This window comes from Phodopus roborovskii, unplaced genomic scaffold, assembly GCF_943737965.1.
Source record: "Phodopus roborovskii unplaced genomic scaffold, PHOROB, whole genome shotgun sequence".
NCBI classification, from domain to species: domain Eukaryota; kingdom Metazoa; phylum Chordata; class Mammalia; order Rodentia; family Cricetidae; genus Phodopus; species Phodopus roborovskii.
Genome location: NW_026126560.1, coordinates 1,546,952 through 1,678,273, shown reverse-complemented (window position 1 = coordinate 1,678,273; position 131,322 = coordinate 1,546,952). Strand labels below are relative to the sequence as shown.

Here is a 131,322-nt window from a genome sequence, read left to right as displayed (position 1 = left end):
TTCTGAGAAGTTAGAAGCTTTAGAAAGCCTGGTTCTTACAAGAACAAGACAAAGAGAAATTTGCCTTCACGGTACCTAATTATAATAATTCTCAACCGGTGAAGAGATATCAATGGAAGGTTTTGCCACAGGGAATGCTAAATAGCCCCACCCTGTGCCAATATTTCATACAAAAACCGTTAGAAATAATTCGTAAACAGTTTCCACAATCCATAATCTATCATTACATGGATGATATATTGTTAGCTGACTCTAAAGGAGAAATATTAGAAAAAATGTTTGAGAAAGTAAAGGAAGTTTTACCTCGCTGGGGATTACAAATTGCACCTGAAAAAAATACAAAAGGGGGAGTCTATCAACTACTTAGGATATAAAATAGGTCTACAGAAAATTAGACCACAAAAAGTACAGATCAGAAGGGATCGCTACCAGACTCTTAATGATCTTCAAAAATTACTAGGAGAGATTTCTCAACTGCAAACCATAATTGGAGTAGAAGGGTATGATTTGAAAAACTTGAAAATGGCCCTAAAAGGAGATAAGGACTTGAATAGTCCACGAATACTATCAGCTGAAGCTGAGAAGGAATTAGAATGGGTAGAAAAGAGGATACTAGAAGCACATGTGGACCGTGTGGATCCAAACCTAGACTGTATTCTGGTTATATTACCATCTAGAGAATATCCTTCAGGGATTTTGGTGCAGAGAGAAGATATCATATTAGAATGGATATTCCTACCACATAAACAGAATAAAAAACTAAAACCATATATAGAAAAGATCTCTGACTTGATTATAAAAGGTAAATTAAGACTTCGTCAGCTAATAGGAAGGGACCCAGCAGAAATTATAGTACCTTTAACTAATGAGGAAATTTCTTCCTTATGGAAAGATAATGAATATTGGCAGAGAGCTTGCAGTAACTTTTTGGGAACAATTAGCAACAACTATCCCAAAACTGAGAGAATCAAATTCATAAAGAAAACGATTTGGATTCTTCCATGCATTGTAAGAAAAACACCTATTTCTGGAGTTCATACATTCTACACTGATGCAAATAAATCAGGTAAGGCAGGATATAAATCAGGAAAAATTAGCAAAGTGGTTCAAAGCCCTTACAATTCTGTACAAAAGGCAGAATTGTATGCCATTCTCATGGTACTTATGGATTTTAAAGAACCCCTCAATATATTTACTGACTCACAATACGCAGAGTGAGTCGTTTTACACATTGAGACTGCAGAATTTATTCCTGACAATACAGAATTAACTTCATTGTTTATACACTTACAAGATACTATCAGAAAGAGGACTCATCCTATATATATAACACACATCAGATCCCATACGGGTCTGCCAGGTCCTCTAGCACAAGGCAATGATGAAATTGATCGTTTATTGATAGGAAGTGTGCTAGAAGCCTCAGAGTTTCATAAGAAACACCACGTGAACAGCAAAGGTTTAAAAAAGGATTTTTCTATCGCTTGGGAACAAGCCAAGGAAATAGTAAGGAAATGTCCTACTTGCTCATTCTATAACCAAACTCCTTTACCACCAGGCAGTAACCCTAAAGGTATAAATAGGAATGAAATATGGCAAATGGATGTGTTTCATTTTGCAGAATTTGGAAAATTAAAATATGTACATCACACTATAGATACATTTTCAGGGTTTCAGTGGGCTACTGCTCTGAGCTCTGAAAAGGCTGATTCTGTTATAACGCACCTTTTAGAGGTAATGGCCATTATGGGCATACCTGCACAAATAAAGACTGATAATGCTCCAGCATATGTCTCCAGCAAATTGAAAGAGTTTTTTGAGTATTACAAGATAAAGCACATAACTGGTATACCACACAATCCTACAGGACAAGCAGTGGTTGAGAGATCCAATCGTACTTTAAAAGAAATGCTCCATAAACAGGCAGGAGGAACCAAAACACCCAAACACAGATTACATAATGCTTTATTAACATTAAACTTTCTTAATGCTGATGAAAAAGGAAAAACAGCTGCAGAAAGACACTGGACAATAGAAAAAACTTCTGAACTAAATCAGCCAGTGTATTTCAAGGATGTACTGACCTCAGAATGGAAAGCAGGATATGTGTTATGTTGGGGTAGGGGTTTTGCATTTGTATCTACAGGAGAAGAAAAACTATGGATACCATCTAAGTTAATCAAGATCCGAGTTGAACAAGAGAAACATCTTAATGAAGAGAAATGACAAGTCATCCAACAAACTAGGTCCTATGAGGTGTGCGGAGGCCTCTCAAAGGTGGGGGAAGTGTTCTGTTCTTGTTTTTACAGGAAAACAGAGAAAACCTATCATCAAACAGCCAAAAGACACTGAACATGTAGGTGCCTACAGAAGAGAAGACAGCTCTTCAGAAACAATCACTTAAGGAAGCAGAATCTGATATATGGTAAAAAAAAAAAAAAAAAAAAATTTAATTGTAGTAAACTATTTCTATATAGAAATCTATTTCTCTCTATTATCTAGTATTCCTGAAGTCCCAAATTTTGTAAACCAATGCTGGCTTTGGAGTTGGATTTGGCTTTCCTTCTCTAAATTCAAGCATGTTGTTAAGATTAAATTCATGGTTTCTGCCTTAAATCAAGAAGCCAATTGGTGTAAGGCAGAAGAAACAAAATCTGGGGACTCATATCTTATATGCAATTTTCTCTCTGAAATCCTAATTTTCTCACATACTTTTAATGCTTATTGTTGTCTTTCCCTAATGCATACCTTAAAACTTGAAAATTTTACTTTAATATTGATGTGTAACTTTTCCACAAGGAATAATAACGATTCCTAACAGCAGTCTTTGAACTCTCCGGAAAGAAGATGGGGCCCCACATCATCATTTCCACTTGACTCAACCTGATGCATCGGAACTACAAACATCACCCTAAAACCGGTTTGAGACTGTTTTGCTCGAGACAACTCATGAATAGCTAGCTGTAATGGTGCACCTTTTTATTACACCCTGGCCAGAGTTTCAAATAGAACTATAGTCAAGAATTTTCTGCCACACAGTGACTAACTACATATGTCACAGCCAGTTCTGTTGAGAAATTTGGTTGCTAAAAATTTTCTTCCTACAGGATCCATTGGAGCAATCATCGTCCCATTTCAGCAGGAAGTAATCTTAATATGACTACGCCCCCTTTCCCTACCCTTGGAATTTTGGGATAATAGTCATCGTCTTTGGGTTGGTTTTAGTTATTTGGGTGATGCTTACACTCGGGTTTATCTTTTAGACAGGAATAGGGAATGGTTGGTAAAGGTATGGTTTAGATGGGATATAGGTAGATTAGCCTATTTTCTTGAGAATTTGAGTAAGAATGAGATAGTATTTTACAGCTTACATTGTTGTGTATTCTTATGTGGTAAGCTATGTAAAATTAAGTTTATATTTTGTTATATTGTGTTAAATATTTCCACTTACAATGTTTTATGCACATTATTTTTTACCATATTCTATCTATGTATACTTTTCTTGTATTCAAGACATTTTGTATATTGATACAATTTGGGATATTTATCTTGCTGCCCTTTATAGTTCTACCTCTTGTCTTGACACTTATACTCTACCTCCAGTTTAGGGATTTACATGTATGTATATGTAAATAGTTATATTGTTTAAGTATTTGTTCCTGCTTTACTCAGGAAAGTTTTAATCAGTCTTTTTAGCTAAGTTATTACAGATTATCTTCACTCACATTTCCTGTACCTATGAGATTAGTCAGATATAGATGCTTAATCTTTAATCACTTCATAGACATGCAGAACATGGCATTTAAATGTTTTAATATTAGTACTCCATTGACATGAGACACTGTTGCTCCTGACAGCACCGGGCACTTTCCCGAAAATATGTTGGAGACTGTTGTTGCTCCTGCTGGAGTTCAATCTCGCCTCAGCTAATGGCCTGTTGGGCATAGAATTGCCCCCACCTTGACCACTGAATTGGACATGCAGTCCTATGTGCTTGCAGGAGACAAATATGGAAGACTGCTTGACCTTGCCAAGTCAGGGTAAGACAGCCATTCTATTTCCCTGCTGTTGTTGTGGTCTGTCAAGTTCTCTTGGCCTTAGCCAAATCTGGGTGTACCAACGTCGCTGTGAGACCTAGGGTGACTGTTCAGGTGGCTTGCTGTTTCTGTCCTTGCTGCACCTTTTGGAAGTTGTCCATCCGCATTTCCTGTCTACTCTAGTATTGTTAATTTCTTTCTCAGGTCTTGATGAGGTTGAAGATTAAACTATCACAACTATTATTCTCTCTTCCTAGTTAGATATATTAGGTACTAGACTTACGTTTTCCAGCTTAGGACAACTCTATTGTAAACTCCATTATGCCCTCACCCTAGGACTAGTTATGTAGGTCATTTTGTTCTCGATTTTCCTTTTCTTGGAGCACACTTGTTATTCACTGTTTTGTATATAGTTTTGTATTAAGACTAAATATTTTCTTTAGACTAAAAGGGGAATTGTAGTGAGATAGTCCTTCTGTGGCACTGACCACGCCCATTGGGGGTGGAGCCATGGGCGGAAGTAACCTGTGGAAGGAGGTCGGAGGAGGCCAGAAAAGGTGCTCTCTTTCTGGCGTGACTCAGACAGGAGAGGATTGGGTTGAATATCCTGGTGTTCATCTGTCTAGGTTGTAAGTTATTTCTCCCTGAATAAACATCTATTTGGCCTATTTGTTTATCCTGATCCTTATTTACCGCAATACCTGGCCAACAGTATAATAACAAATTCAGAGTCTCGGTGTGTTATTTGGGGCTGGCATGGTGCCGGGACAAGAATCGGTGGTGGGCAGAAAAAATTGTACACCTTACAGTAAGATACCAATATTGAAGGATCTCCCATGATCTTGGATTTGTAGGGTACAAAGAGTAAAAATGGCTATCTTGCCAAAAAAAAAAAAAAAAAAAAAAAAAAAAAAAAAACTATAGTTTCAATGCAATCCCCATTAAAATACAAGCACAATTCTTCACTGACATTGAAATGATAATACTCAACTTTATATGGAAAAAGAAAAGACCCAGGATAGCCCAGACAACCCTGTACAATAAAGAAATTTCAAGAGGTGTCAGCATACATGACTTCAGGCTCTACTATAGAGCTATAGTCCTGAGAACAGCTTGTTATTGGCACAAATATAGACAGGTAGACCAATGAAACAAATTCAAAATCCTTATATTAACACATCCACCTATGAACACCTGATTTTTGACAAAACATCTAAAATTATACAATGGAAGGAGGAAAGCATCTATAACAAATGGTGCTGGCACAACTGGATGATTGTGTGTAGAAGACTGCAGATAGACCCATGTCTATCACAATGCACAAAACTTAAGTCCAAATGAATCAAAGACCTAAACATAAATCTAGCCACATTGAACTTCATCGAAGAGAAAATGCGCTTGAATGAATTTGTACAGGAAAATGCTTCCTGAACATAACACCAGTAACATAGACTTGAGATCAACATTTAATAAATGGCACCACTCACAACAAAGAAGTTTCTGTAAGGCAAAGGACACAGTCCACAAGACCAAACGGCAGCCCACAGACTGGGAAAAGATCTTCACCAACCCCAGATCTGACAGAGGGCTGATCTCCAAAATATACAAAGAATTCATAAACCTAGGCACCAAAACACCAAATAACCCTTTAAAAAATGGGATACAGAACTGAATAGCTAATTCGCAATAGAGGAAACCAGAATGAATGGAAGACAAAGTGCTCAGGATCTTTAGCCGTCATAGAAATGCAAATAAAAACATCTCTGACATACCATCTTAATCTTACCATCAGAATGGCTAAAATTGGAAACACCAATGACAGTTTAGGCTGGAGAGGATGTAGAGAAAGGGGAACATTCCTCCACTGCAAGTGGGAGTGCAAACCCATACAACCATTCTGGAAATCAGTATGGTGATACCTCAGGAAAATGGGACACAGTCTACCACAGGACCCAGCGATTCTACTCTTAGGCATATACACAAATGCTCCACTTCCATGCAGCAAAGACATCTGTTAACTATGTGCATAGCAGCATTATTTGTAATAGCAAGGACCAGGAAGCAACCTAAATGCCCCTCAACTAAAGAATGGATAAAGAAGACAGGGTACACTTACACAATGGAAAAAAACAATGGAATCTTAAAATTCATAGACAAATGGATGGAACTTGAAGAAACCATCTGGAATGAGGTAACTCAGTCACAAAAAGAGGAACATGGTATGTACTCACTTATATACGGATTTTAGACATAAAACTAAGGATCACCACCCTATAATTCACACCGCCAGAGAAACTAGGATACAAGGAGGAAACTAAGAGATTCATACAAGGTTCCACAGAGAACAGGAAAGGAAAATGACCCACTGAGCATATTGGGAATTGGGGGGAGGGGCAGTTAGTGGAGAGGGATTTAGGAGCAAGAGAAGGGGAGGAGAAGAGAACATGTGGGACCAGGAAGACTGAATCAGGGAATGAATACATGAGAATAAAAAAGGGAATGCTATAATTGTGGGAGCCATTTTAGGTGTGAAGAGAAAGCTGACTCTAGAGAAATGTCCAGAGACCTACAAGGATGACCCAACTAAGTCTTAGCAACAGTGGAGAGGCTACATTAAATGGCTAACCCTGATAATGAGATTGATAACTAACTTATATGCCATCATAGAGCCCTCAGCAGGTAGCTGATGAAACCAGAAGCAGACACCCACAGCTAAACACTGAGCAGAACTCTGGAATCCAGTTGCAGAGAGGGAGAAATGATTAAAAAAGGGGGGGAGGTGGTCAAGAAAAGACTACAGAAACCCACAAACACAACTGACATGAAAAAAGGGACCTCATGGACCCCCAGTATGATAGCTGGGAAACCAGCATTGGACCAACTCAGACTCCCTGAACATGGGTCTCAATTAGAAGGTCTAAGGGACCTCTGACAGTGATACTAGGATGTATCCCTGGCACATGAAAAGACTTTGGGAGCACATTCCCCATGGAGGGAAACTCCCTTAATCTAGAGGCAGGAGGAAGGACCTAGACCCTACTCCAAATGACCTGACAGATTTTGATGACCCCTCCTGGAAGGCATCACCCTCCCTGTGCAGTAAGAGTGAATGGGGCAGGAGGAGGTCCTGGGGCATGGGAGGGACAGTGAACTAAGAATGATATGTTCTGTCTTTATCTATCTGTATTTATTTCCTTTAGGGATCTTGACTCAGGATAAGCCAAGATTGTGCTTTTGACACTGAAAGGATTGTAGGAGTATCCCAGATAACAAGGACATTTAAAGTTTTGAGCATGAGGACATATGTCATTTGCCCCAGGCCCTGCTGCCACCAGCAGAGCCAGCATAGGCTGTGCCTGATGCTCTGAAACCTGAGACAAATTAATCTGGGCCTCTCTTGGCATCAATTTGACAGGAGACATAGTCAAACAACTCAAAAGACCATGCTGGCATCTGGCTATCTGAAATTGGTCCATGGCTCGGTGACATCACAAGGAGCCATTGTGAGGAATGAGAGTGGTCACCCATATAAGGCACCAGCTGGGCCTGGATCTTGTCCTTTCGTTGCAGTGAAGCTGTTGCTTGGCTGCGGAGGATTCACTCGAGACTTTGGTCGTGAGAACTTTATTTTTTGTTGTCCGTCTTTGACACTGAACATCTGTGATCACCACTGACCTGAACATCGAAAGTGTGCTGACCGGTGCGATGGGTTTTCCTCTAAATGTTGACTTAGTTTGTTTTAGATGTAGTTTGTGTGTCAGCTTCAGTTTATTATCAACCATGTTCTATTATTCCTTATCCATTTATCTTTGACAGTATTTACATTTGATTTTGTTAGTCTACATTAGCTGGAAAAGAGAAGGAATATGATTTTGCTTGGAGCATACACACCTCCTTTATTACTTCCTTCAGAATTTCCTTGTGGTTATGAATCCTCCTATCATGGTAAGAGTCTTCTCTTGCCCACCATGCCACTCATGAACTTAACCATTCTGGGGTATCTTGAGGAGCAACACTTTCCTCATGGCCTCGAAACTTCACAGGCTTTCATCATTGCGATACCCATAAATATGAGTGTAAAGAACAGGAATTGCATCATGATTGTAGAGATCAAGAGATTGGCAGTAGCTGGAGTCATTAGAGAGTATGAGAGTTTGAGGACAAGGACCTTGATGAAGCTTATATGTTCACTCTCTAGTCCATAACCGTGTCTCTAACCTGGGCTGCCCAAAGCTAACTGAGTCCATTCTTGTTGTTACTACTGCTGCTGAAGTCCAAATGTCCTCCCTAGGGCTTGAATGGGAGAGCGTTCACATCATCTCAAGACCAAGAGTTCTTGGTGTCTATCAGAGGTGCAATCAGGAGGGTGTAAACCCCACGTGGGTGGAACCCAGCAGGGTCAATTGCTCACTGGAGACAACAGGACCTGCCAATGTCCTGGAAGCAGCTGCTTCAGACCCATCTTTCCATGTCCCCAGACATGGTTTCCTTCTGCCTAATGCCTGAGCCAAGGCAAAACCTGTGTAGCACCCACATGTTGCTGCGTATCAGGGAATTGGTCTTGGCTGTGAGAACACTATTTCTGTCCTGGGAGACAGAAAGTAAAGAACTTCTGTCCACCTCTCCCCTCTAGCCGTGGATAGGTGTGATTAGCTGATTCCTTCCTATATCCTCACAGGAGCCATTGTGAGGAATTGCAGACTCCACACACATCAGGAACTCAGTGGGGCTGAGGCTTCTCACTCTACCCAGAGGCTATTGCTTGGTTGATGCACAACTGTTGCACTGAGACATTGGTTCACATTAACTTTGATCTCAGACAAAGAGACATTGTTCATCTGCATAGACTTCCAAATAATTAGTTTGTTGGTTTGATTTACAGCTCTTAATTGATTGTTGATTTAATTAGTGCTTTCCATTCACCTTTTTTATTGGCCCCATATGTCTAATTTTCAGCATGATTCTTTGAAATTTATACATTTAATTTTTTTTGTTTTAAATGTTTTGTTTCATGGACAAGCTGTAATCACGCTATACTTCATCACCATGTGAATGTTTATCGTCTCCTACAGTCTTCGATGCACTTCAAAGCTCATCTCTCCTGGTAGCTATTTTCCACAGTTGCTATGTCATACATAACAAAAAACAAACAAACTCATATATATCATGAGCTATTAGTCCATTTCCTTAGATCATCCAAGTTTCAGGGAGAGCTACCTACCATCCTTTAAACTCCCACCTATATGAGTTTTACATAAAGGAATTGAACATCTTATGTGTAGAGATGAGGCCTGTAGTAGTCAGAATTATCAGAGTACAAAGGACGTTAGGGCAGATCATAGGTTTATTTTCTAACTAGTTCATATCTGTGACCCTAAGAAAGATCAGCACAGAGTTTGTCTGTCCCTCTTGTTACTATGGCACATGTTACCTTGTTACTATGTTACCTAGTTACTAGGTTCTTAAAGTCAAAGTCAGGTTTGATATGGTGTCATACCTCATGTGTCTGAATGCTTGGGTTCTAGCAGGAGGTGCAGTTTGAGAAGGTCATAAAGTCTCAAGGATGGTGGAAACAGCAGGAGGAATTGGGTGACTGGGTGCAGGAGGGATCTGCCAAAGTCAAGTACCCCACTGCCTCAGACCCCTCTTCCCAATTCCCCAGCCCCTCATCTGCCATATGACCCTGTCCTCTGAGAGCCTGACAGAGAGTAGGATTTTCCTTTGCCCTTTAAGGAGCATTTTGTTGAGGATTTTCTCAGGGCCATGACAAAAGATATGCAGTTCTTGGAGATGTATAGAGCAACAATTGTGGGATATTCTGGTAGTTATTCCTCATCCCTTATTGTGACATCACAAAAGCTGAGGTGAGAAGTTATGAAAGTCTGTTCACATAGGAACTGCAGAGGTTGGGACTTGTCTTCATACAGCTGAGCAACTCTTGTGAGGTGGAGAGCAGTCAGACTTCTGCATTTCTCTTGATCAACTGGACTCCCTGAGACTCTAGGACTTGACAATGGGATATTTACCCTTCTTGCTTGGATTTTGTATTCTGACTTTCTTTTTTTATTTATTTTTGTGTGAGTCTCCGTGTGTGAATAAAGTTTTTTATTTAAGTAATTATTTTACATGTCGATCCCAGTTCCCTCTTCCTCACTCCCTCCCTCTTACCCTATCTGCCTACTCACATGCACCCTGACCACATTGCCCTCCCATCCCCCCTTCCCAATTCCACATGTAGGGCGATGCCATCCAGATGGGATCAAGTAGATCTGTCAGGTCATTTGAAGTAGGGAGTAGGCCTTCTCTCCTGTCTCTAGGTTAAGGCAGTATCCCTCCATGGGGGATGTGTCTGCAAGGTTCTATTGTGCACCAGGAATACATCCTGGTTCTACTGTCTGAGGTCCCTTAAACTGCTCAGTCCTTCTGGCTGAGACCCATATTCAGGGGGGGCCTGAGTCAGTCCCATGCTGGATTCCCAACTATCAGTCTGGGGGCCTGTTAGCTCCTCCTTGTTCAGGTCCACTGTCTCTATGTGTTTCTGAAACCTGGTCTTGTCCTCTCCCTCTGCATCTGGATTCTAGTTTGACTCAGTGTTTAGATATGGGTTTTGCTTCTGTTTCCAGCAGCTATTAGATGAGGGATCCATGGATATGTTAGTTGTTGATCTCACTATCCGGGAAGGGCATTTATGGTAGCCTTTTCACGGTTGCTCAAATTGTTAGCTGGCGGCAGTCTTGTAGGTCTCTAGACATTTCTTTTGGTTCAGACTTTTTTTCTTAATATGCATGAACCCAGTGTTTTTGGATGAGGCATGGATTTCTGATTATGTATACATTTCTCTTAATTGTTCTGTATAAAATTTTTTGCCTTTTTTACTTTGGTTTAATTTTTTCTTCTTTTAAACATTAACTGTGTGACATAAGCATTCCCCTGTAACATTTCTGGAGATGCATACTGACCTGGGATCTTTTCCTCTGCTCTGTGACAGTGCAGCTTCCCCTTGTGTGTCCAAAGGCCCCTGTTTCAGTTAAGGATCTACCTGCTGCTCCTTGGCTCTAGTCAGGATCACCATGTATCTGGACCTGAAATTGCAGTCACAAGCTCTATGCTTATTTCTACTTCAGAAAGTGACAGGAATCCATCTGTTATTATTTTCCTGAGGCTGTCCCCCCTCTGGACCTTCTGCCATGCTTGTTGTCCAATAGATTCCCGTGGAATTATTCTAGGATTCCCTGTTGAACTAACTATGAACATGAAGCATCAACTGTGTCGTGTGTTTTGAACTTCCCATCAAGTACCATGGATCTCATAACACATGCACATGTGGAAATTCATCAAAGACATTGGAGAATACCCTAGCCTGTGTCAGTGTGTATATGTGTGTGTGTGTGTTTGTTTGTTTGTGTGTGTGTGTGTGTGTCTGTCTGTGTGTCTGTGTGTATGTGTGTATGTGTGTGTCTGTGTGCAGTTAAGGGTTCAGCATCGGGAATGCATGTTCTAAGACTAAGTTTGGAGGAAGCTTTCCTTGTGTCTGGTGTTGCTTCTTGAGGAGAACTGGTCTTTACTGTAAGAACTGGAACTAAGATACATCATGTAATCTGTAGGCCTGCTATGTTCTATGAGCAGATATTATGTTACTCGTTCCTTCTTATCCCTAAATGGATTCCTTTGCATGTTTTGAAACATCCACACTTGATCAACACACCTAGGGTATAGAAGCAGGAAGGCAGCATATGGTACCTGGGTTTAATAATATGCCATCAATGTTCGTCGATTTTATGATTCAAGAAATTACCTTCTGTCATGACTATCACCTCTCTAGAGGCAATTCACATCATACACACCACAACCAAGGTGCCCTAGATCATACTTGTCTTTCTTCCACACTGTATGTCTTGTCTCACATTTCCATAATTTGTATCTTCTCTCTGGGCAAGAGTTTTGACAGACGTCACCTTGACATGTCACCAAATCTTTGATTTGATTTTTGTTTCATCGGCCTTCCTTTCAACCTCTAAGTGACCACTTATTTCATCTCTGCTCTTTCTTATGCATCCTCATAATTGCTTTACAGTTCAGACTGACAACTATTTTTTTAATCTCTGACCCAAAGATTATCATTAGGATATTGAGGTAGGTACGATTTTTATGAAGTGAAATTGAGAGACATAAACCTATCTGCTTTTGTCTTTTTACTTGTAGCAACTTGTGGTGGTCCTATCCACCACCTGTCCCAGTGGGGGCATGGAGGAAGTATTTCCATACATGAATCTCTGTGATGAAGATTTTCTAGCACTATCCAGAGAAAATTGTTCCAAGCCATCCATCTCCACCACTGTACATACTATGAGTTGCTTAGACCCCATGGCTGAAGAAAACCTGGAACTCAAAGGAACAAATAGGCTTAATGATGCCCTAGCAAAAATCAGTATGTTCAACAGGAGAAAATACAATAGTACCATCCATGGTGCTATCTGGCAGGTTCGCAAGAGCCCTTCTGCAGGTCATCCTACCTTCCTTCTGACCCTAAGGAGGGCCCAGAGTGAACCAGCTTTGCCCACATTCCTGACATCGGAAGACAACCAAGGGCAAGAGTTGAATGAAGTGAGAAAAAGCAAAAGCTCCTCTAGGGCCAATTCTCCAGATTTATATGAGCTGCTCGATACCAGCTGGCTTTGGAATTCTGAAGCACCTCTTTCTCCTGTGCCCTCCTATAACATCAATAAAAATTCAGAGGACACGGAGAGTACTACTTCATCTGATAACAGTGAAACATCTGAGGAGTACCTCTCCTGCCTGGAAGAAACCCCTTCTCATAACTCAGCGGCCCATGATGCTGACAAAGCTGGGAATGAGGAGACGGGCAGCCCCGTCATGTTCAGTCTCGCATCCCTGGAAAAGCTGTGGTTCTGGGACAGTATCAGCTCAGGGACGACAGAAACCCAGGATGATGCTGATGTCACTGCTAGCATCAATGCTTCTACAGACCTGAGGGAAACTGATCTACAGCGCAGTGAGAGAATCCATGATACTCTCGACACCCTAAATTCTCCCCTGAGAGTGAAAAATGAATTTGAAAATATCGACGAAATAACAGTTGAAGAGTCAGCACCCATCTCTGGCAAGGACCAGCCCCAGGAAGTAGCCACAGCCTCCAAGAAGAAGCACAGAAGGGGCTGGAAAGGGGTGAGGAGGAGGCTTAGGCATCTGTTTAGAAATTTATGCAGTTGCCTCCTCACCCCAAACACAGAAGACACAGTTCCCAGGTAAAGGACAGCAATGCCATCCAGGTGGAATCAGGTAGATCTGTCAGGTCATTTGAAGTAGGGAGTAGGCCTTCTCTCCTGTCTCTAGGTTAAGGCAGTATCCCTCCATGGGGGATGTGTCTGCAAGGTTCTTTTGTGCACCAGGAATAAATACTGGTTCCACTGTCTGAGGTCCCTTAGACTATTCAGTCCTTCTGGCTGAGATCCATATTCAGGGGGGCCTGAGTCAGTCCCATGCTGGATTCCCAACTATCTGTCTGGGGGCCCGTTAGCTCCTCCTTGTTCAGGTCCGCTGTCTCTATGTGTTTCTGAAACCTGGTCTTGTCCTCTCCCTCTGCATCTGGATTCTAGTTTGACTCAGTGTTTAGATACGGGTTTTGCTTCTGTTTCCAGCAGCTATTAGATGAGGGATCCATGGTTACATTTGTTTTTGATATCACTATCCGGGAAGGGCATTTATGGTAGCCTTTCCACGGTTGCTCAAATTGTTAGCTGGCAGCAATCTTGTAGGTCTCTAGATATTTCGTTAGGTTCAAGCTGTTTTTCTTTATATGCATGAACCCAGTGCATTTGGATGAGGCATGGATTTCTGATTATGTATATATTTCTCTTAATTGTTCTGTATAAAATTTTTTGCCTTTATTACTTTGGTTTAATTTTTTCTTCTTTTAAACATTAACTGTGTGACATAAGGCATTCCTCTGTAACATTTCTAGAGATGCATACTGAACTGGGATCTTTTCCTCTGCTCTGTGACTGTGAGCTGCCCCTTGTGTGTCCAAAAGGCCCCTGTTTCAGTTAAGGATACACCTGCTGCTCCATGGCTCTATTCAGGATCACCATGTATCTGGACCTGGGATTGCAGTCACAAGCTCTATGTTTATTTCTACTTCAGAAAGTGACAGGAATCCATTTGGTTTTTTTTTTCTTTTTTTTCCTGAGCCTGTCCCCCCTCTGGACCTTCTGCCATGCTTGTTGTCCAATAGATTCCCGTGGAATTATTCTAGGTTTCCCTGTTGAAGTAACTATGAGCATGAAGCCTCAACTGTGTCATGTGTTTTGAACTTCCCATCAAGTACCATGGATCTCATAACACATACACATGTGGAAATTCATCAAAGACATTGGAGAATACCCTAGCCTGTGTCAGTGTGTGTGTGTGTGTGTGTGTGTGTGTGTGTGTGTGTATGTGTGTGTCGGTGTGCAGTTAAGGGTTCAGCATCGGGAATGCATGTTCCAAGACTAAGTTTGGAGGAAGCTTTCCTTGTGTCTGGTGTTGCTTCTTGAGGAGATCTGATCTTTACTGTAAGAACTGGAACTAAGATACATCATGTAATCTGTAGGCCTGCTATGTTCTATAAGCAGATATTATGTTACTCATTCCTTCTTATCCCTAAATGGATTCCTTTGCATGTTTTGAAACATCCACAATTGATCAACACACCTAGGGTATAGAAGCAGGAAGGCAGCATATGGTACCTGGGTTTAATAATATGCCATCAATGTTCGTCTATTTTATGATTCAAGAAATTACCTTCTGCCATGACTATCACCTCTCTAGAGGCAATTCACATCATACACACCACAACCAAGGTGCCCTAGATCATACTTGTCTTTCTTCCACACTGTATGTCTTGTCTCACATTTCCATAATTTGTATCTTCTCTCTGGGCAAGAGTTTTGACAGACTTCATCTTGACATGTCACCAAATCTTTAATTTGATTTTTGTTTCATCGGCCTTCCTTTCAACCTCTAAGTGACCACTTATTTCATCTCTGCTCTTTCTTATGCATCCTCATAATTGCTTTACAGTTCAGACTGACAACTATTTTTTTAACCTCTGACCCAAAGATTATCATTAGGATATTGAGGCAGGTATGATTTTTATGAAGTGAAATTGAGAGACATAAAGTTATCTGCTTTTGTCTTTTTACTTGTAGCACCTTGTGGTGGTCCCATCGCCCATCTGTCCCAGTGGGGGACATGGAGGAAGTATTTCCATACATGAATCTCTGTGATGAAGATTTCCTAGCACTATCCAGAGAAACTAGTTCCAGGCCATCCATCTCCACCATTATAGATAATATGTGTTGCCTATTCCCCAAGGCTGAAGAAACCCTGGAACTCAAAGGAACAAATAGGCCTAATGATGCCCTAGCAAAACTCCTTATGTTCAACAGTAGAAAATACGATAGTACTATCCAAGGTGCTATCTGTCAGGTTCACAAGAGCCCTTCTGCAGGCCATCCCACCTTCCTTCTGACCCTAAGGAGGGCCCAGAGTGAACCAGCGTTGCCCACATTCCTGATATCGGAAGACAACCAAGGGCAAGAGTTGAATGAAGTGAGAAAAAGCAAAAGCACCTCTAGGGCCAGCTCTCCAGATTTATATGAGCTGCTCGATACCAGCTGGCTTTGGAATTCTGAAGCACCTCTTTCTCCTGTGCCCTCCTATAACATCAATAAAAAATCAGAGGACACAGAGAGTATTACTTCATCTGATAACAGTGAAACATCTGAGGAGTACCTCTCCTGCCTGGAAGAAACCCCTTCCCATAACTCAGAGGCCCATGATGCTGACAAAGCTGGGAATGAGGGGACGGGCAGCCCCGTCATGTTCAGCCTAGCATCCCTGGAAAAGCTGTGGTTCTGGGACAGTATCAGCTCAGGGACGACAGAAACCCAGGATGATGCTGATGTCACTGCTAGCATCAATGCTTCTACAGACCTGAGGGAAACTGATCTACAGCGCAGTGAGAGAATCCATGATACTCTCGACACCCTGAACTCTCCCCAGAGAGTGAAAAATGAATTTGAAAATATCGACGAAATAACAGTTGAAGAGTCAGCACCGATCTCTGGCAAGGACCAGCCCCAGGAAGAAGCCACAGCCTCCAAGAAGAAGCACAGAAGGGGCTGGAAAGTGGTGAGGAGGAGGATTAGGCACCTGTTTAGAAATTTATGCAGTTGCCTCCTCACCCCAAACACTGAGGACACAGTTCCCAGGTAAGGGACAGCAAGGCATGGGAAACAGAGTTCCAGGAAACAGAGTAGGCATGGTGAGTGTCTTCCCGTTTTGGATTTCATCTTTGAATTAAAGCCCTTGGCCATTGATATTGTGTGATCATGAATAGGACATGAACCCTTAGATGTCTGTAGGCACAGAAGGAGCTTTCACACTCCACATATTCCTGTATGTGGATCATGGGGAAGTTGAGACTGAAGCAGAGACAAGAAAAGGATGCAAAGGAAAGAAGACAGTTGGGATTGGGGACTCAGAACAGGTTAGGGGGTGTGGAATCTTGTGGAGAGATATGTGGCAGTACTGTAGCTTTGTGTTAAATCCTGCTGATGTCACAGTCACTAACAGGGTCCTTTGCTTGTGTCTCTTTCAAGGTCTGAAGAACAGGCCTGGGTCCATGGTTCATAAACCATGGGACTCAGTTCGGCCTGGTGTGGCCTACTAAGCCACATAGGGGAGCCAGGCCAGAACCCGACAGACTGTGTACCCCAACTATGAAGTTCACTATCACACACCTCCAGCAACCTGGGCACAAGCTCTCTACCCCTCTTCTCTCTGAAGTGGGAACTGTTAGCTCCTACAGCTTAAACTCATAGTTGACCAGCACTATGGCTGGACAGATATCAGCCACACTGCCAGCCTGTTTGAAAGAGCCAGCCCTCCAGCTTCTGCAGCCACCTTATGCAACTTTGTATTCTGCACGACTTGAGGTCTTCAGACACCTCCCCTATTCATTATGTTTCTCGATGACCAGATATAATCAAGTCCATATACTGTGTAAGCCCATGAGGTAAGGAGGCCCAGGGAGAGGGGCAGACAGGTAGAGAGGGGCATGTGTGCCCTGTCAAAAGAAAAGAAAGAGAGAGGAGGAAAGGGCATAAAGGTGGTTAAAAGGGAGGAGAATCTGCCCATAGGAAGTTCCAGTTCCAGTCGGGCAGTTATATGAAAGGGATGAGCATGTAGGAGAGAGGCTGGGACCTTGGACAATCAGGGGCTGGAAGAAACACCATGTGGAAGAGAGTTGGCGGTGTAGGGAGTGGATTCCCAGGAGCAGAAAACAATGCCATCACAAGGAGATCAAGGCAATCCCTTCCAAGGACCTCTTTCTGCTCCAACAATCTTGGGCTGGTGAGGTAACTAACAGCGATATTCTTTTTTTACAGACTCCTTCCACCAGGCACCCATAGCAATCTGCCGCTGTCCCAGAGTTCCAGAAACTGGTGTAATATTTTTTATCACAGTGAGTGATTCTTTCCTGTCCAGTGACGAAAATTACAGGTTTTTTGATTTTGCTTTTTTTTTTCTTTTTTTTTATGTGAACTATGAAATGGTATGTAGGGCTTGAAAGGCCTGTAGAACATCACTCCATACAAGACCATCATCCTTGTAAAACTTGGTGTCCAATGCCTACATTCAGGGTCTCGATTAGGAGAAAACCTATATTGCCACAGAGGTACTAGTTGTCAGTGAGTGACACAGTGTGCATCTTGCTGAGTGAAGTGTCTGCAGAGTCCTCATGGTCACCATGCAGGCTATGGTCAGATCTCTGATTCAGTGGGGACTGCCCAGATGACAGGGAATCTAGAGTCTGTTCTGAGGGCATAATTTAGATCAGTGGGTCTCAACCTTCCCCATGCTGTTACACTTTAATTCAGTTTCTCATGATGTGAGGACCCCCAACCATACAATTATTTTTGTTGGTACTTCATAAGTAATTTTGCAACTGTTTTGAACAATAATGTAAATATCTCTGTTTTCTGCTTGTGTGATATGACCCTGTGAAATGGTCATTTGACCCATAAAGAGGTTAAGACCCCCCCCAAGTTGAGAATCACTGTTTTAGATGAAGCAGTTTGAGCATGTAGTGTTTCTTTGAGTGGAAGGTGAGGTTCTGATGCCTGGTCTTGACATTATTCACCAGTGAAGTTTGGCTTTCCTTCTTCTCCTGAGAATGCTGGCAATCATCTTCAGGACTACGAACTTTGTGTTAGTTTAGCAAATTGCAATCCACTTCTGTGGCCACAGCTCTGGGCACCTTGCATCCACAACTCTCTGGGGCAGAGCATCAATGCTCTACTAGCATTGATGGTGCAGTGGACCAGCTGTCTCAGTAAGGAGGGCTTGAAACATTTCCCAGATGCCCTAGGATGTGTGAGATAGAAACTTAGTGCACACACACACATATAATACTTCCTTTTCTGGCATTCATTTACTGAATGTGCCACTCCTGCTCTGTTTATAATCTATTTCCATGACAAAGCACTCTGACCAAGGCAACTTAGGAGAGAAAGCATGGTCTTTAGGAGGTCCTCATTTGCAGAGGGTGACAGTACATGACCATCGTGATGTAATCTAACAACAGGCAGCATGTCATTGGAGCTGGAGCGGATAGCATACCTCCTAGTCTCAAGCACAACATACAGACATCATGTGGATGGGTTTGTCTTTTGAATCCTTAATGCTCTGGGACCCTCTACTGTCCTCCTCTTTCTTTCGAAACAATCTCACCTACTGGGAATAATTATCCAATCATGTTCATCGATGGGGGCCATTCTGATGCAAACTAACACCCAATATTAACCTGGAGCTTTGAAAAGAAGAAACTCTTAGGGTAGCATTGCACTGGGTGGGAACTGAGAGTTGATGTCCCCACCCCTCTGTTATTCTTTCATTTTCAGAGAGTAGATAACACCAAAGTCTTTCTTACCATGCAGGTGTTCCAGAGATACAGACCTGTTCCTCCATGATCATCTCTGGAAGATTTAATCAACTCATGCACTCCACTTTTATCCCCAAAGTAGCTTCTTTCATGGAGCACCTCAACGAGAAGAGCCCTGTTTGGCTCTCTCTAACCAACTGGATGATCCTGACCACCTCACAAGGTCAGAATGGGCTAGATCATGAGACTATGTTTGGAAGAATATCAAATAGCAGGTACACCCCACATTTTCATTGGGAGACAGAACACACAAAACCATCAGTGTCTGCCATTTGTGACAATGGAGGAGCAATGCGTGCCACAGCCTCTGTAGCAGCTTGTTCACACTCAGCGCTAGTGTCTTCCTGCCCTGGACTATCATAGACAGAGTAGTCGATGGGAGTGTAAGTTTGGATCAACTAAGGCCACCGTGGAGTTTAGGGGGTGTGCTGTCACTCAGCCTCTTGGCTTGTGAAAGGCTTCTATACAAGCACTGAATGATTTTCACAGCTTTGCTCATGAGGCCTTAAGAAGTAGGAAAAATGGAAAACTGTGTGTGACTGTTACAATATGATGTAGTTCCTGTCATGGTGAAGTTGAATGGAGGTGTGGCCAGAGAATTTATGGCACAGAAGCAGAAAACATGGGTGACATGTCTGGCCACCTGACCTCAAAGCAAAAGCTGTCTAGCCCCACACAATGTGAGATGAATGTGTCCCTAACAGACGAAGTTATAGAATCCATTGTGGCACCCATCCAATGACCCATGCCAAGTCCTTTTAAAGCTCCAAAGATATCAAAACTCACCTTCCCTGGGGGGTCGTTTTTAGGGAATGCATGTGGTCACTTCTCTGACCCTTTCTGTTAACAAATCCTCACTGGTCATCTTAACACATATCAAGCAAAAATATTTATGGTTTGCCAAATTTCCTGATTCCCCAGACTGCTCAACATTGCAGGAAATTGATGATATCCTTTGTCTTCCTTAGTTTGCAGGCTCTCATACATTCTAAAATCTCCATAATGCAGGGAACATATTCAACCCCAAGCTTTTCATGCTTCATTTACAGACATGCAACAGGGGGATTGACCACAACACAGGGTCCAAGACCCCTTTGCTTTGTTGACTCCATTAGGCTCCTGAGAGATGTCATGAGATGACAGTCTAGCTGCCAACTTCCTCGTAGCAGGAATAACTCACCCCACCCAGTCATTGATCTGCAAACATGAGGGTATTAGCTCAAAATACAAATACAATGTGGAAGGCTTGAAGAAAAGTGAATGGGAGAAAACATGGATGAAGTTTTCATCTTTCAAACTGATTGTTCTCATGTGTGGAATCTGTATCTTAACCAGCAATAATTGTGTCTGTGTCCACCAGCATCCAAGTGGCAGGCTCCTGCGTATCTGTTGATTTGATTTACTTTTTGTTTTCCCAGGTGAGTCTGCTGAAAAGCCTGTGTGTGGCTGGAATCAGAGAAGAAAAAAAAGGTGAACCCTTGCCACCTGCCTGTGTGACCGCCACAGAATGGCAGCGTTTAATTTTATGTGGGAGCCTTTCCCACAGACTCAGTACTGTGGACCCTATGGGTCTCTTCGGCTTGATGTTGACACATCAGGACTAACTATGGACCTGTAGCAGCGTGACACTCTCCATAGTTGGAACAAAACTTCCCAGGCCTGACATGTAATTCCTTTATTTTATTAAATGTTTGCTTGATTTTCATCCCGCCCGAAGTCTTGCACTTGCAAGAAACCTAGGATATCTACTCCCAAGAGAATTGAAATATCGCAGCACTACCTCTCAGTCGGGATTCTCTAATCTTCTTTTCTCTTCACAGTAGCATGGACTCCCTGTAGTATTCCCACCATGAAGCTGTGGCATTGATACTGACAGCAGCTCTTTGGTCAGGACATGTATGTCTTTTTGGCAGCTGAGTGTGAATCCCACAGACATATCAAGTCTGCAGCATGGACACAGGGATATCCAATGTTTCTGGAAGGCATTGACATAAGTAGTAGAGGAATGAGATAGTAAGGCCTGTTGTGCTTACCGTCCCGTGATCACAGGGCTCTCATATTGTTTCTCGGGTGGCAGGCTTGGTTATATCACTACTCTGTCCTTCTTTATCCCCGTATCTCTGTTTGGGTTTCCTGATTCAGGCCAAATCAGCTTTATCCTCAACCAATGAGAGAGATACCTATTCACAGCATAACAAAGGGTTTGCCTACAGCACAATCTGGTATCAATACACAGAAGAAGCAATTTCCTCTGGACTTGGGATCAGTGTGAATGCTCTCAACTTACGGAGTGTAGCTTGGGTTACTAATAGCTCACAGACACAGTGAGAAAGTCAGAAACCAGGGAACTAATATCATAGGATGAGTCTTCCCAATGGACCCCATATTCACCAGCAATTCCCAAAGCTCAGAAAACCCTCTGACCCTCAGAGAGAGTTCCTGGCAAGAATGAGGGAGCCCAGTAACCATGATGACTCCACATGGTTAAACCTATTGCATTTTGATGACAGTTATTACCAACAGGCAGGAAAATCCTTAGTGTTGTTCATTTTTGGTTGTCATCTTTTGGACATAGAACAGGCCAAAGTCGCATTGACACAGACAGACAGGCACCCATTTTCCTCTGCTGTGGGGAATTATATATGAACGTTTACATTCTGAGGAACAACCAGCTCATGAGAAGAAAGAAAGGAACGGAACATTCCTGTGAACATTGGGAAGGGGAAAGGGTGATTAGCGAGCTCTGTTTGGGAGATGCTTCAGTCAGCAGAGTCCTTGTCAGACAACAATGAGGGCCTGCATCCTTGTCTCAGCACCCACATACAATGTCAGCTGCACCAGCACACAGTGGGATCCCCACTCCTGCCATTGTCAGCAAGGAGTCCAGGAGAACTGGTGCGCTCTAGAATCGGTGACAGACTGTATCAACAACCAAGGTGGAAGGCCAAAGAGAAGAGAATCATAGGTGGACATATGGATCCATGAATGGCTACACACAAAAATGAACACATAGGATTCACACACACACACACACACACACACACACACACACACACACACACACACAAATCATGCTTGGAAAGATTTCAGCCACTGGTCAGGAGGGTCCATTGGGTTCAGCACATCAGCTCCTAGCACACAGTTGAGCATGGAGTCCATGTTCACAGTGTTCACACAGGTTCCTCTGCTTGAGTCAGAATGTTTTCTCATCTACTTAGAATTCAGGATCCATGCCCTGTGCAAGATCTAGCAAATAATCATAAACACAGACCTGTATATGGTCAACTGTTTCCAAAAGGAACCAGAATCAATGCATTTGCACATGACCTCCATTAAGATGGAAATCCTCAGCTCACCAAACTGTAATCAACAGGTATCATTTCAGTGCTAACTCAGTGACTCTGATCCCCTTTCCAGGAAGCCTGCCCTACTCCAGTGGGAGCGTAGCTGTCAATCCTGGGGCAGGTGAGAAGTGTGCATTATTATCTCTCATGAAGAATTCTCCTGTCACAGCCTAACCACTGCATGGCTTCTTTATGTAGACATGTGCATCCTGTAACTCCCCTAGTCTTAGCATGGAAAGAACAATTTTGCTTAAGGAATATATAGAGTCCTAGTCCATTTTATCTGAACCAGACACAGGAAGATTCAAACACTCCACCATAGTCCTGTGTTCCCATAGCACTGAGAGCACTGACAGGATAGAGCAGGACTTGTGTGACACACCCATTTAAAGCACAGCATCCCTACCAAGCACATGTCGAGTCCAGATTCAACAGAGGCTTCCCTAAACTCTGGAATTATAAATTGAACATATGTGTGCATGCAGGTGCCTTATTGCACATAACACAATTTGTACTAAACATCCCTCCTAAGTCTACCTGGGTCTGTCTGTCCCTGGAGTCCTGAAGGTGGCTGGCTCAGTACTAAAAATGACAGCACCTGCCCTGTGGAACTCAACAAGCCACTCATCTAAAATCCCAGCTTGTGTGAGGATCCTGTTGTTTTCTGTCCAGGCTTTGTACTGGGCTTCACTGTTACCATCCTTATCTTCCTAAACCTCTTCCCTACTCTACCTTCCACCTGCAGTTTCCTATAGCATTTTCAGAGACAGGGCTCAGGACACTCCTACTGCCTCATGAGGAAACGCCTGAAGCTAAGATCGGTATTTATTTATGAGTGTTTTCATATTTGTGTGTGCCTGCCTGTATGTGTGCATGGGGGGGTGTGTACCAATCTGGTATGTCTGTGATGTGGTTTTGTGTGTTTGTGTGTGTGTGTGTGTGTTTTGATGTGTGTGTTGTGTGTACATATGTGGTATGTGTGTATGTGTGATGTGTTTGTGGTATGATGTGTGTGTATGTGTTGTCTGTGCAAGGAAAGGCCTGAAGAGAAGTTCAAGACCTGAAAACTGAAAGAGAGACAATAAGGAAAACACAAACTGAGGGAATACTGGAAATAGAAAAACTGGGTAAATGATCAAGAAGAACAGATGCATAACCAACAGAATACAAGAGACTGATGAGAGATTATCAGGCGCTGAAGATCAACTAGGGAAAGTAGCTACATTGACCTAAGAAAATCTTAAATCCAACAAATCCTTAACACAAACATCATGGAAATGTGGGACACCATGAAAAGGCCAAACCTAACAATAAGAGACTTAAAAGAAGACAAATCATTTTTGAAAACTTTCCCAATCTGAAGAAGGACTTGCCTATGAAAATACAAGAAGCATATCAAACACCAAATAAAATGGATCAAAAAAAAAAGGAAAACAAAAGTTCCCTCACCACATAATAATCAAAACACCTAACATACAGAATAAAGAAAGTATATTGAGATCAGTGAAGGAAAAAGGCCAAGTAGCATGAAAAGGCAAACCTATCAAAATTACACCTGAATTGTCCATGGAAAAAACTCTGAAGGCGAGAAGGTCCTGGATAGATGTTCTAAAATACTAAGAGTCCATGGATGCCAGCTGAGGCTACTATGCCCAGAATAATCTCTCAACCACTATATACAGAGAAAACAAGATATTCAATGACAAAGCCAGATTTTCACAATACATATCCACAAATCCAGCCCTGCAGAAAGTTCTGGAAGGAAAACTCCAAACTAAGGAAGATAACTAAACTCACAAATACATAGGCAGTGAATAATCCCACCTCACCAGAATCCAAAAGAAAAAGTGGGGCAAATGTAGTCACAATACCACCTCCAACAACAAATCTAAAACAAACAAGAATTAACAATCAATGGTGCTTTCCCTCAATATTGTCTTAACTTCCTATAAAAAGACACAGGCTAACAGAACAGAATGGATAGGAGGGCAGAATCCATCCTTTTGCTGAATACAAGAAACACATCTAAGCTTCAAAGACAGACATTATCTCAGGGTAAAGGGTTAGTAAAAGATCTTCTAATCAAAAGGTTCCAAGAAGCAAGCAGGTATGGCTATCCTAATATCTAACAAGCTAGACTTCAAAACCAATCAAAAGAGATGAAGAAGGTAATTTCATATGCATCACAGGCAAAATCCAACAGTACATAGTTTGAATTCTGAACATCAATGCTACAAATACAAAGGCACTACATTTATAAAAGGAACAATGCTAAAACTCAAAGATCACATAAAACCTCATGCACTCATAGTGGTAAGCCTCACCACCCCATTCTCACCACTAGATAGGACCATCAGGCTTAAACTTGACACAGAAATGACCTATCATGTTATATCCCAATTGGGTTTAACAGACACTCTAGAATATTCCATCCAATTACAATAGGATATTCCTTTTGCTCAGCTCCACATGGAACCTTGTCTAAAACGGACCACCTACTATACAACATAACTAACCTCAACAGATACGGAAAAAAAAAAAAACTGGAATAGCCCCCTGTATCTTACACACCACCATGCTTTAAAGTTGGAGTTCAACAACAACACAAATTGCAGAAACCGTACATACTCATGGAAACTGAACAATGAACAATTGTACCATTCCTGGATCAAGGAAGAAAAAAAAAAGAAATTAAAACTTTCCTAGAATATAACGAGAATGAACACACAACATACCCGAACTTATGGGAAACCATGAAAGAAGAGCTACATGGAAAATTCATTGCACTCAGTGCCCATATGAAGAAAATGGAGGATAGTCATGTTAGAGAATCAATAGCACAAATAAAATCTCTATAATGAAAAGAAGATTTCATCTTTCATAACTTATTGTTCTCATGTGTGGAATCTGTTATCAACCTGCAATAATTGTGACTGTGTCCACCAGCATCCAAGTGACAGGCTCCAGCATAACTATTGACTCAATTTACTTTTTGTCTCCTCAGGTGAAAAGCCTCTGTGTGGCTCAAATCTCTGGAAAAAAGAAGGGTGAATCCTTGAGAGATGCCTCTGTGTGACCACTACAGATTGGCAGCTCTTAGCTTTGTGTGGGAGCCTTTCCTACAGAGACTCAGTATTGTGGACCCTATGGGTCTCTTCTGCTTGATGTTGACACATCAGGACTACACACGAACCTGTAGCAGTGCTACACTTTTTCATATTTAGAACAAGATTTCCCAACCTTAACATGTAAATTCCTTTATTTTATTAAATGTTTGCTTGATTTTCATCCTGACCCATGTCTCATTCTTGAAAGAAACCTAAGATATCCAGTGCCAAGTGAACTGAAATATTGGAGCACCAGTTTACAGTCAGGGTTCTCTAATCCTGTGTGCTCTTCACAGTAGCATGAACTCCCTGCAGTTGTCCCACAGTGAAGCTGTGGCAATGACACTTACATCAGTTCTTTAGTCCCTTTTCAGGAAGCTTGTCCTATCCCAGTGGTGGGGTAGCTGTCAAACCTAGGACAGGTGAGGCACATGCATTACTGGCTCTCATGTGTAGGGCCTGGGATATGAATCAGGAGTAGGCCTAGAGATTGATATAAAACAAGATATTGGGTCATTCATTCAATGGTATGTCAGAATGCCAAATGCCATTTATTGAGGGGATGGAAAGGGCTGGCTGGTCAAATTAGAATGTGCTCAGAGATGTCCTACAAAAATTAGATTAGAGTGCCTCCATAGTAGGCTTTGTATGGCTACTAAGTGTTCCTGTACACGAGAGACCGGAACTATATATGCAGCAGTTTCTAAGGGGGCCAATATATGATACACACATTTACTGTCAGTGTTTAAGTTAAATGGAGCATCAGAAAAATGTTGAAGGGCTAATTGTACTGCAGCTAGTTCCGCAAATTGTGCAGACTTCACTTTAAGTGTAGAGCGTTTAATAATGGGAAAGGAAACAATTACTGCACAACCATTTGAGGAGCTGTGTGTAAATACACGCGGGCCCACTTCAAAGGATTTTGGGAAATAATTTTGGGGAAACACACAGGATGTTTTTAAAAAAAAAAAAAATGAGCTAATTTATTGGAAGGAAAATGACTGTCAAAGTGTCAGGGTGTAGAACACGAGAAATGTGCCCAATCCTCATCAAACTGTTGAAGCCATTGTATCTGTTGTTGAGTATAAGGAGTGACAATTATATCCGGGATTTTGCCAAAAACTTGAAGACTCATTTTGTATGCTTTTTGAATAATGGAAAGCATTGCCTGGGGATAAGATCTAACTGTTTTTCCTGGGGATGCGTGTTCATGCACCCATAATATAGGACCAGTTTGCCAAAACACCTTGGTAGGGGAATATGCTGAAGCAAAACCTAATAACATCCATCAAGTTTGAGACTAGTCAATGTAATTTAAGTGTGCAGATTGGAGGCATTTTTACTCAAGTTGTATGCATTCTCGCACAGCAGGTGCTAAGGTGCACGGAGAAGTGGGATCAGAATCTCCTTGTAAAATATCAAATAAGGGTCTAAGCTGCCCAGTGGTTAGGGCCAAACTAGATCAAACCAATTAATATCTCCCAATGATTTTTGAAAATCATTAAGTGTGGTGAGTCTATCCAGCCTTAAAGTAATCTTTTGAGGACAGATACCAGAATATAACAATTGATAATCCATGTATTGATAGGAAAATTTTTGTTATAGCTTTTCTGGGGCTATTCTTAAGCCAGCTAGTTGAAGATTACGTTGCAATTCCCCAAAAGCCTCATTTACTTCCTTAGGATCTGGCCTGGCTAAAAGAATACCATCCATATAATGTATGATATACAAGGATTGAAATTTCCCACTAATGGAGGCAACGACAAATAGTGGGACTATTGGCTATTCCTTGTGGCAACACCACCCATTGATATCTCTTATAGTGCTTCTTTTAAATTAACAGAAGGAATGCTAAATACAGATCGCTCACTACCCTGTGGTTGCAAGGGAATGGTAAAAAAGCAATCTTTTAGTTCTATAAGTAATAAATTATAGGCTTGAGGAATACCTTCAAGGGAATGTAAGCCAGGTTATGTGGCTCCCATAATTTGCATACAATCATTAACAGCTTGGAGATCTTGTAGGAGTCTCCATTTTCCAGATTTTTTCTTTATAACAAAAGTTGGTATATTCCATGGGGAAGTGGAAAGAACAATATGTCCTGCCTCTAATTGTTCTTGTACAAGTTGATGTGCAGCCTGTAATTTCTCAATAAATAAGGGCCATGCTCTACCCAGACTTAGTTATCAGTTTTCCAGATAATAGGAATGGGAACAGGCTGCCCAGCAATAGCCCCTAAGGAAAATTGTCCAACCCAGAGGATCTCTATCTCTTTTGATAATTAAATTTTTGGATGTAACAGACTGAGAGTCACTTTGGAGAAATTTACCCAGTTCTCTTCCTTTTATATAACCTTGGTCAGCTAGCATATGTTAACAGTCTCAGTAGTAAGGACCACTCCCATGGCCTGAAGCACATTTCTTCCCCAAAGATTAACAAGGTTATGACTTAACACAAAAGGTTGAAAAAGGCCTGTATGTCCTTCAACATCTGACCATTTAAAAAGCTGAGTGTTACATTCTGGAGCCATAGCAGTACCCACTCCTCTACTAAAGGCAATCCAATCATCCATACAGATTCCTTTGGCCCTCAGGCCATGTTGGATTTGGCCATTTCCTGCTAACCCAATTTGAAGGCCAGCTGTGGGAGGCCATGCCTTCCAATTAAGACACTGATCTGATGGGTTTTTGTTTTGTTTTGTTTTGTTTTTGTTTTGTTTTGTTTGGATGTGCCCACAACCTAGAGACAGGAGAGAAGTCCTAGTCCCTTCTCCAAAAGACTTGACAGATTTAGATGACCCCTCCTGGAGGACATCACCCTTCATGTTGAGTGGGGAGTGGGAGAGGAGGGTGGGAGGGGTGCATGTGAGGGTGGGAAAGAGGAAAAGAGGGAGAGAATGAGGGAGGAAGGGAGAGAGAGGGGGGAGGGAGGGATTGAGAGGGAACTAGGATCTGTAAGGATGGAAAAATTTAGCCTAATTCTCCCTAGACTCTGCCCCCTAGCAGTGAGTAGGCAAAAGGTCATTCTTGACAGGGTGGTTTACTGACAGCACCTGTGAGTGAATGAGAACAGGAAATGAGCCTTGCCACACTACTCAAAAGCCCTAGTGAAAGCAGACTTCCTGGGCTAAGTGCAGGCTTGGATAGTTCAAATTGATTGGTCCACACTGGATGCTATGAGATGATTGGTTTGTGATGTGCAGGCTTTGTTGTAACCCTATAAAAGCTGTCTGAACCCTGTACCCAGGATTCCCAATCCTCTACCCCACGTGGAGTATGGCTGTGGACCCCAGTGCACTGGAATATAAAAGACCTCATGCTTTTGCATCAAGATCGCTTCTCATGAGTGATTGGGGGGGTCGCCTTTCCTGAGTTGGGGCGTGAGGGTCCATGCCCTCCGTGGGTCTTTCAGGATCGATATGTAAAATAAAAATAAAAAAAGAAAAGAAAAAATATTCAGAATAGGAAATTTTTAAATTGAGTTTTGATTTGCAAGAGAAAAACTATTTTTAGGTGAAAACAAACAAATGAACCAGACCACCAGAAGTAGGAAACTGGATGTAAAAGAAACAAAAATTAAATTTGGATAAGATCAATATTGCCAGAATATTAAAAACTTTAAAATGTGGGCCCAAGAGTTGTTCCCATGAGTGTTAGTAACATTTCTAAAGACCTTCTAGATTTAAAAAAAAAATCACTATGCCAAGTGGTTTGGTGAGATATGAAGACAGAGATATTAATTTGTGGAAATAGTAAATATAAATACATGTTGATAAGTTTTTTTTCATTTTAAAAATGGGAAATACTATGACAAGGACAGGAGTTAGGTCTCTGTATGATAATATGCAGATGGTTTGAAAATGAAACAATTAAATGGGAGAATTATTTAGATGGTATTCATGTAATGTCAGTTATAAACACTATTGGTTTTATCATTTTTGTTTTGTCACTTAAAAGTTGATTAATATGAGTGTAGATACCATAGAGATATTCAGACCCAGAGAGAGGAAATTAAAGGAGTACCAATTTCAGCATTGTATTATAAGGTTAGAGAAGAACAGCCTGAGGTTTTCAAACAGCCAATTTTAATTAATTCAGTAACCTTAAGGAACAACTATCAAATAATAGACAACCCTAAATCTGTATAAGAGCTTCATGAACTCCTGTAGAATTGTTAGGTTTAAGAAGATTCAAGGAAGTGATAGTCTTATATGTTAAACTCATGATCAACTTGTAATAGAATCATCCCTCAAGACTTGAGAGCCTTGGTTACAACAGTCCTGGAGCCTGGTCCCCAGTTACAGTGGAGAACCTGGTGGAAAGATGAGGGTAAGACCATGGAACAATAAAGTAGAGCTAGAGGTATGAAAATCTCCCAAGACCAACTTCTTATAGAGGGAGAGTATGCCAATGTACAAAGTCAATCTCTATAGGATGACCACACTCTGGTTTTACGCTATGCAGCAGCTTTGAATGTGTGGGACAGAACTGAAGAAGTAGGAAAAAAAAATTGAGTCCTTTACTAAAGTTATACAAGGCATAAAAGAAACTCACTACTAATTTTTTTTTAACAAAGATTGACTGCAGCAATAAATCGAATAATACCAAATCCAGAAGCTATAAAAATAATAATTGAATCTCTGGCTTTTGAAAATGCTAATGCACCATGCAAAAAGGTAATCAGGTCATTAAAGGCACAATCAGCACCCTTGGCAGAATGGATCTGAGATACAATCATGAATCTTATTACCATGATGATACTTGGGTAGGAGAGATGAATTCCAGATGTTTCAAGAACAATTGAAATACCAGGTGTTTCAATTGAGGTAAACAAGGTCACCTAAAAAGGGACTGTGAACAGGACATTCCTGAAAATGACATTTTTTTTCTAAGCATAATCCAAACAGAATGCCTCTCTCTTTTTGATTATGCAGAAGGTATGGCAAAGGCAGACATTAGACTAATGAATATAGATCAACAAGGGACAGTCAAAGTAACCCTTTGCCATCAGAAAACACCTTAAGATAGCTCTTTCAGGGCCCCATGTCAAATTCAGTCCAATCATTTCCTGTCACCCTGGAGGAAACTCCTTCCCAGAGCAATTAAAGAATCTAATGCCTATTGTAATAAATCATACTGCTCTGTATGATAGAACAGCTTTAGAAAGTAAAACAAATTTCAGGAAAAATCATAAATCAAAATTGATTAAGATTATATTTGAACAAGAGAGGCCTCTTAATTAGAAGAGATGGTAGTTCATCAAACAGCATTGCCATTCAAATTAGACTAATTTATAAAACTAATAAAAAGCTTTTCATTACAGATATAACTTGCTAAAAGGGAACCTCCCCAAGGTTAGGGTGGGGCAGGCGCAGGTTTATTTATTTACTTATTTATTTTGTCTTTCAGAAGAATGAAGGCATCCAGCTAAGGAATCTGAAGACCACGGGACAAAGGTGTTTTCTGATGGGACAAAGGAGGCATGTGAAGAAAAGGAACAAATCATCCAAAACACAAGTCCCAAGAAAGAGTAATTTGGCCTATTATATAATCACATTTTCAACAGGATAAAATTTCAAAAATCTTCCCAAATGTTTGTTTCTGCTGTTCTCTACAGATATATAATGCAAACTGTCTTTTTGTAGTCCCAGTTCAATTAAAAAACTTAAGCTGGCTTTGCAATTGGAGTGTGGATCTCTCCTTCTTTAAACCCATGCATTAAAGTAAAATCCAAAATCTCTGTCTCATGTCAGAAAAGCCACCTGATATGGGACAAAGAAAAACAAAAACTAAGAGACTATTGTATTGTCACTAGTCTCATAATCTTTTGATTTTATTTTGACTCACTGAAGCTTTTCTTAAGGTATAAATGTTATCTCCAAATTTCTAAGATTAATACATATTTTTAAACTTTTGTTATGATATTAATGGTCATATAGAGTACTAATTCTAAAAAGGGCTTCATCTAGCTTTCTTTATCTGAGTTCAGGTCTGAGTCTCTATTAGGTAACTAAGGATAAAGTTTTGTACTCTGGATATAGATAACAAATATTAATCCTTTAACCTCTTTGAGATCTGTTGCATATGACATTTGAAATGTTTAAATTTTCTGCAGTGTCTGCTGCATATGACATTTGAAATGTTTAAATTTTCTGCAGTGTCTGCTGCATATGACATTTGAAATGTTTAAATTTTCTGCAGTGAACCATGACCATGCCCAACAGAGACCATTGACTTCTCTAAAAGGATGATGGGTCCCACAATGACAATTTTATCAGGATTATGATCATACCTCTTAGCTGACAAACACCACCTAAAAATCAGCTTTGGACTATAAACTGCTCTGTACAATTTCATACTGGCTGGCTGAGATGATCCAGGCTCACAGACTACTCTACCCAGGACTTGAGACAAGCCTGCACTTTCCCATTACACGGAGACTGGGCGACATATGATATAACTAGGTCTCCTAGGACTTGACAATTAACCCCATTTTTTTCTGGGTCTCCTAAACATGTTATCACCCACAGACAGAAGGAAGTATTTTTAAGAGCACGACACCCATCCAACAGGTAGGGTGGTTGTTTTTGGTCATGCAGTAGTTTATGGATTTTGTTATAGTTTAGCTTAGTTGGTTAAAAATTGTTACTGGTAATGATCAATAAAAAGTTGAACAAAGGAGATTTGTTTCAGAGTTCTTGTTTTGAAAAGAAAAATGGGGATACAGGTATGATAGGAAAAAAAAAGAGTAGAGCAGAGATCCGCCTATCTCTGCGGGTCCACTCGGAGTTCCTGCGGGCAAGATCCTTGACCCCCAAATCCGGGCCCCTGCCAAAGAACAAGGTCTCAGCTGGAGAGCGCCAGTTTCCAGTGAGATTCCCACTACCCTGCAAAACCTTCTCAAGTTCAAGCTCAGCCCTCGTCCTCTTCTGGCAGTCATTGGCCAGAGCTATTGGCCAGAGCTATTGGCCAGAGGACCACTGTGAGTACCTGCTGGCATCTTCTTCTGGATCCTCATCCTTGACCCCATCCCTGGATCCCTGTCTGCAGAGAAACCTCCTAGAGAGCTTGGACCACACAGAGCTACAGACATTGAATCTTTGATCCACATAAGCCCATCGGGGAAGGACCATAGAGAGAGGGAAGAGACACCACCAACACCTACTGGAAGAAACTATGGGAAGAAGGCAATACAAGAGAACACCTAACAACAGAAAGACAAACATGACACCACCAGAATCTAGGGAATCTACACCAACTAGAATGGAACACAACAACAAAGCAGAGGAAGCAGAAGGGTACGACTTAAAAATCACCATCATAAAAATGATAGAGGCCCTCAAAGAAGATATGAGAAAATCCCTTAAAGAAATGGAGGAAAAAACAAACAAAAAAGTGGAAGAAATGAACAAATTCCTTAAGGAAAGTACAGAAAGCCAAGAAAAAACAATTAACCAGGTGAAGGAAACGGTTCAAGACTTGAAAACCGAAATTGAGAAAATAAAGGCAACACAAATGGAAGGAAAGCTGGAAATTGAAAAGCTGGGCAAAAAATCGGAAACCACGGACACAAGCATAACCAATAGAATTCAAGAGATGGAAGAGAGAATCTCAGGCGCAGAAGATAAACTAGAAGAAATAGATTCATCGACCAAAGAAAACCATAAATCCAACAAATCCTTAACACACAACATCCAGGAAATGTGGGACACCATGAAAAGGCCAAACCTAAGAATAATAGGCATAGAGGAAGGTGAGGAAGCCCAGCTCAAAGGTGCTGAAAACATATTCAACAAAATCATCGAGGAAAACTTTCCAAATCTGAAGAAGGACATGCCCATGAAAGTACAAGAAGCATACAGAACCCCAAATAGGCTGGACCAAAGAAAAAAGACCCCTCGACATATAATAATCAAAACACCTAGCATACAGAATAAAGAAAGAATATTAAGAGCAGCGAAGGAAAAAGGACAGGTAACATATAAAGGCAGACCTATCAAAATTACACCTGACTTCTCCATGGAAACCCTCAAGGCCAGAAGGTCCTGGATAGATGTTCTAAAAGTATTAAGAGAACACGGATGCCAGCCTGGCTACTATATCCAGCAAAACTCTCAGTCAATATAGATGGAGAGAACAAGATATTCAATGACAAAACCAGATTTTCCCAACATGTATCTACAAATCCAGCCCTACAGAAAGTATTGGAAGGAAAATTCCAACCCAAGGAAGGTAACTACGCCCACAAAAATGTAGGCAACAGATAATCCAACTACACCAGAAACCTAGGGTGAAGCAGAACAAATATATTCACAATACCACTGCCAACAACAAACCTAAACCAAACAAGCATCAACAATCAATGGACCTTACTCACCCTCAACATTAATGGTCTTAACTCACCTATAAAAAGACACAGGCTAACAGAATGGATACGAAGACAGAATCCATCCTTCTGCTGCATACAAGAAACACATCTTAGCTCCAAAGATAGACATTACCTCAGGGTAAAGGGTTGGGAAAATATTTTCCAATCAAATGGAAATAAGAAGCAAGCAGGCGTAGCTATCCTAACATCTAACAAGCTAGACTTCAAACCAAAACTAGTCAAAAGAGATGAAGACGGTCATTTCATATTCATCTCAGGAGAAATCCATCAACACAAAGTCTCAATTCTGAACATCTATGCCCCTAATACAAAGTCACCCACATTCGTAAAAGAAACACTACTAAAACTCAAAGCTCATATAAAACCTCACACACTTGTAGTGGGAGACTTCAATACACCACTCTCAACACTAGACAGGACTACAAATCAGAAACTCAACAAAGAAACAAAAGAATTAACAGAAGTTATGTCTCAACTGGGGCTAACAGACATCTATAGAACATTCCATCCAAAGACAAAAGAATATACCTTCTTCTCTGCTCCACATGGAACCTTCTCTAAAATCAACCACATACTAGGAGACATAACAAACCTCAACAGATACAAGAGAATAGGAATAGTCCCCTGTATCTTATCGGACCACCATGCTTTAAAATTGGAATTCAACAACAACACAAATAGCAGAAAACCTGCAAACTCATGGAAACTTAACAATGTGCAATTGCACCACTCCTGGGTCAAAGAAGAAATAAAGAAAGAAATTAAAGACTTCCTAATATCCAACGAGAATGAGGATACAACATACCCGAACTTATGGGACACCTTGAAAGCAGTGCTACGAGGGAAGTTCATTGCACTAAGTGCCCATATGAAAAAAACAGAGGATAGTCACATAAATGAATTAACAGCCCAACCGAAAACCTTAGAACAGAGAGAAGCTAATTCACCCCGCAGGAGCAGACGCCAGGAAATAATCAACTTGAGGGCTGAAATCAACAAAATAGAAACCAGGAAAACAATACAAAAAATCAATGCAACAAAGAGTTGGTTTTTTGAGAAAATCAACAAGATAGATAAACCTTTATCCGAATTAACGAAAAATCAAAGACAGAACATGCAAATTAACAAAATCAGAAACGAAATGGGGAACATAACAACAGACACAGAGGAAATCCAGGAAATTTTCAGGTCATACTTCGAAAATCTGTATTCCACAAAAATTGAAAATTCAAAGGAAATGGACAAGTTTCTGGATAACTATCACTTACCAAAATTAAATCAAGAACAGACAAACAACTTAAATAGACCTATAACCCGAAATGAAATAGAAGCAGTCATCGAAAGCCTTCCAACGAAAAAAAGTCCAGGGCCAGATGGATTCAGTGCAGAATTCTACCAGACATTCAAGGAAGAACTAATACCACTACTCCTCAAACTGTTCCACAAGATAGAAACAGAAGGTTTATTGCCAAACTCTTTTTATGAAGCCACAATAACTTTGGTACCCAAACCTCACAGAGACACAACTAAGAAAGAAAACTACAGACCAATATCCCTGATGAACATCGATGCAAAAATACTCAATAAAATAATGGCAAACCAAATTCAAAAATACATCAGAGAAATCATCCACCATGATCAAGTAGGCTTCATACCTGGATTGCAGGGATGGTTTAACATACGAAAATCTATCAACGTGATCCACCATATAAACAAACTGAAAAAGAAAAACCATATGATTATCTCCCTAGATGCGGAAAAAGCCTTCGATAAAATTCAACACCCTTTCATGATAAAGGTATTAGAGAGGTCAGGGATAACAGGAACATACCTAAACATAATAAGAGCAATATACAGCAAACCAACTGCCAACATCAAACTGAATGGAGAGAAACTTAAGCCAATTCCTCTAAAATCAGGAACAAGACAAGGCTGTCCTCTCTCTCCATATCTCTTCAATATCATACTAGAAGTTCTAGCTAATGCTATAAGACAACAAAAGGAGATCAAGGGCATCCAAATTGGAAAGGAAGAAGTCAAACTGTCTCTATTTGCAGATGATATGATAGTTTACATAAGCGACCCAATAAACTCTACCAGGGAACTCCTACAGCTGATAAACACCTTCAGCAAACTAGCAGGATACAAGATAAACTCAAAAAAATCAGTAGCCCTATTTTTTTCAGACGACAAAGAGGCAGAGAAAGAAATCAGAGAAACATCACCCTTTACAATAGCCACAAGCAACATAAAGTATCTTGGTGTAACGCTTACCAAACAAGTAAAAGATCTATATAATAAGAACTTTGTGACTCTAAAGCAAGAAATTAAAGAAGATACCAGAAAATGGAAAGACCTCCCATGCTCTTGGTTAGGTAGGATAAACATAGTAAAAATGGCAATCTTACCAAAAGCAATCTACAGATTCAATGCAATCCCCATTAAAATCCCACCACAATTCTTCACCGACCTTGAAAGGATAATAATCAACTTTATACGGAAAAACAAAAGACCCAGGATAGCCAAAACAACCCTATACAATAAAAGAACTTCAGGAGGCATCACCATTCCTGACTTTAAGCTCTACTACAGAGCTATAGTTCTGAAAACAGCCTGGTATTGGCATAAAAATAGACAGGTAGACCAATGGAATCGAATTGAAAATCCTGATATTAATCCACGCACCTATGAACACCTGATTTTCGACAAAAGAGCTAAAATTATACAATGGGGCAAAGACAGCATCTTCAACAAATGGTGCTGGCACAATTGGATGAGGATGTGTAGAAGACTGCAGATAGACCCATGTCTGTCGCCATGCACAAAACTCAAGTCCAAATGGATCAAAGACCTCAACATCAATCCAGCCACATTGAACCTCTTAGAAGAGAAAGTAGGAGGTACCCTTGAACAAACTGGTATAGGAGACCACTTCTTGAACATAACTCCAGGGGCACAGACACTGAAAGAAACAATTAATAAATGGGACCTCTTCAAACTTAGAAGCAAAGGACACAGTTGACAAGACCAAACGGCAGCCCACTGACTGGGAAAAGATTTTCACTAATCCTATATCCGACAAAGGGCTGATCTCCAAAATATACAAAGAACTCAAGAAACTAGTCAACAAAACACCAAATAACCCTATTAAAAAATGGGGTACAGAACTGAAGAAAGAATTCTCAATGGAGGAAATCAAAAAGGCTGAAAGACACTTAAGAAAATGCTCCACATCCTTAGCTATCAGGGAAATGCAAATCAAAACAACTTTGAGATACCATCTTACCCCTGCCAGAATGGCTAAAATTAGAAACACCAGTGATGACTTATGTTGGAGAGGATGTGGAGAAAGTGGAACACTCCTCCACTGCTGGTGGGAGTGCAAACTCATACAGCCATTTTGGAGATCAGTATGGCGGTTCCTCAGGAAAATGGGAATTAGTTTACCACAGGACCCGGCAATCCCTCTCTTAGGCATATACCCAAAGAATGCACATACGTGCAACAAAGACATCTGTTCAACTATATTCATAGCAGCACTATTTGTAATAGCAAGAACTTGGAAGCAACCAAATGCCCCTCAATTGAAGAATGGTTAATGAAGTGTGCTGTTCAAATTGGACAAGCAGGACACAAAAGAGTGTGTCTGCCAAACCTTGCCAAGACAAGGCAGGTCTGTCTTTCAAAAATCCTACCTCATGGAAATGTTTGTCAGATATTCTAGGCCTATAGGCCAAAAACTAATGCCCCGGTGTTTCAGAAGAACCTTGGGTGGCTCTCCAGGCATCTAGCTGTTTTTGTCATTTTTCATATCTTTGGAAATCGCTTGCTTGCACTTTCTGCTTACTCAGGTAATATTATTTCTTTCACTGGTCTCTGAGGAAGTCGAATAGTGGATAGTTATAGTTTTTCTTCTTTACTAGGCTCAGAAAAGAAACTCACAAAAAGAGGTGTAAAGTGTAAAAGGTTGACAGACATTAAAAGATAATTTGATAATACAAATTAGAATAGAAAGTGAATTAGGTACAACCTATTGGACTCACCAAGATAGGGTAAGTAATGGAGTATTTTCCCTGAATTTGTTAAATGTGAATGGATTAGACATTGTTGATGTATTTATTACCTGTGTATATTATATATGGTTATTTTATTTATTGCATATAGTTTTTCTTATATTAGTTATAACCTTCTTCATATTAGACAAAGAAGGGGAAGTATGGTAATATTTTATGATCTAACAAATAAAGCTTGCCTGAAGATCAGAGTGCAAAGCTAGCCATACTTGTCAGCCATTCAGGCCAGACAGTGGTGGTACACACCTTTAATCCCAGCAGCCACACTCGTTAACCATAGAGGCCAGGCGGTGGTGGTGCATGCCTTTAATCCCAGCCCTAGAGAGAAATATAAGGCAGAAGGTGACAGCAGCTCAGGGGCTCAATCTGCAGTCATGTTGAGCCTTGGTAGAGGTAAGTACTGTCTAGTGGTTGGTTGCTTTGCTTTTCTGATCTCCAACTGGAACACCAGTATCTGTTTTCTGGGTTTTTATTATTCGTGCTACACAGATCCTCAGAGCTAAGCTTGCTCTCCTTTTGAATTCTACTTTTTTGTCTGTTTGGTTAGTTTGGTTTTGGTTTTTTAAGACAGGTTTCTCTGTGTAGCCCTGGGTGTTCTGTAACTCACTTTGTAGACCAGGCTGGCCTCAAAGATAATCCTGCCACTGCCTCCCAAATGCTGGGATTAAAGGCATGTGCCACCACTGCCTGACTCCTTTTGAATTCTAATTCTAACTCAGAACTTCCTCTTATCTAGTTCTCTCTTCAGCAGTTGCTGAGATCTGTAACTTGGCTGTTCTGTTATTTTTCTCTCAAATTCCCAACAAAATTGTTCCTTGGTTTCCTTCTGAATTTGTTTTTTACATTTCTTCTGCCTACCAGACTAAGAATCTCCAGAAAGGTTCTTGCATGTTTTGTTCATCTTCCTAAAAGGCCACACTGAAGCAATCTCTTTTCTTTGCATCTCACCGTTTCTCTTTTCTGTAATTGGCCTGTTGGGGTGGGCAGCCCAGACCAGCTTGCTCAGGCTGCCAAACTATATGCTTTTCCCCTAAAAGCCCCGAAACATGTTTTCATTTTCCACCTTTTAGTGAGAATGTCACCTAGGAGAATCCTTGCCTGGCCATCCAACTATTTTCTTCAATTCGCTTGCTTTTCAGTTCCTAGTTTTCCTAATTACTTCTGAAGTTACTATATTTTCTTTCTCTGGTCTGACTTAGAACTTCTTGAAGAAAGGGATTCTGTCTGCTGTGGAAGTCACTGTGTGGATTTGTCCTTCTGGGGGATCTGTGGAAATGAGTGTTTTAGTACTGTCAATTCCAAACACGTGGGGCGGGGAGGAGGGTGGAGTTCCCTAGACTAACTTGCAAAGAAAGCTCCGCCTCAGCCCCGCCCTTGTTCGTGTCCTCTCTTGCAGGTCTCCATAAAGTTCATTTGGCGGCGCAACGCGCAGGGGCTTCTGGGACCTGAGCGCCTGGGCCAATCAGGAAGCGCGGGCGAGCGGCGCGAGAAGCGGCGGCGTAGTGCAGCAGCCGGGTGTGGACGGCAGACCCGCGGCAGAGGCAGGTAAGGAGTGTGAGCTGCGGATGATCGTGTGGCCCAGGGTTCAGGGCCTGGCCTCGAAGCAGACCCCCCAAGGCTGGTTGGAACCCCAGCCGAAGTTCGTAGCCATGAGGTTCGCGCTTCCTTTCCTGGGGCGGCTGGGAACTCCGGCCGGCGGCGACTCCGCACCGAGTGCTGTGACTAGGCTCTTCCGAGTGTGGTCCTCCCCACTGGTGCGCTATCGCCACGCCCACCCGCGCTCACAGCTGCCAGGCGTAACCCGGCCTGCCTGCGCTCTTTGGGGGGGGGGGGCATCCTTCCAGAGACAACCCAGGCGAAGCCCTGTCAACTCTTGTCTCCTCTGCTGGTAATCCAGCAGGATGCTAGGTTGCCACTCGGGTTGGCTCTGCTGTCTCTAGGTATCTTGCATCTAAGATGTCTTCTGTAAGAGACCCCGAAGTCCCCTTTGAAAGAAATCACAGCATGCTGGACACGGTGTCGCTGTCAAAGCGAGTTTGAAGCCAGCTTGGTGTAAGGTAGACCCTGTCCCAGTCCTACCCCCCCCCCATAGATGGCTTTCAGCACAAGCAAAGGTCAGCGCTGGTATTCTGTTTGGGGATACATTTTGTGTTCTGTCTGGGCGCACCACACCCCAAACCGTACCAAGAACATTCGTTTATTCCATAAAAATACCCAAGCATCTTTTTACCACTCTTTCCCACTGTCCGTTTGTTTGGGACATTTTTTTTTTTTAATTTATGCTGAGCTCATCCATTTAAATACCTGCATTAGACCAATAGCCTGTATTTCTATTTTTAGCCTAGCCCCCTCTCCCTGACCTGTATCCAGCTGCCTACTGAGCATCTTAAGGTGGTCTGGTCATCTACTGAAAGAGAACATAAAGCTAGCAAACTCTCTTGTATTTTCCTCCCCCAGACGTCTCCTCAGCCTATTTTTATTTATTTAAATTTTTATTTTAATTATTTTTGCAGGGAGTGAGACAGGTTTTCTGCTGTGTATTCCAGGCCTGCCTTAAACTTTAGATCCTCCTGCCTCAGTTTCCTGGGCTCTGTTGACAGGTGTGTGTGTGAAATGAAGTCTCGCAGTATTTGCCAGCCACTGACCTTTTTCTCTTTCCTCTTCCTCCTCCTTCCTTCTACTTGGGAGAGACTCCAAGGCTTTGTTAGGCAACTATAGTACCATTGAGCCACATCCCTCCCTCAGTGCTGGGGTCAGACTGATACCAGTGAATGGCCATCCTGCCCTGCGCAGCTGTATGCCTGGGTACGAGGATCCAAACTCAAATCCTCAAGCTTGTGTCACACCACATGCACTTTGCCCAGTCATCCACTTCAGACCACTTTACACTCACTCCACCGCTGCAGTCAAATGGTAGATTAATTCCCCAACACATAGTTGCTGACTACCAGGAGAACCTCAAGCACTGTCCGAAATTTCTTTTCTAAATGCCTGTGTTGGTCTGTGAGGTCCACTAAAGTTCCCCTTCCTTCCAGTAATTTTGGAGTGTCTTTGGTGTACTAGTTATTTTTTGTTCATTGCACTAGGAATTGGTGCTGTGAAAAACAAAAAAAAAAGAACCCAAACCAGGAAAAGTATGCAGGCCTCAAGGACCCTGCTAGAAGACAGATAACAGATTAACAAATAAGTAGCCATATGCCTGCTATTGATGTGTGCTTCTGAGGGGTAGAGTATAGAAACAGTGGGACTGCTTAGTTGGAAGTTGGAGTGTCTTAGCTTCTTTAGAAAGGAGACCCAGAGCAGAGATGGAATGGAGTAAGGGATAAGCCTTGCCGACCTTTAGAGATCAATGTGCTGTAGGTGCAGAGAGTGGTGACTGTAGAAGCCAGTGGCAGCCGTGTGTTTAGTGTATTGGAGGGGCCAACAGGAGGTTATATGGCTGAAGCACATAGTCATGGGGAAAATGTAGCAGAAAGGCATCTGTTGGTACAGGGACAGATGATGGTGTCTCACAGCACACCCAACCTCATCCATGCTAAGCAAGCTTTATTGCTTACCTGCCTTAGCCCCCTGAGTAGTTGGGATTACAGGCAGCATCATTACATCTGGCTGGACTGTAGTTTACAGATGTGGGAGTTATCGAGTTATTGAAGGCTTAGCCTCCCCCCCCCCCAGCAAAAAAAAAAAACTTTTTTTTTTTTTTTTTTTTTTTTGTAGTTTGAAATTTAAAACTAGGGCCTTGAGCATGCTAAGTGTTAAGCCACTGGACCTACATTCCCTGGTTTCCAAAGGCTCATTCCCACTATTAGACAGAAAACATACCAGGTAGCAAAGGTGTCAATATCAGGAAGAGGGAAACTAGCCCTGGAGGCTGTAGTGTCACCTGGTGGTGATGTGACAATTGCTGGGAGTGTGGTGATAGTGGTGGATTAAACAAAAATGGACTCACACATTTATTTATGTGTTTTAAGAATAAATGAGCTCATAAGCAGATGTTGTCACACACACTGTTACAACCCCCCCCCAAAAAAAGTAGTAAATTGTATTATAGTGTCTGAGTTAGCAGAATGAGGAATGCTTGTGAGCTAACAATCCAAGGTCCAGTGCAGATGGAGAGGAAAGGAGTGAGTTAGAACCTGAGATGTGGACACAGGGGCCATATTGGAATGAGGAAAGTAGCTGGTGATGGTTGAAAAACTACACTTTGACACATAGTAGGTGTGACAGTGACATGTTTGAGAGGGAGTACATTGGCGATGTCTGAAACTCAACCCAGCTTGGAGTTTGAATGCAAGGGGGCATGAGTGGATTTGAGGATCATTGAGAATTAAGGACAGTGAAGAGATGTGAATTTGGAGGCAGTATTTCTTGCTGAATTATTTTTCTTTTTCCTTACTATTCCTACTAAGAACTGTCAACTATGTGGCTCATCATTTTTTTTCCTATATGTTTGCTAATTAATGTCTGTGGTCAGTGTTTATTGAGATTACAGAGAATTTCCCATTACCACAATACCAGGTTACCATAACAGAAGACCATAGATTGGGTGGCTTAAAAGAAATTTGAGCTCTCCTTTGTGCTTGTAATCCAGCATTCTGAAGGCAGACAGAGGTAGGATTGTGTTTTCTAGGTCACAATAGCTACATGATAAAAACTTGTCAGAACAAAACAAAGCACAGTGTACAGAAAGAAGGAACCCAACCAACTCCCCATCTTGAAATTGTTTATCTTACTGCTTTGGAAATTGGAGATTTGTGCATGGTTAGGTGCTGGTGAGGGTCTTGTTAATGGCTACCATCTTGCTCTCAATGTTCACACATGGTCTCTCCTTCTTGACATATGCCTGAGGAGGAATGGGTGGGAGAAGGCAAGCTCTGTATTATGTTTTCATAGAAGGCCACCAAGTGCATCTTATGGACCCTACTGTTTATCACTTTATTTAAACCTGCTGCCTCCCAAAGGCCTCATTTCCTTATGTCATTTCATTGGCATAATTTTGAAGGTTCGTAATTCAATCCACTGTATCCAGAAAGGTATGATATGCTCACTCCTAATCAGTATCCCATTTGAGTCCCTAGTGCTAACCAGTATTCTAGTTTCTAGCATATAGATTAGTTTTTTCCTGTTTTTTAAGAGGACTCATGCAGCTTGCTCCCTTTGTTTGGATCTTGCTGGTGGTATAGGCTATAATTAGATCTTTTCCATTGCTGTATAATATACTAGGGCATGCATACCACCTTAAGAAAACCCAAATGGAATGGTTTTGTGTATGCTGTGATTTTTAAGTTATAATGAGGGGGAAGGCTCCTACATTGTTGTTGAGGCCTAGTAAAACCTGTATTGTTTTTCTGATATTTAGAAAATACATGCTGTTTTTCCAGGGAGTCATTCTGTTTCTAATGGTGTATACCTTTGAAAGCTATTGTGCTATATAGTTTTATGTCACTTTGGCAGTGCTGGAGTCATCTGAGAGGAAGGAACCTCAGTGAACAAAGTACCTCCATAAGATCAGCTGTAGAAAAGCCCATAATGTATTTTCTTAATTTGTGATTTATAGTGGAGAGTCCAGCCCATTATGGGTGCTGGTGGTCCTGGGTTCTATAAGAAAGCAGGCTGAGCAAGTCATGAGGAGCAAGCTAGTAAGCAAGCAGCTCCCCTTCATGGCCTCTGCCTCAGCTCCCGACTCCAGGTTCCTTCTCTGCTTGAGTTTCTGTCCTGATTTCCTTGATGATGAACTATGATGTGGAATGGTAAGCTGAATAAAAAACCCTTCCCTCCCCAAGTTGCTTTGGTTATATTGCTTCATCACAGCTATAGTAATCCTAACTAAGACACCTATCTTGGTTTACAAAAAGGTTTCTCAGCTTAGAAACTGTTAATATTTTGGGTCAGTTATTTGTCAAAGGTTATGCTGTGTGTTGTAGGATGCTTAGCAGAAACTCTGGCCTCTACTATACAGAAGTAATATGTCTTCTGCTCCAAATTGTGATATCCAAAAGTGTCTTAGGGTTTTATTACTATGAAGATACTATGACCATGACAGCTTTTATAAAGGAAAACATTTAATAGGGCTCACAGTTTTAGTCCACTATTGTCATGATGGGTTGCATGCAGGCAGACATGGTACTAGAGAGAAGGAGACTGAGCCATACTGGACGTAGCTTGAGCATATGAGACTCAAAGTGTGCCCCCACAGTGACACACTTCCTCCAACAAGGTCATACCTCCTAATAGTGCCACTCCCTACGAGCCAATCATTCAAACACATTAGTCTGTGGGGACATTCCTATTCAAGCCACTGCAGAAAGTGTCTCAGAATATTGACACATGGCCCCAGAAGGCAAAGTCACCCATAGTTGAGAACCAAAGCTTAGAGAAAAGACTCGGAACCAGAGTCAGCGTTCTTTTAGGCTGCCTTAGTCACCTCTCTGTGTTTATGCCAGCTGTAAGGTGGAGCCTGCTTTATTCCTAGGTAAAGAATTTGTGTCACCTTCAAAGTAGGGCTGCTCCTTCGGAGGAGTTTAAAGGTGAGTCTAAAGACAGGTATATGTGAGCAGTCCTTTAGAAATTAGCCTGGATAGTGCAGTCCCAGATGAGAGGGTGGAACTTCTTGGCGTCTGCTCTCTTGCTTTCTATTTCTAGCTAGGATTTCTGCTCTCTAACAGCCCAGAGTTCACCAGAAAGTTCTTTATGTAAAGTCCTTAGGCAGTTCATTTGTGTTTCTGTGCTACTGGGTTACTTCTCTTTGCTACCTGGAGATGAACTAATACAAGTGACATTTTCTGACACTACCCATTCCTTACTGAGTCATCCTGGGCAGCGCTTACCCAGATCCTTTTCTGAGTGGGCTCATTGGTTTTCCTTCATTTTCCCCAGAAGACTTAATGTTTTGAGTAAGGATCAGGTCTCTTCTGCTGTGTTGTAGGACTCCAGGGAATTACCCAATAACCTTCTTTTTGAGTATGTGTGCCCATGTGTATTCCTGTGTGTAAATATAGGCAGCTTACCATGGCAACATGTATGTTGTTCAGAGGACAACCTCTGGTGTTGGTTCTCCCCTTCCACCATGTGTAAGAGGAGTCTCTGTTGTTTTCCTGCTGAGTATGCCAGGCTAGCTTCTGAGGGTTCTCCTGTCTCTGCCTGCCATCTCTCCTTTACAGTGCTGGGAGTTTAGATGCTTGTGCAATTACAGATACTCACACTAGTATTGGGTTCTGGGGATTTGAACTTAGTTCTCCTGCTTGTGGGGCAGTGTTCTTACTCATTGGTCACTCTCCCCAGACCCTCCTCCCTCCAGTGTTTTACAGTTCTACAAAACAGCAAGTAACATTTTTTTCAGTTGCATTTTATTTATTTATTGTGTATGTACTACAAATGCAAATGTGAACATAATTACAAGTGTGGTTATTTATGTGGAGAAAAAGGACAGCCTTCAGGAGTTGGTTCTCTCTACCATGTGGATCCCAGGGATTGAACTCAGATCGTCAGGTTTAGCCACCAGCACCTTTATCCAACTGAGCCATTTTGCTGGTCCTTGTCTTCTTACAATTATTTTTATTTTTGTTGGGTGTTTTGCCTGCATGTATGTCTGTGTACCACATGTGTGCTTGGTGCCCTCAAAGGCCAGAAGAGAGCCATAAATGCCCTGGAACTGTAGTTACAGATGGTTGTGAGCCCACCATTGTGTACTGGGAATGAAACTCAGGTCCTCTGGAAGAGCATCAAGTACTCTTAACCACTGAGCTGTCTCCTCCTCAGCCTCCCACACCCATTAAGTTTATTATTATTTTTCTGTGTGTATGAGTGGTTCTTACATTTTTTTAAATTTTTTGTGTTTGTATTAAGTGTTTTGACTTCATGTATGAATGTGTGCCACATGCATTTCTGGTGTCCAGTGAGGCCAGAAAAAGGCTTGTATCCCCTAAAACTGGAGTTATGGGTGGTTATGAATTACCGTATGGGTGCTGAAGTCCTCTTAATCATTGAGGGAGCTGTCCAGCCCTTTTTCTTTTTAACTGTTTTAAATTTTTGAAATTTATTTTCCTATGTGAATGTGGTAGATCACACATGTAATCCTAGCACTTGGGAAGCTGAAGCAAAAGGATCACCTTGAATTTAAGACCACGATGGACCACTTAATGAGTTCCAGACTAATGGTTACAGAATTAATGAGATTCTGCACAACAAAGAAACAAAGGAAAAAATACTAACTTTTTTCTTTGTAGGTTGTGTCACCCCCCCACACACACACTGCACGCCCACGAGACAGGGTTTCTCTGTAGCCCTGACTGTCTTGAAACTTACCAGGCTGGCCTCAAACTCAGAGATCTGTCTGGCTTCTATGTATCAATTTCGTGTGTGTGTGCGTGCGTGTGCGCGTGTGTGCGTGCGTGTGTGTGTGTGTGTGTGTGTGTGTGTGCGTGCACGCGCATACTTGTGCATTGGTCAGTGTCAGGTGTCTTCCTCTTACTGCTTTCTGTGTCAATTTGGAGCTTGTCCAGTTGGCTAGACTGGCTCGTGGGGCAAAGTACTTCCTCCCCCTAATCCTCATACCTCCTTTTGGGATTGCAGGTGTATACCACTAAGCCTAGCCTTTTACATGGGTTTTGGGGATCCAAAGTCAGGTCCACATGTTGGCGCAGCAAGCACATTCTTTATCCATCCATCCATCCATCCATTCATCTTCCTAGCTCAATGTCTGTCTTTGACAATATCTCTCAAAATATAGTAGGGATAACTGCTTTTTTGGGGGGTGGTGGAGGTGGAGGATCTTTGTGGTTGAAGCAATGGTATTTGGGTATATGGTAAAATTAGAATCACACTGGTACTAAGTACTGTTTGAGTATTGTTTGATGATATAGATGTGAATTGTGGTTAGAATGAAATGTCCCTCCATAGTCACGAGAATTTGAACACTTTATCCCCAATTGATAGCACTGTTAGGAGGAAGTATGTCACTGGAGGTGGGCTTTGAGGGTTCCTCTTTTTTTTTTTTTTTTTTTTTTTTTTTAGTTATTTTTATTTTATGTGTATGAATGTTTGAATGTATGTCTGTGCACCAAGTGCATACAGTGCCCATGGTCAGAAGGGGACATCAGATCTCCTGGGCTGTAGTTATAGGCTGTTGTGAGCTATCATGTGAGAGCTGGGAATTGAACCCAGGTTCTCCGTAAGAACAGCGAATGCTCTTAACCTCTGAGCCATCTCTCTAGCCCTTCATTTAATCTTTTATTTTAAAATTCTGAGGATCAAAACGAGGACTGTGTGTGTGCTAGGCAAGTATTCTACCTCCTGAGTTGCACCCCCAGCCTTCATTTAATCTTTGTACCTGTGTACACTGCTAGATCCTAGTGCATGTGTGGCTTAGCCAGGTGCTTAGCACTAGCATCAAACCATGATTTATTAGCTCAGACACACTTCCAGGATTAGCAAAAGCTGTGAAGGGGTTTCATGTCTTTAAATCATTGAAAACAATCTAAAAAGGATACTATTTCATGTTAAAGTAGTATGAAATTCAAATTATAGTTTGCATTGTTAACAGTTTTGCTGGAGAGCCATGCTTATTTGCATGTATGTTCTCCATGGCTGCTGTCAAGCTAGAATAGCAATGCTGAGTAGTGACAGAAACTGGCCTACAAAGCTTAATCTTTCCCTAGTTCCTAGGAGAATAGACAGACTTGAGATGGCTGGCTTTGTAGTCTTTCGTGCTTCACTTTGCTTCTTCTCAGCTTTGGGGTTCTGAGGACTCTGGTCTCTGGAATGTGTTCTGGGAGTAACAGGTTTGAAACAGAACTACTAAGTAGTAGCTATTTCTGGGATGACCCAGTGGTCATTTTTGCTTTTGAGAAAGTGTGTCATGTAGTTCAGGTTGGCCTCAAACTGTCTGTATTAGTTACTTTTCTGGCTGCTGTGGTGAAATACTATGACAACAGCAGTTTAAGGGGAGAGGGCTTATCTCAGCTCTCAGTTTGATGGTGAAGTCATGATGGCAGGAACCTGAGGGCAGGTTGCTATGTCTGCAGTCAGAAAGAATAATGAACGTTGTACTTAGTACGGGATCTCAGACCACTCATGTTTAGGTTGGGTTTTCCTGCCTCAGTTAGCCCACTACAGATAATTCTTTTCTGACATGCCCAGACACTAACCCAATCTAGATGATCCCTAGATGTTTCCAGAAGCTTGCCTAGGATGGATGACTAGCCATTCTTTCAAGTTGTTAATCAATAGCCGAGGGTGCTTTGGATTCCCCATTCCTACCTCCAAATGCTTAGATTATAGACATGTGCCAATTTAAAGAACTTGATGAACCCTCAGTTTGGGAGTTGTCACAAGCCCTGGTAGGTGAAAAGAAGTATTCTACTTGTGGCTGGGGCTTAAAAGCAAAAGGAGAGAAACCAATGAGCCAGTAATACCAGAAACAGGTGAGTACATTTCGAAGTAACAAGCAGAAATATTGTAAGAGACCAAGATCGAAGCCACTTAGAAGCATGCTAAAGGGACCATTTTATGATGACTTAGAATGGTTTAGAAGTGCTCAGTGGTTTTGAGTTTATTTATTTATTGGCTTTTCGAGACAGGGTTTCCCTGTGTAGTTTTGGAGCTTGTCCTGGCACTTGCTCTATGGACCAGGCTGGCCTTGAACTCACAAAGATCCACCTGCCTCTGCCTCCTGAGTGCTGGGATTAAAGGCATGTGCCCCCACAGCCCGGCTTAGTTTGAGTATATAATTATCTAGCTTTTCTGACTCAATTGAGTATTTAATATGTTACTTGAGAGTGTGGACATGACCATGGGTTTTTTTGTTTGTTTGTTTGTTTGTTTTTTCATAATTAAAACTCCACATATTTTAGTAACAATTAAACTGAAATTAACTCACCTATTTTCACTATCTTTATATAATGACCTCATTTTACCATGTATGCATTATAGGGATTGTTTTAGTTAATTTCCTTCTTGCTGTGACCAAATAACCCAGCAAGAGACAGTTTAGAGGAGTAAGGGTTCATTCTGTAAGTAAGGCTAATTTTATGTCAGTTTGCCACAAGCTAGAGTCATTAGAGGGGAGGGAACCTCAATTTGGAAAATGCCTCTATAAGATCCAAGTAAGTCATTTTTTAATTAGTGATTGATGAGACAGGACCCAGCTCATTGTGGGTAGTACTATCTCTGGGCTGGTGGTCCCTGATTCTGTAAGAAAGCAGGCTGAACAAGCCACTCTTCCATGGTCTCTGCATCAGCTCCTGCCTCCGGGTTCCTGGCCTATTTGAGTTCCTGTCCTGGCTTCCTTCAATGATGAACAGTGCTGTGGAAGTGTAAGCCAAATTAACGTTTTCCTCCCCAACTTGCTTTGGTCATGGTGCTTCATCACTGCAATAGAAACTGTGACTCAGACATTGGTTGAGGGCTGCATCCCACCATGCCAGGAAAGGTATGGTTCCAGAGGATTACATTTACAGCCAAGGCATGAGTGAATAGAATGAGGGTGGGTAATAAAACCTCACGGCTTTGTCCTCAGTAAAGGTCTTTACCCATTGAAGGTGCCACAGCATCCCCTAACAAGCACTACCGACTGGGACCAAGGCACACATCTCTCTTGGGACATTTCCCATTCAAACCACACATATTTGCATCCACCTCATTTAAGGGTGTTGGTGTGCCCCAGTGGGGCATATGCTGTTTAGACATTGAATGATAAGTGAGTGCAATGCAAGCCAGCATTAGGGAACAGAAGAAAGTGTGAACTTTAGTTATTTAATTTTCTCAGCATCTGTTGACCCACCTATGGCCAGCAAGGCTAAGTCTTGAGGTTCGAAAGATATATTCCTAAGATCTGAGTGGGGTACCGGGGGACCCCAGGCTTTTGAGCTGAAGTAGTGCAAACGAAGCGCTTCTCAATTTTATTATTAAAGCGAGTAAAACACAAGGTGACATTTACAGTTAGCTTCAGCAAATACAAGTATCATGGGGGAATACACTTGGTGTTAATGTCTTTCCATCTTTGGTCATGTGAAAGAGCCAAGAGCATCCCTCCCAGGTCTTTGCCTTTCTCTCGGAGATGATGCCGACATCTGGGCATTTCCTTCATATGTTCTTGTTTTTAAGTGCATTTACTTATCATAGTTTATGTAAACTTTCTAGAAGGCCACCTTCTAGAAAGAATATTCTGCACTCTGCTGCATCTATAGTTTACAGAAGTTTATAGCTTTTTTACAACGGATTCCAAGCATCTTCTAGGTGGAGTAAGTCTGCTCCGTAAGTACATTTCTCTTTTTTGAAATAGTCTTACTCTGCAGCCCTAGCTGGCCTGAAACTCACTGTGTAGACCACCAGCATAGCCTCAAACTCAAAGAGATCTGCTGGCTTTTGTTGCCCCAACAGTGCTGGGCTTAAAGGTGTGCACCACAAAGCCCCATGTGCGCTTTTTTTTTTTTTTTTTTTTTTTTTTTTTTTTGAGATGAGTAATACTAAATAGAGGTCTATACTGGCATTGAACTCACAGTCCTGCCTCATCCTCCCAAGTGCTGGATTATAGGTATGCATTGCCACTTTAGACATGCTTGTTCTAATTTTAGTATTTTAAGGAATTATTTATCTTTAAATTTATGTGTTTGTTTAGTTTTAAGACTTACAATGTATATTCTGTGTGTGCATTTTGGCAAAGCCTTTACTCTTAGCACCCATAAGACAAAGGCAGGCAGATCTCTGAGTTCCAGACCAGCCTGGTTTATAGCAAGTTGCAGGACAGTCAGGGCTCACTCAATGGGACCATGTCTCAACAAAACAAAGAACCCCACACACAAAAAAAAAAAAAAATTCTCAGAGTAAATATGAAAACACTTTAGTTTTCATGAAGTTCTAAGGTGATTTTAATCTTTTATTTAACAAAAATCATATACACTGTAAGTCTTAACTAAAGTTCCTACAAAATTACATACACACACACACACACACACACACACACACACAGAGTACAGTCACCTGTATCTGACTGTCACTCCCTGTGGGAGAATGAGGATGGCAGAACTAAGAATTCCACAGTCTAGTCCCACTGCCTGGCACTGTTTTTATTTTAGCCTTGTGACCCACTTTTAAAATTAATGTCCTTTAATGCTCATTATAAAAAGTTCTTCTCTTCTGAAGGACTGTGGTGATAAAGATGGCCTTGTACCTCATCACATGCTTTCTGTAGCTGAGGTGTGAGTACGTTTACATTGACATTTTAAGTACAGAGCTAGACCAGTGGGATTCCGTGGGTGCAGTGGAAACCAAAGAATAAACAAGATCTGCAGTTCAACAGTTAAGATCAAAATCCTGCTTTTCCAGAGGAATCAGGTTTGAACAATCCAGCATATACTGCAGGCAACTCACGACCCCTGTAACTCCAGCCACAGGGGATCCAAAGCCCTCTGTGGGCCCCCATGTCCACGTGGAATATACTCACACAGATATACAGTCATACACACCAAAATAAATCTCTGTGTCTGTTTGTCTGTCTGTCTGTTTGTCTGTTTGTTTGTTTGAGACAGGGTTTCTCTGTGTAACAGCCCTGGCTGTCCTGGAACTCACTGTAGATGAGACTGGCCTTGAACTCAACAGAGATCCACCTGCCTCTGTCTCCTGAGTGCTGAGATTAAAGGCACATACCACCAAAGCCCAGGCCTCAAAATAAATCTTACAAACTCTTTAAAGTTAGGCTACTTTTTATAAGGAATTGTCTGTTTTGTTTTGTTTTTCTTGTTTTTTGAGACAGCATCACATTATATCATAGACTAGCCTAGAACTGGACTTTGTACCACTAGACTGACCTCAAATTTGGGACAGTCCTGCCTCAGCCTACTGAGTATTGGAGTTACAGGTGTGAACTTCTTTGCCTCTCTGAATTTTCTTTTTAATGATAAACTGTTCCTAAGCTTTTAGCATTATAATTTTATAAATTTATTTTTTAGTTTATATATATATATGAGTGTTTATCCTGCATGTATGAAAGTGTACCAAATGCATTCAGTGCCCTTAGAGAACATGTTGGAACCATTGGAACTGAGGTATAGGCAATTGTGAGCTGTCATGTGGGTTCTGGGATCCACACCTGGGTCCTCTGTAAGAATAACAAGTGCCCTTAATCACTGAGCCCCTTCTCTAGTCCCCTAAAGAGTTACTTATATATCTGTATGCCTGTGTGCCATATATGTTCAGGTTCCCTTGGAGGCAGAAGACAGTATTAGATCCTCTGAAATTGGAATACAAGCTGAAAACCAAACTGGGGTCTTCTGTAAGATCAGCAAGTGTTCTTCACTGCTGAGCCATCTCTCCAGCCCCTTAACTACTATTATTATAGCAATACATTAACCATCTGTTAATAGTTGTAAGGGTTAAAAAATATTCACTTCATCAAGTATACATCCATAAGATTTATAAATGTGTATTAGCTGGTAAACAGTAGCACTTTTTCTTGTTTGTTTCAAGAGTATTCCTGGCTGTCCTGGAACTTGCTTTGTAAACCAGGCTGGCCTCGAACTCAGAGTTCTACTTGCCTCTGCCTCCTGAGTGCTGGGATTAAAGGTGGGCACCATGCCTGGCAAATAGCAGCACTTTCTTAAAAGATTTTTATTTTATGTGAATGCATGTTTTGCCTGCATATATGTTTATGTACCACATGCATGCATTGCCCTCAGACTAGTAAAGGGTGTCACGTCCCCTGGAACTAGAGTTACAGCTGATTTTGAACTGACACATGGGTCCTGGGAGCCAGTGCTCTTAACCACTGAGCCATCAGTCTCTACAGCTGCTGATCACTTTACATTTATTTAAGCAGTATTTGTATGTGTGTGTGCAGTTGTGCCACACCATGTGTGGAGGGCAGGGGAAAACTGACAGAAGTTGTTTGGGGTGTCAGTTCTCTCATTCCACCATGTGGGCCTCAGGAATTGAAAGTTGTTCACAGTAGCAAAAGCTCCCTGCCCATTCAAGCCACATAGCAACTCCTTACAGCACTTTCAATCAGTTGTTGAGAAGTTGGTTGCCTTGTTACATTATGTTTGTACTCTAAACATTAGGTGTTGTTTACATAAATATAATTACTGTTAGTAGTTGCAATAACAAGATGTCATATGGAATGAGGCTTTCAGTTACCTTGTAAGAATGCATAAATGGAGACCAGGGCATGAATAATAAAAGAAAGTCTTTTATATTAACGAGGACATGGTTGTGTTAGAATAAAGTGAGGCTGAGTTTAGTTAGAAAATAACTTAGCGTTTCTCTGGTCTCAGTTCTGCCAAATCACTGCAGGACATGTGCTGGGCACATGTCCTTGAGTTTCCATGGTCTGGAGTTACCATGAAAATCCTATGACATAAGGCCTTAGGTTGTCGAAATCCCTTCTCAGTGGGGCAGTCTTCCCTCAAGGTAATTGGAGGGATTGGAGGTGTGGAGAGATTGTTCTTTAGGCTTCCTGGAGCTTGCTGCAGTGGCTTTAGTTTCCTTACCTGCTTTGGGTTTGCAGGAGGAGGAGTCAGGAGTCCTGGCCTATGACTTAACATGCTTGCATTTGTTCTGCTGGTGAAATCAGTACACACAGAAATTATCTGTTCATAGTCTCACTCATTTTCTGTCAAGCCTGTTCTTGGAACACATCCTGCTTGTTGATGAACTGTGTCCCTTTCGATTTACAAAAAGCCCTAGAGATTTATTAATCTTGTAACAGATTAAAGCAGTGATGGGAACCTCTCCCCACCTTGATGGAGGTCTTTTTCTTTTCATGTAGCACCTGCATCTCTAATGGATACTGAAGGGTTTGGTGAGCTCCTTCAGCAGGCTGAACAGCTTGCTGCTGAGACTGAAGGTATCTCTGAGCTTCCACATGTGGAACGGAATTTACAGGAGATCCAGCAAGCCGGTGAGCGCCTGCGTTCCCGTACCCTCACACGCACATCCCAGGAGACAGCAGATGTCAAGGCGTGAGTACTGGTGGGGAGGTGCTATTGACTGGGTAGTTTGGGGCCAGGAGCAGTTTCTTGTGTGACCGTCACAAGCTAGATAGTTAGGAACTCAGTTTTATAACTTGCTTTGTTTTCTTGCCTCTCTAGGGTTTTAGAGTTCTAGCCACCAAGCTAAGAGAGAGCCCATATCATCAGCAGAGGCGGGAAGGTGGGAGTGGGTGGAGGAGCTCTGTTCTGTATAAAATGCTCTCAGTGTTTCCTGCTAAGTTCATGACTATTGAGTCATAAATGGCCCCTGCAAGTGTGTTAGTAGATATGGGTCATGCACATAAGTGCTACCCAAAACTAGAAAGCACTCAGCCATGAACAGTTTTTAAGGGTAATTGGAAAAAATTGATGAATGATCAGTGAGGAGAAGCCATCCAAGTAAGGAGCAATTCTGTGTGCACATTGCCAGTGACCCCAGAGGCTGCCTCTGAGAGGCCTTAAAGTACAGGGCCCTCCAGCTGATTGTACACTGGGAAGGTGGTTGAGCCCCAGGAGAACAAGACTTGCAGGAAAAATGCTAACTAATGGGGTCATACAGCATTAGCAGGATGATGGCGTGTGCAAAGGATTCTTGTTGGACAAAACACAAACCCTACAAAAAAATCAAAACCAAATGCTTTCTTTGAGAAATGTAATTTAATGGTTATTTAGAAACTTCCTTTTACGTTAAGTTTTTGTTAATCCTTACACCCAGCATCAAGACTGTGATCCCTTTATTAGTTGGACAGCAAAGGTTCAGAAAGGGCTGGTAACTTCTTCAGGCTATTCAGCAGGTGAGTGGTGAGCCAAGACTCAACCCCAGCACTCCTGTATTTCAACCCCAGCACCCTTAGAAGGGACTTGGAGAGAGAAGGGCAAAGAGGGTACTTCTACTGAGCTTTCTAGAAAGTCACTAGAATTATGTATAATTCAGGAAAGTGTCGGTCTAGTCTTCATTCTCTGAACTGGAACAGACTGACGTTAACGCCAGGCATTCTTTTAGATACTTGGTAAATGTCAAAGTAGTGCAAAGGCTGCACTCCTTTTCTAACTGACCCTGAGACCTGAGTGGCGGGTTGCTCTGTGGAGTCTATAGCCTCCTCTAGAGTATTATTTTTTCTAATACTAGTTTTGATTCTGTTGACATTAATAAAGACAAGTCATAAAAATCCTTGCAGGTTTTTTGTTTTTGTTTTGGTTTGGTTTGGTTTAACTGCTTAGCCTTGAAGCAAAATGCTGCCAGTAACTAACCTACCCTGGTTCCCAACAACCAACCAGCCTGTAGATATTTCTACTAACTTGCCTTCCTTGTAGGCTCCAAACTTCTGTTCTGCCTGCCTACAGTTCCCCTGATTTAAGCAGGCAGCCTCTGCTTGTGCAGAGATGCTGCAGGAGCTAAAGCCCATGGATACCCGCTGAGTTGCTATAGTTATAATTTAATTGCATCAGCTTTACAGCCTATTAAGAGCAAAATGGGAAAATGTTTTCTTGGTAACAATTATCAGCCATATTCTCTTGTAAATTTCCATTCTCATCTCTTCTACCTTAAATTCATTATTTTAGGGAGGAAGGAGTTGGAACGTTGAAAGAATGGATATAGGGTGGGGCAGGAACTTAAAAAGAAACCAGAGGGCTGATGACTGTATTTTTCCATCTTCTTGATAGGCAGAGACACAAGAGTATTATGCGAATATTTTAGTACATGCTGGATGAGACAGAGACTAAGGAAGTTTTTTGTTGTTATTGTTACATGAAATAAGATTTGAAAGAAAATTCTGTATTTAAGGTCTTAGTTTGATTGTAGATTAAGTATGACCTGAGTTCTGTGATTTTTTTTTTTTTTAATTTAAAAAATTATTTGTATGGGTGTTTGCCTGCCTTTCATGTACTTTTATTTTTAAGGGAACAGACCTTTTTGTTTTTTTTTTTTTTTTTTTTTTTTTTTGTTTAATGGAATCTTACTATTTCCCAACTGGCCTAGAACATGCTACTCTCCTGCCTTGGCCTTCTGAGTAGCTGTGATTACAGGTGTGTGTCAATAGTTCCAGCTCTAGAGAACAGATTTGATACCATTTTTGTATGTGTATTCTTGATCTTTTAAAATTGTGGATTTTTTTTCCCACCACTCATAAAGAGTATGTCTGGTGTATATAAAGCAGATGTTTGCAGACTGTGGCCCATGAGCCTGCTTGCTGCCTGTTATATCTTACTGGAAAATAGCTACACTATTTGTTTTAAATATTGACTGCATGACTTTTTTTACATAGCAGAGCTGAGTGATTGCAAACCAAAATGTTTATTGTCTTATTTCTTACAGGAGAATCTCATTAATTCCTTGTGTGAGTAGTAGAGTAAATGAGCATGGTATATTTCCATTAAAATTCAGAATATTATCAGTGCCAGTGAGTGTCCTTCATCACTTGTCTCCACACATTTTTCAGCATAAGTTGATCAATGGATTTTTTTTTTTTCATTAAAACCAAAGCCAAACAACCTAGACATGTACAAAGAAAAAGAGATAGTGATCACTCTCTTCCCCTAACCTTATTTTCCAGGGTAGCTACTGTTATTAATTTGCCTTATTTTTTTTTTTTTTTTTACAATTCTCTCCATATTCTGCAAAGCATATGCAAACATAGTTTGGTCAAAGCTGAATAGTAAATAATTTTCTTGTAATAATTGTACAAAGCCATCTTTTGGCAACTTTGTGTTTGTTATGTAACAGTGCCATTGTTTAACAGTGCAAGTCAAGCTTGTGTACACAATGCCATTACCATTCTCTCTCCTAAGGAATGTCAGATAGTAAATGGACAGCTAGATTCAAAGTTAGTTTGATCAATAGAAATCCCTTTTGACATTTGCCATAAGGCACTTTCTGTTCCCAGAGAATTGTTATAATCATTCTCCTGACTTTATTACCAAAGTTTGAAAAGTGGGAGCGGTAGGGATTGATATCCATGTTTGAAGCTTGGAAAGAAACGTATTTTAAGATTCTTTTCAGTGAATAAATTGTAGATGAGGTTGGCCCCTCCCCTTTTTTTCTTTCTTTCATTCTTTCTTTTTCTTTCTTTCTTTTTTTTTGTTGTTGTTGTTGTTGTTGTTGTTATTGTTGTGGTTGGTTGGTTGGTTGGTTGGTTGGTTGGTTGGTTTGGTTTGGTTTGGTTTGGTTTGGTTTTTTTCCTAAACCTTGTATGTACTGGGAACAGCTTTTGTGTCTTCTACTCTTTTGGGACTCTGGAGTGTGGCTTCATCTCTGTGCCTTTTGGACCATGTAGAGCTGTCTGGACTATTAGAATTGGAGCCAATAGAAGGCAGGGGTCTTTGGCACTTTTTTAATCTTAAAAGCCAAATGTTGGGCTAGAGGTGTAGCTTAGTGGTAGAGCTCTGTCATATGAAAAGTTGCTGGTATAGTCATCCCTACTCAGATGGGTACTTCTGTCATAGATCTTTTCTCCCTACCTCCTTTTCCCTTATCAGCATTTCTGCATAGACAAAGCATTAGCTATATGATGCATACTTCTTGTAAGTGCCACTTAGATGACCATTCTCTTCCAATTCCAATAACTATAACTACATTATTTATGTTGTCTAGGCTAGCGTGGAACTAAATAACATAATTCAAGCTGGTCTGGAATTCTTGCTTTCCTATCTTAGCCTCTACAGTATAAGTATGAGCTGCCACACCTGCCTCAAAAGCTGTTTTTTCTTTTTCTTTTCCTTTTTTTTTTTAATTTTGTTTTGGTTTTAGTTTTTTGAGACAGGGATTCATCTATGTATCCCTGGCTGTCCTGGAATAGGACTGCTCTGTAGACCAGGCTGGTCTCAACTCAGAGATCTGCTCGCCCATGCCTTCCAACTGCTTGGATTAAAGGCATGCACCACCACCACACAGCAAAAGCTGGCTTTGCAGTTTTGGAGTTTTTTTACTCTAGCATATGAAGATGGAGGTTTCTTTTCCTCCAGGTCCCGCCATCCTTCAACTCCAAATAAACACACGGACACTATATTGATCTATAAACTGTTGGCCAATGGCTAGGGCTTCTTACTGGCTAACTCTCTCAACCCAACCCACAACTACTAATGTATGTATTTCTACATGGTCTTATCTTACCAGAGAATGCCTGGTGTGACCTATCTTCCTGGTCTCTGCATGGCATGTCATCGAGGCGAGGCCTTTCTCCTCTCTCGCCAGCATTCTCCTCTTCTCCTAGTCCCACTTATCTTCCTGCCCCTACTGGCTACTGGCCAGTATTTTATTCATCAACTAACAAGAGAAACATATATACAGAAGGGCATCCCCCATCATGCATGTGTTAAAGTCATTTGGACATTGAATAAACTCTCTCATGTCACTGTGAAGATGTAGTTATATGAGGTTTAATTAGGAAAAAGCTAGCAAACTTGATCTAGCAATTCTGTTTCTAGGGATCTGTCCCAAAGATCTAGTAGCAAAAGTATGAAAAGTCTGTACCAAGATGCATTGTTACATTATTTGACATAGCCAAAATAGGCAGTCACGAGTGTCTGTTGTTTGGGTACTAGCTGAATAGATGTGCAAGGTTTGTATAGTTGGATACTTTCCAGTAGTACCAAGGAGTAATCATGTATGCTACCGTGGGAGTGAAGTTAGGACAGGTTATTAAGTAAACATTTCAAGGTAGAGAAAAGTCTCTAAAATACTGAAATGTAGTTCAGTAATAGATTGCAGGTTACCATATGATAGGTTTAAGGTTGGTCCGTAGTATAGCAACAATAGTAACAACAGGATGGATGGGTAGGTCAGTGTATCGTGCCTTTCCTTTTATTTAAGAAAGCAGATAAAAGACATCCTGTGTTAGTGGATTGGAAGAGTTTATATTAAGGTATCATTGCAGCCCATGTTGATCTACATATTCAGCAAAAACTCTGTTAAAATCCCAGCATCCGTGGCTGGAAAGATTATTTAGTGGTTAAGAGCACTGAACATAGTTTGAGTAAAGAAGAACTCAAAGCCCACCTCCACGGGGACACACTTTTTCCAACAAGGCCACACCTCCTAATAGTGCCAATCCCTTTGAGGGCTATTTTCTTTTTAAAACCACCACAAAGTAAGTATGTTAGCGTTTAAATAAATGGGAATTATTTTTCCCTAAATGATATTTGTTTCTTGACAGTTGCATTTGAAGCATAAATGTTTCACTCTGATGAAGTTAAACTGATCTGGTTTTTAATATATCCTATTGGCCTAATAGTCTAGACAGCTCTACCAAATCTAAGATCAAGAATATTTGTTGGTTTGTTTTAAAACTCAGGTAACCCAGATTGGCCTTGAACTTGTGCAGGCAAGGATGACCTTGGGTTTCTGACTCTCATGCCTCCACCTTGAGAGTGCTGATATTACAGGCATGTGTCACTATCTTAGCCATAACTAAGTTCTATTGCTGTGAAGAGGCACCATGACCTAAGCAACTTATAAAAGGAAGCATTTAAATGGGGACTTGCTTAGTTTCAAGTTAGTCCATAACCATCATAGTAAAGAGCATAGCCGCAGACAAGGAGGCATGGCACTGCAGCAATAGCTGAGAGCCCACATCCAGGTCTGCAGTCAAGGGGAGACTGCACCTGCTGTGGGCTTTTGAAACCTCAAAGCCCACTCCCAGTGACACACCTCCTCCAACAAGGCCACACCTCCTAAACAGACCCACTGAGGACCTAACATTCAAATATGTGACATGTTCACTGTTCACTTCCTGTTGCCGGCAGATCAAGACGTAGAACTCCAGTTCCTTCTCCTTCACCATGCCTTGCTACACACTGCCATTTTCCCCACCGTAATGATAATGGACTAACCTCAAAGCTAGCCTCAATGGTATGTTTTCCTTTATAAAAGTCGCCGTGGTCATGGTGACTCTTCACAGCAATAGAAACCCTAAGACAAACCTGTATTCACAGTTTAAAAAAAAAAAAAGTATTTGTTCTGTGTGTGTGGGAGTAAATTCTGTGTCTGCGTTTGTATGTTTATGCATGTGCACACATGTGTTTGTACGTTTGTGTGGAAGTCAGAGGACAACTTGCCAGGGATCAAACTCAGTTCAAGCTTGGTAGCAAGTATATCCAGTGGGTACACTGAGCCAGCTCACTGGCCCACATTTTGTTTATTTCTTTTTAGCCTTTTAGAATTTATTCATAAAAAGACAACTTAATTTTAAAATAGCATAAGATCATTGTCCAGTAAGTTTCACTAGCTATCAGAGAAGTACATGTCAAAGCTATAGTGTAAGACCATTTCATACCTACTAGGATGGTTCTTCTTCTTCAAAAAAAAAAAAAAAAAAAAAAAAAAAAAGACATGTAGTGTAGGTCAAAACGTGCAAAAGTTGAAATGAATCTGGGTGAGTCTTCTTTCATGCACTGTTGGTGGGAATGTAATTTCGCCTCTTTGGAAGATGACAGAGTCCCTCAAAAAGGCATACAGTTACTATATAATCCAGTGATTCTGTGTTTAGGTAAACATGTCTACACAAAACTTACACATGAATTTTAATGACAGGTGCCAACCAGCTGATGAATATGTACATGTAGCCATGTAATGGGATCTGATTTGGCGAGAAAAGGGCATTAAGTATGATTTAACATATGCTATACATGGATAACCCTAAAAGTGTAAGTATAAGAAACTGGTTACAGAAGATTACATAGTGTATGATTCTGTTTGAGTGATATCCAGAATAGGCACATCTGCAGAAAAAGAAAAATAAATGAGGAATGCTATATTTAGGCATTAGTGAATGGGGGAATGAGAATTGATTACTGACGAGCAATGACAATGTTCTAAAATTGATGATAGCAGTGGTTGGATAACCCTAAGTATACTTCAAAAGTCTCCACTGAGCATTCTGTGAACGGATGGATTGAATAGTAAAAATTAGATCACAATCTTTTTTTAAGGAGTAAATGATCCAAATGTATGCACATATATGCTGATTTTAAAGAAGGAAATACTTTAAAAATACTTGACTTGTCTTAGTTGAACATGGTTAAGAGAATGCAGGAAAATAACTATCATGAAGGAAATTTTTCCCCACAGATGCCTAGAAACAGGAGGCATAGTATACCTCATAAGCCCACCTAAGTGAGTATCGGGATTGTTTGGGGGCCAGATGAGCCATACTGTTGAAGGACCTGATCCTGAATGCTGTCTCAAAAGTTGTAATCTTGAAATCCAAAGTCCCCCAGTCTGTAATACTGGTGGTTGGAAAGGCTGCCTCATGGGAGAGGTACAAAGCTGAGCTCTTTGGAAAGGACTGGCCACGCACGACAGTGATGATGAAAACTTGCTTAAGAAATGCATCATCCATCAGCATTTGCGTTACTTTCTCTGATGAAATTCCAGGAGGGTTTAATCAGTGAAAGCCACATTTGCCTGAAGAAGCCCACAGCTACTAACTGCCTCAGAGATAATTATGTGCATGCTAGGGTGAGAGGCATGCAGACAGCGGTGCTAGTCTGATTGCTTGTATTATGTATGCCAAGTCTGTGGTCTGTATATGAGTATGGTACAGATTGATTTAAATCTATGGACCCAAATCAACACAGAAGCACAACACAGAAGAAGGAAAGAAGACATAATAGGGGATACTTTTGTTGGTATATATCATAGAATAAAAATTTTTATAAACAAGCAGAAAAAAATAGGTTATCCATCATGCTACTTCATATGGCTGAAGTAATAGAGCTGCATGTACAAATTGCCAATTATAATGGTATATGAATAAAATGCTTTTATTTGATATTTGCAGATTGAACTCAGGGCTTTAATGCAAGCTTAGCAGATACTGTACTACTGAGATGTTATGAGTATCTCTTGATATATGCTTTTCTTAAAAATGACTTTTTAAAACATGTTATGTACATTGGTGTTTTGCCTGCATGTATGTCTGTGTGAAGGTGTTGGATCCGCTGGAGTGTGAGCTGCCATGTGGGTGCTGGGAACTTAACCAGGATTCTCTGGAAGAACAGCCAGTACTCTTAACCACCAAGCCATCTCTCCAACCCACATTTTGCCTTTTTTGATCTATTTATTTATAAATATGATTTTGTCTTATAACTGTTGTCTTTATAGTTTGTCTTAGTCTCTGTTCTATTGCTGTGAAAAGACACCATTACCAAGGCAACTCCCCTCCCCAAGACAGGGTTTCTCAGTGTAGCCCTAGCTGTCCTGCAACTCCCTCTGTAGCCTAGGTTGACCTCAAATTCACAGTGACCTGCCTGCCTCTGCCTTTCTAATGCTGAGATTCAAGGTGTTCATTACCACACCTGACCTGCCAAGGCAACTCTTAGAAAAGAAAGCATTTAATTGGAGGCTTGCTTATAGCTTCAGAGTTAGTCCCTTATCATCATGGTGGGGAGCACATGGTACTGGAGAAGTAGCTGAGAGCTTTACATCCTGATCTACAGGCAGGCAGAGGGAGAGACTGGGTCAGTGACACACTTCCTCCCTCAGTGACACACATCCTCCAACAAGGCCACACTTCCCAATCCTTCTCAAATAGTGTCATTCCCTGATGATTAAGCATTCAAATGTATGAGCCTGTGGGGGCCATTCTTATTCATACCACCACACAGTTGTAGAATATTCGTTTACATTTGAATATAGCTTGTTCGTAATGTTTTCTAAAGTCGCCCATGAAATGTTCTCATGCTGTTATATTTCTCAAATAACTCCTCTTTTAAAAGAGAAGTTAGCTGAGTGTGGTAGTACACATCTTTAGTCTCAGCAGAGACATTCCAGGAGAGTCAGGGCTACATGAAGCAAATAGCAACCCTACTCAGACAAACAAGAACCCCTGGGTTCAACGTGCACACAGGCACGCACGCACGCATGCACGCACACACTCTTTTGTAGTTATTTTGAAACAAGGTCTCATGTAGCCCAAACTGACCTCAAGCTCTGTGAAGGATGGTGACCTTGAACTTCTGATCCTCCTGCCTCTCAAATGCTGGGTTTATAGGTATGTACCTCTGTATTGTTATGGCTGACTCCAATGAATCTCTTTTAAATTCTTTAAATTAATTTTTCCAGAATTATATTTTTGGTATTTGAACTTTTGCGATTTTGGCATTTGGGGTTATGGTTGTGTGGGATTGTGTCTTGGGATTATAGCTCAAACCCAATCAAGAGACAGCTAGATCAAGGGCAGAAATTTTCATTTGGTTTCTGTAGAAGAACAGAGTATGATTAGAATTGTTTAGTGTGGGAACTTTTAGTAGACTCTGAGGCACAGGACTGTCCCTAGTTACATGGTTCCTGGCCTTAGCATGGTTGGGAAAGGAAGATTGTTGCCCAGAGTCTGATCACCTGTGAGAATCCCATGAAGGAGATGATTGGAATATGGGATGTAAATTGATTGGTGTCTTAGTTAGGGTTATTATTGCTATGAGAAGAGACCATGACCAAGGTATATTATAGGAGGAACCATTTAATTGGGGGCTTGCTTACGGTTTCAGAGGTTTAATTCCTAACTATCATGGCAGAGTGCCTGGCCACAGGTAGGCATGGCACAGGAGCCAGCTCCTATGTAGCTTAAAACGTGTTAGCAGTTGGTGAGCTTTTGGGGATGGGAAAAGGAAATGCAGTTAGAACATCTGACTTGACCAGAGAATTACCTACAAAGTCCTTTAAAGGTTACTAGGACTCTATGGAGAATTAGCTGTTTAAGACACACATGAAACATCTTGCCATGTCAGATGGCAAAGTTATAAAGACTTATTGGAGTCATTTCAGAAAGAACTCGGAAGGCAAAGTATCCATACATGTGAGTAGTGGTTTAATGTATGTCAGGTTCCCCAACACCATTAGCCCATAACCCCTCCCCTCACAAATACTGGCACAATAAAATAAAATCAATCTTTAAAGTTTAGGAACAAACTTGAAGAGGCTTCTGCTAACCAAAGGTGAGACAGTTTGAGCATCGGAATAATCAGACATACATCAGGAGGATGGAAAGATGGCTCAGCATTAAGAACACTGGTTGCTCTTCAGAGAACACAGCACCCACATGGCAGCAGCTCACAACCTTAGTTCCAGGAGATCCGACATTCTCTTCTGGCCTCCATGGCATCGTGCGTTCATGTGGTGCGCAGACATATGTGCAAGCACACACTCACACATATAAAATAGAAATAAATCTTTAAAAAACCTATAAGACTGCTGTAGGTTGAAACATGTCAAATGTGTTTCAGTTTATCTTGGTACTTAAAAAACCAGTCATGTTGAAGGATACTAGATAACCAGCTCACCATTCAGGGTGATGACGTGGTTGATGACAGGATATATAAAGGTAGAAATAGAGTACCACTGTGTAAGCCCATGTCTGCAAACATTGCTATCTCCTGATGGAAGTGTGACTAGAACAAACAGCAGCAACAAAACAGTGGTGCCTGTATCTAATCAGACCAGTAGCACTGTCTTTGAATTTATCTTTGCTGCCCTCAGTATACTCTTTGAATCAATAATGTGTCAACCCTAAGGTTTTTTTAAAGTAAATATCAAGCTCTATCCCAGAGCTGTTGAATCAAAACCAGCATTTTAACAAGTCAGGTGACTCTCATATATATATGAGAATATATATATATGATATATATATATATATATATATATATATAAATAATTAAATCTGAGTTACATTGTTTTACAGGGCACATCCAGACTCTTCCACAAACAAATTAGAAGGAAAAAAATGAGTTGGGTAGAACCTATAAAGGAAAAATGATTTAAAAAGCATACCAGTTATCCACAGGATCTTATTTGGCACTCATTCAGATGAACACAGATTTTCAAATTATGAAACAATTGAAAAATATTGTCAGTCTACCATAATATATTTTAAAATAATCTGAGTGGTAGAGGAAAATAGGTAGGACAAATGGGTTAGGACTGATTGTGTCCTGTGGATTATTGAAGCTGAGTGATAGTTACAAAGAAATTCAATATTTTAATCATTTTTTATAACAGCCAGAAAAGAGAGACTGTCTAGTACAGTATAGTCATAAAGGAAGTGTTGATGAGGATGTGGGAATTATGTATTGCTGGTGAGGATATAAAATAGTGTGGCTACTTTGGAAAATGGTCTGATTTCCTCAGAAGACTAGACAGAATTCCAGTTTAACTCAGCAGCTCTGCTCCAAGGTATATATCCAAGAAAAATGTAAACATTCATGCAAAACCTGTGTGTGGTGTTGTTGGCAACATTTTTCACAAAGCAAAAACCTTGGGAGCAGCCCACATACCCTGGATAGATAACCCTCAAAAGCATTACATTGAGAGAAAGACACCAGGCACAAAAGACTATTGTGTTATTCCATCTATGTGCATTGTCAGGGCCTCATGAGGGGAAAGAAGAAGCATTTCTCATGATAGGGCTTTCTTTTGGAGATGATGGAAATGTTCTAAAATTACTGATGATGCTGGTCATATACTTCTATATGAATATATTAAAACTACCAAATTATATGTACACTATAACTGATGAATTTTGTAGAGCTGTTCTGAAAGGTGGAAGAACATCTATTTGCTGTTTTTCTTTGCCCAGGAGTAGTCAAAATAGGTCTTTGAGAAGAAGTTTGTGTAGGTGATCCTGACATGCAGCCAGGTGAGAAATGTTGTAGAAGAAAGAAACTAACTAGTAAGGCTTGTTAAGAGAGGTGGGCAGCTGCCTGTAGGGCATGTTAGCTTAGAAGGGAACCCCTTAGGGATGTTGTGCTAGTTTACCCAAAGGAATTAAGACTATAGGGAGGAACTGAATAAGCATAATTTATACTATCATATTTACTAGAATACAGCTAAGCATAGAGGACCCCTTTTTCTTCTCTGAGAATGCTGTTAGACTGTGATTGAAAATCTTGATATAAACTCATAGGTGTTATGTGTAGGCCCCAAAGGCGTTAGCAGCAACATCCCCTCTTCCTCTTCCATCTCCATCATCATCATCTTGGGTCTTATTTAGTCTGGCTTTCTAGCTTCTTTCTCAAGATGAAAACATACTTTGGTAACATTTTGGGTCACCAAATCACAATACAAAAATGGAAATCTAAAAAATAAACCTGACTAGTTAGGCATAGAGGCACATTTTCTGTTTCTTGAGTTGAAAGGCACAAAAGCAAGACTTCAAAAAACAAAAACATTCACACAGAAAGGCTCAAGAATGGCTAGGGCAAAAAGCACTAGTAGAGGACCTGGCTTTGCTTCCCAGCACCCAAGTCAAGTGGCCTGTGCCTCCAGCACCAAGGGATCTGATAACCTTCATGGCTCTGGTGTACACATGGCATTCATGCACACATCAGTGAATAAAAATAAAAAGAAACCTTAATAGAAAAGCTGATCTACTTGCCAAAGTTTCTTTCTTTCAAAGAGCTTTAGATACTAGTGAAGATCTGTTGTTTCTTTGTTTTGATTTTTGAGAGAAGGGCTCACTTTATCACCCAGACTACCCTCGAGCTTAGTCTTCTGGTTTAGTCTTTTTAACTGATGTACAGTATTACACTGGACTATTTATTTATTTACTTACTTTATATTTGAAATCTGTTCATTGTTTTGTTGCCTAGAGAGGAGAGATGAAGTTGGCTATATCCCCATTCCTCTTCAGAAGCTTTTATTGTTCAGAAAACAGGGAATTTGAAGATGTAGTGGCATGGTACCTAGATTTTGAAGATGGTATCTGCAGAATTAGCCTTTGATTCTGTTTTGGCTGCCCCTGAGGAAGTTATCTGTGCCCCAGACAGTTTCCTCAGTGAACTTTTGAACTTGGGTACTCCTGAAGTTAAAATGTGTGCTTTATTGACTTTCTTTTCAGAAGCTGTTAAATATGGAGTGGTGGTACAGAGTTTGTATTCAGGATCTAGGGTAGATTACCTGTGTCTGCTATGTCCTGGCTCTGTCTAATTTTGGACAAGTTGGTTAATCTTTTGCTTCCCGTTTCCAAAACAGGGGTGAATAATTGTATCTATCTTAAGGGGTTCCTGAAAGTGTTTGGAGCTGACTATAGTGTTGGTATTGTTCCATTCTATATGACTTTCTCCCTCTAATTACTAGAACTTGGATATCTTACTCCCAAATGCAATGGATGCCCGGTCTTTCTGTTCATAGACCTTTAGGGAACAGGTAACTGGGATCAGGATGCAAAATAAGAAAAAAAATGTATATGCATACATACATATATAAAGGAAATCAGCCATACAAAAGCACCTAACCAGAAGATGGAAGTATTACAGTATTTCAGCTCTACCATTTGCGCTGGCCTCTTCCTCCTACTCTAAAACAGGATGTTTTGAATGAAAACAACTCTAGGAATTTTATGGCATGTGTTGCATACCTGATATTATTTTCCATCTTTGTCTTCCTGTCCTGCATCCCTATATAGATCAGTTCTTCTCGGGTCACGGGGACTTGACATATCCCACATCTCCCAGAGATTGGAGAGTCTGAGTGCAGCGACCACTTTTGAACCTCTTGAACCTGTGAAGGACACAGACATTCAGGTAAGAGCTACCAGCTGCAAATGCAGCCTGGAGCATCTATATAGGCCGTAGGCCTTAGCCCTTTCTTCACCAGTTGAATTAAGAATGCTGCTTTCTTCATTGGTTTTCTTCTTGCTAAAAGAAAAGGAGACTCTGGTTTGGAGATACAAAGAGGGATCGTTGGTTGTTTTCAGGGTGTTCTTTGTGCGAACTTTAAGAAAGCAATTCCAACCTGTGCTTTCTAGATAATTCTGGTTCTGACAACAGATTACACTTCCTTACTTGGGCTTAATCCAAGGTATAGAGACAGGAGTCCTTAAATTTCTCTTGCTTGCTTTACTAGAGCTTGGATAATTTTACTATTTGTTGTTCACATTTCTTTTTGCATCTTGCAAACAGAACTTAAAGTACTGTTTACTGAAATCAACTCAGTGATTTCCGGGAAGTATTTGGCCATGTCAGTGATACCAGGAAATGGCCCAACAGAACACTCCAGTTTCATTGAGCCTGACATGCCACTAGCTGCGCTGATTTCTGTTTTAATTTAATCAGAAACTGCTGTAAACTTGTTAAGGAGAAACCTCATGGTTTGGTTGGTTTTGTGTAGGAATGAAAGCACTTTATGGAGTGCTGTGCCATGTTCTTTGCATTGCTTTACCTATTCCTGTTTTTGTTTGTTTGCTCAGGGTGGGACCCACTCTTGTACAGTGTGGCCTGAAGTGATTGTGATCCCCCAACTCCTGAGTAGTAGGGACTGTGCCACCACCTGCCTTGATTTCCTTTGAAATAAAAGGGATTCAGGCAAGTCTAGGAAGAAATGGCTGATAATTGTGGTCTCTATGAGCTGGGCTTAAATTAATACTGCATCCCTACATTTTTGGATTATTTCTATTTTGGAAACCTGTACTTCTGAGGGGATACTAAAAATTACTGTTATCCATGATTTCTTCGGTTATTGATATGTTTCCAAAAATCCAGAGGTTTTTACCTAATCTCAAATTCAACTGCTGGTGCTCTGTGATAATACTTTTAACATTGATGAGATGGTGTGAATGGGACAGTCTCAAATACTACGAATAATCAACTGGGAACTGGCTCTGGCTGTAGATTTGAGTAATTATCTTTTCTAACCATTTGCTTAATGTAAGAACATCCTCCTTCAGCACCCCATTAGATGGTTTCCTAGCAACATATGTTCAGTTACATTAGAAAGAATGTCTTCATTTGGAATGATTGTGGCTTTGAGTTTTAGTCTTGTGTAGTGAAGTCTTTGAACTTTAAAACTAAAGTTGCTTTAGTTTTTTAGAATTTCCCCTTACTTGGACTTTACCAGAATAGCCTAAAAATGCAAAACAATTAATCCAAGACAATTGTGTGTATGTTCCCGTGTGTTTGCCCACATGTATGTGATTTTGGGGGAGGGTAAAGATAGGCATATGTTGAAGACTAGGACGACCTAGTCTGTCATTGGCCTGGACATTCACCAGATAAGCCAGGCTGGCCAGCCTGTGAGCTTCTGGGGACCCACCTGCTCTTCCTACCATCTCTGATTATATGTTTCTACTCCCCCATTGCAAAGTATAGGCATAGCTCATCCCATGCAGCTTTTTACACGGGTTGTGGAGGCCTGAATTCAGGTCCTCGTGTTTGCAAGGCAAGTGCTTCACTGACTGGGTTTTCTTTCCACCTTCTACTCCTGAAATAACAGGGAATTCATTTAGACCTGAAGAACAGTCTAGACTTGGTAGTGTTAAGCTACTGTAAACTTCATCTTCTTGCCAAGAACTAAGGAGAATGCAGCTTTGGTTGAAAAGACTTTGAGTTGGACTGCTGACTCAAGTCTGTCAGTAGTAAATGTGGCCAAGTTTATCTATGCCAATGGTTCTCAACCTGTGGGTCACACCCCCTTTGTGGAGGTATCAAATGATCCTTCCATGGGGCTTGCATATCAGATGTTTACATTACAATTCATAATAGTAGCAAAATTACAGTTATGAAGTAGCCAAAAAAATGATTTTATGACTGGGGAGTCAGCACAGTAGGAACTGTATTAAAGGGTTGCAGTGTTAGGAAGGCTGAGAACCACTGGTGTATGTTTACACCTTATGTAAATCCAGCAGTATCATATTGGAGCCTGATTAATGTAGTACCACTATTAGCATTGAGTGGTCCTCCTTTCTCTTTTTCTTCTGGTGTGTTTTGGTTGTGGATGATAGTAAAACTGGATATCTTCAGTTGCTTGGTTTTAGAAGTCAAGTATGGTGGTCTGTTTTCCATTCACATGGCATACACCTGATAGTGTGAGTCATTACATCCTGCTTGATTGAACTTTTGTTTATAAAATGGTGAATTTTTTGAGACAAGTATGTACTGTACCATAACCCTGCATACCAAGTGTTAGAGTAGAACTGTCATGTCTGTTTATAAGATCCTGAATGCATTGTCATCAAAGGCAGGGCTAGCACACTCTGACAAATGCTAGTCAGGACCTCACTGTTCATTGTTGGCTGTCTTATAAGCTTACAAGGCATTTCTCTATGTGCATTCTGTCTCTTTCTATTTGGTAAACATTGATTATATTTCCTTCTGCTTCTAATGGAGCTTGAAATTAATATGGGTTTGGTTTTTACTGTTTTGTTTGTCCTAATCAATGATGCAGGCATGCATTGAGAATACATTTTTTAAAAGTTGCTGTAGCCAGCAACGGTAATATGTCTTGGAAACCACTTAAATATACATATGAATGACACTTAATAGAATTTGAAAATGTTTATTGATTTTACTTTTTGGAAACAATTATAATAAAGAAGGCCTGCAGACTTGTATAACAGCAGTAATGTAATAGGACATACTGCTGAGTCGACTGTACTGCATTAATCAAAGTGACTTTGTAGTACACAGACATGAGAGTTACAGAGACCTGCTTACTCCCTTCAGTCTTGATCAAAAAAAGCCAAACAAAATAAACAAAAACCCATTAAGGGCAGATTGCATGTCTTCACCATGATCTGAACAGATCTCATGGATTATATAATAACATAGTATGCATCCTGGGCTTTTCACTACATTACATGTATATTTCAGTAAGGCTATACAGAATAGCCTGTTTAGGCCATAAGAATGGGACCTGTATTTGCCACTGTTAAAGCTATAATATTTCTAAATGGCATTAGATCAATATTTCAATAATTGCATCTAATTACCAGAAACTAATATTAATGGGTGCCCCAAAACAATGAGGATTTATCCTTTTACATTTTTGAGCTCTGAAATTTGAACTCAAATTTTTGGAACAAATTGTGTGCCCTCCTCATCTCTGGGGGAGAATCTCTCCTTCATATTTTGGTGATTTCTTATTTCTTGGTTTGTGGCAGCATCTCTTTCTCACACTCTGTCTTCATAGGTTCTTCCTGGTGTTAGTCTACCTGCCTTTCCTTTCTGTCAGTGAAATTACCGTGTCAGATCACAAGCTCCATCTTAAAGCACTGTTGAAAAAGGAAAAGTGGGTGCGAATGATTTTATTGCAGATCCTTAATTTAGTCACATCTGCAAAGATCCCACCCATTTCCAGGATTTGAACATTTCTTTTTGGGGAGCACTCTTCAGCCCAGCACACTTACAGTGCCAAAAATGTTAAACCTTTCTCTGAAAGTCATGAAACAACTTCAGGTGAACTCCGTGGAGTGTGCTGGAGTGGGTACTTAGTGCTAGCTGTCCTCATGACTAGGCCATCAAGGTCAGCACATCTTCGGTTTTCTCTTGGGGGCCTTTAGGAAGTGAGGCTGACCACACACGTCTGCGTTCCTGAGTTCTATACCACGTGTTCTGTCCAAACGGGTCCCCACACAATAATGTGTTAGAAAGACAGTCCAGACTTTTTCACTTACAAATAATCTGCTGCTTATAAAGCATGAACCCTCTCCCATTCTGCAATGTAGCCTTAGTCTCCTGGTACTACTATGTAGCCCATGCTGGCCTCTAACTCGATAATCTGCCTTAATTAACAGATTATGTTTTATGAGAGTAAAGGGGAAAGCAAGTATTAATAAAGGATACATTATCATGAGGAAATTAAGTTGGGAAAGCTGATGTGTCACATGTACAGCATTGGTGTTGAACAATGGCTTGTTAAGACATTGCTTACCACACTATTTATGATAAAATATTCACTGTTTTCTTTCTTTTTCTGTTCTTGGAAATAAGAGAGTATGCTCAGGCCACTCAGCTTATAAATGTCTTTGTGAGCTTAAAAATGAAGCAGTGCTGTAACCCCTTATCATCCAAATTGTTGTTTTCAGTTTGTCTATCTTGAGAAAGATAGGTTACCATTTAAACACAGCTACATAAAGCATGAAAGACAAAAAAAAAGCTGTGGTGCTCACTAATTGTGTTTGGAAGAGGTTGCCGAAATCCTGGGCCCTTTGCTGGAGAGAGTGTTGGATTTGCCAGAGTGGCTGGCATGATAGGTAGCAGCCCTTGGGGAACGTTACTGAGTAAATATTAATTCTGTCAGAGAAGTGCAGCTGGAAATGTCCTCTGGTCTGAATTTGTTGAGGGGAAATACAGTTGGGTTGGGCAAACCATATCTTAACACTAGGACTCCTGCACTGCTGTTTTTTTTTTTTTTTTTTTTTTTTTTTTTTTTTGTTTTGTTTTGTTTTGTTTTGTTTTGTTTTGTTTTTTTTGGTGTGAGTGTGTGGTTGCTATTGCTTTTAGGTACAGACTTGCTCTGTGCTCCAGGCTGGCCTTAAAATCTTCCCTCCTCTGCTTCATGAGGGTTGGGACTAAGTTATGATCCAGTGTGCCAGGCTCTAGAGCTCTTTTGGGATCCTCCCCCCGTCCCCCCGAAAGTCTCACTGTATAGCTTTGGCTAGCCTGGAGCTTACTGTTACAACAAGCCAGCCTCTGCCTCTCAGTGCTTGGTTTAAGGTGTGCACTCATTCATAAGGTTACATCCATTCGCATGCTGACCATTTGTTCTACAATTCTGAGAGGTGATTTGAGTAGGCAAAACACACCTAACTTCCGTCTCCACTCTACTATGCTACATATGCTTGAGCAGTTTTCTCAGCAGTAAATAGTAATCTAAACTGAACTAAGTGATTGGAAAAATTGAATTGATGGACTGTGGACTGAAGAAATAGGACTTTTTGTTCTCTACACATTTTCATGTAATAAGAAAACAGAAGGCTATTTCATGTACTCTGTGGTTGGAAGCTTTTAGATAAGCATTTGTGTTTATTAATCTTTTTTACTGTGTTTCTCCTAGCCATAAGGAGCCTATGGGACGTTCATGGTAACCTTTCTTTTAAGGTTGTAGAGGTTTAAAAATTTTTTTAATGTTATATGTGTGAGTATTTTGCCTGTGTGTATGTTTGTATATCATGTGCATAGAGCCAGAAGAGGGCATCAGGCCTCTTGAAACAGGAATTAAGGTTGGTTTTGAGCTGCCATGTGGATGCTGGGAACTGACCACTGGTCCTCTGCAAAAGCAGACAGTACTCTTAACCACTGAGCCACCTCCTAGCCCTGATCGTAGATGACTTTAATGAACCTTTGAACCTGGTCTTTTCCTAGCTTTCAACAGCTGTCCCTCCTGGTCCTGATGCATCCTGTGGTTATTGCTCTTAGGCTCACAAGCAGATGAATATAAATGTAGCAGCATCTGGGGTCTGTTGGTTGTAGAAATGATACTCTTTTCTAGAATACCAGGTACGTTTCATTTTAGGCCAAGATGTGGGCATGGCGTCCGAGCTGCATTTAGCAAAGCTTGCACCTCTCAGGGACAGGAGGTAGGCCAGGCTTTGTTCCCTGTGTGAACATAGTGACTTCCATACACACACTGTTCAAACATATTTGCTGTCCTTGACACTGAACCCTGAAGTAGGGTCAATCTCACAGTTGGCAAAACCCAATAAACTTGTAAAAATTGTTTCTTCACAGAGGTAAGCTATTGTGCATGCTGCCTTGTGAGTTACATGTACTAATACTACTGCGGTGAGAATGGAAATGATTGCATTTTTCTGCCTGCCTGTGATCAGAGAAAGGCAGGCATTGTGGCTTGGTGGCAGAGTACAATTACATTATTCAGTGAATGGAATTAAAGACTGTAACCTTTGGAGTCAAACTAGATTCGTGGAAAATGTGGAAACTGCTTTTCTGTAAGCCAGGGATATAAAATTTCAGTCCTTTTATTTATCCATTCACACTAGCTTCTGAATGCTAGGCTTTCAGAACAGGCAAGCAAATGGCTGCTGGCTGTATTCTGAGCAAGCAGGGAAGGACAGGCTGTTTTGTCTTCACAGGACTTTCTTATATCCTGTAGTGAGCAGGAGAATATCAATGACCACCTTAAGGAAGAAAGAAGTTGCAGTAGTTCTTCTGTTAGAATATTTTAGAACAAACCCACAGCTTAAATATTTATCTAACATCCAAATAGAGCAGGGTAGATACTGGCTAGGCTGTGCCTTTGAACCTGGTACTGAAGCATCCCTTCCTTCTTCATTGGTCCTCATAACCCTTGATGCACCAGCTCTCTAGATCTGGGGAACTCAACTTGTCTTCTTCGGCCTAGCATCTTTAAATGGTTTGATTCAGAACTCAGAATCAGCATGTCCTTTTATCTTCTCAACTATTTGACACTGGAGTGTATATGATTGAATTAAAGCCTTGTCAAGCATTGGCAGCAATTCTCAGGTGGCAGCCCTTGACCCTGTATACCACTCTGGTTGGCTACCACTGTGCTTTGTAATTGATCTTACTTCCTTTTGGGGGATGTTCAATTCAGAGCTTTTCAGGTTGCAGCCTGATATGGCTGGCGCCTTTGTCTGGCCAACTGCAATTGCAAAGTATATCTCTGTAATTACAAAACTTAGGGCCTTGGTTATTGGTGGTCCCAGCAGCCTACCATGTGAAGACTGGACTCCAGCCACAGAGCTTCCTTCCTTGTGTGTTTGTTTGGTAAGAAGGTAAACCTGAGTGTGGAACTACAGAACCCAGTGTACTGCTGCTCTTAAAGCAGTTCTCTGCTTCACAGATGCCCAGCTTCCGTTCTGGGCTTATGGTGTCAAGAAGCTCGCCATTGTTTAAGGACAAGTTGCTTCGGTCATGCTGGACTGGGCCCTTCACTTTGATAGACTTAGCCTGCAGCTGTCCCAGAATCAGCACAGGCCCATGGAGCACTATAGTTATCCTAGAGGCAGGGGCCAGGCCTGAGTGGTTGTGAGACTGAGGTGCCATCGGCAGACCAGCCGTACTTTTCAGAAACCCAAGGCACTTAAAATAATGTAGTAGCTGCCAAGACATTTTGCAGAAAGAGCCCTTGTCTCCTAAAACATATTTACAACCAGGACTGGACTGTTTGTTTAATTTCTAGAACAAGGGGCAGGGGTATTCATGTCAACAGACTCTTAAGTGGAACTGTGGATTTGCTAAGTTTTATTAATATTGCCTAATTTCACTTATTTCTTGGAATGGTATGAGCAGAACACATCAGGGATATGGTCCTCTATTGTTTTAAAAAAAATGCTGCTGCCATCTTAAAGCAGGAAAACCACCGTATGTTTATGGTATATTTAATTTCCTCAAGGAAACAAGAATTACATGGCTGTGTTGTTCTCTGAGCACTCCTCTGTCAGGCAGTCCCAGCAGGGCTGGCCTCCGAATGAGCAAGGTCTGTTGGACCTTGAAGCTTTATGAGCATTTATATTGACATTTGGTTTTGTGATGAGGCCCCAAGCTGTCCAAGATGTCTTAGTGTTGAAGAAACGTGGTGGTCATTAGTCATTCAAAGCAGCTTCTCATTTAATCAGTGCTTCTCAAGCCAATCATTCCCTACTCTTGGTTTATTTCAGATTTAGAAACTTGGTCGTTTATTTGTTTGTTTTGAAACAGGGTCTCATTAAGTAGCTCCAGCTGATCTGGAACTCCGTGTAGAACAGGCTACCCTTGAATGCATACAGATCTAATTGTCTCCATCTCCCAAGTGCTGGGAATAAAGTTGTGTGCCACCACACCCAACTGTTCCTTTTATAAAATACAATAAAAATGATTATTAGAAAAAAATAAAGATATAAAATACAAGCTCTGCTTTTAAAAATTAGGTTCAGTAAAGCAGCCTTACAGACTACAGCCAGGATTTCTGAATCTTCTTCGAATCCCCCATGACAGCGCCCCTTACCAGCAGGAAGTAGTTTGGAAAGAACAACGCCCAAATTCCCAAATATTGTATATAAATGTTTGTTTTCATTTAATTGGACTTTGTTATATAAAATAAAATAAAATAATAAAAAAATTAGGTTCAGTAGGAATAAAATTGCTGTTAGGTTGCTATAAAAGTTTCTAACTGTATTCACAGTTTGTTTATTTTTATTTTATGTGTATGAGTGTTTTTCTCGGTACATGTCTGTGCACCACTTGTTTGCCTGGTACCCGTGGAGGCCACAAGAGGGTATTGAATTCCCTGGAACAGGAGTTACAGACAGTTGTGGGCTGCCATGTGTTAGGAACCAAACCCAGGTCCCCTGTAAGAGTAACCTGTGCTCTTAACTGCTGAGCCACTTCTTCAGCCCCTAGTTGAGGTTTTGCATTTGCCTTCTACAGACTAGGAGTAAGCCATTAGCAGAGGGATATTCATTTGCTTGTACTATGAGTAATGTGACAGTTCTACCTGCCTCCCTCTGGCCTTCCTCCTTGTACAGGAAAGTGCAGGTCAAAGGCAAGTTCAAATTCATATGTTGTCTTATTGTAACTAATGTCAGAGTAGCAAAGCTGAGATTTATTGATCATTTCTTTTACCTACATGCCAGCACTTTTTGGACTTCCTCCCATAATTTTCCTATCTACCCACTGAGGCAGATGGATGTTTGCTATCAACTCCCTTCTCCAGATAGGAACCTAAAGCCCTCAGGGGCTAGATTTTAACTCCAGTTTGTTGACTGTACTGTGGTCTTAACCCCCTAGTTTTTGAATTTCATTTCTAGACTAAGATAACTAAAGTGGAGGAGTAGACTTTTCAAGGTATGTTTGAAGGAGGAAAGCTAGTGGAGCAGGCAAATTGTTTGAAGCCCTTTCTCTGCTCACTAACTTATCCCCATTCTCAGGACTGTTGCTTCTTTCTTAATAAACCATCTATTTTTACCACCTTAAATATTTTGAGGAAGGTATACCATCTCGTTTTCTTTTTTTAATTGAAATAGTATGTGTATGTAGGCACTCAACCTGTGTACACATGAAGCCAGAGGACTTAGGATGTCCTCTGTTACTCTCAGCCTTACTCCCCTAAGACAAGATCTTACTGAGCTGGGGCCAGAGTATTGGCCAGTAAGCCCCAGAGTTCCACCTGTCTTTGTCCTAACAGTAGGTTTACAGGTTTGTGCATGACCAAAACCGATTTTTGGATGTGTTCTGAGGATTTGAATTCAGGTCATCAAGCTTGCACAGCAAGCAGTGTTACCACAGAGCCATCTTCCCAGGTCAGGTGTGCCACCTTTTGAAAGGATGTGGTAGGTCTTGCTTTTTTTATTTTTTATTTTTTTAACTTAACTATAAAATAATGTTGACTGAGTAAAAAGCTGGACACCAAACCTTGATGCAAAGCTCTGCTGGGTTTGAGCAGAGAGTTTTCCAGGATGACCAAACCTGTTCATCCAGTTATACTGTAGGTGCTGCCTCCTTACTGTTGTTTGAATTCGCTGAACAAAGCACAACCTGTTATTTCTCAGATCACTGCCCTATAGGTGAACAGTAAGACTTGTGTGTAAACCAAGAGTAGCTTTTAGTTCAAAATGACAAGTTTTGTACTTGTACAGAATAGATTGTGTGTAAGTTCTTGTTTGATCTTCTTTATTTCACTTCAGGAGCTGAGCTTGAGTTAGAAGGATGATGCTAGAGCAATTTAAAGGGCATGCCATATTTTTACTGTAATACTGGACTATTGATTGTTGACTTATTTGTAGGTTTAATGCAGACCCATTTCCTTACTTTGTGTCTAACTGGCCATTAAGCTCTGGCAGTGTGCCGGAATGTTGAAACCTTGTATTGTATAATATGATTTCGCTGCCTGAGGTTATTATGTGTGTTTGAATTTTAAAGACACAGACAAAGCTCTCAACTTTGCATGTATTCTAGAATATAGGAAAAATTTATCTACAAGACTATTGACTTCTAGGGGACAGGAGTTGACATTCAGCAGGACATTAATGCATGTCATCATTCTCTGGACTAACTGACCCTTACAGTAAATACAAACTCACTACTGAATCATGAAGAAAACACTAAACAGGGAACTGGAAAGAGTAGTGGCCAGTGCACTCAGAGTGTTCACAGTTAAACACTGTCCAGAGACCCTGCAAAAACAAGAGAAAAAGTTTATTTGGCTTACAATTCTACCTTACAGAGCATCCTGCCAGGGAATTTAAGTCAGCATGAGCTTGAGAGAACTGGTCACATTACATCCACAGCAGGACCAAAGAGCAGAGAATTGAGGCATGTAGCTAGTGGTCAGCATGCTTTCTCTGTTCCTAATAGTGTGCAACTCCTTTCTAGAAAAGAGTGCCACCAATAATGGACACACTTTTCCAGATCAGTGAATGCATCAAGGTACAGTCCCAGACACGCTCACAAACCATCATAATCTAGGCAATTTCTCATTGAGTCTCTGTACCGAGGTGATGTTACACTGTGTCGAGCTGACAACTAATATTAGCCTCACAGTGAGACCTACTTAATTCAAAACTAACCTGGGAAACGGCTTCATAGCACACCATCTTGACTGACATGCTGTCTCATAAAGTTTTCATAACACCCACCATTTTGAAAATGTTTATTTGGACACGATACCAAATATTAGGGCTGTGGAAAGTCCTCTGTAGAATGTTCGCCTTGCATATATGAGCCACTGGATTTGATTCCTGGTACCACAACTGGATGTAGTGGTGCACACCTATAATCCCCATGCTCAAGAGGTGGAGATCAGAGGATCAGAAGTTCAAGGTCATCCTCTGCTACATACTGCAGTTGAGGCCAGACCAGGCTATATGAGACCCAGCTTTTAAAAAAGGAAATAAAAATAAAAATTGTCATATTTTTAAATGAAGTAAGGAATTAGTACTTGAAGCATACATTAGAGATGATCTGAAGTGGCAATTACTGCTCAGAATTATTAAGTGCCTATAAAATGATATGTGGTGTTTTATTTTGGTCTTTAATTGAGAAGCATTCTGTTATGTGAAAATGGACCCAAGACACATAGATTTCATGAACAATCATTGAATCATTTTCTTATCCTCCTCATACCATTTGGAATGCTATTGTGAAAATCCATGCCGTTGCCCTAGTTTGGTAGATTTTTGAGGGAAGAAACCAGCCACTAATCTGTGAACTATTAGTGGTATATCTGAACACTCCTGCTGTTTGTGTAACACTTTTTAGTGGGCATTTTCCAGTCCTTACTTATTTTTCACTGTAGTACTTGAGGTAGTCCAGTGATGTTGGCCTCACTCATCTTTATTTAGAAATTATGATGGTTAATGTTAATTGTTGTCTTGTCAGGATCTAGAGACACCTGGGAAATGGCCTGTGGATACCACTGTGGGGATTGTTTCCATCATGTTAATGGATGTGGGAAGTCCTATCTTAATTGTGGGCAGGAACATTCCCACAAATGCACATTCATCCTTCTCTGTTTTCTGACTGTAATGAAGTAGGATCAGTTATTTCAAGCTTCTGCTGTCTTGTCTTCTCTGCCATGATGAACAGTACTGTTTTAGTGAGTGTTCTATTGCTGTGAAGAGACACCATGACCATAGCGACTCTTATAAAAGAAAGCTTTTAATTGGGGCTGGCTTACAGTTCAGGGGTATATAGTCCATTGTCATCTTTGTGAGAGCATGGTGGAATGCAAGCAGATATGGCACTGGAGAAAGATCTTGGAGTTTTATATCCAGATTCTCAGACAGCAGGGGGGGGGGGCCTTAAAGCCTCCACCACTGACACACTTTTCTCAACAAGGCTACACCTCCTGATCCTTTCAAATAATGCCCCTCTCTGATGACCAATAATTCAAATCTATGAACCTGTTGACCCACCACATGTAGCTTGAACTGTGAGCTAAAATAAACCCTTTCTTCCTCAAGTTATTTCTGTCAGAATATTTTATCACAGCTAAGGCAAAAGGAACTAAGACAGAAGTGGAAGAAATTGACATCAGAAGAGATGAACTACTGTCAAATATGAGACTCAAATCCAGATAACAACGTATCTTGCTTTGCTGAAGAGGGCATCAAGTAGTGGACTAGTAGAGTGGCTTCCATGTTGTCATTGTTTTCTGCAAGGACACTAAGCCAATTCTATAAACAGCGGTAAGGTCAGTTTTTCTTCCTGAGGAATACTTTGGAGCAAAAAGTCACACAGATGTTTGCCGTTGCCACTGACACAGGTCACTGCTGTGTGAAAGGCTTGGCATGTTTTGAGGTTTGCCATTCGAGAGCCCATCAGCCACATTCAGACTACATGAATAAGCCCTTAATGCAAAGTGGCATATGAGAACAAGTTTAGAACTTTAGGTGGACCTGAATGTCAGGGTTTAGAGTAGATCAGAAGAATCTGATTGTTTTATACTTGATCCTTCTCTCCCTTTCTTCCCTTTCATTCCAACTGCCTTTTATATCCTTCTCTCCACCACCTACTCCATTTGTCTCAGGATGTCAACAGATGCTGCCACTGCTAATGGAAATAGACCAGACCGGACCCTCTGAGTGCCTGGGGCATAGTGAGGTGGAGCACATTGAAAGGGTTAGTCCATTCTTCTGTCCTACCTGCTGAGAAAGGTCTGCCGCTCCGTGGCTTCTGTAGCTCTCCTGTGTGTATTTGCTACAACTGACACAGCATGGGTTGGGATAAGCTGGGCCTGTGGAACTGGTGGCAAGTGCCCCTTGGAGTTCTGACCTCAATTCCCTTTCTGTACCTTCTCATGCACATTTTACAACTACAAGTAGATTTTTGGTTGGTGGTTAAAGTGTGGCCCCCAGGCCAATAACATACCACTTCTAAGAAGTAGTGTGCTCAGCTCTCACATGATTATCCTGGAATGAAGCCTATGTCATGGATGCCTTAACAAGTGATTTTGTTTGAGACCAACTGGGTTGTGTGAACACAGAAGGCTAGTTCAACTAGACCCCACTTTTCTAAATGTTCATATGGCTTTTGGATCTAGTCTACCTGTAAAGAACCCCAGAAAAAAAATTTTTTTAACTAAATAAAGTTTAGCACCAACCTATAAAGCAGTTTATCTTTAAAAGTGCTTGGGTCCATTTTTATGGACCTTTTGATGCATAATCATTTGTGATGGGTTTGTTTGTTTTTCTGTTGTTGCTGCTATTGTTTGGTTGGTTTTGATTTGGCCTCAACTAGCCCAGGCTATTGTCAAACTTATAGCGTTGCCAAGGCTGGACTAGAACTTTTTTTTTTTTTTTTTTTTTTTTTTTTTTGGACTCAAGGTTTCTCTGTGTAACAGCCCTGGCTGTCCTGGAACTCACTCTGTAGACCAAGCTGGCCTCAAACTCACAGATATCCTCCTGGCTCTGCCTCCCGAGTGTTGGAATTAAAGGCATCCGACACCACCGCCAGGCTGATCTAGAACTCTTGACCCTCCTCTACCACCCAAGTGCTGAGATTATGGGTGCAGCCAAGGCATTTTTTTAGAACCATCCTTCTTTTTAGCTCTATTTCATCAAGGACATAGTAGTACCTGTTAGGACTTAATATTTGTCAGTTATAATTTTTTTCATTAAGGGAATATCGAATATAAAATTGAATCTGTAGCTTAAAATATATACCTAAAGATTAGTCATGTAGAGGAGAATGAAAAGGAGAGGGAGTCATAGCAGAAGGGTGTGGGATTAATAATCCCATTTTGGTTCATCATTGCTGTCCTCTCTGATGCTTCGAGCGGATGTTCAGTTGCTTCTGCAAGCATTAATAATTCATTGGTGGACTATGCCAAAGGAAGCCTTAAGTCTGGTCTCTCAGCAGATTAAATACTCCGTCTGCCATCAGTAGGAGCCAGAAGAGATGAAAGATGGACTTGCTTTTATTCATTAACTTGATTCCCTCTGCCTTTCTCCCAGCCTCCTTTCCTCATTGTTTGCCTTTGCACCCCCACTTCAATTAAATGAATGCTGGGGATCTTGTGTTTACCATTAGTATCATTAGATTTTACTTTTCCTTAGCCGCAACTAACAACAGATGTCGTGAGAGAAAAGCAAAGGAGCAGAATAAAGTATCTCCTTGGAAATGTCTAAATCAGTCTGCATATTTGAAAAATGTATTAAAATGTGCAGCCCATGTTTTAGAAACCATTTAAAATGAGTTCTGTTTACTTTGAAGAATAATCTTGTTGTGTCCTTCATATAGGTCTGGGGGAAATTTCCCACTTTAGACAAGGAAACTGAGGCAAAGAGCAAATGACTTGTGTGTAGTTTCCCAGACCCCATTCGCTTTGGAGCTCCGACTTCAGTATGTGTTTCAGGAGATGTCTCTATCACTTGATCTCAGAGATCATATGCGGGTACCTTTAATGAGGTACTTCAGTTTTAATAATTTGCCAGGGAGCATGGTAGTCTGGGAGACTATGAGTATATAGTGTGGTGTTCACAGTTGTTTTGTAGACATCTTAAGTACTTCCAGATAGCAGCTTTCACGCCTTACCAGCCAGGGACTGAAGGATGCTTTTCCTGTGCCTGTTACATTGTCAGTGTGTCAGGGTTTGCACAGGACTCCGCTGTTTGAATGCCTGATAGTGAGAAGCTGTGTGAGGTGACAGAACTGGAAATATTTGGTCTCCTCGGTTGTTTGCTATGGACTGGCATGAAGAAGTGTGTCGATAAAACACGATACTTGTTTTTTGGGGTTTTTTTTTAATATTTATTTATTTATTATGTATACAGTATTCTGCCTGCATGTTTGCCTGCACACCGGAAGAGGGCACCAGATCTTATTACAGATGGTCATGAGTCACCATGTGGTTGCTGGGAATTGAACTCAGGACCTCTGGAAGAGCAGCCAGTGCTCAAAACCTCTGAGGCATCTCTCCAGCCCCCAACGCCCCACGATACTTGTTTTTAAAACCATTTGCATCTTGGCCTTTTAAGCTGGTGGAGAGAACAGTGCAAGGAAAACAGACATCCAAATCAGCCTATTAAAGAAAAAAAAAGTTTTAGAATTGCAGACTCCTGTGTCCCTAATTTAGAGATGAGAACCTGACAGTATTTTATAGGATGACATAAGAAAACTTCCAGGACTATAGAACTGCTCCTCAGTGGCAAGTGAGGATAGGTCAGGGGTGCCTCTTCAACCCTTCATCTAGAGCCGCTATCCCTTGTGTCATCAGTTTTTACTGATTGTCTTCTTTTTCTTCTTGGTTTTTTGAGACAGGGTCTTACTGGCCTCAAACCCTCCCAAGAGCTAGGGTTAAGGGCATACCACACCCAGCTTTTGATTATTTTATTAAGGCTTACATCTTTGAACGTAATTTTATCATATCTTTAGGAACATACTTTAGGGACAACATTAAATTTTACAATAGACATTAAAAATAAAAGTCCCAGTGTAAGTTTACTTCATAGACTAATTTACAGTTATATTTGTGTACACACACTCACAAATGTGTGTTTGTGCCACAGTGCACATGTGTCAGTCACAAGGCAGCTTGCAGAGTTGTTCTCTCTTTTCTACCTTGTAGGTTCTGGGGATGGGACTCAGGTCATCAGGCTTGGCAGCAAGTGCCTTTACTCACTAAGCCATCTCTCTGGTTAAGAAAAAAATTTTAAGAATGTATGTTTTGAATTAGTGAACATGGAAATCTGACCCCAAAATGAAAATTTTTGTCCCATGTTTAAATTGTTGAGGCCTGGGTAAATTTGGTAATCCTATTCTTTAATTATAAGGATCCCTTTGTTTTTAATCTTTAATTTTTCAGATGGTATCTCACTATGTAGATTTTTCTGGCTTGGAACTCAGACTCACAGAGCTTACTTACTCTGCCTCCCAATTGCTGGTACTCAAGATGTGTACCACCATGACCTGTCAAATAATCCTTCATTTTTAACTAGTAACCCAAAAGTAGAAATACTAAAGAGGTGCAGCATGAAGCTTACGTGGAAATCAAGATCTGTCTTCCCTCTTAAGATAACAGTAATAACACGCTCTGCCCTACATTAATAAGCAAATCTACATGGTGATTATGTGGACTTGTAAGACAAATCTTAGGATGTTTCATTTTAATATTTGTTCACATAACAGATCCCTACTACATTTAAAATGAATTTTAAGAGAATTCTATTTGTAGTCAACCTGTCAAGAAACATCTGTTATGTAAAGTACAGTGGTAACAAGAATTAGCAAGCTGAAGGCCCTTCTTTTGGAACCACCACTGTCCTCCATGTGATAACATCAGAGTCCCTGAAATCTGGGCTCAGGCTTGTGCTTGGCAGTTTCTCTCAGTGTACTGTCACTGGGCAGTGAGCTCAGCAAGGAGCAGTACTCTCAAGTGCGGGGCTGAAGCCAGAACCCAGGCCAGGTGACTCCAGGACCTTGGCCAGAACCTCAGGGGTTTTTTGCACCTCACTTCCTGGACTTGTCCCACAAAGGAAGTAAGTTTTCTCAGGTGTTACAGCTATGAATTTCAGAGTTTTCTGTACTTTATTACCTTTTATTGTCCCCTCTCTCTCTCTTCACCCCTCCCCCCTCTCTTTCCCTTCTCTCCTCTCTTCTCGTTTGTTTGTTTGTTGTTTTTTTCCAGATAGGGTTTCTTTGTGCCTGTTGTGCCTGGAACTTGTTCCACTCTGTAGACCAGGCTGGGAACTCAGAGATCCTCCTGCCTCTGCCTCCCAGAGTGCTGAGATTAAAGATGTATGCCACTACTGCTTGGCTTGTTCCGCATCACTCAGTGCTGAAGTCTGTTAATGTGAGAGAGGAGAGAGAGGTAGACAGACAGACAGAAAGAGAGACAAGACTGATGGATGACAAGCAAGGAGCTCTCATTTTGAGTTTCTCAAATCCAGGAGGCTCCTTACAGCTGTAATAAATGTCTATAATCTCAGCACCCGGAAGGCAGACACAAGAGGGTCACCAGGGCCAATTTGAGGCATCTGTCACAAACTGTAGTGTTACCTGAAGGAATATTTGTGGAGGATGTTTCCTCATCCTGTTTTAAGCCCATTGGTTACTGACTTTACCAGAGAACAGCTACAGTTTTTCAAATTCCTTCCACTGGGGTTTGAATATATTGTCTCATATTCATATCATATCCTAGTTCACTATATACCACCCCACCCCCACCCCAGCAGAAGAAGACAGAAAGAACCTTGCCTCCAGGTGGCAGGAACACCCCTGCCCGAGGCAGGGATTGCTCATCTTTGCTTTGCTCTCCATGTTTCTTGGGCCCTGGGCCAACTGGCCTGAATATGAGCAAGAGAGAATGAACCTTGACTTGTTTTACTGCAGAATAAAGACATAACCAAGTTTATCTTTTTAATTCATTGCTTCACTGTTGTAGTGTTCTGGATAAAATGTGTGTCATGACTGTGGGCTCCTTTTGGTTTTCAGCTGATGTGTAAGGCTAGATAAGCCATGAATGCCTTCCCACTGCCTCAGGTTGAAAGCCTTCTCATCCTCCCAAACCTTCTTGGCTATGGGAAGGCAGCTGACTGAGAATTGAATGCTGTTGGGAATGATGCTTAGTCACAGGAAGAGTTTGGTTGGTGCCATTCTGTATGCTGGCTGGGAACCCGCCCCGGTGTCTGCCTCATCACTGAAGGCTGGAATTATCTCAGGAAGCTGGAGAAATTGAAAGAACCAGGAACAACCAAAAATAATACTTTCTTCCCTTTTTAGAAATCATCTATCTGCATCTTCTACTTGGGTGAGACATAGTGGACTGGAGTGGTTTTACTGAGTGCTTATAAAAAATTGTATGGCAGCCATACATTAGAATTAATGTAAGTTCTGGACACTGCCTTCCAGAACCACCTCCCTGTCTTCCATCTATAATGTCAAGACTAATGGTCCTACAATAGGATCAAACTGGCCAGCTGTGTGGGGGGGTGCTATGAAATTCTGGATGCCCTGGGAGTTCTGAGGTGAAAAAGAGGCAATGTGCTGGGTTCTGGGAAGACTGGAGAAGACTCCAGGGAGCAGCTTGGTTGGGCCTTGAGATAAAATGGGTTCAGCTTACAGAAAGTGAAAGGAGGGATAAAGGGTCATAACCTGACCGAAGCCAGGAAGGAGAACGTAGAAGTAAGTGATGTGCTAAAAGTGAGTCTTTTGTCCCATGCGTATGTTTGCACATGCATGCATTATGTGTTGAAGATGAAATGCCTGCCAAGCAGTGGAGTATAAACAGCAGGAGCTGTTGAGCAAGTGTGAGAGCTGGTAAATATTAAGAAGAAAGAAAATAGGGTTACATTATTATAATCCCAGCTACCCGGAAAGTTGAGGCAGGAAGATAGTGGTTACGGTCAGCTTAGGCTAACATGATGAGTGAGACCCTGCCATTAATTTAAAAACAGGATGTTCCCGTTAGCAATATTACTTGATCTTTCCAGCAGCCCAGTGAACCTGGCAAAAACAGAGCCCACTCATAGATCATGAAAATTTAATTTTTGATTTCTGAGTATCCTCCTGTGTGTGGTCATTGTACTTGTAAAACTTTACAGTTGCTTACATGAGTATGATTTTATCTGACAGTGGCTGTAACCACATGAATGCAGGTACCCAAGGGGGTCACAGGGTGTTGGAACCCCTGGACTGGAGTTACAGACACTTGTGAGCTGCCTGATGTGGATGCTGGGAACTGGAAGTGCATTAAGGGCTCTTAACCACCTAGTCATCTTTCCAGCCCCTAAGATAAAGTCTTACTATGTAGCCTAACCTGGCTTTGAGCTCACCATGTAGCTCAGGCTGTCTTTTGAATTTGAAATCCTCCGGCTTCTGCATCTGGCATTACAAGTATGAACCAACATTCCCAGTTTTACTTGTTTTTAGTGTCTCAGGCTAAATTAAAAAATGATTACCTTGTAGACATTTAAGAGTGGGTTGATTTGGTTAGAAATGCCTCTTTTGAGTGCACCTTCCCAGTGTTTCCTTGAGTCTGAAGGCAGAACCTTCTCTGTGTTCTCCGCCTTTTCTACCATAGTGGTTGGTCTGCAGCTCAGAGCCAAGCTTCTGCCTGGTTTCCTTCAGAATTGTCATGGATTGGGGAAAGGGGCTCGGAGCTGCTTTAGAATTTATTCCAACACAAAGAAATATCCTCTTAATATGTTTTTTGGATTAGTAGAGAATTTTAAAAAAAAAAAGTGTAAACAGACTCAGTGTGGGTTTTCTCACTCCCCTATTCCCCTTGGTGTGACCCTCAGACTCTACACCAGTGGGGTAGTTTTGACTTTTACCACACTTGGGTCTTTGGGTCCTTTTTTTTTTTTTTTTTTTTTTTGCCCCTCCATTCCCAGACAGACCCCTTATTACTGCATGTCTGCTCTGCTCACTACAGTATTTATTTGATCAAAAACAAATGTGTTTGCTTCTTGTACTAGTCTGGAGAGAGGTCCCCCAGGATTGTCTTTTGTTTAGTAATTGGAGCATACACTGAGCCTGGTTAGTTTCAAAGCTACCCCCAATACATGCTCCTGCCTTCTTCCTTGTACAGTTCTGAGCCATTGGTGATATCTTGTATTGGGTCTGGAACAAAAACTTGAATTGTTGAACGTTAGAAGCAACTATTGTGACATCTGCTGTGGTACTGGATAGCACTGTTGGTGCAGTTAATTTTAAGTTAGGGTAAGAAAACTAGAAAGCTCCTCAGCTTTATGGCACTTGTTAGCAACATACATCTCCAAATTAGGCATTTGCTGTCACAGAGAAAAATGGGCATGCATGGGTTTTTTGTGTCATTAATAAGTTCTTTCATTGTTTACTCAGTGTTCTGACACCAGTGTGTAGTGTGGCCCTATGTTTATCCCTTTTGTTGAGGGGTTTGATTTGTTCTTATGAGTTAGAAATATTAGGAGCATCTCAGTCTGGATATTGACAAGTTTTGATGTAAGGATCATTAGTTACATTGTTCTTCTTTAAAGCACCAAAGTCTGTGACCTGGTTCTGTTTCTTAAAAGACAAATGATGATGATACATTAAGCAACCTTACGTAGCCAAACTATAGATACTAAGTAGCCAAATTAATATTTATATAAAAGTACATTATGAAATTGGCAAGTATCCTACACCACTCAGGTTCTGCAAGTATAGGTGTTGGGTTTGCAGCCAACAGTTTGTACTCTTAGGCTCTGTAATGTCTCTTTGAAGATTTTTCTTTGCAGCCTGTGCCATAGTGATGGCTCTCCCTAACTGGTCTGACTTTAACCATCCAGGCAGAGGTCTTGCGGAGTTTCATCTTTGCTCTTATACAAAAAACATTCTTGCAATTGCATACTTATTTGCTGCATTGAATTTCCTTTTGTTACAATGAAAAACATTAGTATTTTGATCTTTAATTTTCAGGTTATATGCTAAACATATGGGGAAAAAATAGCCCTTTCTGACAAGCACCTTAAAAATCATTGCAGTAGAATGGGAACATTCATTACATACACATCATATGTTTCCCCCTAAATGTTGTGCTAAGAAGTGACAGTTGAGCTGAGCATATGTTAATAAAAGGCCTGCATTTTCCTGTGTCACTGACAGTTTCATTGGCTGTATATTCTTGAAATGCAAATAACCTCTGTTCTGTTCAAAGATATAATTAACCCTGAATAGTTATTTAGTATCAAAATCTTTTAACTGCTAAGAGACTAAACGTTTAAGATGGTGAATTTACTGTTCTCTGAAGGGCAGTGCAGTTGACAAGGGCACAGTGATCTGAGATATTCCTGCATGTGGGAGCTACATATTCTGTAGATTAAAATGGCAGAATCTGCCTGCTGCTGTATAAAGTCTTTTAACTACCATTTATTTTAGCATCATGACATGTGCAGATTCCTGCTGCTCAGTTAAGGGACCGGCTTTGCACAACTGGTGTTGCAGTCTGTAGCCACAGCACTGCATCACAATGCAGCAAATGCCTTTTCCACCTTAACTGAACATGACAGAGAAGTGATTATTAACCATGCAAGATGTCGGAAGTCATCAAAATTGCACATCAGAGTAATTGTAGTGGCTTGGGTTGGAGGAAAAAAAGTATCATAGCATCCCTTGCCTACATGTTGTCTCTCCCCCCTCTTTAATCTTAACTTGGTACAGTCCGTTAACAATAAAATACCCTTCTGTAACCTATAAACTGTTACTCCCATCAGTTTGTGCTTGCAAACTGATAACTGACTTCTCTGAATTGTGTGGAACACTTCTGATGGTAATGCTCTGTGCAGGGGGTCTGCCATGCACCTCCTTTTAAAGAGCTGCTACAGTCTCATTGTCTAATTGGACTCCAGTGCTTTATCATATTAGCACTTGCAGAGAGGTTGGGTTTTTTCCCTTCTTTCCTCTCTCTCTTCCTCCTCCCACCGGACTCTTCAATTGAGGCAGTTTAGGGTGGGAAACCCTGAGCACTGGTGCCGGCAGCACTCACCCCACTAGAAGGGCATGGAAGAGCTGCAGTGACTTGACAGCATCGGCTGGACTGCAACTCCTTACATTTTTTGAGAGCGGCAGGTAGGATTTCTTGTTTCATAAAGAAATTAAGATAAATGTGCTCTGGTAATAGAGTGACAGCACGTTGCAGTGCCTTTGAAAGATAAGATCTTGGTGTGTGTGAAATTGTGAGGTAAATTTGGTATCAGTTAACTCATTTGATAAAAAAAAGTATCTGATTCTTTTGAGAAGCACTCAGTTTGTGCCTTATTTAACATTTTTTTAACAAAAAAAATCATTTGGGTGGGGCAGATATCTACTTAAAAGATTCAAAGAGTTTATTTGTGGATTTTATCTTTTAGTAGCAAGTAGTGTGGACTTTCTTCTAGATTTTTAGGAGACAGGTGAACTACAGAATTCTTGTATGATGTAAAATATGAAGACAAATTTCTTTGATAACACCAGTTCCTTCTTTAGAATTGAGGTGTGTATGTGTGTGTGTGTGTGTTCATAGAATTCTGTAACTTATGTTTTACTGTCAAAGATATTTGGAATTGTCTCATAGGGAATGTTTTAGCATAAGATTTTAAATGAGTAAAATTAAATATTAACTCCTAATATATAAATCTTAATCATTATCAGTTAATGGCAATTTAAATTAAGAAAGCTAATTGTAATTTCTTAAACCCTAACTGAGAAAAATATAGGTCTTTTATATATACAGATATATTGTACATGTATTTCAGATATTTTTAGAAGTGAAATGAAAACTTCCTAAGTCATGTGAACACTGTCTTGAAGAATAATAAGATAATAATGTTTCTACAGATAATATTTAATAGGTTGGTTACTATTAGAAGTAAATTGGTTTTAATTCAACATTAAATCAGTTCATTGTCCCACCTTAAAAACCATTAAAATAAAAAGCTGACATATATACCTTTTTATCTCAAGAGTGTTTATTGTGGGACCTGTAGGGTCTGGAGCTCGTTTTGAAGCTCACCTGGTTGAGGCTTTGGCCCCTTCAAAGGTGGGACTTTTATTTACTAACAATAGAAGCTGAGGAAGCTGTCAAGTGGGGAATAGAGGAGGCCTGTTCAGGGAGGGGAGCTGTGAGAATTTGGCTTCTCTCAGCCCTGGGGTCTGGATTTACCAAGACTAAGATTCCTCTAAGACTCTGACCTGGTGCAGTGGTGCCAAGAATTGATTTCTGAGATGAGACAATAGCTATGGTTTGCATTTTGTAAAAGATGGAGGAAACCTCTGACACTGACCCTGTGTACAGGAAATGGCTCAGTTATCTGTGCCTTGGTAGTACGGTTGCACCTTATTTCCCTTTGTTTGAAGTGGGTGGATGCCAGTGCCTCCATCAGAGCTCCTTAATGTAATGTATGGAAAATGTCTCATCCACCATTTTTAACAATTAGCTGTATCATGGGCGAGGCGAACTGGATTCAGAAGCAGTGCAGGGCCATTCCATTTACATTAGCTGCTATGGCACAAGAGCTTTGTTACTGTAAAACCAACATTGATTTTGTGTACCGTGTAGAAGTGTTCTTTAGGAGAGGGAGAACATTCCCAGAAAGAAAATGGAATCCTTTTGTCTGCAGTAAGTATTTCTCATATAGCTATAAAAGATTGAAAATTTGTCTTTGGTTGAATGGGCAAAATAGACTTTTAAGCTAATGCTGCCAGTGTGAGAAAGTATAGCAGAGAGCCTTGAGTTTTTTTTTTTTTTTTTTCCTTAAGTTCTAGGTCAAAAGTCAGATGATCTATATTCTTAAAATATGAGGCTTTTACTGATTTTTAACAAATGACTTTAAGTAATTATTCATTAATAATGGTAAATATGAATTTATCACTAGTCACAGATGGAAATGGTTCTTGAGGGGAAAAAAGAAACCTAAGACTGATAACTTTTCAGAGTTTCTTTTATTGTCTTTAAAAAGAATGTTTTCTATTTCTGAAAAGGATTGTTGAATTTTAGAGCTTTTTCATGTTAAAAAATATATATATAATGATCCATAAATACATGATTAAAAGGTATAAGAAAAAAGTGATTTAAAAAAAAAAACAAAACAGGATTTTGTTCTGGGAAAAAAAAAATGATTGAGGTTTTCCTTCTCACTCGTAGGGACCATTCTTAACTGCTTTTTGCTTAATTAATAAAAGTGTAGTTGGATTTTAGTTGATTCAGATCTTTGTACTGTTCTGCTGCTGCTGAGAGGGACGTGTGGATTTTAACTTTGACTTGTGTTTATTTTTGAAGGCTGAAGAATGTTATCTCTTTAGCCCTGAAGATTGTATAGTAGGCTTGGCCGTGAATTGTGCCCAAAGAGTTGCTCACAAATGGCTTCGTTCGTCCTTCACAGAATTGAGTTCACATAATTCTCGTGGCTTGTAACATGCTTAGAAAGCATCTCCTGTAGGTTGTTGGGGCTGCTGTTTGTCTTGGTCACTGCGCACTGTTTCTGTTTAATAGATGTTGGAGACTCAGGAGAGAGTAGTTTTCTTCACAGCAACTTCACATTGACATAGAAGAGCAGTTGTAAGCCCTGACCCCTAGTGAGAGCCTGAAAATCCCCAATGCTGGTAGAACTCATCTGAAAGCCTGGCTGTCAGTGTGCTTTTTTTCAGTTCTAAGGAGCCTGCATCGAATCCATTGATTGTTCACATATGTATGAGAAAGCACAGGTTCCCTTCCCTTTGATTTCCACAAGGCATACATATACCTTGGAATGAGAGTGTCTTTGGGCAGTGAATTAGAACTGCAACCTTCCTTACATCAGCTGTGTCTAGATTGTTTAAGGGGCTTTACAGTGCCTTCCTTTGAAGATTCTATGGCCCTCCCCTCTTTCTTCCTGTTACTGTCTTTATAAAAAGCTCTATGCCAAGTACCTTTTTTAGATCAGATGGGAGGTGGCAGAGGTCTAGTGCTTTCTATTTTCTTTCCTTCCACGCTGCTCTGCTCAAGTTTGGCTGCTAGAAGAGGCTCTTCTTGATACTTGTAGGGCATTCTTGATTCTTTGCAATTTTGAAGCTTTTTGGTTTTCACACAAAATGTTAGCCTTTTCTGATAGTAAAGAATAGGGTTGGTTCTTTTCCATGACAGGAAATTTATTCATATCACACCTTTGATTGCTCTGGCAGTACTGTAATGCAGGCAAGCAGACATGCCTGCTAGCCTGCTAGGAAGCATTTGGTGGCACTAAGATGGCAGAGAGGAGGGAGTAAGATGGCGTCACCCAGAGCACTGTGATGAGAGCTGGACTGCAGTTATTTTCTTAGTCCAGTCTGGAGACATGCTTAAGAGCGCTGCTTCTAGCTCATGGTACTTGTTGCCAGGAAAGAAAAGTTTTGAGATTTTCCTGGAGGCTTGTTAGCACTTGTATCTAGAGTTCAAATACTACCTTTAAGAAATTGTATTAACATTTTGGAATAGCCTCTGGTGTGCGTTTTTTCCTAGTGTAGAAATGTGCTTGTTGTATGAACATATTCTTTTTTAAAAAGGCAGAACTGTACAGTATCATTCCTGTGTATTCTTTGTCTCATTCTAGTTCCTCGTGGACTTTTGTTATTTTATACATGAAGAATGCCAGTGCTTTCAGAACAAAGCTTACAGTATTTTTTGTGTGAATCCCAGTCTAGCATGTTCTGCAGATGAAGTGTGGTCAGAGTGGTGATGACAATGCTTTTTTTTTTTTTTTTTTCCTTTCTTGTTCCCGTCTTTTATGGGTTTGGAATTTTGAGGAGCCCACCATGGAGTTTATCTAGCATGATCAGCACATCTTGGTTAAGTAAAGCAAGGTTAATGCAGTAAATAACTTTCTCCAGGTCAGGCTTTGGGAAGCAGCTGATACTGTCGTACATCCACAGCATCTGACTCCTGACCTGTGTGCAGTCTGCATCTGATTCCAGTTTTTCTCTCTGTTGACTGGCTGGTGGATTGAGCTCTCAGCAAAGTCAGTCTGTCTGTGCTGGAGCAACCTGACTCAGGGGTGTCTTTTTTCAGCTGTTCCAGAAATGACTTCCTGGGCTGTGTTTGGAGTCCTTTCAGGTTTGTGTTGGAGATGATAAGCACTTGTCAATTTGTCTTTTGTAAACACTCATTTAAAAGCATGATCTCTCTTGCAAGTGGAGCTCCTAGGCTTGTGGTGATGGTTGACCACAAAGGGAAAGACATTCGGCTGAGATGGAGTCGGACTCTCTAAAGGCATCTACGCTAGTAGCTATGAGAAACTGTTCCCTTCTACAGAAGGGAATGAGTAAAGGCATTTAGCTACATTTCATTTGGGGCACTTTATACTTGAAAAAATGGCCTTGCCCATGTTCTCCATTGCTTCTATTTTTCAGTCCTGCTAACTGTATCTATGGTGACCATGCTAAGTGGTGCTTTCTGCAGTATTCCTCAGCTCTACCGGTAAAGTCAAAAAGGTTCCAGCCTTAAACAGGTTTAGGAGAGAGCCAAACTCCAAGCACTCTTAACAAAGGAATGCCTTGACAAAAGCTACACTTAAAACATGTGAAATCACAGAAAATCTCTTTGGTTGGTTGCTTCCAAATTTTTGAAAAACGAATTTTTGAGTAAGAAGGAGCTGCAGTGAAACCAAGCCTCTTTTCTATGACAGCCATTCTGGCTAGTGCGCAGATACCATCAGCATAAGCATTGCTGCAAAGCAGGAGAGCCTAGGACTTTTTACTGCGGGGTAAATGACTGATACTGGGTACCAGCAGGGAGTTAATATAAGTGTGGCGTGTAAACTTTGTTCTAACAGCATTCCTTGTGCTTGCTAAGAGCTCAGGCTTAATCCTGAGTGTTATGAAAGTAGGTTGCTGTCTCTTACTTGGCTGACTGAGACACACCTTCTGCTAAATCCCTATCCCCAACCCTTGGCTCAGTGTCCAAAGCTTGCTTTTGGGTTTTTTTCCCCCCCGAAAGGGTATAAGGCACAAGATCAGATAAAGCTCAGGAATCTACTTCTAGTCCTGTTTCTTGTTAATAGTAGACAATCCTTCAGTGGGTTCTTGCAGAGTGGGTTTTGAGGGTCATGGGAAGTTATGCTGCTTATAAGAAAGACTGTTATTGGTGTTTTCCCATTTATGTTGCAGGGCAGGTTTAGTACCCAAAGTCCAAGATGGACTTAATGCTTTTTTTTTAAATCCTCTAACGAATCCACCTTGTTCCACCCCTAGAGTGACTGTGGGACCCAGTTTTTAGGTCTATTCTGTCTTTAGCCGAGGAGAGGGCTCTGCTGCTGCTTTTTGAAGCCAGGAATGAAATGCACTATTAATATTCATTCCATTTGCAAAGCTAGATTGAAAAGTTCTTTCTGCAGAATTCTTGCCTTTCTTGTTTGACCCTAGCAGTGTCTGACTTTAGGTGGCAGTTGGATAAAGGAGAGGAGGTGCTCACAATTGTTTTTTCTCATTGGTGCTAACTCAGAGTCAGACCAGCTGGCTGCCAGTTTCCTCCCCTGATGTCTGCCACTGTGATATACACATTTCCCCCAGCAGAGGCTCTGCACCCATCTACATCAGGACCTCTCTCCTTGGGTGCAGGATTGGACTTAGTTTTTTTTTTTTTTTTTTTTTTTTAAGTGGTGTGATAGTATCCTTTCCTACAACCCTCTTGTGATCAGCAAACAAAACAAAACAACCCCCCCTCAAAAAAAAAAAAAAAACCCGCATAGAACCCAAAACAAAAAGCACTTTACACAGGCCTGAAAGGGTATGGCAGAACTTTTCGGGTTTAGAAGAAAGAGGGATCTGCAAAAAATCATTAATTTTTTTTCCACCAATGCCAAGGGAATCGCTGAGCATTTACTCATTTATATGATGTCACACTTGTACCCACTGTGTGGAGGCTCCAAAGCTTTCCAGTAACTGAGATGTGTGAACTCGTTACTGTTTCTCTTTCTTGAATATCTAGAAATGGCTGGTGTGTGTGGGGTAGGCAGGTAACAAGAAAGGGGCAGAGCTGGCTTTACAGCACCAGTAGCATAAGACTCAAATAGGCCTCACCAGATTGCAACCCCTGTCATGGTTGTCCTCAAGTTAGCAACTTGGCATGCTGACCATCCTCAACATGCTGCCTTGGTGCAGAGCTGGGAAGAGGCACCCAGTAATCCGTGCCTACCTTGTGTTGATAGGGTGTGTGTCCACACAACACTGCCGCCCTCACTCCCTCACCTTGGCTGCTGCTTTGCTCACAGCTTACTTGCTTCTGAAGTCTTACATGATGGGTTTTTGTTCCGGGTTTTGTTTGCTTGTTTTTTTCTTTGGGGAAGCATAGAGATGTGTAGTAAGGAGTAAATATGCACAAAGTATAAGGGGTTATAGTAATGTGCCTCTTCAAGGCCTATGGCTTTCTTAGAAGGGAATGGTATATGGACTAATACTGACAGGATTTTGAAAAGACCAGGCACTGGTCAGCATACGAAAGCCAAAATGTTGCCCGTGTGCCTCTCTGCTGGTCTGGGAGGATCTACTGCCCAGTGCTGAGCAGGCTTGCATTTACTAGAACCTCCATATGGACACTGAGTGCTCTTTCTCCTGTGAGAATCACAAGGCTGTCCTATAAACCAGTTTGAACTATGGAAACAATTAATTTGATCTGCCTTAACAGATCCAAATCCACCGTGCAGTTTTATGACCCTCTTTTTAGTCCAACAGCAAAAGTCCAAATACAAAATGGGTCCAACATCATGACAGTGACAGATGGCCCAGTCAGTACCTGTGCAGCACCATGTCACATTGTCAGGATCTGCCACCTGTGGCTCCAGAGCTGTGGATCTGCTGCCACCTGCTGAAAGGACAGCCAAGCTCAGCACAGACTCACGGCAGCATCCAGCACAAACTCCAACTGGTGATGTCACTCCTGCTACCTGACATTACCTTCTTATGAGGAATACATGCAGTCTGTCAGCACAAGACGGAAATTTTTTTGTAGAAAACAGCAGCAGGACTTACTTTAAATCTCTGAGTTGGAAAAGAAAGTATGGACTTTAGTGAAGATTCAGTCTTATTCTCTGTATTATTTTATCCCAGTGATCTCTTATCTGATAAAAGTGGCCAAAAGTGCTTTAAGATATTATGCAAATTCTCCAATTTAAAATTTGGAAGCAGGGCTGGAGAGATGGCTCAGCCGGTAAAGGCTAGGCTCACCAAAAATAAAATTTGGAAGCTACCCAAATTTAAAGTACCTGCTCTTTGAATTCCACCAGTAATGGCATCTTTGCACTTGAACAGCACCTTGAGGAGGCATCTACCTAGATACCACAAAGGGGGCTAATGAGAAGCACGTCCACACCATCTGAGGCCCAGCATCTCTCTTGGAGTGCTGGTGGGTTTTCTTGTGGTGGGCATGTGAAATTGCCCTTCCTCATTTCACCCATAAGTACTTTTACCTTTGTAGAATCTTTCAGAAGATGTTACTTGTCACAAAATGGGAAGATGGTTTGGGGGAGGCTATGGGAGCAAGTGTCTCAATCAGAATGAACTGAAGAAAAGTAATGGCCCAGTGTATCTCACACTTTCTTATACTTTTTTCTAAGAATTTCATTCGTGGCACTGTATTTATATATTTTTCACTCTATGGTCTCCCCAGTTCTTCCCATCCCCTGCTGAAATTTCATGGCCTCACACATAGGAAACTGACCTCCTGGAGTGCTTATGGCCAGATACGTAAGCACTAGTTTGTGAAACTGCCTTATAGAAAAGGATTCCTGGCCTTGGCTTCATTGGAGAAGACAGCTGTATTAAGGATAGTTTGCCTTTGTTGGGGCTTCATCTTTTAGAGAGGGAAGGAGATTTTAATTTCCATTGAGAGAGTCGGAGCTCAGGCTGAATTCTCCTGTGCTTCTTCCTAATTGGGAACTCTTGCTGAGTTAAATGCTAAAATTTCAGTTTCTCACCTGTAAAAGGAGCAGGAGGTAGGGGCGTCGGTAGGTAGAGTGCTGGTGTCTGTGCTTCTTTATTGTTAAAGGATTGGGCCTGAAAATCTTTGACTTGCATAAGTCCTTCCTGAATAGGAACTATTGTGTGTTACAGAAAGCTGGAAAGCAAGTGTGTGCTCCAGGGCCCTGGAAGGAGGAGCAAATAGAAAGTTAGGAGTGAGTATGTTAACCACCTAGACCTGCAGGCATCTCTGAGTGGGAGCGGACCTGTTGTGCCTTCTCTTGCTCTTGACTCTCCAGAGAAACCACTTTTGGATATATGATAAAAAGCACTTCTCCAGGATGAGGACGGTGGTGTTGAAAAGAATCTCACAGAAGAAGCCTGAAAGAAAAGGAGCACATAGACAAAATCTGTCTGATCCCAGGGCAAGAACAATACTACCACCACATTTTTTGAGCCAAACTTGAAGCAAGTTTATTAAATACTGGCCAGGGTGATGGACACTGGCCAGGTCCATTCCTGGGTCCCCAGTGAATTACATTAGGCAGGGGCTTATAAAGGCAAGACCCATAAGGCTATGCTTTTATCCAGTCACAGGCAAGCTTACGTCCCACCTATGTTCCTCCTGCCTACATGTGATCAAGCACATCCTGTGCAGCTGGGGCAGCCAAGCTTGTTTAGAGAAGCAAAAAACGGGTAGCTCGTTATCTCACGTGAACAACAGGTTCCAGCATTCCAGGAAGTTACTGTCCTGGACCGAGTAGGGATTATGGGTTGGAGGATTTTTCGTTTGTTTGTTTTATAGATTTCTTAAGCATAGTAATTTAAACTTAAAACATAACTTTAGCCATAACAAGTCAGGGAAGAGACTTTGGAAACCTGGGCAGAGGCGGGTCATGTTTCTGCCCAGCTGTTTAGTTTTTTTGTTGTTATGTTTTGGTTTCAGGGCTTTGAGGCTCAGGTTGGCCTTGAGTTTGCAGCAGTCCTCATAAGTGCTGGGTTTTTGTGGTGAGTCACAGCACCTGGCCCTGTCCGGCTTCTGAGGAGGAAAAGGGGGAAGATGAGAGTCTTTTTCCCATTTTGATGCTTATGTTTATTTTTGCTTTCATTATTTTATTTACATGGCAAAATACATTATTGTCCCCACCTTTAATTTAGTGATTTTATTCCAGTCCCATGCTACTGTCATCAGAGTTGTTAAGAGTCAAAGCCTGGACCTAGTCCGGGTTCCCCATCCTCTATAGGCTAGTTAAAGAAACAAGGAAGAATGAAGAGCAGGAAAAGATTTATTCAGTGTGTGGTCACATTGGGAGAGGTGCAGAGTGGTGTCCCTTCCCCCCAATCCGTCTTCAAGGTCCTGGTATGAGGGTTAGGTTTAAATAGAAAACAAGATTTGTGTATAGCCAAGCAGTGCCAGTCCATGACGTGTGCTCCTACCTATCACTGTCTGGACTCACGTCTGTCTGCAAGGTGGTCTGACAAGTTGTTGGACCTGTGTAAAGTTTCTGTCTTGGACAAGTTGCCCATCTGACTGGTACTAGGCTTCAATCCTTTTTCTCCCACCATGAGATACCTGGGGAAATTAGAATATCTTTGGAGGGCAGGGCGGTATTGTCTCAATAGTTTGGTAGCCAAAGGGAGAGAGATTGTGTCTAGACTATCATCTTCATTATTGTTCCTCAAGGGATGTGTTCTTTAGAAGAAATTAGTCACCACTAGATGGCACAAGACCCCATCTCTCTGTACATGTTAATTTTCAAGATTCTTTTTAAAAGATAGGCTGCTAATGTATAGTTTTAAAAATATAGTATGTATAACCTGTTTCCTTTTAGAAAGGAATAAAGGGTAAAAAGCAAAGATCAGAATAAATGTAATTGTCCCTATATATAACCAAAACAAGCATTCTAGAATAAACATTTTGTCTGACTTGCACAGTGTGACACAGACCTGTAATATCAGTGCTTGGGAGGCTGAAGCAGGAGAATTTGAAGTTTAAGGCAGCCTGGAAGAGAGAAATGACAAGAACTGTTGGCGGTGGGGATATTGAATATATACAGATTTTCTTGTCATTATTGCCTAAATGGTATGGTATATAAACTATTCATACAGCATTTGTGTTGTATTAATAACCTGTAGTCTAAACTGTGTATAGGTTACATGTAAATACCATGGTGTCTTGGGAAGGGGTCTGGAAGTGGTCTGGGGGACAGTTGCTTTGTGGCTGTGTGCACTACAGAGAGCAGGCAGCTTTTGAGGTACATAATGGTCTTTGTTCATATGTGGGTCATATCTGAAATCTGAGTCTCATGCACAAATGCTTCCCTTAATTTGTTGAAAGTTTTAAAAATGAAACTTTTAATAGACAAGTAGCTTAATCTGACCCAAATGATGTTTTTATTGTTGTTTTCTTTTTTCCTATAATCTTTTATTTTTAAAATTATAATATTATTATGTAATTTTACCCCCTTCCCTTTTCCTCCTTCTAGTCTCTTTCATGTAAACCCCCTCTCTGATCTTAAATTTATGGCCTTTTTTTTTTCCTGTAATTGTTGGGGTATGTAGAGAGAGAGAGACGAAGGCATGTCTTATTTCTTTAAATTTCATTTCTTAGAAATTGAGGGCTCTTTTTCACACTGAGAAGTACTTTGCGTTTAAGTGAATGGTCTAACTACTGCTTTGCATTTGGGTTATGTATGTATGTAAGAGAAATCTGTGGATGTAGGCACAGTTACACACAGTTAAGTGCTGTTCATTTGACTTGGGATGATCAGGGAAGCAGAGAAGGGAAGATGGAATATCAGACTCCGCCCACACACTGCCCTCTGCCTCAGCCAAAACAGAGTAATTAAACTAGGCCTTAAGGAATAGTGGCTTCCCCTACCTTTGTTCACACAGCTTTCTGTAGTAGCAAGGCATGGCCGTTGCCTTGCCATTGTTTGGCAGTATCAATCCACGGTAATAGATATGCAGTTTTGTTTATAAATGGTGACACACTGTATACCTTTAATTTAGCTTTAGCCATTGAAGCCCTTAAGAAGAAAGGCAGTGAGTTGAAGGCTACACAGTGAGACCCTGTCTCAAAAACAGAGAATTCATAATAAAAGTTTATTGACTTTCTTCCCATGAACAATGTATGTATATATTATAATTATATCATTTACCCCCTTTCCTCTATAAGGAATCCATTAAATTATTAAAAAGGGACTGAAGGCTCTCTCTACTCTTACCTCACAGCCCTGTTATCAGTATCGATAGAACCCTCAGAGCTGTTGGAGGTGGTCTTTCTGAGGGGACGGTTTTCTGGGTGCTAGCTGCTGTTTGCCTATCCCAGTGCATCCTGCAGTTTGGAGTATGAGCACAGGTATGGGGGAGTTGGGGGCCAATAGGTAGAGATCTTGGAAATTGTGACTATTAAGAGTATCATACCCAGTTATATTCCTGTATTGCCCGCCATCCACATTTGTTAACCAGAAGTTTAAGAACAAGGGCTGTTTGGACAGAGTGCACTAAAACTAACCATACACGTAGAAAATCATCAAATATGTTTTAATTGAGCTTGTCATTTAAAAACATTTGCTTAATTCTATTACAGTTCTTCAAATTCCTTTTTTAAAAAAGCATAACAGGAGCATTGCAGGGAAAGCAGGTCATTTTGGACACATATAAATGTGCCGTACAGATTGTAAGTGGGTCTGGGATGTTTCATAACCTGGAGTCTTCCATGTTATAGCTAAGACTTTGATCTCCACACATGAATATGAAATACTAATATTAGTTTTCCTTGGCCCCTGAGCTCCAAGCCATGGAGAAGAAGCTTTCCCTTTGTGTAAACAGGGTATTGACCTAGAGCCTGCCTGCCTGCATTTGTGGCTGTTGTTGGAGTCTCTTGTTGCCTCCCTCACCTGACCTCACCTCAGGCAAATAATGACAGAACAAAAACAAGCAAGTCCTCCTAAGCCACCTTCCCTTAACGCCACCAACATATCTAGACTTAATCAGTATTAACATTGGAGCGGTGGGTTGAGCCTTGGGGCTTATACGAAAGTCAGCTGAGATTTAGAGTTGGCTGAAGTTCTGCCATTAGTAAATGGAGGCACTGGGCTTTGGCAGGGGCTATGACCTGGAACTTCCTATATTGATGAGAGTGGCCATGAACTGCTGATCTCTTGTCTGCACCCCAATTGGGGACAGCAATGACAGATGTGTATGCCAGACTGTTTTAATGGCCTTTGTTCTTCAGTATACTTCTGGCTCTTTGAAGGTAACCATGGTTGTGTCATTTTACTTCTTTTCTAGGGCTTCCTGAAGAATGAGAAAGACAATGCCCTGTTATCTGCCATTGAAGAGTCCCGGAAGAGGGTAAGAAAACATCCCAAAGTGCAGATTGGCTACTGACTGCTCACCTGGCTGACCTGCTTCTGTCACAGCATGATGACAACACCTTTTTCTTTAATTAAAATTTTGTTTTATGCTTCCATTTAATGGGGGAGGTGGAGGTCAGAAGACAGCTTTGCAGGTTATTTCCTTTTGCTGTGTGGGGTTTGGGGTCAAACCTGTGTTTCCAGGTCGGCAGCAAGCACTCTTACCCACTGAGTATCTTGCTAGCTTTGTGTCACTATAACTAACATTTTCTCAAATGCTTTTAAAATATGTTTGGTACACTAAATGATGGCAAATATATCAGCCAGAGTAGCCATTATACATTTTAACCTGCCTCCACCCCTAAAAATGCTCTCACCCCAAAGCTATCAGAATAGATGGTTCTAGACAGGTGTTTCTGGTTGCTTTCGTTCTGGGAGCATGTCCAATGATGGATGTGCATATTTTACAAAAGTATGCCTACAAAGGTATGGTGCCCATAGGTCGTTTCCTTCACCAAGGAGAGTTACCTCCTTTTGTTTCTGACAGTAACACCCCATTCAGAGTTGAGTGTTTGGGGGCTCCTGAGAGGTCTTTGGGGGAGTAAGGAAATGAGTTAGCTGTCAAGTTGGAGCTGACTGAGAATGTGGCTTCTCTTGGAAGTGCCTGCCAGTCTGCCTGCTGTGACTCTCTGCAAAGGGAATTGGATAAGAAGTACTTTTTCTGCTTCAGTGTTAATTTACTTAGCTCGGCTGTCTAGTGAATGTAGTTATGTATTATTTGTGTCATCTGAAAAGTAATAAAATGAGAAGTGTTCCTACTCGATGAGCTGCATTAGAACCCTCTACAAAGGTGAACATCCCAACAGCACCAATAGGAGGCACAGCTTCCAAGGGACTTGCCTTCTCTGATGTGCAAGTAACGTTCCAAAGGCTGTAAGTGACCAATAAGGAAATTCCAGATTTCATTAATTACAGTGTTGGCAGCAGTATTTACTCCTAGAAATAAAGAGATTCATTTGATTTAGATTTGAAGACGTTTAGAAATGATTTTTTGTTGTTGTTCACACTTTTGATTTTCTCACCAAAATTGGTTGTCCTGCTATAAAAGACCAATGAAATTAAATTAGGATTCTTGAGTGCCTCCAAACCTTATTAATCCATTTACCCTGCAGAATGTATTTCTGAAATTGGCAGTCTCTAAATATTGTGCCATACTGAGACTAAATGTGCAGCCAGCCAAAACAGTTAGGTGACATGCCACAGCACAAAATGTATGCATATGTGTTTATGAGGGAGAGCCAGCCTCAGGGACAGCTCTGACTTGGCTGAACACTGGAAGGTTGCTGCTAGGCAAAAAATCATTTTCAATAAAAAATGATTAAAAAGTCAGCAGCTTCCTGGCATTTCAGGGGCAGTTTCATGTCTGAATAACTTGCCAATGTCCTGCCTAAATGCCAAGAAGGCAGGTTAGAGACCCACAAATGCCTCCTTGTGTCTCCTGTTGGTGCATCCCAGCAGAGACAGAACGACACCCTCAGAGCTCACACAGTGTTTCTGAAAGCTCGATGATAATCAGATATGAAGCCAACGCGATTGCCCTCTTCCTCAACACTCTCAGAGCGCACACAGTGTTTCTGAAAGCTCGATGATAATCAGATATGATTGGCTATTCCATTATCTCTGATGTAATCAAGTTGGGGTGGTATGGTTAAGAGAAGAGAATGTTAATGTTGGGCCCTTAGTCTTTATTTTATGTTCTTTATCACATCCAAAACAAATAGGATGACAGTGTTTAGGTTGCTGGCTGTTAATAGATAAGTAGCCTGCATCCTTCTCTGGAACATGTAAGCACTGGAGCACCCAGAGCTTCTACTTTTCAAAGCTGTTTGGTATTTCTAGAAGTATCAGGTTAGCCAAATAAATGGGGGGGGGGGTGGTAGTTAATCTCACTGTTGTCACTTTAACCCTTACTGATGCTGGAATTCTGACCCCACTGTCCTCATCCCTGAATTCTGTGGTGGTGTATTTGTGTTCTTCAGCTGCTTTTACTGCTTTGCTGTTGGTTATTAGCCGGGGACCAGGTCTCTAAGAGAAGCCCTGCCGACCCTATAGTGTTGGGGGCCAGTGCCACCATTTTGCCTGTGTCGTATTTGCTCTTGCAAACTCTTTATTCCACCTGCCTTGTCCTCCTGCCATTTGAGCCCCATGCTTGACTGTGCTAGGAGAGGCTCAGGGTTAAAGGCAGTTGCTGTGCCATTAAAGAGAGCTTGAAAAATAGTTTGGCTTCCATGTGTGCACATTCTGGAGGGTCGCATCTAGGGAATAATCTATTTCCCCATTTCAAGTCCACCTTTTTGATCCATGGCATTTCCCCAGTCAGAATGTACAGCCTCCTTGATTATGTTTACTTGTATGAACAGAAGACAAAGATTTTTCCCTGTGTATGTTTAAATTCCGGCTGGCCTACCTCCATGCCTGATACCCATGCTTTCTGAGTCCCAGTACAAAGAACAAAACCAGGGGAAGACTGTTTTTAAACTTAGGTTCATTTCTCCCATGTCTCCAGAGTACATTGTGTAAAGGGGTGCGGAATGTGCTGCCCTTCTCCTAGTCATTTTGTGTTTGTGTATGTATTGTACTCCTTATTCTTTTAGCTTACATTTTAACAAATACTGCTCAAAACTCAGTGCATTTGTAGAAAGAATATATTTAATTTTTCTAATAGTTCGCCACAGTTCATAACTGTTATCAGTATAAATTATCAGCATTGCTTCGAATAAAACAGGCATTACTAATATCTCTCAGTGCTGCCTAATTAGATGCCAGTCTCATCGTAGATGAGATGGCCTTTTGAACAGTGGGCTTTAGCTGAGGGAGATGTGGTCTGCCAATTAAAGAGGTACAGGCTTGGAACAGCCTTTCTTCAGTGTAGCTGTAAGCCATTTTCGTTCTGTCTTCCTTTCTTGCTTTCTCTCTCCTCCCACCCACCCCCCACCACCCCCGTGTGTCTCTCCCTCCCCCCCACCCAAGTGTCTTTGTTCTGGTAGCTGATGGGAGTGTAGTCTCCAGACTTTTTTGTGATGTTGAGTAAACTGGTAGGAAATCAATCCCAGGTTTATTTTAGTACTTTCTTCCTGTTACCAAAATGAATAAATAAATAAATGGTGTTTTAGACTACATAAATGAATAAGGAGAGGTTTGGGTTTTTTTTTGTTGTTGTTTTGTCTTTGGTGTTTGTTAAATCTTAAGATACCAATGTTTCGTCAATGTTGTATGTCCTACAAAAAAAAAAAATAGTATTACTGTGCTTTGTAATAGGTAGCTTAATTCCAGAAGTCTAGTAAAAATATCTATCTTAGTAAGCACAGAGAGATGTTCATCACCATTAGGAAAACACAAGTCAAAATGACAGTGGACTGCCTAATAATCTTATTAGAAACAACAACAACAAATAGTAAGTGTTGATGAGAATGTAGGGAAACAGGAACCCTGATTCATTATCAGTAGGGATGTAAAGTATCCCATACAGAAACATGTAGCCTCAGAAAAATAAAAAAGTAGATTGCTAATATGATGCCAGTGATTTTACATATGAGTATATACCCCTAATTGAAGACTGTATACCCATGTTCTTAGTGGTGTTATGTACAAATGGAAAGAAATTTTGGTACATGCTTCAACATGATAAACCTGGAAGACTGCTAATGAAAGTAAGCCAGTCATAAAAAAAAAAAAAAAAAAATACATTGTATGGTTCCCTTTGTGTGAGATAACTGGAGTGATTACACTCAGAAAAGGCAGGTTGATGGTTGCTAGGGTCTGGGTAGAGAAAGGAATGGCCTGTTATTGGTGAACAGCTACAAAGCTTTGGTTTTGTATAAGCATTATAAGGATGGAGGGTGGTGACCATTGTACCTGAATTTCATGCCACTGAACTGTCCACTTAAAATGGTAAACCTTGGGCTGTAGAGGTGGCTCAGCAGTTAAGAGCACTAGCTGCTGTTCCATAAGACTTGGGTTTGATTCCCAGCACCCACATGGTGGCCCCCAGCCATTTGTAACTCCAGTCCCCAGGATCCAATATCCCTTCTTACCTCCACGGGCACCAGATGTGCATGTGGTGTGCAGACATGCATGCAGGCAAAAACAGCTACATACATAAAATAATAATTTTAAAAGGTAAATATATACACACATATATATATGTGTGTATACCCACAATTTAATGAGTTTTTTAAAATATCTTCATTGAGATACAGAATGTGTTATAAACAGTTGTTAGCAAATTTTTTAAATGATAAATTTTTAAAATAGATTTTTTTTTTCTGGGTTTTCTTCTGGAAAAGTAGTTGGTGGGTGAGGGTTCCCATTTTGCAGTTCAGCCTGGTTTTAAAGGGAACCAGTCTGCTTTTCCTCACTGGGTCCCAGCTCTCCGTCCTTTCCTGCAGACCTTTGGTATGGCTGAGGAGTATCATCGAGAATCAATGCTGGTGGAGTGGGAACAGGTGAAACAAAGAATCCTACACACGCTGCTGGCCTCAGGAGAGGATGCCCTGGACTTTACCCAAGAAAGCGAGGTGGGTAGAATCAGATAAATAATTATTAAAGTATGAAGTCCCAGTGTTTGTCTTAACGCTGTTGATTAGTATTTGTACTAAGTTGTGATTTTTCTTCTCTATTAAAGATTTAATTTAAAAAAATGAAATAAAGACAGTGTGGAGACGAAATTCAAAAATTAAAACGCCCTATCACCAGTTACTCCGTTTCATTCATCCTTTGTAATCATTGAGTCATTGCTGTTACTTCTCCATACACGTTTCTAGCATCGCTTTATACAAATGTACATGTCTGAGACTACATTTGAATTTTGTTTAAATTACACGAAATCGGCTGTGTTCTCTTCCACATCTTTCTTCTTCATCTGCCTGTGTGGTGGAGATCCTCCCTTCAGTGAACTTTAGGGGCTGCATCTAGGTCTAACAGACTTGTCTGCCTTTGTGCCTGTCATATGTTCACCATGGGGGAAGGGTGGGGCAGTCCTGGACCTGAGCCCCTGAGTCACAGTGTCTAGTGAGGTCTTGTACAAGCTGTTTAGCCCTGCAGACAGACCATTGGTGTCTGGTGAAGTAGCATTATAGGGGCAAATCGGTGATGACTGAAGAGTCTGAGTCATGGTGACTGCCCCTTCCTCCTTGATTTTCTTTTCCTGGCTAGCCTGGGACTCAGGTATCTGCCTGCCTTTGCCGTCTGAGTGCTGGGATTAAAGGCATGTGTGCCACAGTGTCTAGCTCTGTTGTCTTTTCTAAACTAATTTCAGAATTGGGGTTGGAGCTCAGTTAAGTATAGCATGAACAAAGCCCAATACAGTCCCCAGTACCAAGGAGAAAAGATTTAGAAGTTCAAGATCAAGGCCAGCCTAGAATATGAGATCCTAACTCTCTCATTTTTTTTTACATATCTAAAAGTAATTTAAGATATTTAAATTTTAATGTTTTAAAGTGAGATTATTATCACCAGTGCTTCTTGTTCAGTCTTTTCCCTAGAACTTGTTTGATAAGCACTTAGCTGCTTTTTTTTTTTTTTTTTTTTTTTTTTTTGGACAAGAGTTTACAATGTCGCACAAGCTATCCTCCCAAGTACTGAATTATGGGTGTATACCCCACATCCAGTGCAGGTGCCTACACTCTTACTGTATATGGAGCTGAAGAAGGTCAAGTTCAGAGAGTTGTAGCATTCTGGCAAAACCCAGAACTGTTGTCTTCCACGTCTTGGGTTTATTGAAGTGTGGGTCAAGGATTGGGTGGGTTGGCAGTCTGTGGGACCTGCAGGGTAGCTTCTGGTGCCCTGTAGCTGCACATGCTCTCAATTTAAGAGCCAATCTTTCTATTCAATTATTCCCTGAGTAAATAGCTGCTAATGTCTGGTTATTTTAGGAAACCACTCCTTAAGGACCCTGTCCTATATTTCTTTGACTCAGGGACTTCAGATGGGAAACAGTCTTTGAGGAGGACAAACTAATACACAAGGCCCTTGACTAATCTAGTGTTACCCTTTCGGTTCTTTCTGAATCTGAGCAAATAATTAGAACAACTCTGGTTTTATAAACTTCATCTTTAAAAAATGGTGTTAATAGGTTGTGCTCTGTATAGGGATTTGAAAGTAATTATAAATTACAAATGAAATGTTCTCCCTTGATTGTTCTTTTCTCAAAAATAGGCCCGTTTGTTCAGTGGGCTATTCTTCCATGACCTCCAGGCCCCGTGGAGAGTTATCCATGTTGTGCTGTTCTGTTGGAATTTGTGGTGGAGTGAGTAATGTTGTTGTATAAGTTGACAGGTGATACACACAGGTCTGTTCCATTTATCCAGAGAATTACCATTTTTTGGAAACTCCTGGGAGGTTTTTGTTTCTTTGTTTTGCCACAGGACTAGGGTTTTATATATAGCCCTGACTAGTCTGGTATTGACTTTGTAGCCTGACCTCATTCATGGTGATCTTTCTGTCTCTTTTTCCATAGTGTTGGAAATTACAGGCCAGAGCTTATATATGGTTTTTCCCCTGGTATTGACTTTGTAGCCTGACCTCATTCATGGTGATCTTTCTGTCTCTTTCTCCATAGTGTTGGAAATTACAGGCCAGAGCTTATATATGGTTTTTCCCCAGCTCACATATGAATCTTACTGATTGTTATTTTTAACTTTTTTCTCCTTAAAATATAAGATTTATACAGAAAAGTACAAAAGTCTTAAGTATGTAAATAAGTGAATTATTAAAAAATAAAAATGAGCAAGTACTGAAAGAATCTTAGCTCCTCATCAGTAGCCTCTGACCTCTGCACCTCTGCCCACTCCCAAGGTCCTGCCTCTGTGAGCTGCTGGTTCACAAATAAGCACAAAAAATGTGCTTATTTGTAGCTTTTTTGCATGACATTTTACTCGTGTATGTTGTTATTTGTAGTGGTAAGCCCTTCATTTTATGGCTGAACAGTCTTAACTGTAGTTTTGTTTGCCCATTCTGGTGTTGGATAGTTTCCAGTTTTGGGCTTTTATAAGCAATGCAACTATGAGCATTGCTTTATCTTTGGATGAGAATATATATTTGCATCTCTTTTGGATATACCTAAGAGGAAGTTGCTGGGTCATAGTATATGTGTATGTTCAGCTTTAGTGCTAGAGTTGGGGTTCACTGGAAGAGCACTTTAACATGCACTAAGTCCTGGATTCAGTCTTTCTCCCCCCCCCCCCCTCTGTCTCACGCACACACAGTCCTGGATTCAGTCTTTCCCCCCCCCCCCCTCTCACACACACACGCGCACACACACACAGTCCTGGATTCAGTCTTTCTCCCCCCCCCCCTCTGTCTCACACACACACGCACACACACACAGTCCTGGATTCAGTCTTTCTCCCTCCCCCCCTCTGTCTCACACACACAGTCCTGGATTCAGTCTTTCTCCCCCCCTCTCTGTCTCTCACACACACACACACGCACACGCACACACACGCACACACCCAGGGGGGAAAAGGGTCAACATTTTTGTTATCTTTTTTTGTTTGTCTTGTCTTGAGATGGGGTTTTACTCTGTAGTCTATGCTGGCCTCAAACCCACAGTGATCCTCTTGTCTCAGACTCTTGGAGGGGTTGGGATTAAGACACAAACCACCACATCTTGTTAAAGTTCAGCTTTAATAGATATTGCCCCTAAATGTCAACAGTATATCCTCCGATAGCAGTGTGTGAAAATTCCATTTGTTTCATATCTTTGTCACACTTGGTGCTATCTTTCAGAATTTAGCCATTCTTATGGTATGGTGAGCCCTGTGTTTTCACGGGCTCTTTCCATGTAATTTTCTTCAAAATGGTGGAAAGATATATTATCCTCACTTTATTTGTCCTGTAAAGGAGACCACACAGTTTGAAGGACAGATGATAGGCCTTAGAATTAAGCCTAAGCCTAGGTTTCTCATCTGAAATACCTGTTTTGTTTTATTTTATTTGTTTTTTCTGGTGTAAGGACTGGAACAGGTATAAAGCTACAGACCAGTGCCTGGTGTGGGCTGCATGTCCCAGGTCTGTGCAGGGTTAGGGTTCTATGGGTGTTTGGTAAGCTGCACATTGCGATGATCAATTGAAGTGTGACCTGGTGATTATAGCAGTCTTATCTGGGCACCTGATTGTCAAGAATGGTTAATTCAAAGAGTTGTTAGGGAGGAGGCCTCAGATCATTTTGAGTTGACCTTATAGTTGAAGGAAAACGTTCAGATTTAGATAATTCAATATAAAGCTGAGCCCGGGGCTTTTGGAGGAAATATTTTTTAAGGCAGAAATGAACTGAAATATGGTAGTCCCTGGAACGTTTATTTCCCCCCCTGGAGCCTTGCAATAACAGAAGAGCAAAGGCCTAGTGTTAATATCTGTGCCTGGCAAGTTTTAATAAAGGAAGTGACACTTTAATAGCATGAAGTTATTTGAAAAATTAATGTCCTTAGGATGTCACTGAAGAAAGAGTTACAACTTTGAAAGGAAGGCAGGAATTGAAAGGATGTTAACTTTTCAAGTATTGCTTGGATAAAAAGCATGTGCTTTGGTGCAGTCTCTTGAGGCTGCTCGCCCTGCTGTGCACCGTGCCCCAGTTCTTAGATCAGATCAGAGCGAGCAAGGTCTCCAGGGACTCGGGGTTTGCATGACAAGATGAAGTTGAGCAGTGTGGGAGTTCCTAAGTCTGTCTTAGCCTACATTTAAAACTGTATTTTGAAGCCGGTGAGAGAGTTCACTGAGTAAAAGCACTTGCCATGCAAACTTGATGGCCTAAATTTGATCCCCAGGACCCATGTAAAGGTGGAAGAAGAGATTCAGTCTATGTGCAAGCATGAATATTCCCTCCCTCTCCCTGAGACACTTTTTAAAAAGCAATATTTAAAGGTGGGTTTAACTTAGGTGGGTTGGCTATGCTGCCGTGGCCAGCGGCAAGTCCCGGATGAGTTGGCTGGACAGTGACTCAGCAAGCAGCAGGCTTGCTGCAGAGGCTGAGCTGAAGTTTCATTACAGGTGACACAGCTGCTGCTATTTCACTGGGGTATGTGAAATGCAGCAAATATTGAGCAGCCACTAATTTTGATAAGAGACTTAATACCGTATTTCAGGTGCCAGTCATACAGTTTTCCTATATTTTAACATCTCTGAAATCACAATGTCTTATTTGGTGGTGGGTTGTAGTTTGACAGCAGTTTTTTTTTTTTCCTTTCCAACATATAGTGGCATGTATGACATGTCTTAAATGAATGGTGTAATTGATTTGGTAAAATATAATAGAGTGACAGTTTGAATTTGACAGCCTGGCACTAGATGATTCTAAAAGTTGTGTATTCTGTTCCTTGGTGGATTCCCGAGGGATGGGCTCGGTTCATATACCGGGATTTGAGTAGAATTCCAAGCACAGGAAGAGCTCCACTACTCTCTGCAAAAGATGTGTGAAGCTCTCTGTTCACCAGGTCCTCCATTTCACTGCTGGGGTGTACCACAAAGAGCTCCTCCTCTCGAGGTGCGCTATTGCAGTCTCACCCCGTCCAGATGTAACTTCTGTCAGTCCTGTGCATTGCATCCCCCTGGTTCCCTGTTAGGAACTTCTGTGTATGAACATTATGTTTATGCCGCACCGTTTTCTTGTCTACTGTAAACTGCATCACTGTGTAGCTAAGGTTCCACAACTTGGTTCTACAATTTTATGTTTACTCCCTTTAGAATTGTTTTGTGTTGTTGCATGTAGGTCTGTGGGAGCTTTTTTGTTTTGGTTTAGTTTTGGTTGTTGGCTGTAATAGCATTCTTTCATAGGAATGACTCAAGTATTCTTATTTTGTACAGAAGGTTATACACCAGCCAGTTGCATTTAGATAGCTCTACTGTGCTGGTCCTGATTTTTGTTTGTGTTTTGTTTTTGTTGTTTTTATCCTAACAGTACTGACTTTCATTATCAAATACTGTTAATTAATCAGATTCCTCTTTGTGTTCATGAAGGTAAAACATTCTCTTTAGGAATTCATCTATCTCTCCTTGTGTGGTACCACTGGATTTTTTTTTTTTTTTTTAAACCTTACAATTGTTTTGTGTGAGTGTTGTCACAGTAATTTCCCTCTTGCCTGTCTAGAGTGCACCTACCTTTGGAAAGAGTTCTACACACCTCTGGACACACTTTGCACAGTCATGGGTGCTGAAAGTTTGCTGCTTCCTTCTGCTACCACACTCTTTCCTGCCCCAGAATGTGTTTTCTGAATGTTCTCTCTGAGACAGCATTCCCAGTCTGTATGTGTAAGGCAGGGGATGAACTGCTAGCTCCCTGCTACCTCCAGGCTCCTGGTTAGCTCTTCTCCTCTAGCCCTGTTAGTCTGGCTGCCATGCCTTTCTAGTCTCTGGTTCCCTGCCTGTTGCCCACTCCTACATTGTGTTCTGTCCTGTCTAACCCAGCATGGCTTGGCATATGAACTACATTTATTCCCAGTGCAAAGAGACCTGGTTGGAGGTAGGAGGTGTAGGGAACATTCTCCCATACAGGGTCAGCATCTGTGTTCTTAGGTCTGTGGAATTCCAGTGGAATGTTTTCCAGCCATTTCTGTTCAGTAATACAGTGCACATACTCTCTTGATGGATAATTGACTTTATATGTGGTAAAATAGTGGGTTGGCCAAGGGCAACTGAAGGAGAGGTGCTTTGAAAACAAGAGCATTAAGCAAAAGTCATTTAAATGGAAATTCAGAGGTGGCAATCAACTACTCTTTAAATGGATAATCTTTAAAATTAGGTCTTTAGTACTGGAAAACATTTTCTCCGGCTGTTAAAAGATAGCTGAACCCGTGTCCTTGTAACAGAATCTTGTTTCTGTTCTGCTTTCCTTTTCCTGTTTCCCCACTTAACAGGTTACAGACATGGGTGTGTTTATGTGATTTTTATGCCTTAGGTGATTGAGTACTGTTCTTAACCAATCCTGGGCATTTCTTTCTCTATAGCCAAGTTACATCAGTGATGTGGGTCCGCCTGGTCGGAGCTCCCTGGATAGCATTGAGATGGCCTATGCCCGGCAGGTGAGTGTGAATTTTAGGAAAATTTAATCCTGGAGAAATGATGCTGTGGCCCTCAGGAGAGTCAGAGGGCATAGTGACTTCATGTGAAAGTCAAACCTGAAAGCAAGTGGGCTTCTCACAGGGTTGGTTAATATTTTACTGTGAATGCCACTGTTCTCCATTTGGTTAAATCAGGCAATCAAATGACTCAGATAATGCAGGGAAATTGAAATCTACCCTCTCTGCTGACCAGGTGTGTCTTTTTGCTTTGTTGGCAATAGCTTCCTTGAGTAACTATAATGCATGGCAAATGGAGTTCTGTATTAACTGAATTACTTGGCTGGCTAAGTGGTCAAATTCTTTTGCCCTTGTTGAGTGGGATTTTCAAAACGCTTAAGCATTGCAGAGGAGGTGAGGATGTTCCTGGTGTGTTGGAGACCATGCTCCTGACCCCTGATCATGAGCCTGCATCAGTACGCATGGTTCAAGATGGTCCCTGTGAAGCTATGTGCAGGACTTACCTACAGTTGACTCTTGGAGTAAAACAATACAAGTCAATCCTGTGTTTCAAAATAATTGTTACTTTCCTCCACAAAGTCCCAAGATGTTGTGCCATGCATCACTTAGCCCTGACCCTGAGAAAACACAGTGATGCACTCCCTGCTCCCTTCTCTCCTGCCACCCTGGAGTTGCGGGTTTGGGGCCAGAAACAGACGGCAGCTACGCAAATGGAGGAAAGGAGTAGTAGACACTGTGCTGTTTAACAAAGGACTCTTCCTCTTCAGCTACCAGTTAATTCGTTAATTAATGGAATTCTGCATTTATTGCATCATGTATCACCAGAAATCTTGGTTACACTTGTTGAGAGAAATATCCTAAATGTTTCTTTGGTGTATGTAGAATCATTTTAAATGAGAGTAAAAGCAGAGAATATACTCCGCAGGTCATGAGCAGATTTGAGGTTAAAGTCTCTTCTTCATACATTGGTAATTCAAACTCCAGTCAGCTGAAGCCCCCTGAGTCCTCCAGAAATTGACTTCTCCTTCCTTTCAGCTCCTTTAACTGCTGGACTCATTTCCTTCTCTGGTTTTCAGGTCACTCTCCCTGTTTTTCTTATGCTGGTTCCACACCCATATCCTTTAAATTGCCCTTGGCTGGTTCCTTCCGTTGCTGTGGCCCCCACCATCTCAGACGCAACAAAATTACAAATGAATGAAGCAACAGTGAAGCTTCTTCATCTGAAAAACTAAACTCATAGATCTTGACTGCTACAGCATCTAGGGTCCAGTAATGCTGCTGTCTGTTTACTGCTCTCCCACAGGAAGTGAATGTTTATGTTCTGTGTCAAATACAGCCTTGGCTTCTAGGACGTGCTCATTGAGTGACTAAGTACTGTTTATGGTTCACAACCGTTAAATCTTTGTTAACAGCTCTAGAAGCTGTGTGGCATCCGCATCCTCCATTTAAAGTGAAGAAGCTAAGGTTCCATGGTCCATGATTAGTAATTAGTTCAGTTCTCAGTAGAGCAGGGCTTCGAAATGTAAAAGAAAGCCTTCCACATAACAGTAGAACTTAGTTTTTTAACCATCATTATTGTAATATTTACAGATCAAATATGAAGTAAAATGTGTTTTCTTATACCTTAATAAACATCACGTCACCAGGCACTGGTGACCTATGCCTTTAATCCCAGCACTTTTGGGAGGTAGAGGCAGACGGATCTCTGTGAATTAGAGTACAGCCTGGTCTACAAAGTGAGTTCCAAGACAGGCTTCAAAGCTACACAGAGAAACGCTATCTCGAAAAACAAATAACAACAAACAAACAAAAAAAATCTTGGTCGTGTTTTTTTTGTTTGGTTGGATTTTTGTTGTTGCTTTTGTTTTGAGAGAGATTTTACCTAAGGAGCAGAGATTCTTTCTCACTACATTTGTTTGTTGTGAGAGCAGTGGTCAAAGGACAGCCAGTGGGAATCAGCTCTCCTTTACCATGTAGGTCTCAGGGGTTTAACTCAGGTTGTCAGGCCTGGTGGCAAGCACTGAGTTATCTTGCTGAGCCCCAGAAATGCTTTCTAGAAATAGGTATTCCAAATGTGTAGCAGACACTGTTCTAACAAACCTGCCCCAGTCCATGAACCCAGGCCCCAGGACTATTCATTCAGTCCTCTGACCCAGATTTTACCAGACTTTGACATGAGTATTAGGAAGCAGTAGCCACAGCCAGTGCATGGTTCTATAGTCCCATCTTCACTTTTGGTCATAGCCATTCTTCTTGAACTACCTTGGCCCCTTGTTTTACACAGGGGTATTTGTTTCTGTTTTTAATTATGTATGTAGATGTATCTTCTGTGCATTGGTATAAAGGTGTCAGATCCCCTGGGACTAGAGGTACAGACAGTTGTGACCTGCCATGTGATACTGGGAATTGAACCCCAATCCTCTGGAAGAGTAGCTGGTGCACCATCTCTCCAGCCCGTTTATGGGTATTTGTAAGGCTGGTCTGGTGATTGGTTTTAATGTGCTAGCCACAGCTGGAGCTCTGGCCTTCTGGATGACTGAGCACTCTGAGGAAGACAAGGCTAGCATCAGCCTTTATTGGCTACTTGCTGGCTTCAGAATGACTTCAGATCTTAAAAAGAAGTGGAATAGACCATGCTTTTTACTTTGTTCCCTTCATTTCAGATTTATATCTACAACGAGAAGATTGTGAGTGGACACCTACAACCCAACCTGGTGGACCTGTGTTCATCTGTCGTAGAGCTAGATGACAAGGTAGTGAGTGCCCAGAGCTAACCTGGGTAGAAGCCCAAGTCCCGTGTTCAGATGGGGCCAGCAGCTTACTGACTTGCCTGCAATATACTAAGACTACTTTATGAGATAACATTCTTTTTTCCAGTGTCTTATATAACTTTAGAGTGATCGCCTCTATGGTGGCTTTTTAACATACATCTTCAAAAGGCCAGGCTAGGATTAGTTAGTCTTGAACTCTGTTTGGGTTCTCACCCACTTTTTCTCCTCGGGTATCAGCAGATTCTTTAAGGAGAGCCAAATGCAGAGGGCATAGTTTGTGCAACCTCCTTGAACTTAACTCATCCATTTTCTTTTGAAATCCCTTCTGCCAATTTTTATTATGTCCACACTCTTAATCTCTGGCTGGCTTTCTCCTTTAGGAAGGACCAGCAGTGATGGATGGGGATGGGGTGTGTTAAAAGAGATATACCCATAACTGATTGCTATCAAAAAAAAAAAAGGGGGGTGCTTTTTCTGGAAGTAGAATATGAGGCAGTACAAACAGATTTAAAGGCAAAAGTGGGAATTCACTAATCCTACCTGCCTGGTGTTTTACAGCCTTCACTTTTGAGGGGTACTGTGAGAATCAACTTTTCTCTACTGTGTTGCATTACTCTGATTCTATCTTTAGAGTGTTGGAAACACATTTTGAAGGAGAAAGTCACAGCCTGGGGAGAAGGGGCCCACCGGGTAGTATAACACAAAGAAAAGCCTCTTTCCTGGAGGCACTTTTGAGGGAGTGAGTAGGAAGGAAAATGGGAGGCTGTGGCATTCAATAATAAAATGGGCTACAGTGGTAACCCAGAGAGCCTCTGGGAGAACAAAACCTTTATTATTTAGGTTAAACTCTTATTTTAAGCCTCACAAAACTGAAATAAGCTTGTAAGAACTTGTGTTTAACCTCCTAGAGCTCTGGGTGATTAGAAATGTACTCACGCACTCTTAAAGGATGACCCACTGAGAGTCGGCTCTTGTTACTTTCATGTTCCAGTAATGATGGAGGTGGTTCCATCAGGCCTGGCATGGTAATTGGTTTGGAAGCCAAATCCAAGCAGGGTAGGGGTGCTCATTGGTGGTCAGAGCTCTGGTGGTTGGCAAGGCAGAGGCCCATCTTCTGCACTGAGTTTGAGCCAGGGGAGTCTCAGACCCTCCTCATTCTGCCTGCCATTGCAGTCATAGCCACATAACTTCTCCTTCCTTAGAGCATTGTCATATGTAATTTCATTTACATGCAGAGCATTTCTGACATGTGGGCCATGGTGAAACAAATGACAGATGTGGTATTGACACCAGCAACTGATGCCTTGAAGAGCCGAAACAGTGTAGAAGTGCGCATGGAGTTTGTCAGGCAGGCCTTGGGATACCTTGAGCAGAGGTGAGGTCGCTGTGCTATCTCTCTCTCTCTCTCTCTCTCTCTCTCTCTCTCTCTCTCTCTCTGTGTGTGTGTGTGTGTGTGTGTGTGTGTGTGTGTGTGTGTGTGTGTGTGTGTATGTATGTGTCTGTGGTGGGGTCAGATTTCACTTTCCCTAAAGTCACCTGTTTCTCAAGTCTTATGTGATTCTGGGACAGAGTGTGCTGTAACTGGAGTACTTTAACCTGACTGACTGGAGCTGATAAAATTGTACATGGGAATGCTGGTAAGAGGGAGCTGTTGACATCTTATCTGTCTCTGCTTTTCATCATTTAATGTAGAGACATGTTGGTTAGACTATAATGACTTGCATTATAATCCTGTTTTCCTAATATGGCTCAGCCAATCAATCACTCCCCAGATTCCTTTGTTTTCTTACAGCATTTTAACTCACCCTTGCAATATGATGTCTTTGAAACTTTAGGAGACCCCTGTAACTTTACCCTCCTGACCCTACCCAGTTAATCCCTGAGTCAGGCTCTGCTTAGCTGCTGAGGCCAGTGCTTCCTTTGTGTCTGGGGCTTGGTAGCCCAGGGCTTTTTGCTGTGTCCCCTTAGGGTCTGTGCCATTCATCCCTCTTTGTGGAACTCTGGAATCCCAATGTGCAACAGACACCATGCTAAGGACAGAGCACTGGGCATCAGACTGCTAGCTTGAGAAGAGCTTTGTTAACAAAATAATACTTGGTTAGGAAGTTCTTGCCGGAATTCAGACTGATGCTGCAGGGGACTGGTTTTCTATTAGATTCTGTGCTAATTACACCTGAGCTACATGAAGAGAGCACCATTTAATGTGTACTCACTAGCCTCTGTTCCATTGTTACAAGTGATCTGGAATTTAAAAAGGCTTTGTTTTTTGTTTTTTAATTTCTTCAGACTTTGGCTAAACTTTTTTTCTTTTTAGTTTATATTTTTATTTGTATGGTTCTTTTGCCTGAGTGTTTGTCTGTGTATCACATAGGTGCAGTGTCTATGGAGGCGAGATGAGGGACTGGAGTTACAGATGGTTGTGAGCCACCATGTAGGTTTGGAATTGAACCTCAGGTCCTCTAAAAGAGCAGTCACTGCTTTACTGATAAGCCATCTCTCCAGTCCCATAGGCTAAACTTTTGAGATGGAGGTTTGGTTATATTGGTTGCTAACCATAAAGAATCTAATATAGTAACATTTATTCATTTAGTTGGCAAAGTGAGCCAGATTTTCTCACACCTTATAAAAATTGTAAGGAATTAAAAATGAATTTTAAAAATGTTTTTCCTGACAAACTTAATCTTAAACTGGAGCTTCAGGCACAAGGCTGTATTCCTGTTTATATAACCCATTTTATTATTTCCTGCACTTAGTTTTTTAAAATATTTTTAATTTTTTAGATATATTTATTTTATATGTATCTGTGCCGGGTGTGTCCCTGGTGCCAGGCAGATCAGAAAAGGGCACTGGATCTCCTGGAACTGGAGTTACAGACCATTGTGGGCCTCCGTGTGGGTGCTGGGAATCGAACCCAGGTTCCCTATAAGAATAACAAGTTCTCTTAGCTGCTGAGTCATCTCTCCAGCCCCTAATTTAATGTTGTTTTCTTTGCCCATTCTCTAGCTGGACTCTCTGAAGGCCCTGTCCAGCTAACAAAGCCTGTCTTCATCTTTGAAGCAGCATCCCTCTCTGTCAGCATTCTTTTCAAAGCTTTCTTAGCACCTGTTTGAATAACTATACTCCCTATTACAGTATTTCTGCAGATACTTTTCTGCTGATGAAATATGTTTCAAGTTGCATAATCTACCAGATGGTAAAGGAGACCTAGTTCCAAATATATTTTAGATAGAAGGCCAAAAATGTTGAGAAAATATAGGCTTTGTCTGTCCCTTCCATGTTCTAAGGCTTGTGGTAGGATATGTTTGTCTTGGCTCCCAAGGAGTTTAGGCTTCTTTAATTTAGGGTCTTGCCAGCATGTAAGTTGTCTTACTGCAAGTTGAAGAAGATAGTAGTGGGCATCAGTTTGTCCTGGCTGCTACAGGGTACTCTGTTCTCTCATCTTTGCTTTTAAATATTTATAGTGGTGAGTAGAATGCATTGTTTAATTGCCTTATGCTTCTTTTCCGTTATAAAACAATATGCGCTTTTTTTTTTTTTTTTTTTTTTTTTTTCCTGGTTTTATGAGACGGGGTTTCTCTGTTGCTTTGGAGGTTTCCTGGAACTCCCTCTGTAGACCAGGCTGACCTCAAACTCACAGAGATCCACCTGCCTCTGCCTCCCGAGGCTGGGATTGAAGGTGTGCACCACCACCACCCAGTAATGTGTGCTTTGTATAGGAATTTAGGAAAGTGTCAAAAAGAAGAGAGACACTATTCCTCACACCTAGCGGTGGCTCCTCTTGCCTAGTTGGGGTTCCCACCCTCTTTTATCATGAGTATGTAGCTCAGCTTCTAAATTCTTTGACACCATTTTTACTAACTGTGTCAGATTACACAATTTGTTCTCTGTAATCAGCCTTTAGGTTCATTCCTGGTTCTTAGAAGTTACATGGCTGAAATGATCGTAGGTTTGGTAGCCATGGTTTTTATAACATTTTTAAATGTTTCTGGGAATAAACAAAATCATATTCCTGTGTGCATTTGGGTGTCAGGTAGGACATGTAGAGACAGGAAATACACAAATGTCAATACTGCTAATCTAAGTAAAGGGTACAATGGAATTACCTGAACTATTTTCACTTTTCATGAAATTTATGTCAAATTCTTTAAAATAAAAGGTTTTGTTTCATTTTGTTTTGACTTTTAAAGAAAACCCTTTAGAACATTAAGCTCCATCTTACAGTACTTGAAGCACTCAGTTGTACTCCCCTAGGAATTCTTTGGGGTAACTGTAGTAAAAATCCATAGCGGAGAATGAAATTTGCTCCATTCTATATAGATTTAAAATCCAGGCCTTGCCCATAGACATCTCAGTCAAGTATTCTGGATGTGGACATAGATATGTGTGATGCATGTTGCCAACCTTCGTCACTTTTTCTTTTAAAATCTTTCCAGTTATAAGAATTACACCCTTGTGACTGTCTTTGGAAATCTGCATCAGGCCCAGCTGGGCGGTGTGCCTGGGACTTATCAGCTAGTTCGGAGTTTCCTAAACATTAAACTGCCAGCTCCCTCACCAGGACTTCAGGTACTAGAAACCTCTCATAGTTATACATACGCCAAAGCTGTTGGGTGTTCTCAGGCATTCTCAGTTGAAAGGAGGTTCTGTGTGGTAGAGGCCAGTGATGATCAGGCAGGGTTGCTTAGCTTGCCAGTTTGCTAGAGGATTATTTTACAGTGTCTTAGAGAGTATATAAGCTAAACTGGAGCTTTGTGCCAAGAATTGGGGAATATAAAAGATGCTGGCTTCATAAAAGGTCTGACTTACTCTTAAAGAGCAGGGATTCACTATCCTGGGACCCTGGAAGGCTATTCCAGGAGGAGAAAGCAATGTGGACAAGCACACAGAGAAAACAAAACAGACTTTGGATTAGCTGGTAAAGAAAGGCCTTGAGTACCAAGGCTGAGCACTTAGGACTTGCATAGTTTTAAAGAGTTGAAGAGGGCATATGACACGATGTAGTATCAAGTTTATGAAGCTTCCTGCCACAGAGGAGAGAGCCAAAAGCTCTGAGGACCACTCCTAAAGAGTTTGAAACACAGGGAGGACAAGCCCATGCCTACTACATGAACAAGAAATGAATAGGGTGGGTAGCTACAGTTCTGGGAGGATAGAGACAGTCACCTAGCAGTGTCTGATATCCAGACACACAGATGTTTGAAGGGACAAGGAGTGAATGATTGACTATTCAGTAGCAGTTAACTTTATAAGCTCAAGTGGATGATAATATCCCTCATTTGTCAGTAATATCTTTAGCCCTTGTTTTGTGAAAGTCAGAAGAAGGTGATCCCATTATTGCTGGCTCTGAGAGAAAGCTTGGGGTATCATGGGTCAGGTGGGCTCTGTTTGTTCCAAAGTAACTCTAGATCGATAATACATTGCTCTTCCAGAATTCTCTAGACAAACTAGTTTGTTTATAAAATACAGGGAGTAGGATGCTGTCAGTGGCTCCTAATTCATGGGGTTATGGTAGGAATTAAGTGCCTCAGCTAGTGCAAGCATATCAGAAAGTGGTTAGTGTTTTGTTTGTTTGATTGCTTTTTGTCTTTTAGGATGGAGAAGTAGAAGGCCATCCTGTCTGGGCACTAATTTATTACTGCATGCGGTGTGGGGACCTGCTTGCTGCATCACAAGTCGTCAGTCGAGCCCAGCACCAGCTGGGGGAATTTAAAACCTGGTTCCAGGAGTACATGAATAGCAAGGATAGAAGGTACAGTAAGTGGGGTGGCTTCCATTGCTATGCTTTGCCTGCAGGGTAGACTGTATTTAGGAAGTTTCCTGTCCATAGAAGACTGCTTAGAATGCACTCTAAGTCAAGGTTGCTTTATAAAATAGAACTTTGTGGCTGATGGTGTTAGCATGTACTTACATCCCAGAACTCAGGAGTCTGAGGCATCAGATTGTGAGTTTAAAAGTCAGCTTAGCTACATTGTCATCCCTTGTTTCCAAAACCAAAATAAATAAATATCTGAAATAAAATGAGACTTTCCATGCTGTAATCTCTTTGTTCAACCCACATAGAAGTGTATGCTATACACTTCGTAACTCAACAAGTTATCTGGAAATCAGCATTGAGTGTTTGCCACAGTTCTGAGATGCTGTCCTTCACTAAGGAGCCACTAAACAGCAGTTTTCTTGGTATTTTGCTTATATAATTGACACACTTTTCCATTCAAATCAAGTTTGTACATATGCACAAGCATGGAAGAAATCCAGTGTTCCAGTGGTACTTGTGGAAAGCAAATACTCAAATGATAATACTGCCATGTTAGGAAATTGTCTCACATCATGAGGTTAGGGCTGAAGATTAGATCAAGGAAAGCATTTGCTGCCTAGCGTGCACAGGGCCCCATGTTTGGTCACCGCTGGGTAAAGGTGGTGTTAGCACCCAACTAAGGAGATCCTGAGCCAAAGATTTGGATTCAAGTAGGTTATTTGGGAGGTGAGCCCATGTGATTAAGGGAATGTGGAGGCCCAAGGGATTAAGGAGGTTGAAGGAAGAGGTTGGAGAGCTATCTGCTGCGCAAACCTGAGTTTAATTCTCAGAATCCTGGTTAGGCATGCTAGTATGTGTTTGTGATCCTAGTACTGGGAGGTGAGGAAAGAAGAACTAAGGATTTGTGGAACTCTGGCCAATCAACCTAGGCTAATTGGCAAGCTCCAGGCCAATGAGAGATACTATATCAAAAAGAATGGCATGAAAGGTTGACCTCTGGCCTCTATAGTCTACTGCACACAAATGTACATTCAGTCACACATGAACAATAGGACAATTGAGGGAAAGGCCCACTCTGTCACTGCGTGAGGAATGATGGGGGGGCGGGTACTGATCCCTAGCATTTCTCACTTTCCAGAGAAGTCTTAGGACTGGAGAATGGCTGATGGGCAAAAGGATGTGGTGCTGGTAGCTATAGTGAGCCAGATGAAAGTGGTGACTGAGGCAGACAGGACCTGTGGCCCTTGATGGAGGAGAGCTCCCTAACTCTTAGATGGACACTTTGACTTGGTCTTCAAGGATCTTTGCTGAGTCTGTGTCTCTGTGTCTTCAGATTGTCTCCAGCTACTGAAAACAAGCTCCGGCTTCACTACCGCAGAGCCCTCAGGAACAACACAGACCCCTATAAGCGTGCTGTGTACTGTATTATTGGCAGATGCGACATCACCGACAATCAGAGTGAAGTAGCAGACAAGACTGAGGACTACCTATGGTTAAAAGTAGGCACAGCTTCATTTGCCTGCTCAAGTCCTCCACACTCCACACCTGCTTAATGCATGGTGTTTGTGTGGCAATCAGGACAGAGCCGGTGGATTTTGTGTCTGTCAGCCCTGTTTTTTATTGTATAGTTTCCAACAAATGTCTACACAGTTAGCTTTCTTTTTCTTTCCTTCCCTCTCACCTTCTTCCATTTCCCTTCCCTTTCCCATTGCTAGGGATAGAATACAGGCCTCAGGCATGCTGTACCAGAACTACAACCCAGCCCCAAGAACCACAGTGTCTCATGCATCCTCCAGCTCACAGCATTGAGCATGGCTGCTGGACACATGCTGAGGATGTAGTTTGTACCAATATGTGTTTCCTTTGGGGATGTAGTTGAACCAGGTGTGTTTTGATGATGACGGCACCAGCTCGCCACAAGACAGGCTCACTCTCTCACAGTTCCAGAAGCAGCTGCTGGAAGACTATGGTAAGATCCTGGACACACCTTCTCTCCTGTGGGACACATGGCTTACCTGTGGGGAAGTCCTTCACACATGAACTTCTCTATTGGTCTTTAAAGGAGAGAACAGTAGCTTTTCCCCTTGCCTCATCATTGGTGAACAGCTTTGAGAAACAAAGGGTCAGCATCTACAGCTAGTGTTGCTGAGTTCAGGGTTCTGTGAACCAAGTGTACTTTAGCTTCTTTGCAGTTTCCGTATCTTTCCATATCAAAGACAGACTGGTACTTGGAGGATGCAGTCATCTTTAACTATTTTTCTCCTCTCTGATACAAACAGCTTAGATTTTACAACAGTACTCCTGCTTGCCCATCATGTAGTGAGGCCTAGAGAAAGTAGAGGGACTAGATAATTTTTTGTGTTTTTTTTTTTTTTTTTTTAAGTCAACGTCTCTCTCTGGATGTCTTGGAACTCGTTTTGGTAGACCAGACTAGTCCTGAACTCACAGAGATCCACTACCTCTGCCTTCCTATTGCTATAGCTAAAAGTATTAGAGGCATGCACCACCTTGCCTGGCTCCAGGTAGTATTTTGTGTAGTTAACTGTCCAGGGTGGCTTCAGCTCATTTAGGTTCCTCAGATCAGTGCTTTCTTCTCACCCAACAAGGCCAGTGGACTCCCAGGGTCAGGCCCCTGGTGGCAGCTTCCTTCTGAGTTTGTTTCATCTCCTCTCCTCCAGGCGAGTCCCACTTCACAGTGAACCAGCAGCCCTTCCTCTATTTCCAAGTGCTGTTCCTGACTGCGCAGTTTGAGGCTGCCATTGCCTTTCTCTTCCGCATGGAGCGGCTGCGCTGCCATGCTGTGCATGTGGCCCTGGTGCTGTTTGAGCTGAAGCTGCTCTTAAAATCCTCAGGGCAGAGTGCTCAGCTCCGTGAGTATTCGGGCCCAGGCTAGCACACCTTCCCATTGGTCACAGTGGCTGTGGGATGACAGACACTCAGGATTTTGGAGCATTGTAGCTACTTGAGCTTTTATATTAGTGTTAGAGTACTTTGTTTGTAACCCTCAGCATTCCCTGGGGTGTTAAGGGGGTACCAGGCACTAACGTTGAGAGCAGAGAGCCATTCTGAGAGTCAGGAATGTCATGTCCACTAGGGATTTGGCTTTAAAGACTTTGGAAGCCCCAGCCAGCCACCTCTCTACCCATCTACCCAGGTAGGAGAGGCAGGTGGAGAACCAAGCAAACGTGAGTGAGTGGGTCCTTAGTGGGTCAGTGTGTGAGCCATGATGGTCAGAGCAGTCATTTCCTGTAAAGGCCAGCATGCTGGTCGTTCACCATATGAGACATTTTCCTCTACTGTCTGTACAGAGAACAGTGGTGAGATCACAGTGGGGAATGTGGAGTGACTGGGCTGCAGACATACGTACTTCTAGGCCTGTTCTTCGATTTTAGTGGGTTCTGGGTTGTGGGGGTCAGAGGAGAATGGGAGCCCTTCTGTTCCCATGTGCAGTCAGCCATGAGCCTGGTGACCCGCCCTGCATGCGACGGCTGAACTTTGTGCGTCTGCTCATGCTCTACACCCGCAAGTTTGAGTCCACGGATCCAAGGGAAGCACTCCAGTACTTTTACTTCCTCAGGTGAAGCCTGGTTTTGCCTTTTTACTTGGCTACCTTTTATTTGTCCATTCTGAGTATGCCTCTTCTCTTTGGGTCAATGCCACAAACCACCCAAGCTGTTCCTGTGCATTTGTAGGGACGAGAAAGACAGTCAAGGAGAAAACATGTTTCTGCGCTGTGTGAGTGAGCTTGTGATAGAAAGTCGAGAGGTAGGTCACCTTCTCGCTCTAGCGGGAGTTTTCAGTATGTTCTCATGCTACACCCTGTGTGAACACATTGGACATGGCCCAGGGTGGAACTTTCTTTGATTTCTAATAGTGAAAATACTGATCTCAGTCTCACTGTCTCCTAGTTTGTGTCAGACTTATCCTATGCCCCTTTTCTTCCCACCTTTTTCCCTAAGGAATTGTGTGTTAGGTTTATTTCCTTGACCAGTACACTAAATAAACTTTTCCTCCGCAGTTCGATATGATCCTTGGGAAACTAGAGAACGACGGAAGTAGAAAGGTAGGTTAAATGTATCCCTAACTGCAGAAGAACGTAGTTACACTGTAGGAGTCACATCTGGATACCATAATTTTAACAAAAGAAAGATGAAATTACAGGCCCAACTGATGGCCTTAGTTTTACATACATTTTTGTTTTCTTTAAAATTTATAAATTGTGATTAGATAGCTTTTTCATATGTTCAAAGCATGCCTGACATTTTTCAACATTTTTGCCATTATTGACTCAGAAAACATGAAGAAAAGTAAGTTGATTGCTTTGCCTACTCTCCAGATGGGAAAGTTAGAAATACACTCACCCCTCTCAAAAGGCAGCCCCTGAGTACTCAGAACTCCTTGCCAACTCTGGAAATGCCATCTTCCCAGGATTGTAAGCGGTTCCTCTGGGACTCGCCACGCAATGGGTCACCATAACAAAAGGGCAGAAACCCATCGTGAGAGCCTAGTACTAACCCTGGCTCTCCCGTGTACCCCACGGGTACTCACTTTTCTTTGTGAAACTACGTGGTTGACCTAGCAGCCCAGATGGCGGGTCTGATGATAGCCCATCTTCTTGGGCATTGTGTACAGTTTCTTATTCAATTAGGACAATCACCAGCAAAGTGAGAGCCATTCCTTCTGTTTCCCAAGTGAATTATTTTCTCCAAGTCCACACAATTGGAATCTGAACATGTATATTTTATTGATCCAGGGGCAGATCATCCCAACTTGGTCCAGCCATGGTGGAGCATTAGCATGGATAAGCACAAGTGTTGCATATGGCATAGTCTATACATTCCCTGTGGGTCCTGGGGCCTCAGACTCTCCTGATCACATGCCTGCTGTTGAATAGTGATAGAGACTTTTTTTCAAAGTACTCACCACCACTTCCTATGTACTTGTTCAGCATCTGTCTTAGAAAGCAGATTGAAAGCCTTCAAAATATTTTCTCATAACTTCCTGATTGCCAGCAATTTAGAATCACTAGTAATTTCAGGCATTTCAGAAACCACACATGTCCTGTAACCAACTCCACAGTGCTTCCATTAAATGTGCCCTGTCTTTCTTTCCTTGGTTTTGGTGTGGGGCTTATGTCTTCAAGAGAGCCCAAGTCTGGCAAATGAAAACGTGTTGCGTAGGGCAAGCACTTCAGTTGCTATGGGTGTTGAGTCTCTCCTCCCCTTGATAATTTGTCTTGTCAGCCTGGAGTCATTGATAAGTTTACCAGCGACACAAAGCCAATTATCAACAAAGTTGCTTCCGTGGCAGAAAATAAAGGACTGTTTGAAGAAGCAGCCAAACTGTATGATCTTGCCAAGGTAAGTGTGCCCTTTTGATGCCTCTTTTCTTCTCTGACCTTGATAGATCTGCCGGCCTTCTAACATGAATGCTCAAGCTTCTCAACATTGTCTTTCTTTATCACTCCCTGCTGGAGCACTTTCTCTAACAGGTTAATGGTTCAGTCAGGGTGAACTTCCTATTTTACAGAATTCTTACTGCCCAAAAGATGTCTCTGACCAAAGAGGAGCAATGTAATGGAAGGCTCTCCTATAGGCATTGTCAAAGCCACCATGATTTCTGGTAGCAGTCTTCTACAGTAGCCAGCAGTGTATAGTTCAGAGCCTGGGTTCAATGCATCTACCTAAGAATATGTATGACTGCTGATGATTAAGTGACCTAAAAAGAAAGGTTTCCTGGAGCTGGAGAGATGCCTCACTGGTCAAAAGCACCTGTTGCTCTTCTTGAGAATCCATGTTGGATCCCAGAATCTCCATAGTGCTCACAACATCCATAACTCCAGTTACAGAGGATCCAGTGCCCTTTCCAGCCTCTATAGGCGCCAGGCATATACATGGGGCACATACATACATATATACATTCAGGCAGAACACATACACACATAGACACACACACACACACACACACACACACACACACAAGTAAATCGGTTTTAAGTAAAGAGAGGTCTCCTAAATTTGGAAATGTTGTGATTAAGGTATAGTTAGGATATAAAACATGCAGGTGGTGAGCACTCATTGGATGGACTGACTGTCCTTTGCAGTGTCCAGTCTCGGGGTAGAGCAGGTCCATTCATCACCCAGAAAGTTGCTGTTTTTATTTTGCTTACTCAATCTGTCCTTTTGTTAATTGTTTCCTTAATCTTGGAAATGTAAACAGAATGCTGACAAGGTATTGGAGCTGATGAACAAGCTGCTGAGCCCCGTGGTCCCACAGATCAGTGCCCCACAGTCCAACAAGGAGAGACTGAAGAACATGGCCCTCTCCATTGCTGAGCGGTAAGGCCAGGGCCAGCTCAGTGGGGCCTGGTCACAGGTCACTGTGTGTGCCACTCTATTGTGTGTTCAGCTTCATTGGGTACTTGAGTGGACAGCTTCACAGAGGGTATTCTAAATCACCTGCTTCCAGAGTATCCTTCGATGATGATGGAGGGCTCTCGGGGTTTGTGGGCACTATTGTAGAGTCCACCTTCCTCCCCTGAGTTCTCAGACTGTAACCAGCCTAACTCCAGAGGAGACTGGGTTGTGATGCTTTCCTGCAGCAACATACACACTTGTGCGTGCATGCACACATGCACTATGCACATGCACACACACCCCTTTAGCAAGTGAGGCCTCTCCCCTTAGGCAATAATCCCCAGCATTGACCTTCAGGGTTTTAACACACAGAGTCCTCCTCTCCTTCCTAAAGACTTGGCTGCAGAGTTGCTGGTGGACACTAGAGAAGCATGCTTCACTCAGAATGTGTGTAGGTAGAGTATGACCAAATCTACCTTATTAGCCAGGCCTTCACAAAACCAAAAGTGAGCACTGTTCACGTTCCATAGCACCTCTCATCCAGAGAGCTCAGGAGTTGATGCATTTGAAATGCTGTCCTGTCCGAGATTAGGGTTCTGTAGAAACCCACACTCCACTGTTGCTTCTCTCAAGGCCCCTCTTTTTTGTCTTTCAGGTACAGGGCTCAGGGAATAAGTGCAAATAAGTTTGTGGACTCTACATTCTATCTCCTCTTGGACCTGATAACCTTTTTTGACGAATATCACAGTGGTCACATTGACAGAGCCTTTGATGTGAGTCTCTTTCCTGAAAGGGTATTTGCAATGCAAGTTATTACCAACATGCCTATTAAGTGAGGAAGGAAGACAAATGTGATCCTAGGAATTTAAAGGGTTCTGTGTCCCTGCTTCCCCATGCACTTTTTTTTTTTTTTCTCCCCTTTAATCTAGAAACAGACTTCTGAAAGAAGTAGAGGTCTCTGAATTTTAGAATTGGGTCTGGAAGTGATGACAAAAGTCATGTTATCAAGTTAGGCTCAAGGATTTTATGAACATGAAAAATGCATTTTGTGCTTAAAAGTTGGTTTTACACAAGCTGGCCTTTTGGGGGATGATGTGACCCTGATGCTGTGCCATACGGGGTAGTGATGTTTTGTTTTAAACAGATCATCGACCGCTTGAAGCTGGTGCCTCTGAACCAGGAAAGTGTGGAAGAAAGGGTGGCTGCCTTCAGAAACTTCAGTGATGAAGTGAGTCGTTCTCTGCTCCTTATAGGATTGTTTCCCTCCCTTCCAAAGCGGAAAGCTTATTTTTTTAGTATGTATGTGTGATATGCGTTTTTATATGTTCCCGTGTGTGGGTGTGTGTGGAGGCCCACAATCGTTGGGTGTCTTCCTCAGTTGCTCTCCACTTTATATGCTCAGGCAAACCTTGGTAAGGGGTCTAAGTCATGGGATATACCTCATGCCCCCAGTAGAAAGGCATGCATAAGTATTAAAATATTGTCTCGCACACATAGACAATGAGAGAATTCAACCAGACTCACAGATCAACTAGACCTTTGTTTCTCTGAGACCACATTGTATGAAGGCACAGGATACCAGGAAAGCCGAAATTGGATCCATTCTAGAAAAATCTAGTCTAGATGGCTACGATAGCTAAAACATTAAAAGAAAAAGCTGGGGCTGGGGAGGTGTCTCAGTGGACAGAGTCTGTAAAGTGCAAGCACGGGGACTGAGTTTGAATAACCAGTATCTACCTAACAGTAGAGATGTGAAAGTTGGGGGTGGCAGCATGTATAAAAACCCAAGCCAAAATGATGGGCTCTAGGCTCCATGAGAGACGCTTCCTCAAAGAATAAGGTAAAGAGCCACAAAGTGTTAACCTCTGGTTTTAACACATGCATGCACATGTGGACACACATACGCACATGTAGATACAAATAGTTAATTTTCTATAAAGACGTAAATGCAGTGACCATGAACTGTTATCACCCCAGACACCCTAGGGTCACTGCGTCTCCAGGGCTTCAAGCTTGTCTCCATCTAACTCAGGCTGCTCTTTGCTGGGCTACATATGGAACCTTTAAAACTCTGGGTATCCAAGCCACGCCCCACAAGATTCTGTTTACACTGGTGGAGCTATAGCATGGCTCTCCCCTGGTCATTCAGTGCACACTCAGGTAAGAATTGTCTTTGGCATAGATACTGTACTTTGGAGAAGCTGCCCGGACTAGTGTCTCCACATGAGGAAGGCATGTCTGTCATCCTCTGTCATCTGTCACTTCACTCTGAGGGAGGCTTCTGCTATTAGCCATTCTTCCTTTGCTTTTTCTTACCCTCCCTAGTCACAAGGTTTATTGCATCTGGGGTAAAGTAAATACTGAGCTTTGTCCTGTAGACTTCCCAAGGAAGGATCATGGAGACAGGCAGGCAGACCTGAAGCAATACGGAGTTGTGGGGAACAGTTTGCATCCCTTTGCCCTCTAATCCTGGATGCAGATACTTTTTTTTAGTCTTGTTATGCTGTCCAGCAGAGCCTCCATGCTTGCAGATGGCGCCTATGCTTTGGGCTTGTGCTACACCGCCAAAAGTATCATAAGGGAGCAGGGCCAGTGGCCAGTGATTGGCAACTCCAAGAATTTGATGCCACTCTTGGCACCACAGTGCCACTAGCTCCCTTTTGGTGACTGTTGTTCTCCATTGGCAGCTGTGGGATGTAGCAGAGGCCATGTTCTTCCCACACACTGCCCCCTCTGGGGACTGGGTCCCTTTCCCTTATTCCAGGTGTTTTTCTCTCTAGATCAGGCACAACCTCTCAGAAGTACTTCTCGCCACCATGAACATCCTGTTTACACAGTTTAAGAGGCTCAAAGGGACGAGTCCATCTTCAGCGTCCAGGCCCCAGAGAGTCATCGAAGACCGTGACTCTGTAAGATCCCAGAACTCCAGAGAAACATTGCCGAGAATCACCTTGCTGGTTTGCAGTCTACAGCCCAGCCCTCTTAGACCTCGTGATCCCAACCACACTTTCTTTGGGACCTAGCACTAGTATAAATCTTATACAGGAAGCTTCTGGGAGAAATCAAGTGGTGGGATTGCTGCTGTTCTCACACTGTGGGGTAGGGATAGGGTGGAAATCAAACAAAATCCTAATTTGTGATTGGTTTCTTATGGTGTGTTGGGGTGAGGCAGCTCTCGGCAGGGCAAACTGCCTTTGCTGAGTCAGAAACTCTGAGACACTGTGGAATGGGGCCCCATGGACAAGTTTTGTTAAAGGGACATGAGACTGGAGGAATGTGACAGTGGAGGCTAAAACATTCCTGACACCGAGTGTACAGCATAGAAGAGCCTGTGGTGGTTCTCAGTACATCACTCTGAATTGATGGTTAACCAATTTCCTTGTCTTCATCTCCTTTTCTCTCAGCAACTCCGAAGTCAAGCCAGAGCTCTGATTACTTTTGCTGGAATGATACCCTACCGAACATCTGGGGACACTAATGCCAGGCTGGTGCAGATGGAGGTCCTCATGAATTAAGTGCTGTCTCTGATGGGATCTGGGGCTGCCCACTATCAGTATATTAATCACATGGGCCAGCTGGGGTGGGCTTCCCATTTTTGTTTCTGTTGTATTGTGTTTTGTTTTTTGTATTATGTATTTTTGTCAGTACCAATAAATTTCTTTGATTTGTATTTCTTTTAAACATTTTTCTTTTATTTTTTTTTCCTTTAAAATTTTGGGATGTTTTCTTGTTTTGTTTTGGGGTGTGTGTGTATGTGTGTGTACAAACTCGGGAACTGTCAATAGTTTTGGGGCCAGAAAAGGAGAGTCAACACAGGTGTCTGTAATTTGGCTAGTACAGCTTTAAATGATTAAAACATTATCTATCATGAGCAAGGAATGAAAGCCTTTGGAGTCCCATTCACTCAGGTACTATGGTTCATATAAGAGAATCATAGTGCATCTTCACAATTCTAGCTGAGTGTGAAGCCAGCCTGCCTCAGCCTTGAGTTGTGGAAGATCTGTGGGTGGAGTACTAAACGCTGTCCTTTTGAGTAACCTTTGAGGTCATGCAGCCCCAAACGGGCCCTCATTTCCTCAGC

At 41.5% G+C, this 131,322-nt stretch overlaps 1 protein-coding gene across 4 annotated transcripts; it reads left to right on the top strand.

Annotated features, from left to right (window-relative positions):
* Window positions 1–39,361: 39,361 nt before the first annotated feature.
* Nup93 (nucleoporin 93) lies at window positions 39,362–130,922 on the top strand. Of its 4 annotated transcripts, XM_051201889.1 has the most exons (22): window positions 39,362–39,501; window positions 53,717–53,909; window positions 67,316–67,433; window positions 101,223–101,285; window positions 105,736–105,864; window positions 112,288–112,362; window positions 115,023–115,112; window positions 116,366–116,505; window positions 119,564–119,696; window positions 120,722–120,879; window positions 122,219–122,384; window positions 122,761–122,854; window positions 123,564–123,755; window positions 124,336–124,462; window positions 124,578–124,650; window positions 124,904–124,948; window positions 126,129–126,245; window positions 127,105–127,223; window positions 127,897–128,014; window positions 128,386–128,469; window positions 130,022–130,150; window positions 130,646–130,922. In XM_051201889.1, the coding sequence occupies exons 2-22, from the start codon at window positions 53,731–53,733 to the stop codon at window positions 130,754–130,756; spliced, it is 2,460 nt and encodes an 819-aa protein (XP_051057846.1). In that variant the 5' UTR covers window positions 39,362–39,501; window positions 53,717–53,730; the 3' UTR covers window positions 130,757–130,922. The 4 variants fall into 4 exon arrangements, with proteins under 4 accessions (XP_051057846.1, XP_051057848.1, XP_051057849.1 ...); XM_051201891.1 differs by lacking the exons at window positions 39,362–39,501; window positions 53,717–53,909; window positions 67,316–67,433 and adding an exon at window positions 88,975–89,111; XM_051201892.1 differs by lacking the exons at window positions 39,362–39,501; window positions 53,717–53,909; window positions 67,316–67,433 and adding an exon at window positions 90,619–90,639.
* Window positions 130,923–131,322: the final 400 nt, after the last annotated feature.

Excerpts from the sequence above, each read along its gene's own strand:
- Nup93 (XM_051201889.1), top strand. The coding sequence starts at position 53,731 with ATGGATACTGAAGGGTTTGGTGAGCTCCTTCAGCAGGCTGAACAGCTT. Across the intron at positions 124,949-126,128 it reads AGAACGACGGAAGTAGAAAG|CCTGGAGTCATTGATAAGTT; the intron begins GTAGGTTAAATG and ends TTGTCTTGTCAG. Across the intron at positions 126,246-127,104 it reads AACTGTATGATCTTGCCAAG|AATGCTGACAAGGTATTGGA; the intron begins GTAAGTGTGCCC and ends AAATGTAAACAG.